The sequence below is a fragment of the Oryctolagus cuniculus genome, chromosome 4 (genome assembly GCF_964237555.1).
Source record: "Oryctolagus cuniculus chromosome 4, mOryCun1.1, whole genome shotgun sequence".
Lineage (NCBI taxonomy): Eukaryota > Metazoa > Chordata > Mammalia > Lagomorpha > Leporidae > Oryctolagus > Oryctolagus cuniculus.
Window position 1 is genome coordinate 10855854 of NC_091435.1, and position 141328 is coordinate 10997181.

At 48.3% G+C, this 141328-nt stretch overlaps 2 protein-coding genes and 1 pseudogene across 7 annotated transcripts; all 3 read right to left on the bottom strand.

Annotated features, from left to right (window-relative positions):
* Nucleotides 1-37943: 37943 nt before the first annotated feature.
* MRPS6 (mitochondrial ribosomal protein S6) lies at nt 37944-105257 on the bottom strand. Of its 3 annotated transcripts, none has more exons than XM_070071862.1 (3): nt 105158-105257; nt 52728-52867; nt 37944-38566 (listed from the first exon to the last, which is right to left on the bottom strand). In XM_070071862.1, the coding sequence occupies exons 1-3, from the start codon at nt 105197-105199 to the stop codon at nt 38374-38376; spliced, it is 375 nt and encodes a 124-aa protein (XP_069927963.1). In that variant the 5' UTR covers nt 105200-105257; the 3' UTR covers nt 37944-38373. The 3 variants fall into 3 exon arrangements, with proteins under 3 accessions (XP_069927963.1, XP_069927962.1, XP_069927964.1); XM_070071861.1 differs by lacking the exon at nt 105158-105257 and adding an exon at nt 104659-104838; XM_070071863.1 differs by lacking the exon at nt 105158-105257 and adding an exon at nt 101847-101980.
* Nucleotides 71206-104797, bottom strand: SLC5A3 (solute carrier family 5 member 3). Of its 4 annotated transcripts, none has more exons than XM_051833547.2 (2): nt 104659-104797; nt 71206-82254 (listed from the first exon to the last, which is right to left on the bottom strand). In XM_051833547.2, the coding sequence occupies exon 2, from the start codon at nt 81917-81919 to the stop codon at nt 79763-79765; it is 2157 nt and encodes a 718-aa protein (XP_051689507.1). In that variant the 5' UTR covers nt 81920-82254; nt 104659-104797; the 3' UTR covers nt 71206-79762. The 4 variants fall into 4 exon arrangements, with proteins under 4 accessions (XP_051689507.1, XP_069927785.1, XP_051689510.1 ...); XM_070071684.1 differs by lacking the exon at nt 104659-104797 and adding an exon at nt 101847-101985; XM_051833550.2 differs by lacking the exon at nt 104659-104797 and adding an exon at nt 90511-101840.
* Nucleotides 105258-132990: 27733 nt separating the features above from the next.
* On the bottom strand, nt 132991-133880 carry LOC127487584 (developmentally-regulated GTP-binding protein 1 pseudogene; annotated as a pseudogene).
* Between the last annotated feature and the right edge of the window lie 7448 nt (nt 133881-141328).

Genomic DNA, 141328 nt, shown 5'->3' on the forward strand with positions numbered 1-141328 from the left:
CACCAGCCCTTCCCATGCAAGGCTGTGTCCTCACCTCCCCGGCAGGCACAGCTCCCTTCATCCGTGTTCCCCGGCGAGTCCAGTCTGTTTTATACACAGTCACAGCGAGACCGAGGGATTAGCTGGATGCCGGCTGTAGTTAATTTACTGTTTCCACTCACCAAATGCAAGCCCAATCGCAGCAATTAATTTGTCCAGATCAAATCAGGTCCTCCTTACACCTGTTTCCCCATTTAATTAGGTTCGAATCTCTGGGGGCAGCTGGAGGCACCGTGGTGCCTCACCTACGCCTTGGAATAGGAGGGCATGTGTGAGACCCAGCCGCCGCCGCAGTGCAGGGGCGCCGGCCCCGGGATGGCACTGGCCCTTCCGTGCGGAGCTCTGTCTTACAGTCGGGGTCCTCTGTGCCTGGCTGGGGACAGGAGCCCATTTTTCATCACAACCTTCCCTTCACCCCCTCCCAAGGGGAGAAAATGTTCCTGGTGGGACTTCTTTGTGAGCTAATTGTTGGCCCAGAGTCAGGCTCATAGTTAAGGCTGTCGGTCTAATTAGCCCTCTGTCTAATTAGCCTGCCTATCAGCAGCGCCTGATATGATTCCTCGGGATAATGAAGTGGGGGGAACAAAGAGGCTGCCTTCTCTTCTCCCCTTCCCAATATTTTGGACTCTTCCTTTTGGAAGATGACCCAACGCTAATGAGACACGAGTCACTTACCGCTGGGGTGCAAACAGAGAGATAAATGACATCAGTAATTAAGTCGCAGGTTCTCTTGGGTATAATGGAGCCATTTGTCAGCCAATATTATTCAATTAATTAATTCCATTAGGGCTACCGAACTCCCCCAAATCCAGCCTTTCAGCTGTCAGCTCTGAGAATCTGTACAATACAAAAATAGAATGGTGAATCAACGCAGCTGAAACCAAGAGGAAAAATATTTCCTCCACCACAGGAGACCCAGCTAGAAGCCTCCGCTGTGTGGACGTGTGCGTGCTCATGGCCAGCCACGTGATCCTCCCCAGCACAGACTGGACAAACACGGTGGGCTCCTGAGCTCAGTCTTTAGCAGAGAAAGGGGGATTGGTCCAGGTCATCTTGGTACGCCCTAGCCATCATCACTGGCAAGGCCCCCGGGGAGCCTCCCACCCATTGCCAAGGAGGGACCAGGGACTCGGCGGACATGAAATGGACTGTGAAAGGGCCGTGGGGGGATGGGCAGGTTCCCAGGCAGCAGCTCCCAACCCACGTGTTCCACGTGTGCCTGTGTTCTTTACTGAAGAGTTATTTTATTTTGTTTGAAAGGCAGCGTTAGAGAGAGGGAGAGACAGAGAGAGAGAGACGGCTTCTATCTGCTGGCTCACTCCCCCAGTGCGTCTCATAAGCCTGTTAGGGCTGAATGGGGATGGGGAAGGGTGCTGCCGCCTGGATTCTCAGCTCGGTGATCCCAGGGGGCCTCTGCTCAGCACTCCCCACACCGCCCTCTAAAGCCCATTCACAGAGATGACCAAGGCAACCCCTTGGCCGGGCATGCTCACGTCTTCACTCCCAGACATCATCTCAGCATCCTGGCTGGGGTTTGCCGCGGACCATGGTGCCTACAAGAGCTTTAGCAAAGAAAGATTATTTTGGAGCGAGATCCCAGCCCTTGGGTGTCGGGGGACCGGAAGGAACAGCGTGGGAAGAGAAGGTGGCGACAGGATCCGGATCACCTTCGGTGACAGCCCTCCAAGAAGCTGTGTCAGATGCACCTCAGAATGTCCAGCCTGGGCACAGGTGATTCTGACCACTCAGGAGGCCCGCATCCCTTCTGAGTGTGTGGGTTCGAGTCCCGCCTCCACTTCTGATGCCAGTTTACAGTGAATGCACATTAGGGAGGCAGTGAGTGATGGAGATCTTGTGGGAGACCCAGCGGCAGTTCTGGGCTCCAGCCTTTGGTCGGCCCCACTCTTGTTCAGGGCCTTGGGGGAGTGCACTAGCAAATGGAACTCTTTGTCTGTGTCTCTCTGCCTTTCAGCACAGAAAAAGGAGCCCATTTACCTGCAAACTTCCATCCTGTTTTGGTCCCAGCTTGCCCTCTGGGGGGTTGAATGTCTCACTCCAGGTGGCACCTACCTGAGTGCTGGGATACTCAGTGAAGAGAGGGAGACGCATGGTGATGCCAGCACCATCCAGTTGTCCCAGCACACAGCCAGCTGCCCCTCAATGACTGGTGCAGAAACTGGGCCAGAAAATGAGGGCTGCACACAGAAGATGTTCAATACAGTGATTAGCAAAAAGAAGAAACTGGGAGGAAAAAAGGTGTATTATAAATTCCATGTTAGTATCATTTTAATAGACAAATATATTTAATTATTTTATTTATTTATTTTTTTGACAGGCAGAGTGGACAGTGAGAGAGAGAGAGACAGAGAGAAAGGTCTTCCTTTGCCGTTGGTTCACCCTCCAATGGCCGCCGCGGCCGGTGCGCTGCACTGATCCGATGGCAGGAGCCAGGTGCTTCTCCTGGTCTCCCATGGGGTGCAGGGCCCAAGCACTTGGGCCATCCTCCACTGCACTCCCTGGCCACAGCAGAGAGCTGGCCTGGAAGAGGGGCAACCGGGACAGAATCCGGCGCCCTGACCGGGACTAGAACCCGGTGTGCCGGTGCCGCAAGGCAGAGGATTAGCCTAGTGAGCCGCGGCGCCGGCATATATTTAATTATTAAATATGAGGATGAATATCATTTCATGAATGTGTTCTAAGATGTGCCTACATCCCCCTTTCTAGAAATTCCTACTGCATTCTGCCCAGAAGTTCTAGGAGATGGTAACTAAACCAAAAAAATTCATGACAACCATTTCAAGGCCGTGAGTTATACGTAGTACTTCAAAGTTTGTGGAAAAATGCAATTAAAGGATAAGGTCATTTTGATGCAAAAGAAAGGGACCCAGGTAGTTTTTTTACAATGCACATTTTCTGTGAACTTTCTGAATCCCCCCCCCCACATACACACAAAGAGGAAGTCATTGAGGATCACTGTTCATCAGTGACGCCTGGCGCTCAGATTCCAATAGAGGATGAAATTAACTCGGAGTTGAGGTATCGAAACTCGCTTTCAGATCCCAGTTCTGAAACTTTTACATTTTGTGCTTGTAATATCAACTAGCGCTCAATAAACAGAAACAAAATTTAGACATAATTTCCTCTCTCCTTCCTGAAATTCTCCCAACACCTGAGGTTCAAGGTATCCCCAGGGGGACACATCCTGTGAGGAACACGCTACCTCGGATCAAGTTCATCATCACGAGGTGATTCCCCGAATTACCCACCCAAGTTTCAACATCTGTGTTGCTAATACTTCCAGTCTTTAACAAACGACCGGCTCAGGATATGGACTAAAGAACATTTGGTTAAAAACAGCCAGTCCCACCGCAGGGGCTCAGCACGCGGCTAAATTGATGGAGGCTGAGACGCACTGCCTGCTGCACATGCGCACGAGGCGCCCCCCGCCAGGGGCTTTGGAATCCTTAGAGCGGAAGCCAGATCTTACACAGCTTCCGAAAATTTCTATCCTTGAAATTTTTTGAAAATATGGTAAAGTGCAGATACTGGATATAATAAGCCCTCAAATACCCCACCCAGCCCAAAGAATTGTCATGGCCAATATTGAACACTTTTTATTTATTTGCTTGTTTAGGATTTAAACAGGCATCATTTTGCTGCGAGAGACAGGAAGCCGGGGAAGACCTCTGTGGCTTCTTGAGGGTGTGCGACCTACCGGCTCTTGGGTTCACTGACCTCGTTTCTATCCTCTCTTTATACAAGGGAATGCTATCTTCTCCCAGTCTCGAGGGCTGTTTCTCATGCTTGCAGCAAAATGAAGTGGACTCTGTCTGATTTCAGCAACGGTGACATCTAATCCCAGTGGTAAGGGATGGAATTTTCCAGTGCAAGAAGCAGCAGAAAGAACAGAGGCAACGCTGCCACAGGCTCCTCTCAGGATCCCCAGCTGTGCTACCAGGCGGCCCAGGGACCCAGCGTCTGGATGAACAGTGGGAGGGAGGGGATAATCTGACAATCGGGTGATTGTTCTCTCTCTGCAAGCAATCCTGCTATTTCTGACCCCTCGGTGGGTTGTGCTGGCAACAAACAGACTCCGCCTGGGTCTTCTCCCTATAGAAGCCGCAAGCCTGCAGGCAAACAGGGGGAGAGCCTGTTGCCTTCCAAGAAAACAGCCCCGCACCCCAGGATGGCGGTCACCAAGTGTTTTCTTGCAAAACACAGAAGTGAGCAGGACAGCCCCTCACCTTGTCACGTTTGTTCACAAAGAACCCAGAGCCAGCAACGTGGATCAGCTTCTGGCTTTTTGTCCAAGTGCTTGCCTGCTCGTCTAGAAAAACACCAGCGCCTGCCAGGGATCTGCAGCCCCTAAATCTGAAAATAACGACTGGCCTATCCAGGGTTGCCATCCAAGCAATTATTGGTGCCTCCTCAAGAAACCCCTTTGGGGTGAGAGTCAGCAGTGCAGGAAAAAGCATGCGGTTATTTTTATTTTTTGCCACTTCTTGGCCCCCGTCTGCACTTTGGAGAGAAAGGGAAATCTATTTTTGAAATCAGTTATTCAGCTCTCAAATCACATCAGCCCATAAAGCACATCTAATTGAAATGTTGATTCCAAATTTTACTTAACTTTAAGACTTTTTGGTCCCCTGCTATTCTCCTGCTCCAAGCACACACACAGCCTCACGCTCACATGCTGTCTCCTTGGCTCATACAAGGGGACTCGAAAAAGTTTATGGAAAACTGGAAATAAAAGATATGCTTATTTTAGTGCAAAAATTTTTTTTCCAAATCCATGCATAGCTTCTTTATAATATGCATTTTCCATGAATGTTTCGAAGACCTGCTGTAGATGCTCAAGTCTCAGAATAGGTTCAGGAATGACTGCCACTGTTTGCATACAACAATTTCTACCTTTTTAAAGAAATTATAAACAGGAAGGATCATGGGGAAGGTCCGCTGGCTTCCTTCATGTGTCTGTGCTTTAAAACTGGCCATGTCACTCCTCACAACTAGGCATTAAAGAAAGAATGATGTGCTCATGAGATATGAGGGGAGGGGCCGGCCACGTATAGCTAGTAGAGGGGCCAGCACTGTGGCATAGCAGGTAAAGCCACCGCCTGCAGTGCCGGCATCCCATATGGGCGCCTGTTCACGTCCTGGCTGCTCTTCCGATCCAGCTCTCTGCTATGGTTGGGAAAGCAGTGGAAGATGGTCCAAGTCCTTGGGCCCCTGCACCTTTGTGGGAGACTCGGAAGAAGCTCCTGGCTCTTGGTTTCAGGTTGGTCCAATTCCAGCCATTGTGGCCATTTGAGGGAGTGAACCAGCAGATAGAAGACCTTCCTCTCTGTCTCTTGCTCTCACTGTCTGTAACTCTACCTCTCAAATAAGTAAATAAAATCTTAGAGAGAAAGAGAGAGAGAAATGTGGGAAAAATGAAGTGCAAGGGGATGAGGGCAAAGCTAAGGAATTGCACAGTAGTGTAGGGTATTACAGTGGATGCCTGAGTCATCACCCACCAACCTGGAGCCTGGAGGCAGGGGTCATGCACAAAGTTCACTGCGGCCTTAGAAAACTAGTAAGTTGGGGCTGGTGCTGTGGCGTAGTGGGTAAAGCCGCCGCCTGTACTACTGGCATCCCATATGGGCGCCGGTTCGAGACCCGGCTGCTCCACTTCCCATCCAGCTCTCTGCTATGGCCTGGGAAAGCAGTAGAAGATGGCCCAAGTCCTTGGGACTCTGCACCTACATGAGAGACCAAGAGGAAGCTCCTGGCTCCTGGCTTTGGATCGGCTCAGCTCTGGCCATTGTGGCCATCTGGGGAGTGAACCAGTGGATGGACGCGCGCTCTCTCTCTCTCTCTCTCTGTGTGTGTGTGTGTGTGTGTGGTGTGTAACTCTGACTTTCAAATAAATAAATAAGTCTTGGAAGGAAGGAAGGAAGGAAGGAAGGAAGGAAGGAAGGAAGGAAGGAAGGAAGGAAGGAAACTAGTAGGTCCAGATACTCGTGCACTCATCCTGATCAGCCCATGCATTGGATCCCCTAAACTATGAGCACCCCTGCTTAGTCCAGCCTACCTTAACCATGCACAGAAAACTCCCAGAAAGCCCATTTTATCATCAAGCAATATACTGAGGATTGCATCGGACGTGCTCCTAGCCTGGGAGCAAAGCCAAGTTCAAAATTCGAGTACGGTTTCCACAGGCTGCGCGTTGCTTTCACACCCTCCCCCCCACCCGGCGGTGTGACATGTGAATCGTAACATCTCTGACAACCACATTTGCATGCAGACAAGAAAATGACTTCTGGATCCACATGGCAGCTTCCTTGTTTGCAGGGAGCGTCAAGAAAATGCATTGCATTGTTTTCCAAAGAGGGAAAACAAACTAACAAACAAAAACCTTATATTTCTAGTGGCCACAGAGGCGGTGGCCACACGAGTCAGTCTGTCTTCAGGTTAAAACCCAGAAAGGCTCACCCTGTCCCCGAGCGGGCTGCAGCTGGTCTCGCCTTGACCCATTTCAAAGGCAAAGGAAACTCCCCGCCCTCAGAGCCCTGGCTTGGCATCGTTCACCCAGAGTGCAACAGAGCCCCCCGCCCTCCTGGTCCCGCTGTGCCCACAGCACAGCTGCTCTCTGCCCCCAGGACCTGTCTTCTCACTCCTAGAAGCTGATGCAGGACTTATTGTTGCTGAATGACTGAATGCACGTAGCAATGATGAGGGTTTTTTAAAAGACTTATTTTCTTTATTTGCAAGGCAGAATTATAGAGAATGAGAGAGAGAGAGAGAGAGAGAGAGAGAGAGAGTGAGTCCATCCTTTGGTTCACTCCTCAAATGGCTGAAATGGCCAGGGCTGGGCCAGGCCAAAGCCAGGAGCCAGGAGCTTCATCCGGTCTCCCACGTGGATGGCAGGGTCCCAAGCACTTGGGCCATCTTCTGCTGCTTTCCCAGGCACATTAGCAAGGAGCTGGATGGGAAGTGGAGCAGCCAGAATTCGAACCTGCACCATATGGGACGTTACACCACAGCGCCAGCCCCCAGTGATGAGATTTTTAAGTCATACTGGGCCAATTAACCTCTTGTTAGGAAAATAAAGGACGGGGGTGGGCGAAAGTGAAATCCACCTTTATAGTTTTTGTGGGGAGCAATCCGGACTGGACTAAGTTACTGGAATTAAGACTTATTCTATGCATCTGCTCTCCCACAATATGGCGCTGGGAGAGAAGTAAACAGCTTCCGCGCAGCTGCCTCCAGTTCAACCAATTAACTGTAGGACTTGCTCCTGATTGGAGAGCAGCGTACTCGGCGCGTGGGCAGCCGAGTTGGGATTGGCGGAGGAGGACTATAAAGGAGGAGAGAGACGGCATGCACCAGGAACATCTATGGGGAACATCTAAGGGGAACATCTAGCTGAAGGAACACCTGTGCAGCCCCCGAGAAGAGCCGGCCGGCGGTGTGCCGCTCCCCTGCGGAAGTGGGGAATGTGGCCAGGGGGAACTGCCCTTCCACGGAGGTGGAAGGGATAGTAGCCAACCCGGGAAGAACCAGCAGCAAACCCGGGGAGGGCCGAGCAGACGAAAGAACAGCGCAGGGTCCTGTGTCGTTCCTCCACGAAGAGGGGGAGCGACAAGTTTTAGTCTCAAGCTTCATTGGACACAGAAATGGTAACAAAAAGACCTAACGACAAGGAAACTGAGTCAGAGGACGCACAGGGTGGTGGTGACCTGGACTCCTAGGATTCCTAGGACTGCCCATTTTAGGATTCAAAGTCCCACATTCCTGGAAATGCTTCAGATCTGGGCAAATGGGGAAAGCTGATCACTGTGCAAGCTGTCAGTGACTCTGAAGAGGGCCCGTGTTGTGGCACAGCAGTGTTAGCACTGCCTGTGGTGCCAGCATCACATATGGACACTGGTTCAAGTCCCAGCTGTTCCACTTCCGATCTAGCTCCCTGCTAATGCTCCTGGGAAAGCAGCAGAAGATGGCCCAAGTGCCTCAGCCCCTGCCACCTATGTGGGAGACCCTGATGGAGTTCCAGGCTCCGGCTTTCAGCCTGGTCCAGCCCCGCCCGACCATTGCGATCACTTGGGAAGTAAACCAATGTATCGACTGGCTTTCAAATGAATAAATAAACCTTCAAAAAAAATGATGCTTGGAGACCAAAATTCCAAAGTTAGCAATAGCTGAGAACAGCAAAACTCGAGAGGGCTCATCACAGAGACACATACAAGAGTCCCCCCTCATTCACACACCCCCTCCCAGTAGACGCCCGGAACTGCACAGCACACCAAACCCTACACTGTTTGTTCCACTATACCTACATACTCGTGATAAAGTTTAATTCATCAATTAAGCATAGTAAGAGATTAACAATAAGAGCAAAATAGAGTAAGTATAACATGTAGATATTCTGCAATGAAAGTTATTTATAACTCATCAATATTTATTTCTGGATTTTTCTATTTAATACTTTTGGACCCTGGCTAACTTCCAGTAACTGGAACCTCAGAAAGCAAAACCGTGTAGAAGGGGGGACTGCTGTAGTCACCCTGGCCCCTCCCCCTCCCCACGGGGTCCTCCATCTCAGCTCCCCGGTAATGTCCTTCGTTGTACTTAAAATAACAACCATTTTTCTGCTGATCCACTTACTGTCTGCTCTCCCTACTCGGTGGGAGCTCCATGTGTGCAGGGAGGCCACCTAGGGTCATCCAGCTGGTTTCCCCTGTAGAACATTCCCCAGCAACCAGGATGGTGGAGAACTGGCTCCCAGGGAGAGAACCGTACCACATCCCCCGACTCTAGAATGCACAGCTTCTCCCAGTTTGACGTCTCTGAAACCCAAGTGCACCATAATCAACGGTGCCTCCAAAAGCCACCGGCAAAGTGGCAGTCGTGACGTGGCTGCCGGGGCCTTCGCGCTGCACCTGCTCGGCGCTGGCTGTCCACATGGTTATCACTTCGGTGGAGACACGTGCATTAGCGAGTTGGGCTGCCATTTAGAACTGTCCTCGGGGGGGCGGGCACGTGGCCTAGCAGTTAAGAAACCTGTTAAGATGCCGTGCCCTACGCTGGAATACCTGGGTTCAACTCCTGGCTCCAGCTCCTGACTCCAGCTTCCTGCGAATGCAGACCCTGTGAGGCACCAATGATGGCTCAAATAATTGGGTTCCTGCTACTCACATGGCAGAAGTGGGCCAAGTCCCCAGCTTCCAGCCCCAGCTGTTGTGGACATTTGGGGGATAAAGCAACAGATGGGAGCTCTCTTCTCTCTCTCTAGCTCTCTCCTAAGTTAAATAATTCTTTGAAAACAAGAAGTGCCCTCTAAAAGATTCCATGGTGACGCAGCGCTGAGATGACAAGCTACCGTGCACCCAGAAAGGCACAGAAGCCGAGCAGGAGGATGGAAATGTGATCAGTGCAGAGCGTTTGTCACAGAAGGCATGGGCAGGCGTCCACATTTGCTTACAAAGGAACAACCCAGGATGCTGGAAACCTGAGGAAGGAAGGTCCCCGCGGCTGGGCGAGCTGTGATACTTGCTGTCAGCAAGCGATCTGCTTCATGGCCACGCCCCTCAGATGAGAAGGCTGACTTAGAAGGAATCTGATACAGCGGATCCACATGTCACTCGAGATTGTCATCCAAGCCCCCCGTCATAGACTTTCCACGGCGCCTCCCCTTTCTCCTGGGTGGGTAAGATAATGGTTGGTCTTACCTTCAAGGGCAGCTTGGATGCACTTGCTGAGTCAGGTGCCTCCATCTTTTACTCCTCCCACAGGCTGTCACGGAGACTGCTGGGACATGACACGGTCAGCAAAGGGTAGCACCTCATCCGGTCTCTGCTCTTCCAGAACCTTCTGAGCGCTCTCCTGGCTCCTTCCTCCTGCCTGGAGATGAGAATGGCCCTCTGGTTCCAATGCCAACTTGAGTGCTCAGGTTCCATTGGTAAATTCTCACGCAAAGCACCTCGCCGAGCTTGCTCAGTTCCGCCCCTCACCCCACGCTCCCTGCTAAGCCTAATGATGCCCATTTGTGGGACCTCATCCCCATCTTCCCTGCCAAGTCCTGGCTTACACAGACTGATAAGTCTCCAGCACTAATTCCAACGTGTGCTTCATTAGCAATGACCCGCCATCTTTGGCGACAACAGGTGCAGAATTCTGCAGTAGTGGTTTGTGTATTTACTGATTTGTGTCACTCCTATAGGACAGATATGGGAGACATGCTTACAAGTGGTGTAGGGCCCACATCAGTGGTCCAGAGATGTTCAGATGGGAAAGTCACCGGAGACAGCCCAGCTCCTAACAACAGTGATCACATGTTGGGTGCAACGGGATGTGTCCATGTTTCTTATTTTAAAAGATTTTATTAATTTTCATTTAATTTGAAAGGAGTGGGGGGGGGGGGGAGATCACTCCCCAAATGTCCACAACAACCAGGGTTGGGCTAGGAGTCAGAAGCCAGGAACTCTACCCAGGTCTCCCACATGAGTGCCACGAACCCAGATATTTGAGCCATCAACTGCTGCCTCCCAGGGATCCCATTAGCAGGAAGCTGGCTGGCAAGTGGAGGAGCCAGGACTTGAACCCAGGCCCTTCAATATGTGATAAGGGCGACTTACCCACTGCACCCAGCGCCTGTCCTTCCATTTATCTTGCAGTCTCTCAGTGTGTGGTTATCTGTTTAATTCAGTTTTTTCATTCATTTATTCTTCTAATCCAATGCCCATTATGTACCAGTCCACCTACAGGCATGGGGCAGAGAAGGAAGAACACAAAAAGACATAGGTCCTCATCGAGCATAGAGCATCGAGCATCGAGCAAGGCTCTTAACCTGGGACCCTCAGAACTCCCCCCTACGCGGTTCATCATTAGAATTCAGGGGTCTGTGAATTTTCATGGGAAAAATTACAGCAGTGTCTTCACTAACCTCTTACTTCTGGAAACCACTAATTCATTCTCTGTCACCAGCTTTTACCTTTTTTCTTTTAAGATTTATTTATTTATTTGAAAGTCAGAGTTATACAGAGAGAGAAGAGGCAGAAAGAGAGAGGTCTTCCATCCGATGGTTCACTCCCCAGATGGCCGCAATGGCTGGAGCTGTGCCGATCCGAAGCCAGGAGCCAGGAGCTTCTTCTGGGTCTCCTGGGGCAGGGGTCCAAGGACTTGGGCCATCTTCCACTGCTTTTCCAGGCCACAGCAGAGAGCTGGATTGGAAGTAGAGCAGCAGGGACTCAAAACAGCGCCCATATGGGATGCCAGCACTGCAGGAGATGGCTTTACCTGCTATGCCACAGCGCCGGCCCCAATCAGGTTTACCTTTTTAAGAATTTCACACACACATACACACACATACACACCACAGCATAAATAACTTTTCTAACTGGCTGCGTTGACTGAGCATAGCATTGAAGATTCATCAACATTGCATGTGTCATTAGATAGTTCCTCTTTATGATTAAATAGTATTTCACTGTAACAGTGTAGCACCATTTATTAACCTATTTATCCACAGAAGGACATTTGAGTTGCTTCTTATTATTGGTGATTATGAATAGAGGTACTATAAATATTCACGCATAAGTTTTTATGTGACATAAGCTTTCAGCTTACTTCAAATTTTTGGGTCATATGTTAAGTGTGTGTTTAGCTTTATAAGAAATTGCTGTAGGGACTGGTGCAATAGGTTAATCCTCCCATATGGGCGCCGGTTCGAGTCCGGCTGCTCCTCTTCTGGCTTTCTGCTATGGCCTGGGAAAGCAGTGGAACTGCACCTGCGTGGGAGACCCAGAGGAAGCTCCAGGCTCCTGACTTTGGATCTGTGCAGCTCTGGCCATTGTGGCCATTTGGGGAGTGAACCAGCGGATGAAAGACCTTTCTGTCTTTCCCTCCTGCTATCTGTGACTACCTCTCAAATAAATAAAAATCTTAAAAAAAAAAAAAAAAAAAAGAGCTGCTGAGCCAGCATTGTGGCATAGCCAGTTAAGCCTCCACCTTATGGGCTTGGTTTGAATCCCGGCTGCTCCACTTCCGATCCAGCTCCCTGCTAATGGATCTAGATGGCGTTCCAGTCTCCTAGCTTCAGCCTGGCCCAGACCCAGCCATGGTGGCCATCTCGGGAGTGAACCAGCAGATGGAAGATTTCTCTCTGTAACTTTGCCTTTCAAATAAATAAATAAATCTTTAAAAATGAAAGCAAAAAAGCTAAAAAAGAAAAAGAAACTGCCACGTTTTCCAGTGCAGCTGTGCAATTCTGCAATAGGAACTGGTAACATGTTAGAAACCTAATTGTTGGGGCCAGTGTTGTAGTGAAGCAGGTTCCACCGTCGCCATTGATGCCGATGTCCCGTATGAACTTCCTGTACGACATCGAGTCCCAGCTGCTCCACTTCCACTCCAGCTCCCTGCCAGTGCACCTGGGAAAGTAGTAGAAGATGGCCCAAGTGCTTGAGCCCTGCCACCCATGTGGGAACCCATGATGGAGTTCCTGGCTCCTGGTTCTGTCTGGCCCAGCCCAGCCCTGGCTAGTGCAATCAACTCTGTGACTCTGTCTTTCGAATAAATAAATAAATAAATCTTTTCAAAAAGAAAAAAGATTGCTCTGCATTATCCTGGGCTCATGGTATTTTTTTTTTTTTTTTTTTTTTTTTGCCATTCTGATAGGTGTGTGGTTATCTTTCTAATTTGCATTTCCCTAATGGTCAGTGATACTGAACATCTCTTTGTATGCTTATGTATTGCTGGACATTTTTATTTTGTTGAGAAGTTTTGCAATGCTCGTAAGTAATATAGTTCGATACTTCTTGTATCATCTTCGTCTGGTTTTGGTGTCCGGCTAACACTGGCTTTATAAAAGGGTGGGGAGCAGTCCCCTTGTATTTTCTGGAAGAGGTTGTTTTGAATTGATTGTCTTTATGTGAGCAATATTTGGCACCATTTGCTACAGGCTAGAATATGGGCCTAGAGATCCCTTTCACAAAATGTTTTTAACTGCAAATGCAATCTTACGTGACTGAAAGGACGATTCAAGTTACCTAGATGTCACCTTGGGTAACTCTTACAGAAATCGGACACTGTGTTACTGATTTACCCTTTTATTTTTATTATTCCCTTTCCTTTGAGTTTATTTTACACTCTATTATTTTGAGTGTATTTTACACTTATTCTAATTTCTCAAGTTAGCAGCTTAGATTATGGGTTTGAAGCCTTTCTTTTTTCTAACATGAGCATTTTAATGATATTAATTTCCCTCTAAACACCACTTTAGCTGTCTCTCATAAATTTTGATATATTTGTATATTAATTCAGGTCAAAATATTCTCCAATCACCCTGGGATGTCCTCTTTGGCCTTTGGATTATTTGCAAATGCGTTGTTCAATTTCCAAGAGTTTGGACATTCTTATTCTGCTTTTGATTTTCAGCCCAATTCCGTTCTGGTCAGAGAATATACTTTGATTTCAGTTCTTTAAATTTGTCAAAAATTTGTGCTATGGATGGGGCAGGCCTTGTGGCACAGTGGGTAGAGCCACTGCTTGGGACACCTGCATCCCCTCTCAGGCTGCTGGCTTGAGCCTGGCTACTCTGCACTTCCAATCCAGCTTCCTGTTAATGCACCTGGGAGGCAGAAGACGATGGCCCAAGGACACGGGAGATCCAGACTGAGTTCTTGACTCCTGGCTTTGGCCCGGCCCAGCCCTGGCTGTTGTGGGCATTTTGGGAATGAACCAGTGATGGAAGCTTTCTCTCCCCACCCATCACCCACCCCTCGCCTGCCTTTCAAATAAATAAATCTTTTAAAAAACACACACTTATTTATGACCCAGGATATGGTCTCATCTGGTGAAAATTCCATGTAAGGAATGTGAATTCTGCTGTAACTGGGTGGGCCTATAAATGTCCTATAATGTCAATGAAAATCAATGGTCTATCATGTTGTTTGGCTTTTCCAATACCATATTTTTGCTGATTTTTTGGTTTTTCTCTGCCATATTTTGGCTGAATTTTTTGGCTTTTCTGTATTTTTGCTGATTTGGTTTTTCTATACCATATTTTTGCTGCTTTTTGGTCTACTAAGTTCTATTGATTACTGAAAGAGGAATGTTGACATCTCCAATTTAATTGTGCACTTGCCTATTTCTCATTTCAGTTTTGTTAGTTTTTGCTTGATGGATGTGCAGACTGTTGCTTGGTGCATGCACATTTAGGATTGTTGTATAGTCTTGATGACAAACATTATGTATTTCCCTTTTTTATCTCTGGTAATATTTTTCACTCTGAAATTAGTTTGTCTGATATCCTATAACCACTTTAGTTTTCTCCTAATTAGTGATATATATTTTTGATTAGTAATATATAAGTATTTCCATCTTTACTTTTAGCTTGCCTATGAAACAATAATTGAATCATTTTTAAAATCTATCCTAGCCATCTTTAAGTTAATGAGTTTAGTCCATTTATATTTAGTTACTGATTTTTAAACCCAGTTCTACAGTTTTATGATCTGTTTAATTTTGCCTATTTTTAATTTCAATGTTTTCCTTTTTCCTGCTTCTTTTAGGTTAAACATTTTTTTGTTTTCCATGTATTACACATTTATTATGTATCTCTATGTATAATTTTAAATTAGTTGTTCTAGGGGTTAAAATGTACATACAAGGGTGGCTTTGTGGCGTAGAGGGTAAAGCTGCCCCCTGTGACCCAGTGGTCTATAAGGATGCCAGTTTGTGTCCCGGCTGCTCCACGTCCAATCCAGCTCCCTGCTGATGGCCTGAGAAAAGCAGCTGAAGGGCGCCCAAGTACTTGGGTCCCTGCCACCCACATGGGAGACGAGGATGAAGCTCCTGGTTCCTGCCTGCCTATCCGGGGAGTGAACCAGTGGATGGAAGATCTCTCTCTCTCTGTAACTGACTTTCAAATAAATAAATCTTGAAAAAATATACACATACACACTTTTCAAGTCTGTGTAGAAGTATCTGGATACCACTGTAAGTGTGGTGCACTAACACCATGTAAGTTCCCTTACTCTCCCTCTGTTATGTTGTGGTTGACTTATTTATCAGCACACATTGAAAACCCCACCAGACAATGCTAGAATTTTTGCCTTCAACCATCAAAAATATTTTAAAGAACTCAAGAAGAAAACATTATGAGAATTCTTCAAAAACTTCACAGAAAATGCATATTATGAGAAAATTATGCATGGATTTGAAACTTGCCTGCACCAAAATACACCTATGTTTTCATCCCATTTCCCATTTACTTTTTGAAGTAACTGCATACTTACCCCGGTATTTACCATTTATATTGCTTGTCCTTCATTTTTTTTGATATTCCAATTTCCCTCCTGGTGTCATTTCCCATCTGTCTAAAGAACTTCCTGCAGCAACAGCTGGCGAAGATGCAGCCTCTGTTCTCCTTCACCCAACAGTGTGGTCAGCTCCCCGTCACTCCTGCCGGGTGTTTCACTGAGGCTCGTGGGCTGACAACTCCTCCTGCGGGTGTTTCACTGAGGCTCGTGGGCTGACAACTCCTCCTGCCGGGTGTTTCACTGAGGCTCGTGGGCTGACAACTCCTCCTGCAGGGTGTTTTCACTGAGGCTCGTGGGCTGACAACTCCTCCTGCCGGGTGTTTCACTGAGGCTCGTGGGCTGACAACTCCTCCTGCCGGGTGTTTCACTGAGGCTCGTGGGCTGACAACTCCTCCTGCAGGGTGTTTTCACTGAGGCTCGTGGGCTGACAACTCCTCCTGCCGGGTGTTTCACTGAGGCTCGTGGGCTGACAACTCCTCCTGCAGGGTGTTTCACTGAGTCTCGTGGCTGACAACAACTCCTGCAGGGTGTTTCACTGAGGCTCGTGGGCTGACAACTCCTCCTGCCGGGTGTTTCACTGAGGCTCGGGGGCTGACAACAACTCCTGCAGGGTGTTTCACTGAGGCTCATGGGCTGACAACTCCTCCTGCCGGGTGTTTCACTGAGGCTCGGGGGCTGACAACTCCTCCTGCAGGGTGTTTCACTGAGGCTCGTGGGCTGACAACTCCTCCTGCCGGGTGTTTCACTGAGGCTCGGGGGCTGACAACTCCTCCTGCCGGGTGTTTCACTGAGGCTCGGGGGCTGACAACTCCTCCTGCCGGGTGTTTCACTGAGGCTCGTGGGCTGACAACAACTCCTGCCAGGTGTTTCACTGAGGCTCGTGGGTTGACAACAACTCCTGCGGGTGTTTTCACTGAGGCTCGTGGGCTGACAACTCCTCCTGCGGGTGTTTTCACTGAGGCTTGTGGGCTGACAACTCCTCCTGCCGGGTGTTTCACTGAGGCTCGTGGGTTGACAACAACTCCTGCCGGGTGTTTCACTGAGGCTCGTGGGCTGACAACTCCTCCTGCAGGGTGTTTCACTGAGGCTCGGGGGCTGACAACAACTCCTGCCAGGTGTTTCACTGAGGCTCGTGGGCTGACAACTCCTCCTGCCGGGTGTTTCACTGAGGCTCGTGGGCTGACAACTCCTTTCTTTGCACACCTTAAACATGTTCGTGTCATTCTGGAGAAACCTGCTGTTACATGGATTGTTCCTGGTGAGCAATGTGTTGTTGTTTTTCTCTGGATGCTTTAAATATGTTTTGCTTTTTTCTTTAGTTTTCAGCACTTTGCTAAGGCTGTGTCTGGGCATGGAGTTATTTGAGTTTATCGAAGATTTTCTAAACTTCTTGAATCAATAGGTGTATGTTTTTCTCCATGTTGGTCACTTCCAGCCATTGTTTCTTCAAATTTTTTTGATGATTATAATCTTTGTCCTTTTTTCCTAGGACTCCTATGACAAGGTTGTTAAACTTTTGGTCATTTCTCCACAGACTCAATCCCTTTCCTCTTTGTTGCTCAGATTTTAAAATTAGAAATTATATTAAAGTCCACTGATTCTCTCCTTTGTTGTCTAACTTTGCTTCTGTGTCCATGCAGTGCGAATTATATTTGTTACAATATTTTCATTTCTAAAACTTCTTTTGGGTATTCTTCGTATTTTCTAAGACATTTTATGTTTTCATTCATTTCAAAAACGTTTGCCTGTACATGTTGAAGTGTTTGTATAATCACTGCTTTAAATTCAATGTCATCGCAGCACTTGGCATCTGTCTTTTCCCGTACAAGTTGAGACTTTCCGAGTTCTTCAAACGTACTTACTAATTTTTTTATTGCTTCCTTGATGTTTGGATGATTGGAAGACTAGATCTTCTCCAAATCTTGTGGAGAACGCTGCGTTCAGGTCACAGTTCCAACAGCTCTTCTCCAGGCTGTGGTTCCTGTATCAGCTCTGTTTGCCAGGACTTCCACTCTGCCCCTGTGTATATATTCACTCTCCAGCGACCGGCCTGGGACCTGGGCAATGGTTTATTTTGCAGTTCCGTTCTCAAGGTCCACAGTATGTTACTCAGGGTCAAGTCTATTCTTGTGCATCTCATGGGTGAGTCCAGAAGTTCATAAACAACTTTATAGGGTTGCTTACCCTAACTTCTCTCTCTGTCCCCCTCTCTCCCCACCACCCCACCCCTCATCCTTTCCAGTTCCCAGAGGCTTCAGTTTCTGGTTCTCTGGCTAGAAAGCAGGGGCTTTACTTAACTGTTCTGCTACAGACTCCTCACAACTATGTCTGTGTACAGGAACAAGTGAGGACGGAGAGGGGGAAAACAAGCTTTGGGGACTCCCCCCACCCTCTTGGAACTGCGACTCCTCTTCCCTCAAAGCTTTAGGCTCCTACAAACTGTTGTACCCCAGCCATGCAAGATTGTCTGAGGGCTGAGGCCCAAGAGGAGGAAGAAAACAACAAAACACAACAAGGGATTCCTCCACTCCTTGTTGCTCCCCCAAGCCAGACTAGACAGTTCTTCTGGGGCTGTCTATACCACTGCCCACTCTCCTGAGTCATTGCCTACCTCTGGATTGCAGGCTGCCCTGAATCCAACATGGTAACTCAGCAGCATTTGAAATCCTGTCTCCTTGTTCAACCTGCCAACTCCTATTTGCTTTTCAGGGTCCTGGAGTAGCCACCCCATGCATCCCGTGTGAGTTTTCACTGCAGCATTCTCTAGGAAGGCGAATGCTTCCTCTTCCCCTGAACCAGAACATGATTGGAGCAGGAAATTCATAGGCCTCATCAGCTGCCAAAGAGGTTTGTGGCACAGAAAAGCTCCTCAGCCCAAGGCGGAGGATCCATGAACTCACCAACCAGCATGTGTGCTCAGGTAGAACCGGTGCACGTCCTTGGAGAGGACCGCGGCTGCTCCAGACTCAAGACAGCTTCCCAGAGAGCAGGGGAGGCAGAGTGTTCTTGGCAGGTGGGAAGGCGCGCTTTGGGAGCCAGGCAAGAAGGAGGATGTGCAAGTGTGGGTCACAGCAAGGAGTTCACAAGGGCCAGAGGGTGACCCTCGGTGCTCTCTCGAGACCACGCAGAGATGCGAATGGCATGGCTTTATCAGGCAGCAGCGGTGACCTACATTGAACCTAATGTGATTCCAAATCTACTGGAAGCTGTCATCCTGATGGTATCCATCACAGATCCCAACTCCAGCTCTCGCTCTCGGTTCTACACGTACGCTAGGCTATGCAGGCTTTTCTCATGCGAAGAAGGAATCCATTCACTCTGTAGGCTTGGCAACAAGCTCTGCTGCTGACACATACACCACTGGTAGCTATTCTGAACTGCTATTTCAGAGATCAAAAATTCAATGAAGAGACGGAAAGCCAAACACAAACATGAAGCATGCTAAAGAATAAAAAGCCAAAGGAAAAGTTTTAATTCCATATTTTCATTAATATAAAGTAGAAGAACAGCCACAAATGAGTGGCATAATTAGTATAATGCATTTCTCTCTGCTTTCTGAAAAATTCATATTTATCAAAGCTTGAGGCAGAGCATGGAAATAACTATGAGGAAATGCAGAAAACACATTAGAAATAAAAAAGGAAATAAATTCCCAAGGAAGGTAAATCCAGCATGCAATAAGATTATTCCAATCCCCCTAGACAAACACACATAGGCCCACGTGTGAGCCATCCAGTGGCTTTGCCACAGGGACAGTGGGCCGACTCTGACCTCGAGCATGGCCCTCAGAGCCTCACCATGCAACAGGAGGATGCTTTTTGGGGGAAAAATCATATGCTGTTCCCCACGCTATACAATTGTTTACAAAAACATGGCTGGCTAAGGATGAAATGAAAATTGACAACAGTCATCTTAAGAACGAATTTGGTGCCATTGCCAAGCAACTTGCTGGAAAGTCAAAATGAGGTTTTGCCTCCTGTTGCCTCCCATGTATTAACCATCCCCAAGATGGTTCCAGAGAAGAACAAATAGCAGAGTTCTGTTCCATAGCTGAACTCAAAAAGAGCGAGGCTGGCGCTGCAGCTCACTAGGCTAATCCTCCACCTTGCGGCGCCGGCACACTGGGTTCTATCTCGGTCGGGGCACCAGATGCTGTCCCGGTTGCCCCTCTTCCAGGCCAGCTCTCTGCTGTGGCCAGGGAGTGCAGTGGAGGATGGCCCAAGTGCTTGGGCCCTGCACCCCATGGGAGACCAGGAGAAGCACCTGGCTCCTGCCATCGGATCAGCGCGGTGCGCCGGCTGCAGCGCGCCAGCCGCAGCGGCCATTGGAGGGTGAACCAACGGCAAGGAAGACCTTTCTCTCTGTCTCTCTCTCTCACTGTCCACTCTGCCTGTCAAAAAAAAAAAAAAAAAAAAAAAAGGCAGCGAGCCCAGAAACAAATGGGTAACCCACAGCAGAGTGTAGCAACTAAAGTCTCAAAACAGAGCCACACCCAACAAATTCAAACACAAGGTCTACACATCCGGGCTGGGCTCCTGGGTCCATGTTGGAGAGCAGCCCCCTGGCTGGGAACTGGAAGGAGCCACTGACGTTGAATCAGAAGTTCCCAAGAGTGACGCAGCTCCTGAATCCAATGGGACACACTCTGTTCAGGGAGCAGGAAGCTGGCCTAGGCGGAGCCACGGGTGACGAGTAACCATGAGTAACCAGGATGAATGGTTGGTTCACAAGGTTTCCTTCTGACCACGACTTCAGAACTAGCCCCACATTCATCACTGGGGCGCAGAGGCAAAACCACTTCTGCCTGAGTCTTTCCCCAAATTCCCAGTGGGGCTGTCCAGACAGGAACTACAGACAGAGGCGAGGGTCTGTGCACCTGCTTGTTCACGGGGAGAAAACACAGGACCGCACTGCAGAGGGCTCCTTACGCCATGCTCTCTGCTGTGCCAGGCAGAGGTCAAGTGCATTGCACAGGAGGCGAGACACTTCTGACGTGCCACTGTGGGCCCAGTGACGTCGCACATCTCAGCAACTGAGAGAAGCCGACGGCACACAAGGAAGCAGGCCAGAATTGGAGGCAGAAGAGTTTTGGGGACTTTTCCAGACTTTCCCCCCTTCGGGCCTCAGTGCCCTCATATGTAAGTGGCAATGTTGACAACCATTCTACAGGCTTACAGGAGATACAGAGAGCAACGTAAACAAATTATTATTATTAGGTATACATAGATTCTTTGAAGTAAAAAAAAAATGCCCCAATGATTTAATTTTTGCTTTGAATTTCTACTAGGATTCCTGAAGAGATTTATAATTTATAGGCAACAGCTCAGTGTCTTGGAGCAGTGGGATCAATGAGTGATGCCTATCTGGGGGCAGTGGCTCCATGGCCTCCAGCGCTCTGGCTACGGGACCACGTGAGTGGGTACCCCATGAGGGGAGAGGATGGCCCAGCACCAGGCCTGGGTCTGTGAACCCACACACCGCCGGCGTGCAGCTGGAGGTACACTCTATACGAGTGGCGTCGGCCCCGGCTGTCTCTGTAGGCAGAGGCCCTGACTCGCTCCACTCCCTCCGCACAGCCCACACTGCCTGGAAGCTGAATTCCGAAGTCCCAACAAGAAGCAGATGAAATCCCCTTCCTCTGTCACTTACCACCTGGGCGTCGCGGGCTTTAGGAGCCCCTCCCTTTTTAAACGACAGCCCTCTTGGGATATAATTCACAGGCCACTAATTTAAAGCGAACAGTCCCGGCTAGCGCCTCGGCTCACTAGGCTAATCCTTAGCCTGCGGCGCCAGCACCCCGGGTTCTAGTCCCGGTCAGGGCGCCGGATTCTGTCCCGGTTGCTCCTCTTCCAGGCCAGCTCTCTGCTGTGGCCAGGGAGTGCAGTGGAGGATGGCCCAAGTCCTTGGGCCCTGCACCCCGTGGGAGACCAGGAGAAGCACCTGACTCCTGACTTCGGATCAGCGCAGTGCGCCGGCCGCAGCGGCCATTGGTGGGGTGAACCAACGGTAAAGGAAGACCTTTCTCTCTGTCTCTCTCTCTCACTGTCCACTCTGTCAAATAATAAAATAAAATAAAATAAAAAATAAAGCGAATAGTCCCATGGCTTTTAGTGGTGTCCCCAAAATGTGCTGCCTCTGACATCACAATCCTGAAAGGAACCCCGGACCCACCAGCTGTCGCTCCCCAGCGCCCCATCCCATCGCCCTCCTCACCCGCTTCCTGCCTGTGGATTCACCTCTGTGTGTGCATTTCACATAACTGCGATTACACGATGTGACACCTCCAGGGAAGCCCCCCCGCAGCCTGATGCGTCCCAGGTTGATCCATGTAGCAGCATGTATCCGTGGGCACTCCCCTTCATCACTGTGCGTGGGGAGGCCACATGTAACTGACCTGCGGCCGTCTGCATTGCCTCCTCCCCCGGGGCTCCATGAAAAGTAAGGTTTCATGAGCAGCTGTGTGCTCAGACCAGCCTGTGTGTGGACGCAGGTTTTACAGTTCTCCCGGGAATGCCCACGGAGGAGTGGGATTGCTGAGTTATGTGGGATGATTTTTTTTTTTTTAAGATTTTATTTGTTGAAAGTCAGAGTTATAGAGAGAGGCAGAGACAGAGAGAGAGGTCTTCCATCTGTTGGTTCACTCCCCAGAAGGCCGCAACAGCCAGAGCTGCGCTGATCCAAAGCCAGGAGCCAAGAGCTTCTTCTGGGTCTCCCATGCAGGTGCAGGGGCCCAAGGACCTGGGCCATCTTCCACTACTTTCTCAGGCCATAGAAGAGAACTGGGCCGGCGCCGCGGCTCACTAGGCTAATCCTCCGCCTTGCGGCGCCGGCACCCCGGGTTCTAGTCCCGGTTGGGGCACCGGATTCTGTCCCGGTTGCTCCTCTTCCAGGCCAGCTCTCTGCTGTGGCCAGGGAGTGCAGTGGAGGATGGCCCAGGTGCTTGGGCCCTGCACCCCATGGGAGACCAGGAGAAGTACCTGGCTCCTGCCATTGGATCAGCGCGGTGTGCCGGCCACAGCGTGCTGGCCGCGGTGGCCATTGGAGGGTGAACCAACGGTAAAAGTAAGACTTGTCTCTCTCTCTCACTGTCCACTCTGCCTGTCAAAAAAAAAAAAAAAAGGAAGAGAGCTGGATCGGAAGTAGAGCAGCTGGGACTCGAACCAGTGTCCATATGGGATGCCGGCACCACAGGCGGCAGCTTTACCTGCTATGCCACAGCGCTGGCCCCAAGTCGGATGATTTTTAAAGCCACTAATAAACAACTGAACTATGGAAAAAAACACACAGCATCCCTGTCTCTTTCCTGGAGAGCATTACAAACTGGTAGAGATCGGGTCCCTTTCTCCTCAAGCCCTGTCCCTAAATGGTGGCGGTTTTAGGCACAGCAGGTCCTCTCCCCTGCGCTTCCATGCATTCTCCTAGACGTGAGGGTAGAGGCATGAGCCACTTACTGAAGTCCAGGCACGTGCCACGGAACAACGTCTCAGTCAGCAAAGGACGGCACAGGCAGGCAGTGGTCTCACACGATCATATCACGTTGGAGCCAGCGCTGCAGGCAGCGGGTGAAGCCCCGCCCGGCTTATGACACTAGCATTTCATACTGGAGTATGGGTTCAAGTCCCAGCAGTTCAACTTCCGATCCAGCTTCCTGCTAGTGCCCTTGGGAAGACAGAGGAGGATGGCCCAAGGACATGGGTCGCTGCCACCCACAAGAGAGACCTGGGTGGAGTTCCTGACTCCTGGCTTCCGCCTGGCTCAGCCCTGACTGTTGCGGCCATTTGGGGAGTGAACCGGCAGATGGAAGATGTGTCTCTTAATGTTGTTCTGCCTTTCACATAAACAAATACATTTTTGAAGACTGTAACACCTGATGACCTAACTGTCTCCGTTTGCGTAAGCACTCTGTGATGTTCAGACCATGACCATATCACCTACTGAGGTTCCCAACAGGAACCTTATGAACTCAGCCCAACCCAGGAAACACTTAGAAAGAAAACACAGTAGAGATCAGTAAAGCGCAGGTCCAAGCCTCGGAGTTCAGGACACAGAGCAAAGCTTCCCGTCACGTGCAAGGCCACCACTCGCAGGCCTGCCTGGGCAACGAAGCAGACACACTCGGATTGCAAGGAGAGGCAAAGACCAGAGCGGTAGGCAGGTAACCTGGGCGGCCAAAGCGGCCAGGACCGGAATCCCTGGAGTTACACGACCTCAGCTGCTCTGAACAGAGAGGCAGGAGGGCGAGGGGAGCCAGCAGCAGGGCAGGACATGACTGCGGGGGATGTGTGGGGCTGGCCACACCTTGAACCTCTGACCACTTAGGCTGAGTCGACACAGTGCACCCGGAGCATTCTTCTGGATGGAAACTGTAATTCTATTGGCCACGAGCAAAAGGGAAAAAAATTATCTCAGTATAGAATGACTAACAGGATGCTACATCTTTCATTTTTTTTCCCACAGTCGCTACGGGGGAAGTATTGTGGTTTTCTGCGTTTCTTCCCCAGTGGAAGAGTAAAACTCAATGTGGCATCACGGAAAAATACAAGGCCGCCACGAAGAAGCCGCCTGCCTGCCTCCGCCTGAGAGAGGCACAGGGAAGGGGAACCGCGTGGTTTTCTTCCACAGGGGCTCAGCCCTGGGCGCCCCACCCCCTCAGGGGCCAGTAGGCAAGGGCTGGCAGGGCCCGGTGGCAGCCCAGAGGCGGAAGCAGGAGTGGAGTTCACCAGTGCGTGGATGGCTGTGCAGGAGCAGGACAGGCAGGGCGTCCATCCCGCCTCGGCGTGCCCCCTCTGAGAGACAGAGGATGCTGTTTCCTGAGAAAGTTCTAGAATGAGATGTCCACGCCACACACGCTGGTGTCTGAGGGTCGCCGGTGCCTGGGCGCCTCCCCCAGACATTGTCATGTCATGTCACCTGAGTCCGTTTGGTGGGGTTTGGGCCTCTCGGGACCAACGTCCTCCAGTGGTTGCTGCCTCTCCTCTAGGACATCATAAGGAAAAGTCCAAAATGTCGGCCTTGGAGCCGGCGCTGTGGCGTAGCAAATAAAACCACCTCCTGCAGTGCTGGCATCCCATATGGGCGCTGGTTTGAGTCCCGGCTGCTCCACTTCCGATCCAGCTCTCTGCTGCTGCCTGGGAAAGCAGTAGAAGATGACCCAAGTCCTTGGGCCCCCGCACCCGCGTGGGAGACCCAGAAGAAGCTCCTGGCTCCTGGCTTTGGATTGGCACAGCTCTAGCCCTTGCGGTCAACTGGGGAGTGAACCTATGGATGGAAGACCTCTCTCTGTCTGTCTGTCTCTCTCTCTCTCTGCGGCCAATTGGGGAGTGAACCTACGGATGGAAGACCTCTCTCTCTCTCTCTGCCTCTCCTTCTCTCTCTTTGTAACTCTGACTTCCAAATAAAAAATAAATAAATCTTCAAAATGTTGGCCTTCTGGGTGCCAGATCCCCTGCCTCTCCCTATCCTGGTCACCCTTGGCCTGGGACAAGGCCTGGCTGTGCTCCACACACACCGCTTCCTTCCAAGCACCCCAGGGTGCACCTGCTGCTGCCCCGCCTCCCCATCGGGGACTGTCACCGTCACAAAGGAGTTCAGCATCCCTCCAGGTGGCCTCGAGCCTACGGGCCTCTGCTCCAGGGAGTTTCAGCACACTTCTGCCAGCTCCCTCAAGTTGTCCCAGGGCCCTGCCTTCCCCCACCTCTGAAATCTGCTTCTCCAATTCGACACCACATCTACCAGGGTTCTGACTTCAGATTCATAACCACTGTAACACTCAGAATTTGTACCTTCCCAGTGGAGGGCTGGCTTCCCCCACTGGCCTCCCCTGCAGACCTGACTCTCAGCCAGCTGTTAAGTTTGGGGAAAACCCAGTTCTCTGTTGCTCACCACGGGGCTAGCTGGTCATGGGTTACATGCAAACCATGGCACCCGCCTCCTTTAAGGCCCGCCCACCTGATCATCAACACAGCTGACACCCGTGCCTCGCTTTGGCAAGCGACTACCACAGCGTTTCCTCTCCTTCCTGTCAAAGTCTCCAACGCGAAACACAGGACTCTCATACAAATACTTAATGAAGATGTGACTCACTGCTGAGCAAGCCGAGAAGGTAGTAAAAGATGGCTCCAAGAGCATTTGTGGGGCCGGCGCTGTGGCACAGTAGGCTAAGCCTCCACCTGTGGCACCAGCATCCCATATGGGCGCTGGTTCGTGTCCCAGCTGCTCCTCTTCTGATCCAGCTCTCTGCTTACCTGAGAAAGCAGCAAAGGATGGCCCATGTGCTTGGGCCCCTGCACCCACATCGGAGACCCCAAGGAAACTCCTGGCTCCTGGCTTTGGATCAGCACAGCTCCGGCCATTGTGGCCATTTGGGAAGTGGACCAGCAGATAGAAGACCTCTCTGTCTCTCCCTCTCTCTGTAACTCTACCTCTCAAATAAATAAAATCTTGAGAGGAAGAGAGAGAGAGAGAGAAGGGAGAGGGAGAGGGAGAGGGAGAGACTCTGTAGCATTTACTGGCATTTAAGAACATCAGAACTGCTGGGTTAGAAACAATTCGTATGAATCCTCAAGCAGGAATAACAAGACCATCGCTTTGGTACCTTGTCCAAGGAACTCACAAGTTAACTGCAACTCTACTGTTTCCGGACTTGTCACCAGTAAATAGTAACATCAAACACACGATTTCAGATGATTTCAGAATGAAATCATCCCTGGGTGAACCGGTCAAACAGTGCCCAAGGATCTGCCCCTTTGCCTTACTCCTAAGTTTGGGATTATTTTTCTTAACAATCCCTCCAAAGAGAAAAGCCTAAACTGTTATCTCTGAATCTCCAAACTTACTCCTTCTTGAATTACAACAGAAAGGAAGAGAGAAAGCCGTCAGTGCACCCCTCAGCCCAGTGGGCACCTGAGCGACTTCACACAGGAGGAGTGGCATTCTGGCAGCTCCCAGGTACAGACGGCCGTCAGCTCTCCCAGGACAAGTCCTGGCCAAAACCACAGCCACTTCGAGTCCCAGGCCAGCTCCTCAGGACTCCAGGAGGTGAGCCAATGCTCTCTGCACCCCCTCCCCTAATGCTCTGAGGCAGAGGACCCCACACGGAGTCCTTACAGGACTGAGACAGCCCAGTGTCCACCCACGCTGGTCGGGGGCTCATCAGCCTCCTTTGCGGCAAGGGTCTCTCCTTCACGCTCTTGATGGGTTTGGAGCCACCACGTCTTGCTCTCTGCCCTGAGACGGCTAACCATTGAACAGTGTCTTCACCCAAACCTCTTTATTTGAAGAAATTTCTAAGCCATAATTTCTTTGAGGCTAAATAACCCAAACTGTCATCTTAACCCTATTATTAGTTGTGCTTTGCTTAGTTTGAGAGCCTTTTGGGTCTCCCCTAAGCCCAGAGAGAGCACAGCCGGGCCCAAGGGTCCATGGCCTCACAAGCCAGGGCCTCGCCTCCACCCCCCAGACCACACTGGCTTTCTCTGAAAGCCTGGTGCAGTTCACACGTGTACAACACAGGGAAGCTAGCTGTGGGGACCCTCCAGGGCTGTTTCTCATCTTATTTTGCTTGCTCAGTCTTTCTTTATTGTTAATGGAAAATTTTCTAATGGGTTTTTAGCATATGGTCATTGTTTTTAAAAATGAGGAAATCATAGTTCAAAAAAGAAGAAAATTTAAAAAAAAAAAAAAAAAAAGGCCCCACCACACTCCCAGGGGTCAGGAGCTCGCCTATGCCGGAGCTCAGCATTTTGGTTGGTTTTGGTTGTTTTTTTCCTGATTATCTAAGAAGAGATCAGACCATATGGGGCTGCTCCGGAAGCGCCTGGGACTTTTTTCATGCAACAAAGGTCACAGAGGCTCAGCCAGGGCCCCACACTCTCCCCTGCTCGGGCGGCCCCAGCCTTCCCAGCATTTGACCGTCGCCGTCACTGCAAACCCAGTTCGACCCCAAGGCAGCTCCTCATCCCGGCACCAGTCCTCGTAACGGTGTGGGGGATGCAGAGACAAAACAAAATGTCCCCAGCAACATTGAGGTGTCCACCGAAGAGAAGCCAGCTCAGGAAGTGGGAGAGCAACGGCACAGCAAGCACCCAAAGGCACTCAGACAGGAAGGCTGGGTGCACGGGGATGTGTGTTCCCTTTAATTTTAAAAATAATTATACAGGGTGGGCACCGTGGCAGAGCAGGTACAGCTGCCCTGGGATGCTCGCGTCCCACATCAGAGTGCCTGGGGTGGAGTCCGCCCTTTGTTTCTCATCCAGCTTCCTGCTGATGCACACCCTGGGAGGCAGAACACGGGGCCCAAGCATCTGGGTCCCTGCGACCCATATGGGGGACCCAGACTGACTTTTAGGTTCCTGGCTCTCGCCGAGCCCAGTGTGGGCTGTTGGGAGCATTTGGGGAGTGAACCAGCAGATGGGAGATCACCATCTCTTGTCTCTGCGGTTCTTTCAAATAAACGAATAATTTTTAAATGACACAGTGCACCACACTTGCTTTGATATGCAGATATGCGTATATACTGTGGAATGGCTAATTCAAGCTATTACTGCACCTACTTACCCTTTCTTTGAGGCGAGATCCAAACTCTACTCTGAGCCACTGGCAGGCAGGCCTGTACCACGCTGTGCTAACGCTAGGAGGTACACACATCTCTAACTTACTCCTCCTGTCCAATGAGAATGCGTCCCCACCTACCCCCTCCAGTCCCCAGTCACCACAATTTTGCTCCTGGATTCAGATTTCAACCTTTAGTTTCCACAAGTGGCTCGTTGCACGTAACACGAAGTCCTCTAGGTTCGTCCATGTTGTCACAAATGATGGGACCTCCTTCTTTGAGGCTGGATTGAGAGACTGATGCAGACCCAAGCCTCTCCTAGGTTCCCTCTTCTGAGTCCACCTGGGTTCTTCCCCAGGGTGCTGTGTGCCTGACGCTGGGTGAACCAAGCTGCCCATGGCATGGGACTGTGGCAGTGGCTCAGTGTCCTGGGCCAACACCCCCTGACGCTCACGGATGACCCTCACACCATGGGTCTTCTCCCAGGTGTCTCTGTGCTCAAAATCATGTCAAAAACCAGACATCAGTCTTCTACTCCATTGCACTGTATGGACCCCCACTGATACTACACCAACGCATTGATATTTTTTGCTATCTGTAATGTTGATTTATTTTGAGATTAACTGTATTTATCCAAAATACCATTAGGCATAGTTTCCATGTCCTTTTACTCTCATTGATGTCACAACTAGTTCTTTGTGCAAGCACACGTCGGTTTCCAATGATGGGATAATAAATTCAGATGTAACTGATTTCTATAGTTCTCCTACTGCATAACCTTTAGGTCGTTTTCAACCTTTTGATGATCTCTTTTTTCTTATACAGATTTATTTGTTTATTTGAAAGTCAGAGCTACAGAGAAAAAGGGAGAGACAGAGATCAGTCTTCCACCCGCTGGTTCACTCCCCAGAAGGCTACAACGGCCAGGGCTAACCCAGGCCGAAGTCAGGAGCCAGGAGCTTTGTCCAGGTCTCGATTGTGGGTGCAAATGCCCAAGCGCTGGGCCATCCTCTGCTGCTTCCCCAGGCCATTAGCAGGGAGCTGGGTTGGAAAGGGAGCAGCCGGGACCGAATCAGCGCCCACATGGGATGCTGGTATCATAGGTGTCAGCTTTACCCGTTTTGCCACAGTACCAGTGCCTCAATTACCTTAAAGAACAGTTTGGTCACCGTCCTTAAACCCTAACTCTGTGGCATCAGAGCTGAAGGTAAACGCCTACCCGAGGGGCTGCCGGACGGCAGGGCATGCCTTCTTTACGGCTTTCGCTACGCACTGGCGCTCCCTTCACGGTGTGTGATTTCACACCTACAGAGACTGTACTCCGCCTTCCTCACAGGCATTCAGTGTCTGGCCAGGCCATTCTCCATCTGGAATATTCGGAGGAGGGGGCCGCTGAGCTGGCCCGTAGAACAAGATGTTTCACAGACAGGACACCTTAGGTTTGCCATTTTCTTTGGGGGAACTTTCTTCATTCATCCAACAGCTTCATGCCAGGCACTGTTCTAGGCCAAGGATACCTCAGGGAAGCAGCCAGATAAAATCCACACCCCGACGGAGCTGACGTTCCACTGCAGAGGAGACAGAGTATAAAGTCAGGACACCACATAACCCACCAGATGGCAAGACAAGTGCAGTGGTGAAAATATAGCAGGTGAGGGGTTGCAGCAGCAGGGCTGTGGTCAGGACGGCCCTCCCCTCGGGAGGTGACACGTGACCAAGTCCTGAGGCAGAGGCTGTGCACATCACCCCCTGTCACTCTGCATTCCTGGCTTTTGACCCACTGCTGAGCCGAGTGGCCCCAGGCTGGTGGCTGAACTCCTCCGTGCCTCATTTTCCTCCACTGCAATACGGTGTCAGCGCCCACGGCACAGGGCTATTGGGGGTCTCAATGAATCAAGTAAGTTACTGCTCATAATGCACTTCAAACTGGGATGGGCACCTACTAAATATTCCACGTGTCTGTGTTCAACACACGGATGCAGGAGGCGGCTGGGCAGAGGGCACTGCTGGCATGGCTAAGGCAGCATGGGAAAGCCGTGGGTGGGAAGTAATGGGGTAACCGGATGGTGCCAGGCTTCACCGGCTTGCAAGGACACTGGCCTTCACTGTAATGCAACAGGATTCCTCCAAGGAATGATATGAAGTTAGACCCAAGGGTGCAAGCCAGCGGCCAAAGCAGGGAGCGCCGTGAGGAAGTGCAGCGGGTTGGGTGGTGTCTCCTCCAATTCTTGTCCAGCTGGAGCCCCGGCATGTGACATTATTTGGAAATAGAGTCTTTGCAGGTATAATGAGTCTGGGGCGGAGACCACGCTGGAATTGGGGTGGGCTCCAAATGCAAAGCTGGCGTCCTGGCAAGGAGAGACCCAGAGACACCCAGGAGAGGAGGCCGTGTGAACACGGACGCGGACTGGAGGGACGCAGCCACAGAGCAAGGCATGCCAGGAGCCACCAGGAGCTTGAAGAGGCAAGGAGGCCTCTCCCAGAGAGCTGTCAGAGGAGCGTGGCCCTGCCAGCACCTTGATTTTCTGACTTCCAGAACTGCGAGAAAATAAATTCCTGCTATTTTCGGTCACCGGGTTTGCGGCCCTTTCTCACCGCAGCCTCAGGGAATGAACACAGCAGACGCGTGTGGCCTGGGAGGGAAACGAGGCTCCTGGGGCCCGGTGGTGGAAGTGGAGGTGAGCGGTGGTTGGACTCAGCTTTGTTTTGAAGGTGAGACCCCAAGATTCGTCCAGGGGACCGGATGGGGGCCGGGGGGCTTCAGGGAAATGAGGGGTCCAGAATGACTGCAGGCTTCGGCTTGAACCTGCAGAAGGCAGGAAAGGTTCCAGAAGGGCGGGCTTAGGAGAGAAGCAGCAGCTCAGGGGTGGACGTGTGCAGCCTGAGAGGCCTTTAGACTTTCAAGGGAAGATGCCGCGTGGCGGGACGGACTCCAGGAGGCAAGCACCGGGGGCCTTACTGCAAACAAGACAGACAGAGTAAGGACACAGGAAGGAATGGAAGTCTCCACCACTGCAGAGCTGGAGGAAGGCAGTAAGATGTTCCAAGAAGGCCACGGAGGAAAAACAGCACGAACCCCGAGGTCATTACAGTAGTCAACGTTCTAGATGGGTGCTGTGCCCCAGAACTAGAGACTGAACATGCTCCTGGGGAGACAGCGGGTCAGGTTAGCCTCTGGTCATAACGTTTACGTCATTCATAATACAGGACCTTGTTTTGTGTTGAGTTTTCTTAAGACATCTTACTGGCCGGCGCCACAGCTCGCTTGGCTAATCCTCCACCTGTGGCGCCGGCACACCGGGTTCTAGTCCCGGTCAGGGCACCGGATTCTGTCCCGGCTGCCCCTCTTCCAGCCCAGCTCTCTGCTGTGGCCAGGGAGGGCAGTGGAGGATGGCTCAAGTGCTTGGGCCCTGCACCCCATGGGAGACCAGGAAAAGCACCTGGCTCCTGGCCTCGGATCGGCGCAGCGCACCGGCCATAGCAGCCATTTGAGGGGTGAACCAACAGAAAAAGGAAGACCTTTCTCTCTCTCTCTCAGTCTAACTCTGCCTGTCAAAAAAAATAAAAATAAAAAAAGACATCTTATTTACTCTGTATTGTTAATCTGTTCATATCTAACTCAAGGCTAACAGCACTGTAACCCATGCCTGAAGGAAGCTCACTGAACACACAGGAGTGCTCTCTCCACCCATCAGGACTGTGCCTGGGACACAGGCCCTCCAGCATACCCACAGAGCCACCCTAAACAGCACGATCACCAACAAAACACCCACAAATGCAAAAACCTGGGGCGAAGCAGCCCACGTGTCTCCAGCATGGGCACCGCTGCTTTGCTCTGGCCGGCAGCAGATTGGCCAGATAATACCTATTCTCTGCCACTCAGTGCTTTCTGCGAATACTCAACAAGAGATGCCCTGAGTATTGGTTCTGGGGTCTCAGTTGTAGCAGGCAGGCAAGTTTGCAAATATGGGGGCCAGTGCTGTAGCGTAGTAGCGTCTGTGGTTTCAGCATCCCATATGGGCACCGGTTCGAGTCCTAGCTGCTCCCCTTCCAATCCAGCTCCCTGCTAATGGCCCGGGAAAGCAGAAGATGGCCCAAGTGCTTGAGCCCCTGCACCTGAGTGGGAGACCTGGAGGAAGCTCCCGGCTCCTGGCTTCAGATCAGCCCAACTCCAGCATTGAGGCCATTTGGGGAGTGAACCAGTGGATGGAAGACCTTTCTCTGTCTCTCCCTCTCTCTGTCATAACTTTGCCTCTCAAATAAAATTTTTTTAAAGGTCCTTTAAAAAAATTTGCAACTATGGCATTTGCCAGCAATGAGGACAGACTGTGTCAGTCAACAGGTCTGGCATAGTAGTATCAAGTCTCTTTTGGAGACCCACCCCTGTCAACAACCCAGGGCCTTGGCACTCTGTGGGCTGGTTTCAGGCGCCTGACCCTTCCTCACGCCGCCACGTTGCGGGGAGCAGAAGACGTGCAGGGTTATCTTAATACCCCACTGTTACCATCTGGGTAGAGGCTGATTTTTTGGGGGTCGTGGTGTGCCTGTCTAAAAACCAGACGTCACCAGCACCAATGGCTCCTTCCATCAGGACACTCCTCCCGCTGTGGGACTGTCAGGATACCTCCTGGCTGAATTTGGCCAAGTCCACGTCTCTTAAAGCTTCCTTTTCAGAGAGCCAAAAGAACACTGGCGATGTGAGTGCAGCAAAGGATCTCAGGGACTCCCTCTGCTGTGTCCCGGGCTGAAGCACAGTGCCTGCGCTGTTCAGAATCAGAGTCCCAGGTGGCCCCGCAGAACAGGTGATGAAAACAGTAGCTCACTTCAGTGAAAAGCAGCAGGCGGCCGGCTAGCCTAATCCTCCACCAGCGGCGCCAGCACACTGGGTTCTAGTCCCGCCTGGGGCACCAGTTCTGTCCCAGTTGCCCCTCTTCCAGTCCAGCTCTCTGCCGTGGCCCAGGAGTGCAGTGGAGGATGGCCCAAGTGCTTTGGCCCTGCACCTGCATGGGAGACCAGGAGGAAGCACCTGGCTCCTGGCTTCGGATCAGCACAGCGTGCCAGCCATAACGGCCATTTGGAGGGTGAACCAACGGAAAAAGGAAGACCTTTCTCTCTGTCTCTCTCACTGTCTCTTTCAAACAAACAAACAAACAAAAAAAGCAGCAGGCAACGACTATGCCTCCAAGAGGTTCTCTTTACCCTTCCTCCTCTCCCTGTCCTACCACTGGCCAACTTCCTGACTCCCTGATGGAGCCCCTCAGGGGGCTGGGCACTGAAGACTTGGAAGGGCTCTTGGCGACCACCTGGTCCACTGGTCACATTTTCCATACGAGGACATGGAGGCCAAAGGAAGCAACTGCCCATGGCCGAGTGGCTGGCAGGCGGCAAAGTAGGGGCCTTGAAGCCAATCTCTCCCCCAAAATCCAATTATTCCACTACAGATCTTTTTTTTTTTCAAGGTAACCAAGAATCACATTCACTGCCCAGGAAATGACCATCACAGGACAGAATGGCCAGTTCCCAAGTGCAGGAGACCGGGCAGGGGTGGCAGGTGCATGACAAGGCCATTACGGGGCAGTCCTCTCTGTGCCGAGCCTCCTACCGCAAACGTCAACAGCTCACACCACAGCCGGGACCGGATGATCAAAGCTCCCACACACACTTCAAAGCACAGCCCGTGCAGCTGGGGGACACGGAGCAGCACACCCACCCTCTCATCCGCCTGGGCTGCCTTCTCTGGGACCCCGAATACCTCGCCTCGGCTTCCTGAGCACTCCTCTAAGGAAGTTTGTGGAACCATCTTTTCCCTCGTGCGTGTGCAGGTGGCCGGGCTTTCTCAATAGAAGGCAAATTTTATAGCAAGTTAATATGCACAGGTCTGTTTCTTGGCTCTTGCAAATGATCCCTCAAGAAACCCTTAGCAGCCACAAAGCATCTTCTCTCCAGCACACAGCAACCAGGTGACCTGACTTCCGGAGTCTCAATGGCTGGGAACAGCCCCCGGGGCTCTGACGCTCCGAGCTCTGTGCCACCGTCACACTGGCCACGTACGCCTGCTCCCAGGGGTTCCCAAAACACACCCGTGTCCCCACCTCCCCACTCCCCACTCACATGCTGCACTGTTTCCATGAGAGCTGACATGCCAGCTCTGCTGGGAAACCTCCTGGCCCCACCCCATCCCAGCACTAATGAATCCAGTTCTCTCTGTTTCCATAGCACTTGGCTTCTGCATCTCCATTATTGATTTTATTATGGCCTGTGTTTTAGGCAGCCGAGTATTTCCACCTCCGCTATGCGTCAGGCGCACTGCTCAGTCCTTTGTCTTCCATCCACGGCAGCACCTGCCCTCCGTGCGCTCTACAAATACACCCCTGGAGCAGTGTGGAGAGAAGAAAGCTCCACGCAGAACCAGGAAGCAGGGGGACATGTACAGAAAGGATGCCTGAGCTCCAGCCCACACAGAACATTTTCTCCTGTTTGCTCCCGGGCTGGCCTTCGAAGACCCGAGGGGAAAAACTCTCCCGGAAGGGCAGCCCCACTCAATGCGCTCCTCCAGCGAGGAGGCCTGGAGCTTGGGTCACGGTTGGAATAGGGAGGCTCCAGGGGAACAGGTCACTCAGGGCCAGCCCCGTGCCGTGTGGCCCAGCCTGCAGGAACAATAGCACCCACCTCCACAGGCGTGTAGCAGGCCAAAGGTGGACTAAAGGATCAGGATGCGGCTGCCAAGCTCAGCTCACTTCCCTCTGAGCCCTGGGTGTCTGCGCTGTAAAATGAACAGGGCGATTGCTTCGTGGAGTTGTCAGGAAGGTCAGGGACTGACTGGCACCCTGACTCTTGCTGAAAGCACTGTCCTGTCTCCCTTGGGGTGGGGGAAGGCAGCTGCTCTTCTAGATCCTGGACTTGCCTTGCTGACACGCGGGGTAGCAGGCTGGTTGAATCCGAGTCCACGACACACAGCTTCCCTGTTTTCCTGGATCCTCAGCCTGCCGCCTCACTGCAGGCCTCCCTGGGCCCACACCATGCACTACACTTGCTCACCTTCAAAAAAGCGACCCCTGGGATTGTCGCAGGCCCGAGTGGTGGCCATTGCCTTTGGACACGGGCACACTGAATCCCGGAGGCACTACCATCACGCTAACACTGGTCTCCTCTCAGGACCTCAGCCCGGTGCCCTGGGAATACCTTCTTCCAGGCAGGTGGCAGAGAAAAGTCTTCCCAGAAAGACTGGAAAGGGGCAGGCATGTGGCTTAGTGATGAAGACATCCACTTCCCACATCAGGTGCCTGAGTTCAATTCTCAGCTCCGGCTCTGGGATCCAGCTTCCTGCGAATGCACTCACTGGGGGCTGTGCGGATGTCTCAAGTTCTTGGTTCCTGCCACCCATGTGGGAGACCTGGGTTGTGTCCCTGGGCTCCACCTTTGGTCCTGGTCAGGATACTGAGAGACGAAGCAGTGAATGGAAGCTCTCTGGTCTCTACGTCTCAAATAAATAAATAAATAAAACCTTGGAAGAAAGCAAGAGTAGTGTTGTACACTGGCTAGAGAAAGCAGAAATACGCATCTCTTAGTTCCTCAACTGCAATCCTGTATCTTGAATGCCGACAAGTTCCTCCTACATCCCTCTAAGAGGCACGGCTGCTAGGTCAAGCCAAGACCACGGGTCAGATCACACAAAGCACTTCCGGAAGATTGATCCTGTGCAAAGTGGACCACCAACAGTCAAAATTACAAATCCAAGCAAGACACCCTTTGGGAGGCATTCTGGAACTGGTGCCTCGCCGTGGGGCCTCCCCTCCCAGGGCTCATTTCACTCCTGCACACCCCTACATCTCTGTGTGTTTTCCTTGGGGGTCTCCAGCCTCGCGGATCTGGATCTCTCTCCTCTTCCCTTCTGTTCCCCAGCTCAGGGCATCAAGGAGTCTGCCTACAGCTCAGCACCCGTCAGGTCTCACTTCTTCATGCCCATGGTAGTAGCTTCCTCATCTCTCTAGCTAACCATCAGCTCCACACAGAGCCCTTGTTCACTCTCCACCCCAGCACACTGCTCGCCATCACCCAGTGAAGAGTGGCCCACCAGAGAGACGCTGGGCTCTGACGCCATACACACAGCCTGGACGTCACCCTGCACGTGTGATGTCCACGTCAGGCCTGTCGAGGCAGAGGCTGCACAAGGGCAAGGGTCCCCTTGGTTGCTGCGCCCCCCGCTGTGAATTAGTGGCTCAGAGCAGAGGGACAGTGGCTTCCTTTTGGAGCTTGCAAGGAGGGGAACTGGCACACGGCACGCTGTCCTACTTAGCCAGCCTCGTTCCTGACACTCTCTCTAAACTGTGCCACAGGATTCTAAATGCTTGCATGACCTGGAGTGCCCAATGGCGTCAATCGCCTTCTCAGGGACTAGCAAGTACAGGAAAAGAAAGTGCTAGTGCCACTCGGGCCGAGAGGACAAACATGATCACCTGAGAGCACCTGCTGCTCCAGACACCCCCGGGCTCCGTTCAACCGGAAAGGGCAAAGGCAACCTCTGTGTTTACAGGATGAAAATGACCAGAACTGCACCCGAGTTCAGGACTCCAGCTGCTACCTGTCACCGTTAGGCCAAGGTCAAACCTGAGACGGTTTCCTCGTCCAATAACCAGGACTATGATCGCTCCCTCAGGGGGCTGGGAAAGGAGCGAATGAGGTTAACACGTGTGCGGTGAACACTCAGTGAATGTTATGGAAAATGGAAGACGAACCTCAGACAGCACCTGAGTGAAAGTGCACGGAGACCAACTGCCTGGGAGGAGGGTCTGTGCTCCTGGGAGTCCTGGCTGGGAGCCTGGGGTTTCAGGAAATCCCTAATGAAACAGGAAGCAGAGTATTTTTCCAGATAATCTCTACTTTATCCCTTTTACTTCCAGTTTACAGTTCCTAATACCCCTCTTTACTAAACTATTGCTCTTCAAAGAGACTTTTTATAGCTTTTTGCCTCTTGGAAGTTGAAGCTGGAAGCTGTCTGGGCTCTCCAGAATAAGCAAAATGACAAAAGTGATGGCTCAGGGCAGAGACCGGCAGCTTCCCAGGGGGAGAGAGCACCGAACCGGAGTCTGGAGACCGGCCCCTCCTGGCTCTGGGGGCATCTTCTACACAGCTCTCTATCCCTCAGTCTTGCCATGGTTAACGGGCCAGATCTCTGGACCCCTTCCTGCCACATGACATCCTGACTGCATAAATCAACAACAGAACCCGACAGTCTTAGCGACTGGCACTCCCTCCAACACTCAGGGGCCGAAGTTTTATCATCCACATAGGTGACAGATGGACACTCTGCACAGGGCGCCCTCGGCTGCTCCAGTCTCTCCAGCTCACCAGCCCAGAAGAGACAGGGGTGGGAGTGCAACTGACCACTCCAGGAAAAAGCCTCAGCCTCACCCATCTCCAAAGCCACCCCAGAGGCTGGAGTTGCGGCACAGCGGGTCAGACGGCCTGCAAAGCCAGCATTTCACATTGGGGCACCAGTTTGATCCCCAGCTGCTCAGCTTCTGATCTAACTCTCTGCTCACTACCCAGGAAGGCAGCAGGTGACGGCCAAGTAGTTGGGAGACTAGAGGAAGTTCTGGGTGCCTGGCTTTAGTCTGTCCCAGCCCCAGACATTGCAGCCATGTGAGGAGTGAACCACCAGAGTGGACTATATTCTCTCTCTCTCTCTCTCTGCCTTTCAAATCAGTCAATCAATCTTTAGAAAGATAAAAAGCCATTCTACTGCTAGGTGGCTACTTCCTCAAAGACATCTGCCCAGTGCCAAGGGACAGTGGAGGAGGCAGGGGCTGACAGGATGCAATGCCAGAGCCCAGCTCCCCCCGCAGAGAGCCAAACCCACCACAGCGACCACGACGCGTGACAGGAAGCTGATTTGTAGAAGGCCCAGAGGTCAAGGAAGAGACGCCCACTGCTCCCACCCCACTTCCCCCAGTGTAGGTCAGCAGCCCCACGTGCTATGAGGCCTTTATGGCCAGCAAGGCCATCGGAGCACACGGCACTGGGTAAGGGAAGAGACAGCACATGTCCCAGGGTTTTTAAAATCATGTTTATTTCTCTCATCAGAGGCTGCCCATGTAGCACAGCGGTCTTCAATGCTGACTTTCACAAGGCTACCCAGTCTGAATGACTTGCTCACCATCCGAAGCAGTTTTGTGTTCTGCTCTTAAAAGATGGTGTTACTGTTGTGAAGGGGAGAGTCCACGCGGAGGAAGAAGGTACATTACTGACAATGACATCCAGGAGAATCTTCACCTGCTGGCGCCAGGTTGTACAGCAGCCCTCAGCGAGCAGGTCCCCCAGATCTTGCAGCAAAGGGGACTGAAAGTGAAAAACGCCATGGGGAAAAAAAAATCAAACAGCACCTGCCACATACGCCTAGACAAAGGCCACACTAGTGAACTGTTCACCTAGGCTGCTCCAATGTGAGAGAATTAAACAGAAGCTGAAGTCTGGTGGATCTTCTCACTTCTTCTTCCTCTTTGTGGAATATAATTTCTCTTCAAGTGGGACAGGGACAATTCCTTCACATGGTTTTACTTCCTGAGTCAAAGGATGTTTTACAACATTCGGTCTAATCACATCAGTGTCTCGTGACAAATACTCCTTTATGCTTTCAACAGTAGTTGTTGGTGCATAAAAATCCACCAAGAAATACCTGCAATAAAATAAAAACGTGTGAATTCCCTGCATTCCGAAACATAACAACTCAGCTGTTGTAGGCAACGTTTTAATTTTGCTCTTCCCAGACACATATCAACTACACACCACCACGTGCACAACCTTGTCAAAACAGACACCGCCAACCGCGGGGCCGAACACAAGCGCAGGGACCCCCTGAGCAACCACCCACTCCTATGGCCTTGTCCTCTGCGCTCCTGTGAAAACATGAATCCCAAACGCTTTATGGCTGCAAAAAGCACAGGGACATCACATACAGTGGGGGGTATGGAGAATTCTGGTAAAATGTGTGGGTCCGAGGCCAGAATTTTCTAATCCATCAAAAAGACTGAAATTTTCCAGCTATCAGTTTTGGCTTTTTGGTGAAAACATCTTTTATAGTCTTCAGAGTTTCCAAAGATACTCCACGTGACTCAATACACCTGGGAGTCCCAGGAAATGCTCTCAGTCCCATTTCACAAACCAGGGAAGGGTCAGACCTACAAGGAAGAGAAGGGAGTTACTCAAAGCCTGGGCCAGATCCAGGATGCAACACTCCTCTCCGCAGACCAGACCGACGCCACGGGCAACCACGGGGGCCCATGGGTCTGAGAAGGACCCCGCCTCCGCGGCCGCTGCCCGCTGGGGACAACACAGAGCAAGCAGTGCCCTCGTCCCGCCCGCGCCTCCTCCAGGTCTGTTTACGCCTCCGCGCACTGTGTGAACCAGACCAGGACAGCCTCTGGGGCAGGCCTTCATCGTTCTGCAACGCTCTAGCTGGTGGCGCTGGCCTCCTGGACAGCACTTGAACTTGTCCTGGCCACGCTCTTCTCAGTGCTCCCAAGCATAACCCCACCCTGGGTGTCGGCACTCGCTGTTCTGTCAGAAATGCTCTTTGCTGAAGTCCACGCAGCCTCTCCCTCGCATCCCATCATGCCCTTGTTCAAAAGCCAAGCCTCTCACAGAGGCCTTCCACCACCGCTGCTCCTAAGGCAGCCCTCCCCCCGCCCCCGTTACTCTCCATCTCCCGCCCTGGACGGCTTTACTCTTTTCCCACAGCACTTTATCACCACGGGCACAGCGTGGATTTGTTTACTGCCTGTTTCACTGCGCAGGAAGCAGGACTTGGCTGCTGTCCCCAGCACCCTAAACAGACTGACCCAGCACAGCTCCAGGGCACACCTCCGAGAGCAGAGCTGCTGGCACACGGGGATCCTCACAGCACGCAGGAAAGACCAGATTAAAACTGGACAAATTCAGTTACCAGAAAAAGGATGGCGTTTCACCAAAGCCCCTACGAAGCATGTTCAATACTCAGGAAATCTCCTCAGAGACCATTTACTCTTAGCCAAGCCTAGTGGGAAAATCACTCAAGTAAACAAATAATTAAAAGTCAAAGCACAGGACAGCGCGTAGCAAAGCAAAAACACCAATCAGAAGAAAGCTCAAATGGCTACAGCAGTGTCAGACAAAGCAGGCATCGGAGCAAAGGAAAGAAAATTACCGGGGAAAAAGGGAACAAGCACAGACATACTGATGGGTTCACCGAGACACCACAACCCCACACGCGTGTGTGCACCACCTAACAGAGCCTCCCCATGCAGAAGAACCAACAGAGCCAGAAACAGACGATCTACAACTACCACCGAGAGACTTCCAACATCCGCCCTCAGGGGTCACGGAGAATTAGCAAGGATACAGAAGACACCAACACCAACAGCAGTCAACCGGATCCAGCTGACATTCAGGGAACCCCTTACCCAGCAACAGCAGGATACACACACATTCTCAGTGCACCTAGAACATTTAACAGGCCAATCATACTCTGGGCCATAAAACAATTCACCATAAATCTGAAGGGATTCAAGTCAGAGAAAGATGTTGAGAAAATCTTCAAATACTTGGAAACTAAACACACATCTAAATAAACAAGGGATCAATGGGTGAGAAGAAATCAAAAGGGAATCACAAATTGCCGTGAATTGAATAAAGATAAATACAACCTATCAAAGTTTGGGGAAAGTCACTCAAACAGCACAGAGTAGGAAATTTATAGCACTAAACACACATATAAGAAAAACAAAAAAAGGCTTCAAATTAATGACCTCTGCTTCTACTTTAAGAAACTAGAACCTAGAAAAAGAGCATAAGTCCCTACAGCAGGAAAAAGAAAAACAGAGATCATCAATGAAACCATATAGTTCATTGATAAGATCAATAAAACTGATATACCTCTAGGCAGACTGATCAATAAAGAGAAAAGACACAAATTACTAATATTGAGAATGAGAAAGGGGAAACAACTATAGATTTTACAAATATTAAAAGGACAGCAGGGAATATTATGAATAATCTCTGCGATAATGAGGCAACTCAGATGAAACACTCAAGCTCCTTGAACAGTATCTAATTACCAAAGCTAACTCAAGACGAACAGATAACTCAGAAAGCCCCATATCCACTAAGAAATTAAATCTGTAGTAACAACTCCACCCCCGAGGGAAAAAAAACCCACTTGTCTTCACTGGTGAATTAAACCAAATGTTGAAGGGAAAATATCCAAATTGACACAAACTCAACTAGAAAACAGGAAACACATCTCAACATGTTCAATCAGGCCAACTTCACCCTATATCAAAATCAGCCAAAGATATTACAAGGAAAAAAAATCCTTTGTGAACATAGACAAAAAAATTCTAAACATAATATATAAAAAGGGCAATACATATAACCAAGTAGAGCTTATCACACAATTCTAGATTGGTTAACATCTGAAAGCCAGTCAATATAATTCATCATATTAACAAACTATAAAACTCTATTAGTAAACTATGGATAGAGGAGCCTTTGTTAGCCTTATAAAGGGCATCTCTGAAAAGCCTACAACTAGCATTTAACCAACTGGTCAAAGTCTAAAGGCCCTGCCTCAAGACTGGGAACAAACAAGGATGTGCAGTGTCACCACCTCCATTCAACACTGCACTGGAGGGACTGGCACCATAGCGTACCTGTGGCACCAGCACCTCAAATAGGTGCCAGTTTAAGTCCCAACTGCTCCACTTCCAATCCAGCTCCCTCAGTGCGCCTGGGAAAGCAGGGGAGGATGGCCCAAGCACCTGGGCCCCTGCATTCACATGGGGGACCCGCAGGAAGCTCCTGGTTCCTGGCTTTGGATGGGTCCAGCTCTAGCCATTGCAGCTATTTGGGGAGTGAACAAGCAGATGAACGATCTCTCTGTCTCTGCCTCTCTCCCTCTAACTCTGCCTTTCAAATACAAATGAAAACTTTGGGGAAAAAAAAAAGAAACATAAAACATTGCACTGGAGGTTCTGCCAGTGTAACAAGACAAAAAAAGAAACAATAAGTTGGCCGCGTATGGCTCACTAGGCTAATCCTCCTCCTGCGGCGCCCGCACCCTGGGTTCTAGTCCCAGTTGGGGTGCTGATTCTGTTCCAGCTGCTCCTCTTCCAGTCCAGCTTTCTGCTGTGGCCCGGGAAGGCAGTGGAGGATGGCCCAGGTCCTTGGGCCCTGCACCCCATGGGAGACCAAGAGGAGGCACCTGGCTCCTGGCTTTGGATCGGCGCAGCGTGCCGGCCGTGGAGGACATTTGGGGGGTGAACCAACAGAAAGGAAGACCTTTCTTTCCGTCTGTCTCTCACTGTCTAACTCTGCCTGTCAAAAAAAAAAAAAAAAAGAAAAGAAAAGAAACAATAAGCATCCAGACCAGTAAGGAAGAAGTAAAACTGCCTTCATTAGCAGATAACATGGCTGTATATAGAGAAAAACCTGAAGGAATTTATTTTAAAAGATGCTAGAACTAACAAGTGACTCTGGCAAATCAATACACAAAACTCAACTGTATTTCTATAAATTAGCAACAAATAACCAGACCTTGAAATTAAAATGAAATCTCTGGTGCTTAGGGATAAATCTGACAAAAGGTATACAAGACTTGCACACTAGCGACTACAAAACACTGGTCAAAGAAATTAAAGAAAATTTACATAAATGGAGAGACATACTTTGTTCAAAGAGAGGGAAACTCAAAGTGACTCAGCTGTCAACTCTCCCCTAACTGACGAACGTACTCACTGTAACCTCAGTGAGAACCCGAGCGGGGGCAGGCACCTGTAGTGGTGGAGCTGCCAGTCAGGACACCTGTGTCCCACCTCCCCGATTCCGTGTGGCAGGCACATGTGACGGCTCAAGTAGCTGGGTTCTGACACCCAGGTGGGAGACCTGGATTGGATGGATTCCTGGTTCTGGCCTCAGCCTGACCCAGCCCAGCCCCAACAGCTGTGGGCATCTGGCAAGTGAACCAGCAGATGGGAGCTTTCTGTGTAACTCTCTCTCTCTCTCTGCCTCTCAAATAGCTTTTTTTTAGTTTAAATTTAGAAAAACATCAATCTATAAAACTTCTGGAAGAAACAGTTGAAAAAGCCTTGTGACCTTGGGTTAAGCAAGGATTCCTCAGACATGACACCAAAAGCACAGTCCACAATTTTTACAGTTTGATAAATTAAAAACTGCTCTTCAAAGAAAAAGACAAGGTACACACTGAAATCTGCCAACTGCATGTCTGATAAGAAGACTTGTATCTAGGGCGTAAGATCGGAAAGACAATCCACTGAAGATGTACCATGGCACAGGAGCACGTTAGCCGCCAGAGGAGCACAGGTTAGACCCACACCGAGGTACCGCTAGGATGACTGAAGTGGACAAGACAAACCACACCTGACGTCGGTGAGGTTGGAGAGCACTCACACACTGCAAGCAGGAGTGCAACCGACACGGCCATTCTGAAGAAGGTATGGCACTTTCCTAAACCATTAACTGTACACCTGCCACCACGGTCAAGTGATTCCACCTTCAGCCACTTAGCTCAGAAACAACAGAGTGTGTGTCCACACCACACCTCGTACACAAACACACAACACCTCGTGCACAACTGTTCACAGCAGCTTCACCTGTGACAGTCTCAACCTAGCAACACAAATACCCACCAGCACGTGGACTGGTAAGCTTACAGTGGCATAGCCCTTGGCAACAGAAAAGGGCTAACACCCTTGACATATACATTTCAACATAACCATGCTGAGTGAAGAGACTAGAGTGACAAGAATGCACACTGTCGGGTTCTGTCTAAGATTCTAGAGTATAAAAAAAAAAACCATAGTGAAAGACAGCAAATCCCCGGTTGCTTGGGATGGACGACAAGCGGAGGGCAGGCACAGGAGGAAACTTCTGGGACAATGCCATGTTTACAACCTGGCTGTGGCGACATCCAGGGTGCGTGCATACGTCAAACCTCATTAAACTGTACACTTTAAATATGTGTGGTTTATTGTATGCCAATTCTACCTCTATAAAGCTGCTGACTTTAAAACAGGATTCGGGAAGCTGAATGGCAGGACTTGGTGAACGGCCTTATATGGGGTAAGGGCGATACGGAGCAATGACAGCCGAAGAAGACTCCCAGGGTTCCCTGAGCAACGAACAAAAATGCTGTAGACTTCAGCACCCCACCAACTTGTTGAGGCAGTGACGTGTTTATCAGCTCAGGGACGAGACCACCGTTTGGGCTTGCTCTGAAAGCCACACGCCAGCATGGCCAATGTGCCAGGGTTTCATTTCACTTGCTTATTTCTATTCGACGTAGCAGGAAACAGGGTTGCAATAACCCAACTTCTGAGGTGCTCACTGTTCAACACTGAATTACTGATTACCTGCCTAGTGCGAGGCATTGGAACAGACCCTAAAAGGCCATGTGAGCACCCGCAAGTTCCCTCCTCCTCACCACCCCTAGCCTTCCCCCAGTAGTTTTCTCTGGACCCCCTGGTGGCCAGGGCAGGGAGCCTCAGCCAGTGGAGTCCCAGCATCTCTCTTCCCATCCACCCATCTGCCTCAGCATTCATCAAAATGTCCCTCCAAGCCCCCCCCCCCCCCGGGCAAGGTACGGCCTCACCCGGGTGCCAGCGTCCCCACCATATTGCACGCTGAGGCAGTTTGCTTCCTGACCACGCGCGCATTCTCTCTGAGTTCCTTCCTCTTTCTTTGCCTTGTCTCACGCACACGGCACTGGCAGCTCAGGGCGGCGCGCTGGAGGAGAGCCATGGAGCACACAGGGCGGGCTGGAGGGAGTGTCCCAAGTCCCTGCACAGGCGCCTCCTGCCGTCCTGGGGCAAGACCGTCCTCCCTCACAGTCAAGTCACTTGATGTATTCAAACACATTTCAGGGCTTGCCTTGGTCTTCTTCACAGCGGTGGCAACAGCGAGCATTGCTCTCTCCCATTTCTCATGACCCAGCTGCATCACGGGCTTAAGCAGCACTTCTAAGGGCTGCCATGGGGCCCACACAAGGCCCGAGGGACTGGACGGAAGCCGGAGACGAGATGCAGCAGGAGGCTCCCGTCCCTAAGAAGTGTCTCACACACGGCTCTCCACTTCGCAATGTGCCTTCACATGGTTTCATTTCTGAGAAAGAAGAGGAAAGCAAGTGGAAGCTGCACTCCACGTGGTAACCAAGGAAATGGGGGAGGAGGAAGAGGTGCTGAGCGCTGGCCGGGGCCAGCAACAGCCACTCCAGTCGTTTTCACAGCGCCTTCCTACACAAGTCCTTTGAGTCCTACAACCCAATGCAGTCAAGACAGACTCAGCGAGGTTAAGCCATCAGTCCAGCGTCACTCAGCTACGGCGTGGCCGTGGCCAGGATTCAAACACAGTAGTCTTTTGACTCAGGGACATGAGAAGTCATGGGCCCAAATGGGTTACAGAAGCACACAACGTCAGTGCTGCAAAGGACCATAAAGACAATGCAGCCCACCCCCTTCCTAAGTGGAAACAGATCCAGAGGGGCAGCCATCTTGCCTCCAGAAGAGGAGGCAAACCCTGGACTCCCTCAGCAAATGCTGCCTAAAACCCAGCACCCCCGTGGCTTCTCAGGGAGAAAGCCCTGCATAAAGGGCTGCAAATCCCAGGACCGGGCTGTGGCCTGGCTCCGCGAGGCTCCCCACCGCTGCCAAAGCCCCTCTCCCCTTTCACCTCTCCAGCACTCTGACTTGCTCCCACCAGCCGCAAAACTCTGTTAGCAACCAAACCCAAACATGAGCACTGGCTCAAGTACAAATGGGTTTGTGCCCACAAGCACAGCTTGTGACCATCATCTCATGCTTATCGCCCTGTGATCTGTGCCTGGGGCTCACTGCACAAAGCCTGCTTCCACTCCATGGCTCCGAATTACGTCGTGGAAATTTCCATGAAGAGGAACCACCACCAGAACAGACAAGGGGGGCAGTGGCTCAGAGATAGGCCAATCTGCCTGTATTCACCATTCTGGGCTGAAGGCTGAACCTCTCACCTCCCCACCTCACCTGCAGGGAACCGGACTGTCCTGCCCCCACCACGAGGGAACCCAGCTGAAGGCTGGGACAGACGCAGCCTTCAGCTGCCTCGGGGCCCACGCACACGGGCACCTGCCCTTCTGGCTTTCTCAGGGAAGGGCCTCGGCTGAGTCCCTGCAGCTTCCAGTGCGTGTTGGTAGCCGGTGAGTGAGTATCTGCTGTGGGCCAACCTCAGGAGGAGGCTAAGGAGGTGAGGTACACACAGCCTCGTCCTCCTGGGGTCAGGAGAGTCCCGCCGGGGCTCCTGTGGAGCACAGACCCGGGCGTCCCAGCTTCAGCGAGTCTCCACGCGTGCAGGGTCTGTGACACTGACGTGGCGCTCACGGACACATGCTTCTGGCTTCCGGGCTTGGCTGACTGCTGCCCTTAGGAATGAAATGAGGCTCCCCACAAGGCGGGAGAGGGCACCAGGTACAGCCCTGCCTCTCTGCTTTTAAACGTGAAGATGGGAGAGCTTAGAAAAGCCCCTCCTTGGAGCGTGGGTGTGGGCAGCTTCTGATGCTGTAGTGCTCCATCTCCTAGGGCGTGCACAGGACCAGGAGACGCCTTAAACAGGAACAAGGGCTTGGACTCCACACACGCACTGCCTACAGCCCAAGGAAGGAGCCAGAGAGGCGCTCGGAGTCCCTGCGGGAATTGGAGAGCCCTTCGCTCTACCTTCCTGCTGGTCCTGAGGCAGAGAGGACAGAGAGGGCACCACAGCCACGCCGTGGGAGCAGTGCTGCTTCCTGTCCTCACCACGCAGGGCAGGATCAAAACCCAAGACCTGAAGTTCCCACACACGTGGACTCTTTATCTCCACCCTCACCATGAACTCACTCAAGTTAGAACGGCTCAGAATTCGACGGCACTGAGTGCAGACATACCCCAGGGCTGACAGTCTAGTGAGAAAGAGCAAACAAACCAAGTTCTCCAAGTCGCAGCTCCCCGCTCTCCTCAGCGATGGAACCAATGGGTAGACGGGTCCCCTGGGCGAGGCCCAGCTCAGTTACCTGGTATCTGATTATTCACCGCACTTCCAGGACCTTCAACCACGCGCTCCAGGCCCCCAGCGTGGATGAGGGCGTCACCACTGCCTCGACCACAAAGCCCAGCGGTGTCTACACTGAGAGGCTCGCTCTGATCAGAGAATCCCTTCACCTACAGGGCTCACAGCAGCCCTACCCGAGAGCCTGTCTTTTCTCGACAAGTGTGTAACTTTCATGTGCACCAGCCCTGCAGACATTAAAGGAGATGACTGAGGCTGAGAGAGAAGGCCGGGCGGTGCCAGCAAAGGTTCAGCACACAAAGGTGTTCCGACGGCACACAGGGTTGGAGAGCTGGAGGAATGGCGGGCTCCTTCCTAGCAGAACCTGTCCCCCACACTTCCTTGTGCTCCTCTCACACGACAAAGTGCAGCACCCCAATGATGGAAACCTCCTGGAGATTCGAAAAGCCCCAGGACCGCCCGTGCCACTCCTGCCCCTGTGGGTCCTGCCCTACCACCACCTCTCACCCGGCACACGCGGGGCGCGCGGACTGCCTGGACTGCCAGCCTCCACGGCCGCCTGCCCCCCAGGCGTGCAGAGAGGAGACGCAGCGGCCCTAGGATGTAAAGCTCATGTTGCTTTTTGTATTTCACTCTCGTCTTAACCCTGTGTTTACAGGCTTTCCACGCCGGGAGCTTGCTTGGATTTGAGTTCTATTCTTTGTCTCTCTCTCAGGCACCCTCCCCCTTCCCCCTAGCAGACAAGTGGAAATTTCCACTGAAGCTTTCAGTGGCTCCCGGTAGGTGGGGGTGGGAGGGGGAGGGGAGGCCTGCGCAGCCAGGGAGCATCTTGGAGCGTTTAAGAAGACAGGAGACAGAGCTGCGCGACGCCAGTTCCTAGACTGTCTCGGATAAACCTCGCCAGATCCCGGCTTTGCTGAGGCGATGAATTAGCACCTTGAAACTGAGGCCCCCCTGTACGGGAAGCCCCATTTCTTTTGCTGTCTGTGGGGTCTCGTACATTCTAACGCACTCGGAACCTGCTGCAGGGGCCCTGCCACTACAAAGACACTCCCAAGGCCACAGCAGCCTCCTTGAAACCCACCAAAGCCCCCCCTGTGGGCTGGCAGGAAAGCCGGCGGATCGGCCTCCTCCAGAGAGGGTGCCAGGGCTCTCGGAGCAGGCTGCAGACACTCGGGGCGCAGGGCAGTAAAATTCCACTGAGCCAGTTATTTTTATCATTCTGCTTACCCGTAAATAGAGGGCATCTTATATGTAGGCCAGCAAGTCTTTGCTGCTGACCCCTATCCAAATTTTAAAGCAGGAGAGACCGGGGCAGAAGGGGCCGAAGGGGCAGAAGAACCCCTGGTCTCCTTGTGAGTGCTTACGCGCGGGCGTGCAGATGGCAGCCCGGGCTCACTGCAGTGAATCAGACCTGGTGAGACCAGAGGCAAGAGCAGTCGGAGGCAGCCTTTCAACAAGCCAAGCCCCACACACTGGGCAGGCCACGGAGCAGCTTCTCCTGCAGCTCCCTCTCGCACCAGAACGCACTCTCGGTCCAGCCCCATCTAGTGGAAACAGAGCCTTAGGCTGCGTGCAGCAACGGAGTCAGAGGCTGTGGGGCTTCTGAGCCTACAGTACAGGGTCTCCCCCTTTCCAGCAAGGGCCTAAATGAGCATCTACTTCCTCTGCTCCCTCCTGCACCTGGGACAGCCTCCCCTCTCAGACGCCAGGGATACGGGAAGAATTTTCCACTCCCGCTCTGCCTTTCCCACAGAGCTGACAAGGGCATCAAGACAGGGACATCATCAAAGGGGCCTGAAAGAGACGAACCCACATCCAGGGCCAGGAGTGATTCCCAGGCCCTCTGAGTGCCCAGCCTGGGACATGCGCCAATTGTTTCCAGACACTGCCTGGAAGCCCCCATCGGGAACGCGGGTCCAAGAGACCAGAACCCCCAGGCCAGCAGATTAACAGTATTGGAGGAATCTAGTCAACTCCTTTCTGCTCCTAAACTCACATCACCTGGGAAACAAGGAACCTGAGCAGGATTCTCTCTGGGAGAACAGTGCTGATAAAGTCACAGACAGGTGTCTGAGATGTCGGCCCCACCCCTGCTGAGGGTGCCCAGATCCAGGTCGTGCCCTGCTGCCAGGCGGAGCACAGAAGAGTATTTTTAAGTTTCAAGAGGTCCTTTACTGAACACAGATGCTCGTCCAATCCTACTGACCGTCAGGGATCATGCCTTAAGTACATTTCTGTGGGCCGGTCTGGGAACCAACCGTCAAGTTGTTCCAACAGGAAAGTAGGTTCTCAGTTATAAACAACAGGCTTACACACAAATTTCTGGAACCTAACCAGCTTCTAGAGTGGAGACTGACCAAATTAGTATTTGGGATAGAATACCTATATTTTTATCTTTGGCATTAACTGGTAATAGACTTGACATAATAATAAACACCAAGAACTGCTTCCAAAGTCTACCCTATGCCTCTGAGAAGACCTGCTGGTTAACCCTACAGCAGGTCTCTCCTCCCCGAGCGCTCTGGACCCACTCTTTCAACCTCTGCAGGCACGTGTGCAGCAGGGGGGCGCTCTAGGGGAGGATGGGAGAATGAAAAGTAGAGGCGGCCACTCAATATGCTGGGAGGTAACCATGACAGACACCTGGCTGTCGGCCCTGGGCTCGTACTAGCCCTGCTGCGCCAGGCACCTCCACCTGTCCCTCTTTGCTGGTCCCTGATTAGACCACAACGGCTTGAGTCCTAGAACCATGACACTGACCAAGAACTATCCTAAGACCTACAGCTACCCCAGGGCACACGGTTTCTTCCTGTAAAATGCACAAGCAATAAATGAGTAACCCCACAGTGCCACAGTGGGATGTGGATTCTCAAAGGGCACCTAGGTCACTCCATTAGCTAAAGAGTGGTTCCAAGGTCCAAGTCAGTGCCTCACCAAAATTACAAATACATGTTAGGGCCTCCAGGGCTGCTCAGAAAGAGCCAGAATTCTGAATGCTAAATGCATCACTGACACCCATTCTGCTGCTTCGTAACCATTTCAGTAAAGTGAGCCTTCCCAGCATCTAGCACACCTTGGCACGCAAGCCCCTTAGGAAAACTCTAACACCTTTCTGGCCCTGTGCAGTGCACGTCAAGAATCAGTCAAACGGCAAAATGCCTGGTGCAAGCGTGGGTGGGTTTACTGACCACGGGGCCCCGGCCGAAGCTGAGAAAATGTGAGACGAGCCTTACGCCCCACAATGCAGACACTGGACACGCCACTGGATTTTGAATCTGTGACCAGCTCACTCCACATCACACTGCCCCTCAGGTCCTCATTGACCCACGTCACCGGAGAGTACACTCAAGGGGGTTACAAAACCGGTAACATGATGAAACAAAATTGACAAATGAAAGGATCTTACTGAAGGGTTCTACCTACTGCTAGCTAACAGCAAACGTGTGATGTGTGCGGGGGACCTCCAGGAGGGAGCAGATCCTGCAAGGCTTCCCACTTCTAAAAGACCACACACACCTCGTTTGTCTGTTGTTGGGGGGCATCTGCAGAAATCAGTGCTTCGGAGACCACAGTTTGGAAAACATCACCTTGATCAGTTCTCTATACTGCAACTCTTTCAACCACGTAATATTTATTTCAAAGTTACCAAAAGTGGTATATTTATTGTTCAGTTTAAGTTTTTAACAGGTGTCATATATATATATGGGACATAATGGGCTAAACAAATATGAAACACTGCAGAAAAACAAGCTCAAACCTGAACCCCAGGCTGGGTACGGTGGCACTGCAGGTTAAACTGCCGCTCGGGACACCCATTTGCTGTACCGGCACACCCGGGATTGACCCCTGCCCCTGCTTCCTATTAATGTACCTGGGAGACAGCAGATAATGACCCAAGTACTTGGGTTCTTGTCCCCTATGTGGGACACCCAGATGAGTACCTGGCTCCTGGGTTTGACCTGGTCCAGCCCTAGCTGTTGTGGCCACTTGGGGAGTGAAACAGAGAAATCAAAGATTTCTCTCTGCCTTTCAAATAAATACATAATAAATCTCAAACACACACAAACCTCTCCCACTGCAGCAGGCCAGCACCTTTCTGTGTCTGTCTCTGACATGCATGAGAGCTCTTCAGAAAGTTCGTGGAAAATGCAAATTACAAAAAAGCTACAAATGTTTTGCACTTGATTCCATTTTCCGTGAACTTGTTGAGGCCCCACCAAGGGAATACACTTTAAGACGCTGCCTTTCCTTTGCTGAGGATCTGAAAGGAACAAACCAGAAGCAGTGTTGTTTTCCAATGGCAGGAACTAAGTGAGTGCAACTTGGTCCTTAGTGTCCAGGAACCTTGTGGGAAATCCAGAGCTCTGGGTTGGTGCTGCCAGCAGTTCTTAGTTCCAGGCAAGTCTTCCAGGACCTGACTTTAATCCACCCATAAAGAGAAATAGCAACTCCCAGCACCCACACACAGCCCAGCACTGCACACACCTGAAAATCAGAGAGATCCCCAGGCCAGCGGCGGCGAAATCACCCAGGCACCCATCACACGTGCACCTTCCAGGACACTGGTCATGCCGGCCCTCGACAAAGTCAAACCCTCTGCTCAGAAAAAGGGCAGAAGGGAGCAGTCCTACTGCGCGCACGGCAAGCACCGCACCAGCGAAGCAGCCGACCCCTCTCCCTGGCCAGCGCCTTCTGCCCGAGAGCCCGGCTCATCATTCTTGGCCAGATCTTACACACTCTTCTTTAAACAAGACGGGGAGAGGATTCACAGCCCTGCTGTCAAAGCCAGACCCGTTCGTGGTTAAGTTTAAAAAAGAAATGCTTCACACACACTTCCCATCCCCGTTGTTGTCATGCTCCTGGAAGGAGCCTAGCCACCCTGTTGCCTAGCAACACCGCAGACTCCCTCCCAGGTGCTCTCCAGAAGCTCAACCCCAGCACCAAACAAGGTGAAGCGATTCCAAGAGGAAATTTCCGCACCTTGGCAGCAGGGTGTGTGGTGGGAGTCCACGCAGGCCCATCCCACGTGTGCACCCGCACACAGACGGCCAGACCCACAGGTCTGATCCCCACGACGCTGCAGACGGAAGGACACGCACTTGGGGTCACAGCCAGACAGAATTAGGGGAGCTAACTGTTTGCTCCAGGCCTCGTGCCACCAAGAACCAGGGCAGAGCCCGTCTCCTGCTCCTAGACTTTCCCACTGGGCGAGCAGGAAGCCCAGAGACCACAGGTATAAAAAAGACACCACTCGTGACTAGAGAAGCTTCAAATCAACCCTGTTAATTGTTCTCAAAGAACCTCTACAGAAACAGTTCTTCCAGTGGCACCAAGTCTTTGGCACATGCTTGAGGAAGCTGCTGTACGCCGTGGGAGCCAAGATGCCAGCACAGGACAGTCCTTCCTGGAGTAGGCAGGGCTCGGGCTCTGGCTCTGCACACTGCTTATGAGCTGCACCCTACGTACTTACAAAGGACACGCTGAGCCTGTGGACGGCGCACCGTCCACACTATTCACCGAGGTGCTTTAAAGGCCAGAGGAGAACGTGCTCGGGGTGACGACCAGCCTGCTGTCCCAGTGCGGCCTGGGTTTGTGCTCCACTGACACTCGAGGGCAAGCGCGACTGCAGCCCACCTGCACCATAACATTCCAGGGTACGGACCTGGACGACAGGGATCTGACTGCGCAATTCGAACTTCTAGGATTAGACACCGTTCTTTTTGGAGCCAATCACGGCCAGTTTGCAAGCAGCGCACGAAGAAACTTACCCGCCTCGAGTGTGTCGCTGGTTGTGGGTGAAGATCTTATAGGGAAGCGCGCGCTCACCCAGGTTTTCCAAGTTCCTCACTACAGCGCCTCTGTCCATCAGGGCTTGGATCGTACGTTTCAGGGCAGCAGCCGTCTCGGGCTGGTTTTTGTTTGCGTTTTTAAAGAGAAAGAAAAAAAAATCAGATTTGATATAGGAACCAGAATGCTCAAGCCTGATCAGGTCCAAACGTCTGAACAGCTCTGCTGGCAGGGACCACAGGTAAAAGCAACAGCAAGTGCTGTGGGCTAACACAAAGGGAGACATTCACGGTAAAGACACGGGAATGCTCCCAGATGCAGAGGGAAGGCGGAAAAGCCAGGCTAGGGAGAGGGAGCAGCGCAGCTCCAGAGATGAGGCAGGAACTACCAAGTGGCTTCTTCGGGGCACCTCGTCAGGCTGAGCAGCGGCCGCCACGGTCAAGCCCTGTGTCCCACCATCAACCTCCAACGTCCAGACAAAAGCATCCTGCCAGGAGGACACCGCAGCAGACCACCCCCCAAAACCACAGCCAGTGGGAAAAGGGGTTGTGCCCCAAGAAAAACTGGGAGGCAATAACTAAAAAGGGCAAATAATGCAACCTGCGTCCCCACCGGACTCACACCTAATAAAGGCTTCACACAGCCACACACGTGAGAGCCGGAAGGCAGGGCGGGGGAGGAGTCAGAGACCAGAGGGCCCACGGAAGGCAGCAACGAGGCAGCGAGGGGAAAGACTTCCTGAAGGACAGCTCGTCGGGGAGGAGCCCTGAGAGTCCCGACTGGAAACACAAAGAACAAACCCGCAAAGCCCCGCAGAAAGGGGCCAAGGCAAAGGCAGAGGCCAGTGAGCAGAGAGCCGATGGCCTGGGGAGCTCGGGCCAGGGAAGGTGGGGACAGCTGCTGGTGAGTGCAGGCCCACTGTAAACAACAAAATTCAAACAATATAAAGCCCCGGCACCCAGAGAGAAGACTTAAAACATGTTGATCTCTTGCTACGCATATGTGTGGAAGAAAAGGTATTTCACCAAGGTAAACCTAAAGACTCAAAACTAATGCCACATGGAGAACGAGGGTGAGACATGGCAAAGGCGGCACCGGAGTCTGGTGGTTGGAGGACGGCACTGTCACTCGCAGCTAAAGAACAGCTGCAGAGCTCCCTGCTGATGCGCCTGGGAAAGCAGTGGAAGAGGCTCAAGTCCTCAAGCCCCCACCCACGTGGGAGATGCGGAGGAAGCTCCTGGCTCCTGGCTCCGGATGGGCCCAGCTCCAGACTTTGTGGCCATTTGGGGAGTGAACAAGTGGATGGAAGACCTCCCTCTCTCTCTCTCTCTCTCTCTCTCTCTCTCTCTGTAACTCTACCTTTCAAATAAATCAACAGATCTTTAAAAATAGCTGAAGCAGCCTGCTGGGAACAGTAAGAGGGGCTGGCATTGTGATGCAGAGGTTAAGCCACTGCTTACAATGCCTGCAGCCCCATCATAGTGCTGGCTGGCATCCTGCTACGCTGCTTCTAATCCAGCTCCCTGCGAATGTGACTGGAAAAGCAGTGCAAGATAGTCCAAGTGCTTGAGCCCCTGCCACCCATGTGGAAGACCTGGATGGAGCTCCTGGCTCACGGCTTCAATCTGGCCCAGCCCTGGCTGTTGTGGCTATTTAAGGAGTGAATCAGTAGATGGAAGATGTCTCTCCCTCTCCTCTCTCTCTGCTTTTCAAATACATAAATCTTAAAAGAGAGAGAGAGAGAGAGAGAGTTTAGGACATGTTGAGTCTATGATGCCCACAGTTCCCCTAGGTTGACCTCTCAAGATGTAAACCTTGAACTCAAAACAGGTGGATTGGAAATCCACATTTATAGACATCTGCATAGAAGCTACCTGAAGCCCCAAGATGTGAGACCACTGAGTGAGCACAAGAAGGAAAGAGATCAACAACAGATGCCTGAGCACGCAGTGGAACAGGACAAGGAAACCCAGAGCCCGCACTGCCACAGGCACTAAGGAACAGGCAGGCTCCAGGACGAGGGGGAGAGGATGGAGACAAAGACAGCCACAGTGTGTGGCTGCACAGGCACAGAGCGAGACGGGCCAGCAGGCAGATGGGCAGAGGTACAGAGCGCTGGTGGGACAGAGGAAGCACCAGGGCTCGGGGGAGCCAGTCCGACAGCGTCCTAGGAAAGACAGGGCGTGAGGAAGTCAGGAGTTAAAGGGAAGCAGACCAGTTAAGAGGATGAAATGCAGGATTTCTTAAGTAACAACAACGCTGACAGCTATGACTTACTGCTCTAGCTACTGCATGCCAGATTTTGGTCTAGTGTTTTATTGTGACATATCTTCACCCCCCAATAAAAAGCCAAGAAGGTTTACAGATTTGGAATTGGGCCTCTGAGAGACATCATTTGGCAACTAAAGGAAAAGCGGCAGGGGGGCCATGGGAGGGGGCCTACACGCGGGCGAAGACAAGGGGCACTTCTCAGACATGGGTGTGTGGGTGTGTGTGCACTGACCAGATCCGCAGTGCAGGGGGCAACGGAGAAGGCTCATTTGGGTGAAAGGAAAAGAAAGCTGCAGTACAAGTTCCCAGTGGGCATTCTCGTATCCACAGAATCTACTATACTCCCATTTTACAAATTTTCTGAAAAATATTGCTAAAATGTTATACATGCATAAAGTATTAGCTTAGAAAGAAAATTACTTTCATTTCCTATTGTAGCCTACTAAGGATGGTAGAAGTCCTCACTGAAATGTTAGGTTTATTTATATATTTAACCAACCATATGATAAAACAGAAACCTCCTGAAAGCAATTAAGAATAGAGGCCAGGGCCGGCGCTGCGGCTCACTAGGCTAATCCTCTGCCTTGCGGCGCCGGCACACCGGGTTCTAGTCCCAGTCGGGGCGCCGGATTCTGTCCCGGTTGCCCCTCTTCCAGGCCAGCTCTCTGCTGTGGCCAGGGAGTGCAGTGGAGGATGGCCCAAGTGCTTGGGCCCTGCACCCCATGGGAGACCAGGAGAAGCACCTGGCTCCTGCCATCGGATCAGCGCGGTGGCCATTGGAGGGTGAACCAACGGCAAAGGAAGACCTTTCTCTCTGTCTCTCTCTCACTGTCCACTCTGCCTGTCAAAAAAAAAAAAAAAAAAAAAAAAAAAAAAAAAAAAAAAAAGAATAGAGGCCAGAATCTCTGCCAATTAATGCTAACAAGGTAAAAATCCTACAGCAACCTCTCCCCGTGACTGTGTGAAACACAGTTTTAAGCACATGGAGACTAAATTCTCACATTTCATTAGTTCACAAAAACATTTCCACATTTCAGCAGAAGCCTCATTATTAACAGCAGGATGGTATTTCATTTCCTTAAAGAAGCTGTTTCTTGACATGGCATTGCATCAATTAGCTAACACAGGATGCACAGACTACCTATGCAAGTGAAGAAATGTGGAAAGTTAAAAAAAAAACTAGCTTTCTTGATCAGAGTCTTCTGATTACTCAAATCATAAATTTTAATTTCAGTTTTGCCTATTAACAAGGAATATATCTCAATATCTCATCTCTTGTTTAAATTCCAACTTAAGTGTTTACAGTACAAAACAGGGAGTATCCTTTTCTGAAGAACTTGTGTAATTACAAAGACTTTCTTCTTACATCTGTCCAAAAAGGGGGAAAAGGCTATGTAACGAGAATGTAACTAAAGAAAATACCGAAACACATTTTGACTTTGGTATGTTAAAGCTGTAGACTGCTTAAGTGCTACACCATTCATTTTACTGTAATTTCAAATTACTCGGGTTTTAAAAGGGTGGAAGGAGAAGCAAAAAAATATTTATTAGAATTGCTCAACATGTCCTGTATACTTTAACTTACAATAAAGCAGGGGCATCAAAAGAGGGCCCTTGGGGCAGTTTATTACCTGTCTTTGCAAATAAAGTTTTATTGGAACGCAGCTAACCCATGCATTTGCTGTCTACAGCTACTTTCATGCTAGTGACAGATCTTCACCTGAGAGAGTTTATGGCCTAAACTATGTACTACCCTGCTAGCAGCTACTCTGCATTGCGTTGGGCTGGGGGAAGCTGGCAGGCCCTTCATTTGCTCATGAGAAAATGCACTACAAATAAAATCATGAGGTGAGACCACTGACTGAAGCAGAGAGACGCAGGGTCACAGGATGGGCCATCGGGGAGACACACGGGATGTCACCTGATGTTCAACTCTCCACAGAGCTCAGCATGGTTCTAGAAATTCACCATTTCATGTACCAGGTTCCTAACCTCATCAGCCTGGGCTGCCAACCTCAACTTTGCTCATTTGGGAAATCTAGAAATCTAAATTCTTAGTCTTAGGGAAAAAGAGAACACAGTTCTGCTCAATCCGGTACAATGTTCAATTTGTGACAGCATATGGTTTATAGGAAGCAAATTATTTTGCTGCCAATAAATAACAGTCATTTACAAGGTCTCTGAACTGCTTAATCCCAGCTGTTCTAAGGGAACTCGTGTGCGCTTCTTATGGGCTTCTCCCACCCACACCTACAAGCAGGTCTCCTAACTTCCCCTCCGACCTGCCACATGTCAACGAAACGCTTTTGGCACAGCACAGACTGAGGCTGAAAACGTCCATCTGGAAAAAAAGGCCAAGGCAGGCATTTGGCCTTGCAGTTGAGACCCAAGTCAAGATGCCTGCAAGCCACACTGGAATGCCCGGGATCGAGTACGGCTCTGTTCCACATTCCAGCTTCCTGCTAACGCACACCCTGGGAGGGAGCAGATAATGGCTCAAGTAACTGGGTCCAAGTGTTTTACTTTTACCACCGCAGGCATTTGAGACATGCGCTCGCTCTCTCTACAAAAATAAAAAAATAGAAAAGCCATAATGAATGAATGCAGACCGGAACCAAGAACACAGGGTCCTGGTCCCAATTCACTGAGTTACACAATCCTGCATAAATTGCTAAAATTCATAGGTTGTAAACATGTGCCTCCGTTTCCTCTTCTACCAAATCATTTGCCTGAAACAGTCCCTGCGGAGCCCAGGGGTCCTCCGTCCACATTTGAAAGCCACCCGTCTAGAGAATCTGATGGTCAAAGCTTCTGCTAAGAACAAAGAGGGAGAAAGACCAAAAGGAAGAAGGGTGGGCATCTCCACGCGCCCTCCAGGTAAGTTCAGTAGGGTTACGCTGAGAATTCATGGGGATACTGTCACAACACTCTGGTCAATGACCAGTATTTCATCTAATTAAACAATAATGGCCAGGGGACCAGCGCTGCGGTGCAGTGGATTAAAGCCACCGCCTATAGTGCCGGCATCCCATATGGGTGTGGGTTCAAGACCTGGCTGCTCCACTTCCGACCCAGCTCTCTGCTCTGGCCTGGGAAAGCAGTGGAGGATGGCCCAAGTCCTTGGGCCCCTGTACCCACGTGGAAGACCCAGAGGAAGCTCCTGGCTCCTGATCAGCTCAGTTCAGCTCTGGCTGTTGCAGTCATCTGGGGAGTGAAGCAGCGGAATGGAAGACCTCTCTCTCTGGCTCTACCTCTCTCTGTAACTCTGCCTTTCAAATAAATAAAAATAATTCTTAAAAAAAAATAATACCCAGTGGAGAAACTTGTCAACAAAGTCTTCTGGTAGATTCTAGCAAAGACATTTTGAGCCAGTGGTGCTCATATGCACCCAGTTAGTACTGTAACACCCTCCCAGTCCACCAGATTATTAAAAAAAATATAGACTCCACAACATTTAATGGCATTCACCATCTACCTACACCTGTTCTCCCCACCTTACGTAAGTTGTACAACCCCAAGAGGGGGTGGGCCTCAGGGAGGGCACAGAGAGGCAGAGTTACAAAGAGGAAGAGGGGGAAGGACATCTTGTTGGTTCACTCCCCAAATGACTGCAACAACCAGGGCTGGGTCATGCTGACGTCAGGAGCCAGGAGCTTCCTCTGGGTCTCCCACGTGGGTGTGGGTGCAAGGCCCCATGCACTTGGGCCATCCTCCGTTGCTTTCCCAGGTGCATTAGCAGGGAGCTGAATCGGAACTGGAGCAGCCGGGATTCAAACCAGTGCCCATAAGGGATGCTGGTGTCACAGGCACCAATTTTACTCACTACATCCCAACGTTGGCCCAGGTGCTTAAATTTTCAAACAGGAGAACGTCCATGAAAACTCTACATTGAGATCCTCGCAGCAATTTGAAAAACAAAATCTCTGCACCACATCAGAGCAGGTCTGCAAGGCAAGCAGCACCAATCCTGTCCCCAGCAGAGCTGGGAAGAATGAACAGACAAACACCCTCCCACAAAGGGTGTGAGGAACCAGCCCTGTCCTGTGACAACCACAAAGGCCAACTCGCAAACTAGTTCCACAGGTGCCGTTTGATCGAGTATTTTTGACTTGAGAAAAGCCCTCGGCCACACAATTTGTTGAATCAAGAGTTGTAGCCCTCTAGGTAATTAAGGCTTAAAAATGACCAACAGAAGCCGCTTTTCAAGTTAGAATAAAATTCTGTTAAGGTCACGTCTAGAACACAAATGCTATGATGGGCATGCGACTTGTTCCCCAAAAGTGCACGTGCTGGAGGCCTGGTCCTCACCCACCGGGCTCTGCCCTCAGCAGGGATTAAGGTGTTTCTCATGGAGCCCTGAGTTAGTCCCCGCACAGGGGAGCTGCCGTCAAAGCCCGAATGGCTCGCCAGTTCTCTGTCCTGAGTCGTTCTCTCCATCTCACATGAGCTTCCACCCTGCTGCCATCGGCTGTTTGGCCCTCCGTGAAAACCAAGCCCCTGGGGCCACATAATCTTGGACTTTCAGCCTCCAAAACTGTACTAAATAAACTCTCTTCCTTTATAGTATTACCCAGCTTTGAATATTTTGTTAAACTAAAAAGACACAACTAAGAAAATCGAGATGCCTAAATACACATTCAAACATGATTCCTTACCTGTGTGGGATATTATACACCATGTAATTAGAAAATCAAACTTAATGGGTTTTCAAAGGTCAAAGAGAAAACTTTTTTTTTAATTTATTTACTTTAAAGTCAGAGTTACACAGAGAGAGAAGGAGAGGCAGAGAGAGAGAGAGGTCTTCCTTCTGCTAGCCCACTCCCCAGATGACCACAACGGCTGGAGCTGTGCCAATCCAAAGCCAGGAGCCAGGAGCTTCTTCTGGGATTCCCACGTGGGTGCAGGGGCCCAAGGACTTGGGCCATCTTCCACTGCTTTCCCAGGCCAGAGCAGAGAGCTGGATTGGAAGTGGAGCAGCCAGGACTCGAACTGGCACCCATATGGGATGCTGGTATTGCAGACCACATCTTTACCTGCTACACTACAGCGCCGGCCTTGAGAAAACACTTTCAAAAACTTAACTTCTCTACTACTCTGTCCATGAATCATATGTAGAGAACTTTTGTAACAAATATGGAGTAATTGCTGAACAAATATTTAGCAGACTTCAAAGAAAATGGGGGAGAATTAAAGGAGCATGAAGATACAGGCACCAACAGACATAAATATCATAATGCAGTGAAAAATCATTTCTTTTTAAAACCTACTGTGGGATGCAGAAATAACATTGGATTAGCAGTGGGCGTTGTGGCACAGCTGGTTCAGCCACCGCTTGCAACAACAACATTGAGCCTAGCTGCTCCACTTGTGATCCAGCTTCCTGCGAATGTACCTGGGAGGGCAGGTGCCACCTGCCACCCATGCGGGAAAGACCAGGATGGTTTTCCCAGGTCCTGACTTCCACCTGGCGCAGACCTGGATGCCGCAGCCATTCAGGAAGTAAAACCAGCGATGGAAAGCCAAACTCTGCCTTTCTGCCTCTGTTGCTCTGCCTTTCAAACAAATTAATAAATCCTTTAAAAAAAATAATGTTAACTACAGTAGATTCATAGTTCAGTCTTGTCAAGGGGTTCTATAGCTGTTAAGGCTACAGAACCCTAAGAAATGCTAAGTTTATATTAAGTAAAAAGCACTCACAAATCTAGTATCTAACTTATATAAAATAATTTTATAAGAAATAGTTACAAGAGCGAAATACCTAAAAATCTTTATAGTGGGAGCATTTTAAAATAACTTGTATGGCACAAAGCTGTGTGTGTGTGTATGCATTTCAGAGTTACTTATCTATACATAAAACACCTGAAAATGGAACAAGAGAGCAGACTGAATGTTCTCTCACGAGCATACCAAATTCTGTGGAAATCAGAAATACAGGTCAAACCTTATGAAACTGTCATTTGAGGGGAACCAAGAACAGCCAAATAATGACCATGTCTTACAGCCCAACTTAAAATGTATCTGGAAACATTCTTCTCCAAGTGTCTTTCTCAAGAAAAGTATACCTGGCCAGTACTGTAGAGTAGTGGGTAAAGCTGCCTGCAGTGCTGGCATCCCACATGGGTGCTGGTTTGAGTCCCAGCTGCTCCTCTTCCAACCCAGCTCTCTGCTATGGCCTGGGAAAGCAGTAGAAGATGGCCTAAGTCCTTGGGCCCCTGCACCCGTGTGGGAGACCCGGAAGTAACTCCTGGCTCCTAGCTTCAAATTGGCACAGCTCCAGCCATTGTGGCCACCTAGGGAGTGAAACAGTGGTTGGAAGATCTCTCTCTCTGCAACTCTGCCTTTCAAATTAATAAATAAATCTTTAAAAAAATTATACCCAAGTCACACACTGTGACATCTACCTCTAAATCAGCAGCCACAGGGATATGAGACACAAAGCCCCTACTCTTAAAAAGGATGTGACACACACACAGGAAGACTTGTGTGTGAGTTACTAATATAAGGTAGGCTGGAACACGGACAAGACAGAAGGCACTACTGCGTCCGACTGCTTGGATGCAGAAGATAGGCTTCAGCCAGACCCTGAGAAACAGTCTTTCCAGAGGCAGAAAGAGTGTCTCTGGGCCAAGGATTTGACACAGTCCTGGGCAGAAGGGACCACAGTCTTCAGGGGACTGGCCCAAGCCGGGTAGGAGGGTGCCTGCCACATAGACCAACACAACAGGGACGAACCTTTCTTCTGTCGAAGGTTATTTGCATGGGTCACACACAATTATCAGCTTAAAAATTAGCCTGCAATATTGTTATCTAATTTCAAGTTGCACCTGGCTGCCTTGGCAAGACCAGACCAAATGATGTTACAGGTTTCACACAGCCCACAGGATGACGTTCCTCAGCCCTGACCTAAAGAAACCGCCTTGTTCTCTCACAACCCTGTCTCCCAGCGCTGCCAGGCAGGGATGGACTGGGGGAAGGGAAGCGGTCTCAGCCCATACAACGCCCCACACTGAGCTCTGCACCTGCAGGACAACATCCGTGCCACAGGCTGCAGGTGGGATTTACCCAGTGACCTCTCATTGATCCACTTCCCTTCTTCATTCACCCTTAACTCACTTCTCTATGCCAAGCTGTCTGAATCACTGATAGGTGCAGCCCTCCAGGAATTTAGTCCAGAATCTGGTCTACACAATGCCATTGATAATGACACTCCGGAAATAACGCTAACTCATCAGATACTTTCAGAGCCCAGAGGCGAAAGGCAGAAACTCGGGAAAGGAGGTGGAAAGCAACAAATGAAGGAGGCTCTCGGGGAGGAAAGACAAGGGAAGGGACATCCCACCTGGGAGAAGCAGCGCAGGCTGCAAGTTATTCATGGGCTTGTAGCGTTCACACAAATTGTGCGACAGACTCGGGAGGGGACCGGGAATCAGGTGCCGATTTGGGAGCCGGGGGACAAATGCAGGAAACCAACATGGCCCACGCCGGTGGGATTTAGCCCCCTGGGAAGGCTCCTTGCCTCTGTGTGAGCATGGCCAGCTTTGTTCCCTCCCACACAGGTGACAGCAGTTGGGTATCTGGAGGTCCCAGTCAGGAAACCGGAATCGTCCACAAATCAATCCTGAATCCTGAAATCTGGACTTGAACCGCACCAGAAGTGACCAGCCCCTACCATCCCAGGCATCACAGGCAACCACTGGAACTGAGCTGTAAGTCTTTGGGGGCAGAGATAGAGGCACCCAGCCCATGCCGGACGCGAGGCCACTTGGACCTGTTCAGAGACACTGGATGTTCTCCATCCATCACAGTCAGGAGCAGTGGCAGCCGACAGCACCTCACTGATGCATGGAATCCTGGCAGGGAACAAGCCTACAACAATCTGTACTGCACTGATAGCAGCACTAGCCATTAACCCAGCAGGGGTCTAGAAGACGTCCGAGGTGACATCAAGTGACAGAAGCCCGGTCCCAGAGGAGCTGCTCCTGCAGGCAGTGCAGCCCACACAGCTGCGGCTCTGGCTGTGGGGAACACAAGTCCACCTCCCCGTGGGACGGCTCCTCTCTGAGCACTGGCCCCAACCTCAGGGCGTCAGAGAAAAGCAACATCCGAACGGGCTTCAACTCAATGTTTTTCTATTCCCTGAACGTCCTGACCATTCCATGCGCAGCTTTCTATGACCAGAAAGAAGAATCAAACGCTGCCCCTCTAAATGGAAGCAGAGAGAATCCCACCCACTGAGAAAGCAGTGACCCGGAGCAGCAAGTTACATGAGGAAAGCCAGCCTGGCACTGCTCTGCTCTGCGTTTGATGGGGACAGTATAAGCACACAAAGGGAAACTGAGGACTGTGCTGTAACTGCAGCCAATAAAACCCACCTTTTTAAAACTGAGAGCAGTCTCCTCTTGCACTTCTATGCCAATCACCCTCAGAGAGTGAACTGGTGAACTCTGTGTTAGTTGGTGAATTTTGGATTCACACCGTAACACTCGTTCACGGACCCCCCATCATATAGGATTTAGTAATACAGCAAGCAGAGGCAGAGAAGGATGGATTTCAGGTTACTCAGAGAGCCTTGCAAGCTGGCACTGCCAGTCTCACCTGCTGTTACAACTGGATAGTCTCTTAAGAAGCAGAAGGAGAGCCGGCGCCGTGGCTCAATAGGCTAATCCTCCACCTTGCGGCGCCGGCACACCGGGTTCTAGTCCCGGTTGGGGCGCCGGATTCTGTCCCGGTTGCCCCTCTTCCAGGCCAGCTCTCTGCTATGGCCAGGGAGTGCAGTGGAGGATGGCCCAGGTGCTTGGGCCCTGCACCCCATGGGAGACCAGGAAAAGCACCTGGCTCCTGGCTCCTGCCAGGATCAGCGCGGTGCGCCGGCTGCAGCGGCGGCCATTGGAGGGTGAACCAGCGGCAAAGGAAGACCTTTCTCTCTCTGTCTCTCTCTCTCACTGTCCACTCTGCCTGTCCAAAAAAAAAAAAAAAAAAAAAAAAAAAAAAGAAGCAGAAGGAATACTGGAATCCAGAAGTTGGGAGCTCAGAAAGTACAGCCCCTAGAATCAGAGCAGAGTTGTTGACAGAACAAGGCTGAGTCTGGCCCTGACACCAAGTAGCCAATGAATCCATGTTGATGGGGAAAACAAGCAGAGCTTCCCCTCCTGTGGCCATGCAGCTAGGACAAACGACTCTGGAGACCTGCGAAATCCAAGATTAAAGTGTACTCTTTTGGTTGTGATGAAATTACGGGGCCTGGACTGTGGTGCAGTGGATAAAGCCATCACCTGCAGTGCAAGCATCCCATGTGGGCACTAGTTCGAGTCCCGGCTGCTCCACTTCCAATCCAGCTCTCTGCTATGGCCTGGGACAGCAGCGGAAGATGGCCCAAGTCCTTGGGTCCCTGCACCCACATGAGAGACCTGGAAGAAGCTCCTGGCTCCGCATTGGCTCCACTCTGGTCATTGTGGCCATCTGGGGAGTGAACCGGCAGATGGAAAACCTCTCTCTCTGCCTCTGCCTCCCTGTAACTCTGCCTTTGAATGAATGAATGAATGAGAGAGAGAGAAGGAAGGAAGGAAGGAAGGAGGGAGGGAGAGAAGGAAGGAAGGGAGAGAACAGAAAAGAAGGAGAAGGAGAAGGAGGAGAACAGAAGAGAAGAGAAAAAGGTTTGAGAAAATTAACCCTGGGAAGAATGGAAGAAAGGAGGGTAAGACCCAGGGCAGCAAGAGCTCAATCACTTAGCCCAGCAGAGATGACACTGTTCCAGGACAAGGGGCCAAGAGTAAGTCAGGCACAGTTCATCTTCGCAGTGCAGCAAGGCATGGCTGGATTTGCAAACAGGAAAGTCAGTAGGACAAGTGATAAACTAACACCAACTGCAAGGCAGGCAGAGCGCTTGTAAGTCATAAACCAGATTTATCCATCCAAGGGGTCCCTGTTGCAAGCCCATGCAGAAAAAGGCCATAAATGAAAAAGCTTATGAAGAGCAAAAAGGAAGTCCTGATCCAAACATGTATGAATTTCCTAGTTGCTAATTAGCCTAAATTAAGATTAAGTCTTTGTCCAGCCATAATAGAATTTTGTTCCTTAATCAACTTTTTCCTGAGGCATTGAGCCACAGAATTATCATTCAGATGTCACTTAAGGATAGGTTTGGGGCTCACTTGTACGTACCAATCATCCCTTTCAAGACTTGGCAAAGGACAAAGGCAAGGAAAAAAAAAAAAAAAGTGTTCCTCAGCACACAACGGAACCACCTGAGAGCTTTAAAACCAAAGAGGCCTGAGCTACTCCGCCTCTAACCCAGTTTCCTGCTCATGTGCCTGGGAAAGCAGCCGGCACGCTGGAGGCTCAGGGGAGTTCCCGACTCCTGCCTTCAGCCCCGACCAGACTTGGCTGCTGTGGCCATTTGGGGAGTGAATCAGCCTATGGAAGATCTGTTTCTCTCCCTATCTGTCTCCATCATTGTCTTTTTATTTAAAAAGTTTGTCTTATTAAAAAAGGCCTACATCTCACTCTCAGATATTTCAATTTCATTGGTCTTAGGTTTCAAGAACCTGGAACAGTGTGGTTTGTTAAACTCTCCCTCAGTGCAGGCAAAGGTAAGAACCACCATCCACCGTCCAGCGGGCCTCTGACCACTGCAGAGATGAAGGAGCCCAGCTGAACTGCGGTGAGCAGCAGTCTTCTGTGCCTGGGGAGCCACACGCCTCTCTCACAGTGAGGTGGGTCCTCCACCAACGTGGTTACCTGGGGTAACCACCACCCCGTCACCTGGAAACAAAATCCAGGTATCCGTGCCTGCTGTTCTGAGGACAGTCCCAAGTCCACGATCCTCTTGCCGGATCCATTTCTATCTTTCCCTTCCCCCTTCTAAAGCAATAAAGGAGACAGGAAATGGGAAGACTGGCGGGAGTCCTGGTTACTATGGCAGCGAGTAAGCGAAACGCCAAAGCTTGCTAAACGATCCAGAGAGCAGTGAGCAAGACAGGTAGCTCAGCCTGGGCTGCACCATGGGAGTGGCTTTGCCATGAAAGCAAGGCCTCTCTGGCTTCCTGGGTGGGTCTCCCCAGGACAGGAGGCACCAAGAAGACCCTCACCAAGCAGGTGACGCCAGGCAGAGACTGGGGCAATAACCTTGCGTTTCCAAGTCTGCAGAACAGTGAGCTAAATAAACCTCTTATAAACAAAAAGCCCAATCTCAGTTTTGCTGTAACACCAGAAAACAAACTAGTATGACAACACCCGAGACAATGGAGATGGTCAAGCCTGATTTTGAGACTTAAAAGAATATATTAATCTTAAAATTAAAGGTAACACCTCAGAAGTAGAACGTGGGGAGTGAAAGTCAGACAGATTTGGGGAAAATAATTAAAATGAGAACTTTGCAGTGGTGGAATGAGCATCCTTTGGGAGGGGAGGTGCTGTCACATGGCTGTTTGCTTCACAATCAGATTCTCATTACTTGTGGGATCTGTATTGGTCAGATCGCCCACTTGCTAAAATTCGAAACCTAAAAAACCAACACCCCCGCACGTTCACAGTCACTATTAGACACACGTACATGTTTACATTTTTGGCGTTGCCTGTCACACACATTCCCAGATGATCTTGAACAAAGCTGCAGTTTGTCCTTTTGTTTTACTTTATGGTACGGACCATTGTAGTGTTTTTTATAGTCAACTGGTGCCATGTTTTTTCCATTAGTGAGCTTTTTGTTGGTGATTTCATTGTCCAAAACAGGCCCCTAAGTGTACAGCAGAGGCACTGTCTAGCATGCCCAAGCACAAAGACAAGATGTGCCTTTGTGAGGAAATGTGTGAGACAACCTTTCTCAGGCCTTGAGTTCATTGTTGATGGATCAAGCAGATGAATAAATATGGCATCTTTAACCAGAAATATGCATGAGTCAAGCTTATTGACAAAAATAAGCTTGCAGGACCCTAACTCTGTATTTGCCCAAGAGGCATGAATTCAATATTCACTAATTCACTGTTGCAGGTGAATCGTTAGAACTACCGTGAATAATGATAATCAACTATATTCACTAAATTGTACATCTGTGACACTTTTAAAAGTTATTAAACTTCACAATAAAAATGCTTTGATGGGAGGGACTCATGCATTGTACAAAACAATCAACTCTGAGGCTTCCGAGGCCCCTCTACCGTCGGAACACACTCACTTTTTGCACTCAAAGAGCTCAGTAGAATTCTTCTAAGATTCAACTTTTGTTTCTGTTCATCTACATGGCCTTTTCAGAAAGGGCAGAAGTGGGCAACACTGAATTTCACCCTTCAAAGGCTGGACTAGCTGAAGAGTGGGTACTAGGTCTTCAGGCAAGCTGGGCAATTCGGCATTAAGCACTGAGGTATGCTCCCTCTCCCAGGACCCTACCAGAACTACTGTAAAGGGGTTCTGTCCCCCCGCTTCATGGAGGTGTAACTGACAAACACTGCGAAAATTCAAGGTGATGTTTTGATATATGGACACACTGTGCAGAACTGAGGTACAACCCTACAAGAACACGGCAGAAAAAAAGGAGACAGCAGCAATAGGAGTTTCAGAAGGAAGTAGGGGGGGAAAGTCAACAATGAGGAAAACCAAGAACCAACTATAGGTACTGAAGAATTCCTCCAAAGATCTGAGAATTGGCAACAGTGGGCACCTCTGAAACTGGGGTGAAGCAAGAGATTAAAATAAATACAGAAGGTTGAAAGTAGCTGGACCTCCAGAGGCACATTTGAAGGTTTCTTCTCTGGAATGGATAAAACAGCAAGTCTGGGGTCGGCGCTGTGGCGTAGCGGGTAAAGCTGCCGCCTGCAGTGCCAGCATCCCATAGACACCGGTTCAAGTCCTGGCTGCTCCACTTCCAAGCCTGCTCTCTGCCATGGCCTAAGTCCTTGCACCCCTGCACCCACGAAGGAGGCCTAGAAGCAGCTCCTGGCTCCTGATCAGCCCAGCTGCAGTCGTTGCAGCCATCTGGGGAGTGAACCAGCGGATGGAAGACTTCTCTCTCTCTCTCCCTCTCTTTCCCTCTCTCTTTAACTCTGCCTTTCACATAACTAATCTTTAAAAAAAACAGTAAGTCTGTAGATCAGAGGACGCAGGCACAGCTCTGAGTGGGGTGTGTTGAAGAAGGAATTAAGGGGACCATGCACATTGAATGCTGACCCTCCTGTGCTCATTCCCTACTTGGCCAAGGTGCTGCAGGACTTACCTGACAACCAACCCAGCCACGAAGGAGAAAAGAGGAGGCCAACAAGCTCCACCCACAAACACCACAGCATTTCTCCCTCAGCGTACTAAATACAAGCAAACAGCTAAGCAACAACCATCTGCTTGTAACAAGAAAAACCAACACCAACAGGGGAAAAAAACGGAAGATACTGGAAAATGATCATGGAAAAATATGAAGTTTATTTTGTTGTAAAAAAAATCTTAACCATGCACAGTTTAATAATGTACATTTTCCATGAACTTTTTGAAGATCCCTTATATGCATGGATTTCAAGAATTTTTCTGCATCAAATTAATCTTTTAATTCCATCTTCCATGAACTCTCTGATAAACTTTAAGAGCTTGAGGTAAATAACACAGAAGACTCTACTGTCTTGAGAACACACAGCATGCACGAGACACTAAACACAAGGCAGAATCTGGGAACAAGAGTTCTTAGAATTAAAAACCTGAAAAAAAAAAGTTTGTTTTTTTTTAAGTTTTAGGAAACTCCCCTTGGAATAGGACAGATGAAAATTTAAACAAAAGACTTAGGAAAACTAAGTGTACCAATCCAGGAGGTCCAAGAGCTAAAAGGGGCTCCCAAAAAAGAAAATCTAATCCAGAACTGAGCAGTCATGTTCAAAGAGCACCCTGGGGACCAGTACAATGATAAAAAGGAAAAAAAAATTTTTTTATCAAAGTACATGATTGTGAAATTATGGAACACAGGGACTAGAAGCTAGAAAAACACGGTCTTACTCTTCCAAATTGCTGAAGGAACCGCTTTCTAACACAGATTCCTTCATCAGGCCAAACTTTCAAATATAAGGTAGAATGAAGACATTTCAAGACATGCAAAAATTGTTTTAATTCTAAGGAGTTGCAAGATTGGGTTTGGGCTTAAAAAAAAAAAAGAGTACATCAGTATAACAGCCAATTTCTCACAGCTGGAGAAAGGGAACAGGAACACAGAATCAGAGTAGAGAAAGGTGTTCAGTCTCTGGGTTAGGACACCTGTGTCCCGCATCAGAGTCCCAGGGTCTGCTTCCCAGGTCCAGCTCCTGACTTCGCTTCCTGCCAGTGCAGACTCTGGGAGACAGCAGTGATGGCTCAACTAATTGGGTTCCTGCCACTCATGTGGGAGACCTGGACTGAATTCCTAGTTCCTGGCTCAGGGCCCAGCTTCGGCTGTTGCAAGCAAGGGTAATGAACCAGCAGTTAGGAGCTGCCTCTCAAATAAAAATAAATTCAAAACAAAAAAAGAAACCTCTGGTCCAGGTTTAGATTAGGGGCATCAGTAGATGGATGTGTATGTGAATTCCCTAGCTCTGTCCACTGAAAGGGCCCAAAAGACATGAAGGCCTGTAGCAGTGAGCACTCTTGGGCCATATCCTACTATGCCCGATCCCAGACCGGGACAAGGAAAAAGCAAGAAGAGCCCAGAACACCTTGTTGCACTAGAAAACTAAGTAGTACTCATAAAATGACAGAAATGTTGTAACGAACAAGGAACTATTCTGAAAGGGGTCCCATTAGCTAAATCTGAAGACATCTGAACAAAATAGCAACAGTAATGGATCCACTGAGTAAAATAATCCTTGCGTTCATACTGACAAATCAATGGGAAAAGCGAGGTTCTTCAAATCAGCATGGACAGTGGCCAGCGCCGCGGCTCACTAGGCTAATCCTCCGCCTAGCGGCGCCGGCACACCGGGTTCTAGTCCCGGTCGGGGTGCCGGATTCTGTCCCGGTTGCCCCTCTTCCAGGCCAGCTCTCTGCTGTGGCCAGGGAGTGCAGTGGAGGATGGCCCAAGTGCTTGGGCCCTGCACCCCATGGGAGACCAGGATAAGTACCTGGCTCCTGCCATCGGATCGGCGCGGTGCGCCAGCAGCAGCACACCGGCTGTGGCGGCCATTAGAGGGTGAACCAACGGCAAAGGAAGACCTTTCTCTCTGTCTCTCACTGTCCACTCTGCCTGTCCAAAAAAAAAAAAAAAAAAAGAAAGAAATCAGCATGGACAGGAGAAAAAAAAGTTACAAAGTCAGCTATACTGTACTATCACAGTAATAATTTAGGCAAGAATTATCAATGAATGCTAAAACTAGGGGTTCAAGCTTAATGAGGTTATCCACAGTCCCTTTCTCCCCAAACTACTTATAAAGAAATACTACCTTCACCAAGCAAGTGTCAAAGGACAGCATGACAGTTATCGCCTCTCCAGGTGGCAGTCTGAGGACATACCATCACTTATGGAGTGTCCACGCCAGAGTGCAATCTGAATCTAATCATGAGCAAACAGATAATGTCCCAAATTGAGGGGGGATGTTCACAAAATGGCCCAGGTTGCAGTTAAAGGAAACAAAGGACAGACACAGTCCAGCTTCCACAAGCTAAAGTTGATAAGAAGACGTGACTAGAACCAGCAACGTCTACGTAGTGCTCAGGTCACAGTTCCTTTCCAGATTCTAACCATTACGAACAACTTTCCTTGTATTTAAAAATAGACCCAGTACTCAGGGGTGGGTAAGGGGGGAATGCTGCCTGCCAACAGTTCTCCTGAAGTTCTCAGAACAATGTGTAGGATCCAAGAGGCTGGTAGAGCACATGTGGCCGTCTGTTCACTGCTGGTGAACTTGGATAAAGAAGATCCCTGAACTCTACTCCATTTTATTTATTTATTTATTTAAGGAACAGAACTCTATTCCATCTTACAACTTTCCTGTAATTTGAAATTATTTCAAAATTCTAAGTGCAAGAAATGAATCATATCTTCATTTACTCAACATAGTTCTGCCATTACCCAAGTCACTGTTTACACAGGTTACTGATGACAGTTACTGAGAGGAGAAACCTCCTTGGAGACCATCCACAGCCACGAAAACAGAAACGGGTACAACCTCTTCAACTCTGGGACCCAGTGCAATGTGAATTCACGGGGTAGACAGGTGTTCATACTGAAAATACTCAGTCACAGAAATATAAATTTCTCATTTTATTCAAAGTTGGTACAGAAGTGCTAACATTTCCATAAAATAATTATTACTATACTTCAGTTACAGGACAAAATACCACAGAAAGGAATGTATTTTGCAAGAAATGGAGTTCGTCTTAAGTTTCCAAATACTTCTGAAGGCTAATGCAGCAGCTGGCAAAATGACACACAGTACACAAATAACAGTGTATTTTACAGAGTCAGTAATGAAAACTGACAGCTCTTTAGCAGATTTGCATCTTTTTTTTTCATTTTTTAAACAATAACACTTTTAAAACACATTAAACCAAGATTATACATGTTTACAATTTTAAAAACTGGATTGTATACAGTAGGTTAGAATAGTCAAGTTAAAATTGTCATGAATGGTTAACAACCTAAATCTACTATTTCAATTGTATTCCTTTCAATATAGAAGTAACCTAGTTTATATCAAATTCTACTTTCTGCTTGCAACCAAAACATTGTATAAGGAGATGGACCTAATCAATTATTCAAACCTGAAAATTTAAAAAGCTGTGGACAATGGAGGGTAAATTTTAAATCGTACAATTCAACAAAACTTACTAATAACTAAATTGATGCTCACCAACTTTATTGATAATCATTTCATCTACAATGCCTAAATGACAGACTAAAATGACACACATACACAATACACACTCCCAGGGTACTGACTGGTCTCTTACAGAAAGTCTGCTCAGAGCATCATAGGCAGGACGCTGGGGGAAAACATTTTTCAATGTAGACATCTTTTTAAAATTCATTAATACTTACATATCAAAATTACTAGATAAAAGCAGCAGCAGGATTCTGCTGGCATTTGGCTTAAAAATAAAGGATGAATGAAGCAAGTTCACAGGATATTATTAGAAAAGGAATTTGTTTTCTTCTTGAAGAAGACTACTAACTTTTGCACAGCAACTATTTTTGATATCCATCTTATCAAAAAAGAAAAAAAAGAAGTACTGAGAAGCACGACACAGTTCATCTGTGATTGCCAACACAGGTCTGGACACAGAAAATGAGATGTCCCAAAGAACGGGCAAGTCCCTGCTCTATCTCTGAACTTGCTGGCAATCTATAAACTGAAGCAACCATGGTGGGGCTTGCAGGGAAAGACTCCGCACCATTATCCGACACTAATGTAGTATGTCATTATTAAAAAATAATAAAGCTTTTGCATCTTAACAACCCCACAGAAAAATCCATGATCTATTTGCCACTCAAAAGTTCGAGCTCTCACAGTGGAATCAGAAAACTCTACTTACACATATTTACACTGCAAGGACTACTTCCCACCTAGGCTAATTAAAGCAGTTTTCCATGGAATTATAAATGAAAGACATTTCTGCAACGAAATCTTCAAAAACATTCTTTTCTTAAAGTTCTTACAAACTATTTTAAATTTTCAAACGTTATTTAAAGGTACAGAATACATAATATATAGGACTAACAGGCTTTAATTGCTTTGCATTATCACATATTGCTAAGCCAAGGATGTTCCTCAAACTTCTTTCTCCTACATTTCTGGCTCTTCTCCCCTCACCCCCCAAGCCTCAGGTCTCAGATTCTAAAACGACGCTGTGGATGCACACCTGGCCAGCTTTCTGCTGCAGGAAGACGGTGAACCTTCCAGCCCACACCAGCTACCACTTCCTCTAGACTTCTACATGAGAGCTGACCAGTCTTTCCCTAAAAAGATGGTACAAAACAGAGGAGAGCAGGAACAAGGAAACCCATCAGCCACTTCTCTCTCATTCTGGGAGTTGTACCTTTTGACACATGGGCAAAACTTAAGACAAAGATACTTATTTGTTCTTGAAACACATGGATCATTCAGAGGAGAAGCAAGCAAAGGGTAGGGGAGGGCAACACTGAGTGGAAGAAAACACATTCTCTTCTTCCTCTTGCACCACGTGCACAGATTTTTGTCTAATGGGGTCTTATGGGGTAACAGGACGGGCAAGCAGTCCCGTACAGACTCTCCGCATTTGGCAAACCTGTCTCAGAATTAGCTCGATGCTCTGAACATCTGGGTTAATTCTCCTCTATTAAATGAAGCATACGAAAAATTAAAGTAGTGTGTGCTCTGCTAAAATGTGAATCTCTCCATGTTTTTTAGAGCATTATTGACAAGAGGTAATCTCCTGAAGTACAAAACCATTCCAACGGCTCTTCAGCTTTAGACCATCCACAACCAACCTAGAAGTGTGTCTGCTTCTTCAGCTACAGATGGTAGCAGAGCCCAGACGTTATTTCAGCGAAGCACCACACCCCACCCGGTTATAATACATCGCTCCCAACATCTGAGCTCCCCACTCCACCACGGTGGGAGATTCGTCCAGGTGACCACTCTGAATCCCCTATCATTCAGTTCCCATAACTTCCATCTCTTAGCATCTAGGGCTGTTACTACTGTGGTCCTCACAACAACTGGTGAGTCTCATGACTGGCACTTGAGGGTTACTCAGAATACCCAGAGTCCTGTGCTTTCTACATGTGGAGGTGCACATGCGTGTGAATGCCATTTGTGCTTTCTATGGACCTTGACCAGCTTTTTCTCCTAGAAGATGAACAGCTGTCATCTACCTGTTCTCAGATTTACCTGTCATAACCACAATGGAAAGGAGAGAGAAAATATCATCAGAATAAGTAACTAAGCAATCAAAAATAATTAAAGCTGCAACATGAATAGTTACCTAGATTCCTTGAACCTAAATAAAGGCTGTATATAAAGTATGTAAATATAATGTATATTTTTAATTTCCTTCACTAGTTATAATGAAATTTCAGAAGTAATAACAAATAAGAATTTTCTATTAAGGAAAGGTGCAAACTAGCAGAGTCAATACTGGCAACCAGAAGGCACTAATCCAAACATATAAATTTTAAAAGCTGGTTATATTATGGAATATGTATTGGCACCTTTGCCAATTCAGGATTTCTATAACAGCAAAGAGTCTAATTTTAATTTCCAATAAATATAACAAAAAAAGCTACTACTGAACATTCCACATATGGAGGTTTTGGCTACACTGATAAACTGAAAAATTACCTAGTTCATCCAAAAGCATTTTTTTTTTTTAATGTAACACACCTTTATCCACCAGCACCAGGGAATAGGGTGAAATGTACCAAGATACATGTAAGTCTCCAGCCAGGCTGTGAATCACCTCCCGTCACCTCGTGCTGCTGCTGAAATCCCCGTAGGAGCTCACTGAAGGGGGAGGGGCTCGCCTATCACAGCCAGTCACTGCACAGGGGTTTCCGCTCCACCACTGAGCAGAGCCAAACCACTGGGACACACAGGGCAGACGTGCGCCTCCGTGCTTTGTCCTGGCTGGCTCTGCAGCGCTTGCTTTTCTCCAGCAACCCGCTCTTCACACATGCTGGGACTCCAGGCACCCAAATCCAACAGTCGTTACATAAAATAAGGTTACTGATTTAAGTCAGCAGCCTGCAATTACTTGGTACTCCCCGAAAAAGCAAAGTGCATGAGATTAGTTAAGACCAGATACACCAAACCTTTTTTGTTATGTAGGAGTAAAAGACTGGTTCTGGTTGGTGGTTCTGGGGGCCTACCAAAAGGAAAAACTGAATCTCACCTTTTACAAAGGAGTTAAGATGGAAACACACCAAAGTTCCATCAATTGTTCACATTATTTTAAAGGTGAGACCACTCCCAGAACTGCAGAGAGAAGTTTAAATAAAAACATTTCTATGACTAAGTAAGTCATGGTGTGGAATTCAGGTTGGAACGTCTATTAATTACTCTGAACTTTAGCTAAATTCTCTCCTAGGAGTCAAAGTAGCCTGAAGTTTTCCAGCCAGGGGAGTTTGACAAAAATATACCTAATTCAGATTCAGAGAAGCAACCTTAATAAGGGAAAGGTGTTTGTATCCCTGGGTTAAGTCAACCAAGGCTAGTAATCAGAAGATTACTTCTCCCGCAACCCAGTCTCCAGTCAAAGGAACACAACTGTTTCCTCTATATGCTGACTGACTAGCTTCAAATCGTTACATTAAATTACTACACAGACAAGCCTTCTGGCATCAAAACAAACCCCACTGCTTTTCTGTAATAAACCATCATTTCAAAGGGCCTTAAGTAAATTTTCACTACTAGTCTCCCTAATTTTTGAAAATAGTTTTGAGAATACCACTGAATTACTAGTGCTTTTGTTGGTCAACACACAATTCTGAGAAAATCATTCTGGAGAATTAACATTTTAAATGAATAGAAATTTAGTATGTACAACTATATTTAAATAAATACATGGATCAGAGGCATTACTACTGGGGCAAAGTATACTATGACAACAGGTCTGAAAGAACTAAGCTGACAAAAAAAATCAAAATAGGAATTTAAATACTGAAAGAATACGTAAAGAACTAAGAAGCAAGGAGAAGAAAAGACAAAAATCAGTCTCTGTATGGTAGGTAGATATGCACAGACACAGAACTATGCCATCTGTTAAAAACATTGCAATGACTTAGGCATCTGGATACTGAAAATCATATGGACACTGAAAGCTAGAAACATTTTTTTCTACTAAATTATCACTATCAAATATCCATCAGCTTCTAATGTGTCAATAAATTCATACTTATTATACTTATCAAACCAGAGTTTAATGGATATGTTTTATTCACAAATACCCTAATTCTTATGGGGAGGGGTTTCAAATAGCAGTCCAGATGCTTCAAATCTCTGCATGTGTCTGCAGGTATTAAGAAAATGTTTGTCCTCCAATTTGTTAATCTCTATCACCTGAGCACTTGTAAACCTCACTTAAATGTTTTTATGATTTTTTAAACTGGAGCTGGCAACTCTGAGTGATCTAATCTTTCCTGTTGAACCCTATTCTCTCAGTCCAGACCTGGGCAATCTCTGGGATACGGTGACTACGTGTCACTATCACCTACCATACAGTCCTCACAACTCAAATGAACATGAGACAGGTAATCCACTAAGCCTAATGCTGCCAAGTGGGAACACTGAAGGATCCAGCCTTCTTAAAGGGTAACAATGGAGCCAGTTTATCTGTCAGTAAGAGAAAAACCTACTGGCTACAAGTAATGAAATTCAAAGATCTCTGGGAAGATCCATATATCCAATGGAGAGAAAAAACCATGGACTACAAACAAGGACACACTGGGGGGAAAAAAAAAAAGATTCTAAAAGGCCTGAGACAAGACTTTTAATCCCCTGTGCCTCTGGTTAGAGACCTGAAGCACAACCCTCCTATCCAATTCTTAAAATGTGAAGTATCAGAATGAGGGTCTCTGTTAACTTCTTGGGGTTCCATCCTTAAGCACCTACATGAACCTGGCCAGCCTCAGTGCAAAAAGACAATGGATCCTCTGAGCGAAGTGAAAAGGAAGCCTGGAGAAATCAGATCTACTGAACTTATGCCAAAGAACACAGCACCATGGCTATTGCTTCATGATCCTCTCTATCTAGAGACTAATGCAGTAACCTCCCAGCAAAGCAGAACTGGGGAAGAGATCAGCTCGGCAGTGTAGGGGAGCAGGACAGTATCTTCTGAGATGATCAGAGAAATCAGAGGTCCCATAGAAAAGTCAACAGTCATTCTGCTCACCAGTGTAATAAGCCCTTCTTATCACATCTTCAGACTAAGAATACCTGAGAAGACAGAAGTCTAAGAACCGGGAACACCACTAACAGCTGATACGACAGTGTTTCTCCTGCCTCGGAAGACCAGTATCCTCGTCTCATTTTGACTTTCAGCTACCATTCAAGTCAGTGTCACTCTCAGTCAATTCTGAACCTTAGCTTGAACTTTAATATAAAGATACACACGTTAAAGTCTTGAGATCAATGTCACTATTTGGGACTCATCTAGTCAGTATACAGTATGAGCAATTTGCTAGCTTATCACAGTCCACGCAGCATCCCAGGAACACTCACTCTAATGAAATACACACTAAGATTGGTCCTCTGAAAAGAAGTGGCAACCAGCAATCCATACTTACTCAAGTGCATTATCTATCACTGGGAAGCAGTAAGGACAAGCTTCAGAGACTTCAGTCTAAATAAAGTGATGTTGATACTGGCAAGAACAAACAATTCTAATGGATATGCTAATAGTCATTCCTTATTTACAGACATTAGTACTCCCAATCTGACCAACTGCTATATACACAAACAGATAACACAATGTATCTTACGTTTTTACTAAGACAACAGCAGACAGAAGATGGGGGAACTATAAGATTCCAAACTATTAGGGCTCAACATTAAATAAAGGGGGAAAAAATCTACACACACGCCTCCTAGTCACTTATGCTGTAAGCAGAAGGAACAGGAAGGCTGCCCAGCCAATACATCAGTTCTCACTGCTGAATTACATAGCAATGTGTTCAGAGTCCAGAAAAATTTAATTCCTTCAACTTAGTGCCAATTTGGAAAATTTAAGATCCTACAAAGGATTGTTTCAAAGAAGAGTTTCTTTGAGAAAAAAAACAAACAGGACAAATCATTTGTCCAGATACATCTGGACAAACTAGGTGTCCAGATTTGGAAGTCTGGTTTCCATTCTCCCCCGAAACATGTTATAACCTTGGACTTGTCACGGCCTTAACCTCCACACAAGAAAAGGATGGTCCCTTATCTATTTGGTCCCCAGGTTATAAACCTCAAGAATGAAATTGAGAAAAAATTCAACAAGGCACTCTAAGCTCTTCAGAATTACATACTATCCATACATGAATTATTTTTCCATCAATAGACTCAGTCCATCAGAAAGCCTCCTGAAGACAGGAAGACATTAAATTACCTGATAATTTCTAAAATCAACTTTGGACTAACCAAGTCCATCATAATGAAACCAGTTCATAGACTACAAAAGAATTTAAAGTCATCAGGACTGAGTTTTGATTCAAAATCTACAAAAGTATCTATAAAAGTAATTCCCCCTAAAGCATACAATCTTAATAAATTCATGCAATTTAAAAAGTATCAGAGATTAAACAAAGTCAAAGAAAGTAAATGCATAATTAGCTTCCTTCATCTTTTAAGGAGGACAAAGAACAACACACACACACACAAACTACACAATCTGGAGAGCTTTTTTCTAACATCATTTGTACCCTGCCCTGTCCTCATTAAGGGGAAACAGCCTGTGAAAAATAAGACTCCCACCATGGACATTGCAACTGGGTACCCAAACCATGTCAAGATAAGGGTCCTAAGATTACAAACATCCTGTAACATCTACTGTCAGACACACTACTAAACCCAGAAGTCCTTGTTCGTGGCACTTCCTGAACATGCTACCCATCCTACAGAAAGATTTCCTGACAACCTACCAATGGAAGCATGCACTCGCGAGTCTCCTGATCCTGATGGCCCATGTGCACTGAAACCACCTCATGCTCTAAGTCACTGCAACAACACAAACGTCGAGGCTGTGTACAGATGGCAAGTCTTGATCACAAACAAGAAGTGTCAAGGATACAGTATGGTCTCGAATTAAACCTGCCTTCTAAAACCACTTCAGTGTATCATGATCTAATCAACCGGGGCGCCCAGCACACACAGGCAGTGTCAACTTTTGGATTCTGAACGTATCTTCCAATTGGATCCATTTGGGAAAGCTATTAAAGAATGTTACCAACTGACAAGAACAAAGCTGGAAAATTATGGAGTGTGAGCAGTATGTTTAGTTTAAGTTAATCAAACACTGCCTGGGAGGCTGGTAATTCCCAAACTGTAACAACAAACTGAATTTGGTCAACATATGTAGGGATCATCAGCAATGCTTACTTCATTCACCCCCCCCCCCAACCCATAACCATTTAACAATACAATTATGACACGTAACTTCAAAGACAGATATGGTCATTTCAATATGGTTCACTTACATTTTAAAGCAGGAAAAAATGGGGGGTGGGGGAGAGAGAACTGGAACGATGTTTTTCCAACATTTTATATACAGAGGGTACAAAAATACCTACAGGAAAACATTCTTTCTTTTGGCAATCAGAATTCATAGACTCATGCTAACAAAATGAACGTGGCAAACTGTCCTGAAACAAGTACAACACAAGCACATTAGATTTTCAGTACATAACTGATTGTACAAGGTCTAAGAATTGGCTTTTGTTTGTGAGTAGGGGTTACAGAGACAGAAAAAAACTTAGAAACGAGCAAATCTTCTACTTCAGCACAAAGTCTGTCAAGACTCGGCAGTGCAAACAGTGTACCTTATTCACGGTATCTTAACAATGATTCTGCCTCAGAGACCTGTGAGAATAAGTAGTCTTTCCTTACTTTGGTATGGAAAATTTTGAACCACATTTGCACAAGTCAGTCTGTTAAACACGTTCTGCTTCATTTAAGTTGAAGATTTACTTCCGTCCATCTCTGGGAAAAATAAAGTCTTGCAAATAGATGATTTTCTGCTAAGTAAAATTTGGCTAAAACCTACAGCGTAAACAATGCCTGAGAGATGCAACAGTTACATAATTTTTTTCCAAAGACCAGTATTCTCTTAAGTGTCTCACCATATCTTAAGTTCATAAGGAGAAATAAACAAACATGAAAATTCCAAGTGAACACACAGCAAAAAGTCCAATATTGAGTATTAGCTTAACTTTTGGAGTCTCTTCTAACATTTGTAAACAAACAGCTTCCTCTTCCATAAGGTCTCTGAGACTCCTCTTGCTGAGACTCTTACTTTTAAAGCCGCAAAACCAGTCTATGAACTTCCAGTAGCGGCTGCCATCCTCTACTTCTTTCTTCCTCTCCTTCTCACCCATGAGAGCCGCTTGCCCGTTGGAGTAAGCGTCCACTGGCGTCTCTGCCTCGGAATGGCCCAGGGAAGCCACCGGGTTGCCCTCCTCTCGGCAGGTCACCAACAGATTGACATCTTCGGGCTGAAGGCCTTTGATGCTGTCCTCCGATTTCCCGTTGGGAATGATGTGGTTGATGGCCTCGCTGTTCTCGCTGCCCCGCAGAATGCTCTTCTCTTGCATTTTGTACGGCTCATCTTTGGGAGAGCAGCTCTCCTTCACCACCAGGCTCTTCTTAGACCAAAAGGTGGTGGTGCGAATCTGTTCCTTTGTGGGAGGTGGGGTAAGAAGGCTAACAATTACAGTAATGAGTCCTGTGACCCAAAACAGTGCTGTGGCCACATACATATAGTGGATGTCTTTGATGAAACCAGGTCTGTTATCAGGCTGGTCGCATTCTGGGGCGCGGTACGTAAAGGCCAGTACCAAACGGACTGCTCCAAGAACAAATCCAGCCATTCCGCCATAGAAAGCCCCTTGCTCATTGCAACGCTTCCAGAAAATTGCCAGAAGAAACAGGGCTGCCACTGGAGGTGTCAGGTAATCTGCTACCTCCTGAATGTAAAGGTACATCTGGCCTCCTTGCATTTCCACGATGATTGGCACCCATGCTATGCTGATAACCACCATAAAAGCCACAAATATCCTCCCCACGATCATCAGCTCCCGAGAACTGGCGCTCTTGCGGATGAGTTTGTACACGTCCAGGGTGAATATGGTGCTGGCACTGTTAAAGATAGAGTCCAGGTCACTCATCAGCGCTGCGATCATCACTGCCATCATCAAGCCCCGAAGGCCCACGGGAACCAGCTTCATCACCAGGTGCGGGTAAGCAATATTGGAACACCCGGCTCGGCTCCCGCACACTTGCATGCAGTGCTCCGGGTTGATGCAAGCTAGATCGTCAGCAAACAGTATCCTGGAAATCATTCCTGGGACCACTATGATAAACATTGGCAGAAGCTTCAAGAAGCCAGCCATAAGAGTAGAGCCTTTGGCATGAGCAATGTTTTTGGCAGCCAAGACCCTCTGCACGATGACTTGGTCAGCACACCAATACCACACTGAGGCTGGGGTCTGCCCAAGAATGAATCCAGGCCACGGAACATCTTCATCTGTTGGATTCCGCAACATCTTCAAGGCGTCTTTCTTAGGTTGGACATTACAAGAATTTGTGTTGGAAAGGTTGTATGTCAACAAGATGGAGGTGACATTGGGTGCGGCCAACATGTACCTTCTCTTAACTTCCTCAAACCCGCCAACCTCCATCATGCTGATAATCATAAGTGTGAGTGCCCCAACAATCATGAGCAGAGCCTGTAGAGTGTCTGTGTAGATCACTGCAACAAGGCCTCCGGTGACAGTCAGCAAAGCAGTCATGCCAATGAGCAGGATGACAGACACATAAAGGTTCCAACCCAAAGACTCCTGGATAAAGAGGGCACCTGAATACAGATCCACTGAGAGCTTGGTGAAGATATAGAGAAGCAGAGACAAGGCTGCAAAATAGACCTGAATCCTATGGCCACCAAATCGCTTGGACAAGTATTCAGGCATGGTGTATACCCCTGACCGGATGTAAATCGGGATGAAAACCCATCCCAGAAGTTGCAAAAGCAGTAAGGCATTGAATTCCCATGCGCCCACTGCAAATCCACTTGCAGCTCCAGATCCTGCCAGCCCAATGAAGTGCTCACTCCCAATATTGCTCACAAACAGAGAGGCACCAATCGCTACCCAGGTCATAGAGCGCCCCGCCAGGAAGTATCCACTTACGGTGCTTCTATTAGATTTCCACATGGCAAAAAAACCAATGCACATGACCAGGATAAAATACAGGGCCACTATGGCAATGTCTGCTGTCTCCAGTACAGCCCTCATTCTGGTAACTTGTGAGTAAGTGTCCAATGACAGAAGTGTCCAACTTTTTATTTACTTATTAGTAACCCCAGCCAGTCTGTGAACCATACGTGCACTGGACTACACAGAGCAATACAGCAGGTCAAAGTCTTTGTCCTTTGGTTTGCTGTCTCGATGGTGGTGGTTGTGATAAACTTTGAAGGAGACAGTTTAAATTTTCCTCGGCTTCTTAATTGGGATCGAGAACTTAGCTCGTACTCTTAATCCACTCTCCACAAGACCATCAGCATTTACTCAGGTGCTGGAGGAGAAATTCTGAGTTGCAGCTAAGTCTAGTGAAGCCTACTGTACCAACCCTGCAAGGCAGCAAAGACAAAAGACAAAGATTGAATTAGAGGAGGGTCTCACCAGGCGATGAGGAAACTTTCAGTCTAGCAAACACGGCGCAACAAGACATTCTTTAAAAGGGAGGGGAGGCGTTTAAAAACACTTTGATTCCACAGAAAAGAGCAATCTGTATGATCGCAGCTGATACCCAAGTCAGTGAGAATACTCATCATTTTAAACAAAGAACAAAATTTATCAACCTCGTAACTAAGTGGCCTAACTTCTCCAGCAACTAAATGCTATCACGACATTGCCCTTTCTGGTGTCACTGTGGTTATCTTAGCCTGGAATGGGCATCAAGATCTTAAGGCACTTAAGGGGAGAATAGGGATACTAGTTATTCATAATAAGGGCACCCAAATGAACCTTCAAATATTATGAATTTCAGGACTATTTGGGACAGATTTCATTACCAGTTGGGGATCTGGATGAACAGGCAGTCTTATTTTCTCTAACCCCCAGGCAATTTAAACACAGAAAATCAAGCATTAATCTATACAAATCTATTTGTATAACACTCTCCTAAACCTCTACATTAAATGCATACAGTTATCATACAAGAACCTGGAACTTGTGAGATGCCCCTGCCCTAATGGGAAACTAGACATTCCACAGACAAGAAACTAGGACATACAACTTAAAAAACAATGTAAAATTGTATTCTTTACACTAGATAGAAGATATCCGGAAGATAAAAAGAAAACTTTTTAAAGGGGGTAATTTCCTTCCCTTTTCTTCAGGCAGTATTTCCAAGAGAACCTGAGAAGATAAAGGCACTGACTCAGGTTTGATTTTTCTTTTGCATGCTTTTACATTCACGGATATAGAGAACAAGGGCAGGGGGAGGGGGAGAAGGGAAAAAGTCTTCTGCAAGACTGAAAAATAATTTGATTATACCTTCCAAACCTCAACAAAACACACATTTGTCAACCACTGGGTAACAAATCATCTTCGGTTACATAATTTTCAGTCCTGGATTATCACTCCGCAAAATAAACATTTAAATTTACCAAAATAAAATTTATTAATTTGATGGGTTTTCTCCTGGAAAAGAGAAATTCTGAGTCTTCAAAGTTAATTATAATTGTTGCCGACAGATTAACATGAAACATTATTATGCAACCTAACATCTTCTACACATTAACTTCTAGGTGATTTCTCATCTGTAGAACCACCACCTCATAGTAAAATGTTTTTCCATGTTTGAAAAAACAGCTGATTTCTGATGAAGCTAGACATTTTCCTTTGAACATCAACAGTAAATTTCAAGTCCTACAAATGATAATGAAGCCACCTCTTTTCAGAATTGTTCAAAATAGGCCATAGTGCTTAAAAACACATCTCACTGCCAAGAGAAAAGGAGGTGGATATAATGCCTAAAGACTTACGCTCTACCAAATTGGGTTATTAGGTCTAATTCATAATTGTACCTAGATAAAAATGTCAGCTCCATCTTTCTGCCTTTTTAAGCATGAGGCACTACAGCAACTATGTTAACAGATTAAAGTCTTTCCTCCTAAAGTGTCGATGGTGGGGATAAACAAAATTGCCAGAATAAAGTCATACACTTAAAGTTGGGATTTCTGTCACTACTTTCCGCATCCCCAGAAACATAGAAGGTTTTAAAGAAATACTCTGACATTATCTAAGAACAAGTTACATTTTTAATAAAATCTAACCAAATGACAAACCCATATTATTTAAGAGTAACTTTTAAGTGTTCCAATATCAGGACAGCTCCTCAATTACAACAGAAATTGCCGCAGGCAGTTGAATCTTGCATTCAACAGGGTTTGTCCTGCCACCCAACACCCAGGCAACCTTCCCCACACAACCCAACTTAGTAGTCAGGTAAGCCCAGCCGACTGGCCCTTCTTTCAGGTAGAGCTCTTTCCATGGCAGCAGCTAAACATGTGTTTCCCAAAAGGGGGAGAGAGAAACACCTGGACAATCTTGTCTCTGTGTGTGTCTGGAGAGGAGGTAGAATACGGTTTGTCTTCGTGGCTGACCCAGCATTGCTTCTGAGAATAAAGACTCGGAAACAAGACAAGCATTCCTTCCTCCACGACCAGAAGTCACTGCTAACATCAGTTAGCTGCTTCTCCATGTCAAACAGAACTTACGGAAGGCAGGTGTCTACGCCATATTCTGCTCCCTGGAGGTGGCTCCGCTGGGCTGAGATTTCCACACAAGCTCTAACTGTTCTGAAAGGTGCTCGGCCCACAGCAGAGGCAGCATGCAGTGTCCAAGCCCCAGCTTGAGCTGAATTTGAATTCTCTACTTTCTGTCTACGCCTCCTCAGGTCCTTCAAAAACCATGCTAACACTTCCTTTCTTATTGGATACTATACCAGTCTGTGGATAAGTTTTTAGAGTTTTCAAATTTAAGCAAAATACATCAAGAGACCAGCACCTGGTAAACACTGGGAAAGGAAAAACAAAACAAACCCCAAGTGGGTTGATTCAGTTTGTAGAAAGATACAAAATACTGTAATATAAAGCAGCTAAATATCATACTCTAGTCATTGAACAGATGATCAGTCTTGAACTTCTGACTTTCAGGAATATGATTTTAAATGTCTTGAAACGGCTCCAAATAAAATATACAGGACATGTTTCGTATATATCTTCTTCTTTATATAGAAAATTTCTCAACAAAATACAATGAACAATGTCCACATTTCCTTTACTTATAGGAGTACTTTACAAGGAAGAATTTTTTTTTTCAGCTAAGATGAAATTCTTTTTTAAAATTTTTTATTTACTTGAAACAGACAGAGGACTCTCCCATGCCCTAGTTCACTCCCCAGATTCCTACAACAGTCAGGGAGGGAATAGATTGAAGCCAGAAACTCAATCCAGGTCTCCAGAGTGTAGGTGGCAGATACCCAACATTTGAGCCATCCCCTACTACTGCAAATCACCTATGGTGTAGAACAGCAGGAAGCCCAGGCACTCTGATACAGATGACCCAACCAGTGTCAAGTAACAGCTACACCAGGTATCTTTTAAAGAGCCCATGAAGCTCTTAGCTTGTATTTTGTATTTAATTATGCCTTTTTTCATGGTTCAGGTAGATCTGTGAATTGAGACACCTAGAATAAGCAACAAAATAGGTATAGTTAGGGGAGTGTTTCTTTGGTAGTGCACTGTTCATCCCCTAGTGGGGACGGGCAAGTTTAACTAAACCTCTGACACAGAGGTGTTGTGAAACACAGCAGATTCCATCAAAGGAAAGTTTCCTTCTCAGAAACTAACTTTTATTGATTGTACTCTAGGGAATACAATTTTGGTGCTGCTTCATGAATTGGGATGAATCACACTGCAAATGAAGAATAAGTATAAATTATCTAATGTATTTCCCTCAGGCAATACAAAACAAGTTAACCAAAACATAATCAGCTACAATGACCAAACCTCTCTTCCACTCTCTAGAGTAGCCATATAACTTATCTTCCAGGACATCCAGCCACCTCTCATAAAAATCCAACATGGAACAAGGAAAATGACTCCTTAACTTAGTCAGGGGTCCCAGTCCTCACAAATTCAACCACACGTGTGGATTCAAATCTCAAGACAGAAAATGATGACCCTACGAGTGAGCAAACAATCCCTTCAGCACTGGAATCGATCTGAAAACACACACACCCCCAAGGGCTTCTCCCACTCTGAGCCAATGAAAAGCTGTCACTTTACCAGCTAATAACTTACGGGACACAGGACAGACACCTCTGTAAACCTGTGCCTGCACTGGAATCACCTTCATGTGTCCATCAAAAACAAAGAAAAAAAACATGGCCACGCGCAAAGCTTGCTTTTTCCCACCTCAAAGAGCAACAGTGGCTCCCACCACCTGTCACGATTCTCTGGAAAGGGAGATGAGTGCAGGTACTGCCACCGACGAGGGGGCGCAGAGAGCAGGGCAGCTCTCAAGACTCGGGTTCTAAGCGGTCATCACCCAACCGCGGGACCCTTAGGCACACAACTTCAACTCCACAGGCGTCAGCTGTCTCATCTGTACACTAAAACCACCTCCCAGCCCCTGTTGGTTTCAGAGTTAAGCAACAGAGAGAAAGTGCCTGATACTGCCCAGGACAACAGGCAGGTGGCTCCATAAGCTCCAGTTCACTCTGCACAAACTGCCAGGGGCTCCTTCCAACTTAAACTGCCAACCACACGCCAGGCATTTTAGGATCTCCATAGAAATCATTTTTCTATGAAAGAACTAGAAAAAATAATGTATTAAAGATGCAGTTGTCTCACAAATGTTTTCAAGACCCTCTCAACCACCCCATTATTAACGCTTATCTACCACTTACATCACATCATTTAAATACCAAAGAAACTCGAAGTTTGTATGAAATTCTTAAAGACTTTCCACACATGTTCACTCTATCACACGGAGTCGAGGCCCTGTGAAGGCAACTCCACAAGCAGAAAAGCTGAGCAGTGCCTGGGGCACAGCACACATGTGCTCACACAGGGCCAGCTTAAACCCTGCTCACTAAAAGTGCGGAGCACAGCACACACAGGAGCAGCTCATCAGTGACACTTAAACACAAACCAGGTAGGGGCCAGCGCTGGGACGTAGTGGACAAAGCTGATGCCTGCAGTGCCAGCATCCCATGTGGGCACCGGTTCAAGTCCCAGCTGTTCCACTTCAAATCCAGCTCCCTGCTGATACACCTGGGAAAGCAGTGGAAGAGGACCCAAATCTGTGGGCCCCTGCACTCACATGGGAGACCCAGAAGAAGCTCTTGGCTCCTGGCTTCAGATCAGTCCAGCTCTGGCCATTGTGGCCATTTGGAGGGTAAACAAGTAGATTGAGGACCCCTCTCTCTCTCTCTCTGCCTCTCTGTAACTCTGCCTTTCAAATACATAAAGGAATCTTTAAAAAAACAGTATTCCAATATAGTGTGTGTGACCTCCAACCAACCCTCTGTGTATCTGCAAGATGAACAGTCCCTAAAACACTTAGAGAATATTTCCATTAAACCTTTCAACCTCAGCTATCTACATTTTTTAAAGTATACAAAAACCAGACTGAACTCAAATGGTATTCAAGCTGTATTCTGAGGACTTCTAGTTCCTTGCGTACCATCAGGGGGTGGAAGGTGCGGCAGAAGAGAGCCAGGGATTTCAGTCCCTCACCCTAAGCCTCTGCAGCTCTACTTTGATCAGTTTTTCCCATAAGAGGGATAGGGGTAAGGATGGTTTCCCAAGCAAACCGTTTCTTCAAGTAAAATTCTTATTCACTGGGACCAGCATTGTGGTTCAGCACATTAAGTCGCCGCTTCCAACTCCAGCATCCCGTATTAGAACACCAGTTCGAATCCAGGCTGCTCTGTTTCTGATCCAGCTTCCTGCTAACACACTTGGGAAAGTAGGGGAAGATGGCCCAATTACTTGGGCCCCTGCCACCTACATGAGAGATCTGGATGGAATCCTGGCTCCTGGACCAGTCCCACCAGTTGCGGCCATTTGGAAAATCTGTCTCTGTCTCTGTCGCTCTGCCTTTTTAATGAATAAATAAAAATATCTTCAAAAAAAAAAAAAAAAAAGGAGCAAATGCCAACAGCCTATTATTTTGAAAGAAAGGAAAATACAAAGTAACACAGCAATAGCACCCATGATACCACTTCATCTAATCTCAACAACTAAACATTTGTGTAAATCTTAGTGAGAAGAATTCAAAAGACTCAGTACCATCCCCTTGTAAACTGTGCTTATCAAAGATAAGTGAGTTACAAACAACAGAGATAACAAGCAGAAGCTGATACTCACCTAAATTCTGACTAACAGCGTTTTCTCTAGTGTTGTATGTATTACTCTAATTCTCACAACCACCATGTGGCAAGTGCAATTATTATGACCATTTTATAGACGAGAATATTGAAACCGAGGCAGTTAACTTGGCCAAGCATACAGCTCTCTGTGTCAACACTAGGATTTACACTCACATCCATTTGTCTAACTAGCTGCTTCCCTTCATCTCTCCGCAATACCACCTTCAATGAAAAGGACATTTCTTTGCTAACAGGAAGAAAATTAACAATACTGACAGGAGATCAATCATTCAACATCATGCATGTTTAAAATTGTGTGTTCAGAGAAAATATTCAAGACAATATATTAACAAATGTTAACAAAATAAGAGCAAATATCACATGTGACAAAATCGTGTCTCAATATTCAAAGTGCATGAGGGAAATGGAGAGGTTAAAAACAAAAGGAAAGTCCCAGGAATGGGCTTCTTATGGGTAAACAAACACCCAGAGTAGAAAAATCTTGATGCGTCAGCTGTGGATCAAGGTTCTTACCACCCAAGTCCAAGCTTTTTGCCTTTATTCTCTTCAGTATTAATTAGTCCTTCCACTAGAGAATTTTAAAAAGTTAGACCTGCCACCTATAAATTACATTTGTTTTTCTTTAAAAAAAAAAAAAAAAAAAGTTAACACCTGACCTAGTTAGAACAGTCTGTATGAAGCTATCTAACTCAATCTTTACCTGCTAACTCCTACAGCTCGAAGACATCAGGTCAAAAGAACTGTGTGTATTTTCTATAGACGCAAGGGCTCCCACAGCACATTCACGGAGCACTGCTGTTGAATGAATTGTTAGCGTCTATCCTGTTTGGGAGTATGAAGAATCTGGCTTGGCTCTCTCAAACCTGCTCTCGCAGCCTCCCCATCTCAGAGAATGGCAACTCCATGCCCACCACTGTTCAAGCCAAACCACCAGTCCTTCCTCACTGCTCGCCTTCTCTCGCAACCTGATACTACCAATTTCTAAGCAAAGCTTGTTGATGCTTTGTTTAAAATACATCCAGACCAGTTAATACTTCTATTGCTACCATCTAGTCCAAACCACCACCCCATCTCATGAACGGTCCATGGTCTCCATGCTTCTGCCATGGGCCCACAAGGGCACTACGACAGCAGGCACCCCACTTTCATCACAAGGTACCAAGTCCCTGGGCCTCCACCTGCCCTGTCCAGGCAGCACTGCACACCCAGCTCTGCACAAGGCTTGCCTTCTCGTTTCATCTTTGCTCAAAAGCCACCGCTCTGACCACGTCAACTCTATTTTGCTTTATCTTCCACAGCTTTCAACACCTAACACATAAAACTGACTCGCCCCTTCTCCTCGGAGCTAGAATATAAACTCCCAGAGGCAGTTCTTGTAGCTATTCTTTACTGATGTGCTCTCTGCCCAGACACAATCTTGCACATCATGCAGGTGCTTAACTGTTTGTCAAATAAATGACTCAAATATCACTAAGTACATAATCAAGATTGCTAAACTTCATACCCTATACAACCTTTTAAAGCACTAAGAGTGGTATATTAAAAAGGCTGAGAGAATAAACCCTCTAATCTCAAATAGCTCTAAATTAAGGGTATGTGGAATAAGGCAAGTCAGACTAGGCAAGAATGCCCTTTGTTCACATAGAAATCTCAGTGGGCCATGACGTAGTTTGTTAAAGCCAGTATCTGGAGACCCCTAACCACCACAATAGTGGTCCACTCCTCAATCCACTAGCTCCATTGTGGAGATGTTCCAGGTTTTCCTGCAGCAGCCGTCAACATCCGGGTCACAGTGTGCGGTGGTATGTGGCGACCTTCCCTGTTCATGCGCTTATCTGATGGCTCTGTCCACACGGTCAAGCTGATATGGGCAAGCAGCACTTCCCTTCAGCTCCCTCCACACCTGCACAAGCACCCTGCTGAAGTCACCTTAGGAAGCGTTTCTCCCTTCTCCACCTCTCCATTATACCTCACTCACCGTTCTCATACAACTAGTCACTGGAACAACAAGCATTCACCAAACACGGCGTGCCAAGCACCTCATGTGCAAACCCATTTAAGCCTCACAGAAACCCCCAAGAGGCAGGCACAATTATCTCCAATTTACAGATGAGAAAATTAAGGACATTCCTGGAGTATCACTAACAGAGCACAGGAACATCCTCTCTGAGGCAAAGGTGAAGAATGTAACCTTTTATGATACTTTTCAGGAAGACAGACACACACACACACACACAACACACACAAAATTGTAATAAGCACAAGTCAAAAAACCCAACTGATGCAGAAGGAATGATACGAGAAAGTCATTTCCAACGTATAATCCAAGAATGCATCTATGCATTGATTACAAGGATGCCAAAACCCTTAGAGGAAAAGAGGACGGGAAATGAAAATGGATAGAGGGCTGGGCACTGACCTGACAGTTAAGATGCCAGTGGGAACACCCACATCCCACACTGGCCGGCCAGGTTCAAGTCCTGCTTCCACTCCTGATTGCTGCTTCTTGCTAATGCCAGACCCTGGAAGGCAGCAGTGATGGCTCAATTAGTTGGGTCTCCGCCATCCATGTCAGGGATCAGGACTGAGTGTCCAGCACCGGCTCTGTCCTGACTGAAGTCATTTGGGAAGCAAACCAGTGTCTAGGAGCTGCCTGTCCCTCTCTCTCTCTCTCTCTCACTTCATTTCTCTAATAAACAATAAATATAGATTGTAATAGGATGGATATCTACATCCATCAAGAACTAAACTGATCTCTAAAAGGCAGACTATATGCCCCTGGATGTGCTGCTACCCCAGGACACTCTTCAAAACCAAAAACCAAATCAGAACCTTAAACTTCTACCTATGAGTCTATAAAATACACCTGGAGCAGAAGTACACAGGAAGTGACCAGCCAAATGCAGAAATGCAAGACAAAGGGTGTGTGGGTGTGTGTGTGTGTGTGGCTGTTACAAAGTAAGAGATTTAAGAAGCCATTTAAGTAAATACAATCTGTGACCTTATGTAGACTGAAAATTCAAACAAGCTAACTGTAGAGAGGCAATTCAGGAAATCTGAACAGAATAGTAAATATTAAAGAACTGCAGTTAGGTGTGACAAAGGTACTTTGGTTGTGTTTTAAAGTCCTCATCTTTTAGATGAACACCAAATAGTTACAGGCGAAATGATAGATCTGTGTTTGTTTAAAGGACTCCAGCAATAATTTGATTTAGAACCATCAACAGATGCCAAAACCAGCAGATTTTTGAAGAACAAAAAATTCTAACTCAAATTTTTTACTCCACAGATTTCTTAGCACAAGAAAAAGGTGTGTTTACAACTGAACAATCAGGTGCCTATCCCCTAAACCCGATGACTGCTTCAACAATCCCAACAGTGGGACAAACTGCCATGCCTCCCAGTATGACACAGTGAAATCCCCAGGGAACACTCCTGCCAGCGATGGTTAATCTACCTCTAATCATGAGCAAGCAACTACAGACAAATCCCAAGTAAGGGGTTCCACAAAACAGGGACTGCCACTGTCAATGACATGAGCCTTGACTGAACACTGGATTAAAAACTAAAAATTATTACTAGAATAACACCATAGACTTACATGAGGATTGTGGAATAATACTGTAGCAATGTCAATGCTGAGTTAATAGTTACGCTGTGGTTACGAAAAAGGCCCAAGTCCTAAGATTAAAGACATGTCAAGATGTCTGCAACCTCAAATGATCCAAATAAAAAAGTGACAACAATTACAGTCAGTTCTAATAATCAGTAATCTCAGCAAAAGCATTAAAGTGTTAAATTAACTATTCTAACAGCTTCTATTTTCGAAAGGGAAGGTTGGAGATGAGGTAAGATTGATGAATGGCAATGAACTACTGAAGTTTAAGTAACAGGTACAATCTGGAGATTCATTTCTCAATTTACTTTTAGAGATGCCCAAGTCTGTGCCTTAACTTTCCCTTCCATAAAATGGGGAAAACATGCATCTCAAGGCAACATCAAGATTACTAGGTAAAAAGGCCTATGGAGGAGGCAAAGGCATTTGGACGCGAACTCCAGACCAGAGTGCCTGGTCAGAGTCCCAGTTTTCGATTCCAGTTCTCTGCCAATGCACACCCAAAAGGCAGAAGACGACTCGTGTTCCTGGGCACCCCTGCCACCCACACTGACCTGGATGGAGCTCCAGACTCTTAACACAATGGACGAAAGACCTGTCTCTCAAATAAATGAAAATAAGTAAAAGTTTTCTTTAAAATGGAAGTCATAGGAAAACAATCGGGCATTCAACAAATACTCATCAATTCTTTCAGGTAAGACTGAGAAGGACCTTCAGAAAATGAAGGCTGCCGACTGACCACCGGCTGACTCAACTCCTCAAGACCTGTCTGCGTCTCCATCTTCCGCCCCAACCTGATGGCTAAAGCTTTTTTTTTTCTTTTTGCCAGGCAGAGTTAGACAGAGAGAGAGTTATACACAGTGAGAGAGAGACAGAGAGAAAGATCTTCCTTCCGTTGGTTCACTCCCCTAATGGCCGCTACAGCCGGCACTGCACTGATCCGAAGCCAGGACCTGGGTACTTCCTCCCAGTCTCTAGTGCAGGTGCAGGGACCCAAGCACTTGGGCCATCCTCCGCTGCCCTCCAGGGCCACAGCAGGGAGCTGGACTGGAAGAGGAGCAACCGGGACAGAACCCCGGGGTGCCGGTGCCGCAGGCAGAGGATTAGCCAAGTGAGCTGCGGCGCCGGCCAAGGCTTGCTCTTACAGAAGCTCCTGCCTTGCCCAGTCACCCTAAGTAAAACGGGACACTCCTTGTTTTCTCCCCATCCTGCTTTGGTTTTCTTCACCAAATATGCTAGTTGGTCTCCCTCACTAGGCTGACAGCACCACAAACCTGGAACTTTGCTTCACACTACACTCCTCAAACGTGCAGGCAGCACTGGCACCCAGCAGGCATTCAACACACATGGGAACTATTTCCTTAATCTCAAGAGGCTTAACTGCACTGTTAACTGCAGAATGTACTTTCTGACAGACACAGTGATCAAAAGCACGACTTCCAGCCTTGGAATATGCTGGTACTGGTTCGGCTATTTACAAAGCCATCTGACCTTTCTGCTTCAGTTTTTTTATTTATAAAATGGAATCACACTCTCCAACCATTAAAATGAAATATATCTTAAATAAATATATATATATATACACAGATGGGGGTACTTCAAAGAGTTTCTGGGAAAATATTAAAATACTGTGCATTTTCCATGAATCTATTGCAGACCCTCTACAGGCAATTCTTACTTCAATCAAACTCTCCCTCAAAGGCCAACCATATGCAATCAAGTCAACTTTTTGGTTCATTTTCACGTTTTTTCTCTTATCCTACTCGATTTCAACTCTGTGTTTCAAAAAGAACAGATTATAAATGGTTTCTCCTTGTTTTTCAAAGTGATTGAAGCAGAAAATATAAACACAAGTATCTTCCTGATGGAACAGATTCTGATTCTGCCAGAAGACCAAGTAATGAACAGAAGATTCTGAAAGTAGAATATTTATTTCCTTTTGAATGGAAAATTTAAAAATCTTATTTTCCCCCTCATGTGGAGAAAGTAAGATTTTAAGAAGTAAAAAAGGGGCCAGCACTGTGGCGTAGTGGGTAGGGCCACCACCTACAGTGCCAGCATCCCATATGGGAGCCAGTTCAAGTCCTGGCTGCTCCACATCTGACCCAGCTCTCTGCTGTGGCCTGGGAGGGCAGTGGAGGATGGCCCAAGTGCTTGGGCCCCTGAACCCACGTGGAAGCTCCTGACTCCTGGCTTCGGACCAGCCCAGCTCCAGCCGTTGCAGCCATCTGGGGAGTGAACCAACACATGGAAGATCTCCCTCTCTGTCTGCCTCTGCCTCTCTGTTAACTCTGCCCTTCAAATACATAAATAAATGTTAAAGAAGAAAAAAGTAGGTCCATAAATAGGTAACTTTAACAGTTACTCGGAAAGACTGGTGGAAATTTAAGTGAATGCAAAACAGGGGCAAAGTGTTCTAGATTGCGAATGCAGCCGCATCTTGCTATTTCAGATACTGCCAAGCAGAAGGGTATAAACATCTAGACAAACCAATGCAGACTGCCTTCTCTGAGCAGAAGGCAGGATATCTCGAAATCATAAGCAGCGTCCAGTGACTTCATCCTCATCAGGTAAAATATCTGACAAGGAACGTAACGTCAGAGGTTTTTCCCTTCACTCTTAAGTATACAGAAAGAACTTGAAAGTCCCTGGCCCTGGCATAGTCAACCCATGAGAAGGGCATTCTTATAAGGAAAACCGTGCTAACAAGCCTCTCCCTGATAGATACTCGTCCTTAAGGTTTCAAGCTCATATATTTCTAATTGCTTTCTCGTGATAGCTAACAAGACAGAAGGCAAGTAGTACACCAGCAAAAGAAAGACAATCAAAATCTAGTAAGTGATTAGGTCACTTCACTTACTTAACAGGTCAAAATTTAAAATGCAAACAGAAACTTAGGTACACCTGTCCTGTAACATAGCTGGCATACACCCTACCCGCACATTTAGCTTCTCACTCAACAGAACAATCACTGGAAATCTGAATCAAAACCAGCATGTGGAGGATGCTGCACATCCACACTTTCCACACAGGGCACGTGGACACAAACTGCAAGAGGGCAGGTACAGCTCTGCACCTGCTCACAGCGGCCAAGGCTGCATGCACACGGGCTCTCACAGGAGCATCTCCCAGCACCCGAAACGCAAGCGGGGGGTGGGGGGAGCTCCGCAGAGAAAGGCGTGTCAAGCTCATGCTTTCACTTGCAATCTCACGGCAAGGCTTTCACCTGCACCAGCTGAAGGACCCCTAAGTAAGCAGGCACTCCTGCAATGGGGCACTGGAGCCACAGTTCACACGACTGGGAGAAGGGGGTCAACTGTACTGTGCAGCCAAAGACACGCAGGAACAGCCTGGATCCAAGTCCGCGGGCCACAACTACCGAGAACTCATGGTTGCACCTCAACCAACAAATGTCATTTTCTACACACAGCAGCCCTGCAGAGGGAACAGTATTGCCAGCTCCTGAAGAAGTCAATAAAACGGGTGCGCATCACAGGGTGCTGATGCATGCTTAACGTAAGCTATCCTCCAAAGACAAAGTGAGCTATGACTACCAACTTCTGACAAAGCTCAGGCATACTTCGGGACGCATACTAAAGCCATGCACGTCTCTAAAGTCTGAACACTTCAGCCTAAATGCATAAAACATCATCAGTCTAGAACTAGGGACTAACCCTACCTGCCAGAACTGAACGCCACTGCTGTTTACTAAGTTGACTACCAGTCCTACTGTAACCCAGGGACAGCTAACAAGGTGGGCTTTGTCAACGTGCTGAGAGGTTCCTAGAAAGCCGAAAGCCAACCTTCTAAGTCAGAAATTACAAAATGACAGCTGTATCTGACCCACAGATACATCCAGTCCATGGTGCCTAAATATTTTTAATTGCCAACATCTTAAATCAGATTTCTTGTAAAATCTAAATTTCTAGCTGGGAGTAGGAGGACAGAGCCTGCGCACAAACACCACCAACTCCAGTGCTTGCCAAGCCAGAACTGTGTCAGGTGTGACTCAGTCTAGGGGTCTGACAAAACAAATGTACACACGTAAGCTTATCTTCTGGAGTCCCTTCACCGGTGAAGCAGGAATGGTGGAAAAGGAAGCAAAGCAGCTCAGTAACTTGCCTGAGATGACAAGGCTACCGGAACGACATCCTGGCAACCTCCCGCCTGCCAGTCACGTTCCCGCTTTACTTCCAAGAACCTTCCAGTGGAAGGATTACTGTTTTACAGCTGAGGAACGGTGACCGAAAATGGTACATTCTTCTATTCATTTTGAAAACAAAAATCAGAGCACACACTGATGCAGAAGCCTTCACACGCAAGATAATCATATCCAATCAAAAATATTTATTCACTCTAAGTATTTAAAACATATACATTCATCGATCTTTCACATGATGATGTCATAGCCCTTGGACAATGGTATCAGGATTCCCAATTGCTTTATGATTAAAGCTTCTTCTGTTTGGTCTATACCATATACAATGTATCATCTACAATCTCTACTTTCAGTTTAATTTACATGAAAAATTTTAAGAGATCCTCTTAAACCATCTACTTACAGAATCCTGAACTTCTGTTACTCCTCTCCCAAATTAATTAATTTCAACTCTATTTACCTCTACAGCTATTTTAGTGACTCACCTTTTATCAAGTCTTCCCCCAAGAATCCAGTTGAAAGAAAAAAAAAAAAACACTCATTTCATGAGTTCACATGGTACTTAAATTATAATAAAACAAAACTACGTGCAGTAAAATAGCCTCAGAAATCCACACAACTTCTGGTCGGCATGCAACTCACACAGATCAAGCACAGTGCACCGAGTTGAAAGCAATCTACTAGCACAAAAACCAACACGATTTATCGTATCAGAGAACTGTTCTAGAGACAATACTAATCCCCTCAAGGCAGCTGATTATCTGCCATATGTGAAAAGCACAGCAGAGGACAGAAATGAAACAGAACAGATCCTCAAAAATGTGTAAACTAGCAAAGGTCAAGATGCATTCACCAGTGACCTAATACAAAGTGGAATGTGACCCATGTGATCCGAACAGAAAAGCGTGCAACCAAGGATGCGTCACAATCTATACTCCTGAGGGTGCAGGCCCTCAGTACCTGTTTGATGCTCCAAATAGCAGATTTTCATGGGGATGAGACCCCAGAAAGGGAGAACATTCCAAACAGAGAAACAGTGTGATATAAGCACAAAAGGCGAATGGCATTTATAAAGATCTGCAGCAGTTTTACTTGGTATATGGAATGGAGAGTGGAAGAAATTCAGAGAGGTGGTTTAATAAAATAGGTTAGGAGTTGTATCAGAGGTAGCTTTGGACGCCAGACTCCATTCAGAATGTTCGAGAGGAGAGAGATGTGCTATGATTTGGCCAATGTTCGTACAATCAACTAGCATGGAAATCAGAAAGCCATCACTGGGGGCTGGCACTGTGGCATAGCAGATTAAGCCACCACCTGCATAGTCAGCATCCCATAAGGGCACCAGTTCAAGTCCCAGCTGCTCCACTTCCAATCCAGCTCCCTGCTAAAGCACCTGGGAAAGCAGCGGAAGATGGCCCAGGTCCTTGGGCCTCTGCACCCACATGGCAAACCCGGAAAAAGCTTCTGGCTCCTGGCTTTGGATTGGCCCAGCTCCGGCTGTTGCAGTCATTTGAGAAGTAAACCAGCAGAGGAAAACACTCTCTTGCTCTCTATAACTCTGCCTTTCAAATAAATATGTCTTTAAAAAAAAAAAAAAAGAAAGAAAAAAGTGAAAGAGAAAGCCAGCCATCACTATACAAGGACTTCTATTCTCGGACGTTGTGGCACAGCGAGGTAAACTGCCAACTGGGGCGTCCATATCCCCTACGTGCTGGTTTGGCTGGCGCCACGGCTCACTAGGCTAATCCTCCACCTGCGGCGCCGGCACCCCGGGTTCTAGTCCCAGTTGGGATGCCGGTTCTGTCCCGGTTGCTCCTCTTCCAGTCCAGCTCTCTGCTGTAGCCCAGGAGGGCAGTGGAGGATGGCCCAGGTTCTTGGGCCCTGCACCCACATGGGCGACCAGGAGGAAGCGCCTGGCTCCTGGCTTCGGATTGGCGTAGCGCACCGGCTGCAGCAGCCACTTGGGGGGTGAACCAAAGGAAAAAGGAAGACCTTTCTCTCTCTCTGTCTAACTCTGCCTGTCAAAAAAAAAAAAAAAAAAAAAAAAAGAGTGCTGGTTCAAGTCCTGGCTATTCGGCACTTCTGATCCAGCTTCCTCCTAACGCACCTGGGAGGCAGCAGATGATGGCCCAACTGCGTGGGTTCCTGCCACCCATGTAGGAGACCTGGATGGCGTTCCTGACTCCTGGCCTTGGCTAGCCTAGAGCCAACTGCTATAGGTATCTGAGGAGTGACCCAGCAGATGAACGTTATGTCACTCACCGCCACTCAGCATTTCAAGTATGTCTTTTTAAAAATGCATTTCAGCTGAATTCTCCTAAAGAATCTCAAGTACAACTATTTCTGCACATCAAAAAGTGCCTTTATAAGCAGGAACTATAATCCCATATCAAGGAGGAGACCAGCTAAGAAACTTGGGAGTCCAAGAAAGATAAGCAGTTCAACGAGGGCAAGCAAGAGACTCTACAGTATTGGGAATTCAAGAAACAACAGAATTTAGATTTGTGCATCCCTAGATGACAAAACACAGAGACAAAATAGGCAGAAATCAGTTTAGCACTAACACAGACAAGTTTCAGGGTCGGCAACTCGTTAAGTTCTGAGCATCAAGTCCATGGGGCCAAGGGGGACATCCGGGAGGCTACAAGCACAGAGCACAGGAGGAAAGGCAAGCTGTCAGCTTGTTACAAAAACAGCAAACCAACCAACTGTAAATCAAAGATATACTACACAAAGAAAAAGGAAGGAATCAAAGAGAAATGACACAAAACAGCGCCCTAAGAAGCCAAGAGAAATGCTCAATGAATCCAGAAAACCCTGTCTGTACACTGTAAATCAAACTTTGTCTGTAAAAGATCAGATAATAAAGGAACAGGGTTATGTTCCTATACAGTCTCATTCATGGGCTACAAAATTTATAATTCATATAATTTTCAATAATAAAATATTTTTCAGCTATTTAACTGTAAAATTCGTTCTTAGCTCACAGGCCATAAAAATACAGGTGGCAGTTCAGACCTGAGCCATGGGTAAACAATCCAGGCTCTCAGTTGAGACCAACAACCAGGACAAGACTGGATTAAGACAACTGGTTGGGGCCAGCACTGTGGCGTAGCACGTAAAGCCGCCGCCTGCAGTGCCGGCATCCTATACGGGCACCAGTTCAAGTCCTGGTTGCTCCACTTTCTATCTAGTTCTCTGCTATGGCTTGGAAAAGCAGTGGAAGAAGGCCCAACCCCTTCAGCCCCTGCACCCACGTGGGAGATCCCAAAGAAGCTCCTGGCTCCTGGCTCCAGCACAGCCCCAGCTGACTGGCCAATGTAAACCATGTGTGGAGTAAACCAGCGGATGGAGGACCTCTCTCTCTCTCTCTGCCTCTCAAATAAAACAAATTTAAAAAAAAGGACAACTGGTTAACTGTCCTTTTCCAAACTATTGAGCATACTCTTCCCTCTAGATAAGGTGGTAACTTACCAATTGATTTGACTAATTCTTTAAATTTGGTTCCCCTAAATGTGTCTATGGTCACACCTGAATACTGCTTTCTTAAAAGGAGTACTAAAATGAGGTATTCTCATCTTGAACAGATAAACCTGAAAAATACTAGGAATGAAAGCCAGTATCTAAGCCAGTGATAAAGCAGGAAAGCAGGATAATTAAATAGTAATTACAAGTTTGATAAAGTCTAACAACTTTGTATAAAATACTAATCATACCATAGTATTTCATCGTCATCTCTCTCCCCTTCCTCCCCTCCTTATGTTAAAACACTTCTATATTCCATTGGTTTTAGATGAGTTATACTACAAATAGAGCAAGAGTGCTAGATATTACTCTAGAATTCACTTCTGATTGCCTTGGAAAGTCTTCTTTAAAGTGATTTTATAGTCTGGAAGGTGAGAAGATTCAGTAGTAATCTGCATAAAAATTCTAGATATAATCTAGATTTTAAAAACTATAAACAGCAGTATTGAATGTGAATCACAAGCAATAACAAAAAAACCAGTGCAGAATGTCAACTGCTGGCAGGCTCCATACATACAAACCGTGTGTGGTGAGGAAGACTCCTCACCCCTAAGCCACTGCTTGTACTTTAGCTGTAGCTCAAGGGCAGGAACAGGGCTCCTTCTTCAATCACTTGCTGCAGCAATGAGCTGTAACCCAAGAAAACTTTAATACCAAGTGAGAGCATAGCAGTGCCCACAAGGCTCAAGTCTTTGATTACTGGAGAACTGTTTTAAGCTGCCTGGCTCCACGCATACAAAGCAGACAGAGACTATCAGATGCAAGCTGAGCTGTTCACAGAGGGTCTACGAGAAGACAGGCTTGGCCACTGGACAGAAACGTTTCCATCCGAACGACGTCTCCCAACAACTGACAACGGAGGTTCCACCGTGCCTACTTATCAAATGCTGTGAAGGGAACCAAGCTACGAAGACACCTGGAGCTGGTCAGATCCATACATGAGCTCATTAGTACCCTACACCTCCAAATACTCCCTAAAATGCAAGCATTTTACAGGTATTACTTCCAGAAGATCCTAACTTGAATACAACTCTAAAACAAAAATAAAACTTTTGCCACATTTTCTAATCAAGAAAGCTTGAGTGAAGAGAAACAGAAAAGAGACACTTGGGGCCGGTGCTGGGCACAGCAGGTTAAGCTGCTGCCTATAGCACTGGCATCCCATATGGGTGCTGGGTGCCGGTTCCAGTTCTGGCTGCTCCACTTCTGATCCAGCTCCCTGCTAATGCACCTGGGAAGGCAGTGGAGGATGGTCCAAGCCCTTGTGCCTGTGCACGCACATGGAGACCCAGAAGAAGCTCCTGGCTTCGGCTGGGCCCAGCCTCAGCAGCTGTGGCCATTTGGGTAGTGAACCAGCGGCTAGAAGACCTCTCTCTCTCCTTCTCACTCTGTAACTCTACCTTTCAAAATAAATAAAATCAAACTTTAAAATAAATAATAAACAAACAAGAGACTCTTCCCTGCACAGAGGAATATCTATTTCTCATGTTTTCGGAACTGGATTATCACTACACTTTCCCCTATCTAAAAACGCCACGTTCTAAGTTAAACACATTTTTTTCATAACATTTTTACCCACAAAGAACTATTTCAATAAGTAATTTTAAAACATAATCTGCTTTTAATGAAATTAGAGTAATGAACATAAACATTTCATCATTTTTTTAAAACAGGAACATAAGATCTCCAAAGTAACTATCCATTTCTTTATTCCTATGAAAGCAGAATACATACAAGAGGATATATATATGTATAAATGCTACTTTACTATACACACAATCATTTAGCAAGTAAGCTAGTTATTATTTAAACCATTAAGCTTTAATTCTTTATGTAAAAATTCTTGAGTGGTAAATCAGGAAAAATGTTTTCCTGGGCTTTCACAAGTTTAAATGGGAGAGGTTTCCTAAAGTTCAGAGAAAACATAGATAAGGAAGAAAACTATGCATGAGTCTTAATTTTTTGCACCAAAATAAACTTGTCCTTTAATTCCATTTTCCACAAACTTTTTTAAGTACCCTCACACCAAATGTGATCATCTGAGCAAACAGAGTAAGATGTAACTACCATGGTCCTCAACTAGGTAATCCAAAACATACATGTATATAAAAATACAGCAGTTTTCTCTTCCAAACTTCCTCTTCCTATACCCACCCCTGGAGTAAAAGTCTTCTACAGATTTACACAGCGCCTCCTGGCCTCTCCTTCAGTCCATGGCTTCAGCACTCGTGTGCTGGCAACTCAGTTCTTACCCAGCTGAAATGAATCACCCCTAACTGAAATGAATTACCAAGCTTTAAAATCGAATTACAAAGTGCAATCAGAGGACATCAGCCTTTCCGGGGACTCAGAAGTCAGTGGCAGGGCTCACCTAGGAAATGCACGGTCCCTTCCTTCTCTATCTTCCAGAGTTCCCACTGCAGGGAGACAAGGTGGAGGTGGAGAGAGCACTCACCATCTCACAGGCAATCCGTTTCTGTTTCAGTTGCTGAGACGAGACTGCCTGGGACTCTGCAGCTTTGGTCTTTCCTCTGCATCTACGGCCTTCCACATTGTGCCTCTGAAAACCATCTTTTGCAGATAGGAACAGAACCTCTTCCAATGCTATCTGATAGAGGTGCCACAGGACTTTCAAATGTTTTCATCCTGGAGATTCTTCTATTAGCTTGATCTAAGACTGGTCTAAGCAAAGACTGTAATCATCGTCCTCTTCAAAGGCCTGGTGTCACCACACTGATCCCACACTGTGTCACAACGCTGCATTTAGCCATACATACCTACTTTTTGTCCTGAAGTAGGGAGAACATAGAAAATGGTAACTTTTTTATATTCACACATTAAAATTCGAGCCATACAATACCTGAAATAAACGTCTTCTTGGGGAGGCTGGTGTCTACATAAACAGAAACGCAGACTTGGCAGTACAACCAGAGCAGACTCATCATCAACTCCCAGGGACAGACTGACAGACACACAATTGTACACTTCGGTGAGGCCGATTCTCTAACTCCACTCTCAGACAGGACTCCACTAAGGGATTCTATTACAGTGCCAAGTGCTACGAGAGCCTCAACATAGTGTCCGCATTTTATATTTAGAAACTCTGTAAGCTCAATTTTATTGAGTCAAGCTAGAGGTCAAAGAAAATAAAATAAGGGGGATGAGGGTAGGGCGAGGGACCACCTTCCAGGAGATTACCAATGCTCTTAGGCTTCTCGAGTGCCACAGAACACACAGCAGCCCAAGAGGCAGCCACTTCTGGATCTGCTAGAATAAAAGCTGTCCATCACAGCATGTTTCCTCTCCTCCAAGCCACAGAGGATGTGGGGAAAGGGGAAGACGACAAAATACAGGACCAATCTAGAACCAGGAGGGTTCCTAACAGCCCCTGCAGCAGAAGGAACTGCTTGGGGCAGCACTGCGCCTGCCCCAGGGCCTTCAAAAGTGTGCAGGCACAAAGTGGCACTTCACGTTTATAAACCCCAAATTACACATCCTATTTTAGAATCCAACCTTCTCAAGTTGAAAGCAAACAAAATTACCCAAAACCTGTCTTTATGACACATTTACAATCTACTCAAAGATAAGTTCTTAACAAAAAGTGGAGTTTCTGTAGTTGTTTAATCTTACTTTATTTAGGTCAAGGATCATCTCCATACAATTTTTGTTACAAGATTCTACCTAAGACCATGGAGCCCACCTCCCCCCTCCAATGAGCTGCTCTTTCCAGAATGGTCTGGTTTGGTTTTGTTTGTTGCCCCCTGCCCTTGGGCAAGAATTTCAAGGAGTTTATTATTTTAACCAAACTACATATACCTTATCTGTACTAGAGTAAAAATTGCAACCTCCACATCCAAAGTCTGTGAACCCTGGTTGTTACAGCATACAAAAAGAAAAAAAAAAAAATAGGTAGCATGGTGAAGGAAACACATTTAACTAACATACTCGTAGCCATGTTAAGCTACACACTTGGCAGCTGTTATCAGAAACAGAGAAGTGTGTGGGTCTTCATTTCAAGGTTCAGGGGCGCGTTAAGCCTACAGGTTACCTCCTGTAGCCACTGATCACCTGCTAGCTACCCAAGGAAGTTAACAAAAGGCGTTTCAGTAACATTTCCCACGTTCTGTAATATCTGCTGAAAAAGAGGTTAAACGGACGGCGTAGAGAGTTCCACTTAACTAAAAACGGCCTTTGGGTAACTTTTCCCGTGGTTCCTACTCGTTTTAAGCCGTGTATCCTGGTAAAAGCCGGGAGCAAGATCTGTCAGGAGGCTGGGCAAGACATCAAGCTCTCCCCGGCGGGCGCCGGGAGAGCAGGCAGGGGGACACAATGGCTCGCGGGGACGGAGCCTCCGGACCCGGCTCGCGGCCCCAGTCAACCATGTGCACAGGCCAGCGTCCGTTCTCGGGGAGCCTGGCCAGCATCCTAGGCTTCAGTTCACCCCAACCTGGCGGCAGTCCCTCGGAGACTGCCCCGAAGCCGACACGGGCTGCGTGCAGACGTAGTGGTGCGCCGAGGCTTACTTGGAACCGTCCCGGGGGCGGGGAGGCGCTCCCACGCTACATTACCGACTCCGTGGGGGCGTCGGGCGAAGCGCTGCCTCCGGCCGCCCCGGTGCTGGGCAGGGTCGCTCGCCGGCCCTCCACACCTGCGCGCCCCCACTCAACATCAAGCACACGCCGGGCGGGGCGGGGCGGGAAAGTGTCTTCTCGGGGCGCACAAGGCCCCCGCCCGGGTGCCCGCCCCGGGGCGAGGGGCACCGGGAGCAGGATTCGCGCTGAAGTCGGAGAGAGAGAGAGAGAAGTCCCGGGGCGGGCTGTTTTTGGTGCGTGTGTTTCCTCAACGTGCGAGCGGGGTTCAGAGAACTGCACAAACACGCTTTGCAGGAACGGTTTATTGAGCGCCCGGCGTCCCGCGGCGGCCAGCAGCTTCACGAGGCGGGAGCGGGCCGGGGCGCCCGCGCGTGTCCTCCCGCGCACCTTCGGAGGGGGCTCCCGCGGCCCGAGCCGCCCCACCCCCCGCCCGGCCGCGTGCGAGGCACACCCTCCCGCGCCGCGCGCCGCGCGGGCACACCCCCGCCTCCCGCGCGCACGCGGCCGGGCCCTCCGCGCGGACGCCCCCCACCCCCACCACGGGCCGCGCGGGGAGACCCGGGGTCCCGCCGCCGGGGACGGAGGGAGGCGGCGGCCTAGCGGCGGCGGCGGCGGCGGCGGCCATGGCGGGGGCACCCACGCGGGAACACGCGCTTCGGAGGGAAGGTCACTTACCCGCTGCATGGCTTTCAGGATCAAAGCCAGCTCGTAGCGGGGCATTGCCCGAACGCTCGGCGCGCGGCTCGACTCGAGCCGGCTCCCTGGACGCGGAGGGGCGGGGAACGGCTGGACCCGCGCCGGCCGGGGCGGGGTGGGGGGGTCCTGAGGGCTCCTGGGCCGGACAGCTCCCGGGCGGCGAAAGCGCTCTCCGGCCGCGCGAGCCCGGGCTTAAAGGCGCTGGCAGCTGCGCAGACCGCACGCCCCGCCCCTCGGCGCGCCCCGCCCCCGCGCGCTCGCGCGGCCGCCCCGCCCCCTCCCGCCGGCTGCGTCGCCGCCGCAGCCGCGGTCCCCGGGGCGCCGCCCGCGCCGGGGTCCCTGGCCTGCGGCCCGCGGCCCGTGGCCGGCACCCACTCGGGCCCAGAGTCGGGCCCACGACCGTGAGCGGCCCGCAGAGGCCGCTGGGGTCCCCCCCTGGGCGCGCCCTGCCTCCGCCGCCGCCGCGCGTGCTACCTACGGCTCGCGAACCGGGTGGAACTTTCCATCGCTTCCGTCTCATCCTGGGCGGCGAGTGCGCGTGCGCCGCGGTGCGGTCTCGTCCGCGTGCGTGTGTGTGTGTGTGTGTGGTGTGTGTGAGCGCGCGCGCGCGCCCCTCGCCCGCCGATTCCCGGCGAGAGGCAGCGCACCGAGGAGAGGGGGGGGTTTCCTCAGCGGGACCCCCCGGGCTCTCCCGGCCCGCGGCGCCCCGAGGCCCCTTCCCCGGCGAGGGTGCGCGAGGCGCCCGCCGTGGGCCCCCCGCGCGCGGGTTCCGTGCGGCTGCACCCCTCGGGGGCCGCGCGACCTTGGGCGGGCTGCGCCTGCGGGGAGACGGGGGACGCGGTGCCCGTGAGGCGCTTGCCGCACCTCCGCCCCGGAGCGCGGGGGCGCCGCGTGCGGTTGCCGGGGGCGAGCTGACGCCGGGACGCTCGCCAGTATTCTTTCCGCGTGTGCTCGGCGTGCATTAAAAAGGATGCGCCGAGCCCCCGGGAGCCCCTGCATCCCTCCGGACCCCGGGCCCCTCCCTCGCCGTGGCCTCCAGCGGTGCCCAATGCGATTTTGTCGCGCTGCGCCCCGCATAGACGAAGACCCTTGCAACTGCTGGCCTTGGCCCTGGGCCGGTTTAGAAGGGTCTGGCAGTGAGATGGCTGAAGTTCACGGAGCACCTACTAAGTGTATGAGCTGTGTCCTGGAAAATTCTCTGGGCAGTGCAATGAGGCAGGCGCTACTGACCCCACTGTAGGGCTTAGGAAGTTCCAGGTAGGCGAAGGTGGTTACTAAGAGAGATGAGATATGCAGCCACCACGCTACACCTGTGGCCACCCGGAGCAAGGGGGCTGGTGTGTGGTGCGGTGGTGGATTAACCGTGTGCTCTCTGTAAACCAAGAACAGAGGGTCCCTTTGTCACCCAGAGACTTGACCATCTCACATCCACCCCCTTACTCCACAAAAGCAAGGAGGGTGCTTGGAACACACGCTTCTCTGATGTCTGGGTCTTTTACTACTTCCACGCCTGTCCCTGTGTTCTTCTAAAGCGAGACTGCAGTCATGAATCCACCTGGGAACTGCCAACTTCCCCTAAAGGAGTAGCAAGGGGCCCGTGTCCTGGTGCGTCGAGATAAGCCGCCACCTCTGACTCTGGCATCCCAGACAGGTGCCCGTTTGAGTCCTGGCTGCTCCACTTCTGATCCAGCCCCCTGCTAACGTGCCTGGGAAAGCAGCAGCAGATGGCCCAATTGTTTGCGGCCCTGCAACCCACGTGGGAGACCTGGATGGAGTCTCCGGTTCCTGGCTTCCACCTAGCCCGATGCTGGCCTTTGCAGTCATTTGGGGATGAACCAGCAGGTGGAAGATTCCCCCCCCCCACTCCGTGTGTGTGTGTGTGTGTGTGTGTGCATGTCCGTGTCTGTGTCCCTATTGCTCCATCTCTTTCAATAAATAAATCTGGAAAATACGTTTTTATAAAAAGCAGTGACAATACAATCAAGGGAGGGCGGGAGTGAGGACAGAAGGGGCAGGAAGGCATTCCTGGACTTCAGGAGGGAGTCACAGATTGTCTAGGAGGAACCCCCACTTCAGCTCTGCTTCCCGTTGTCCATTACGTGATCCAGTTGGGACCGCAGGACCTCCACAAGAATATGCCAAGCCAAGGACCAAGGCAAACGAGCAGCTGAGCGCAACCTGGAGCATTCCCTCTTGGAAGCTCCACTGTTTCTCCCAAACCCTGGGACATGTGAGGATCTGCGGCTCCATTACCTCCAGGTGGTGTAAGGAAAGTAGCCTGACTGCATAATGCAGAGTCAGCACCCCAAACCCACCCAAGCTGATGGCCACCCACAAGCTCATTCTGAAGGAGGGCTACCATCTCAACACTTTCCCCTTCAATCCTTTTTTTCTAAAGCATAGTAGCAGAATACCTGTAGCTTCATTTAAGAATTTTTTCTCATTCTTAAAATCACTGAGAGTACTGCTGCAAACTCAGTGTCTTCCTGCTATAACTACAAACTTAACTTCATCAAAACGTTCTTACCTTCATACAAAAATAGTCTATAGGATTATAAAGTAATACTGCAGTATTTAATGCATCCATTACAAAAATGACTCTTCGGTTCTCCGAGAATTCTTAATATGGTAGATATTTAAGATGTGACTAACCAGAGGCTTTAATCAATTTTGAAGAACGTCTTTTGAGGGAGGATAGGAAAGAAGAATAAGAACAGAAATTGAAATCCAGTCCAATTTTAAAAAGTAACCTGAGGATACACCCTGGGTCATCCCTTTACCTTCCTTTTTTATTGCTGAATAATGAGACTTGACCTTGAGCGTCCCATCATTAATTTTCAAAGGTAGCCGTTATTTTTATTACTGACTCTGACGTTTAGAGCATCCACTATGAGCCGGGAACAGAGCGGTAAGGGCTTGGTTGCAGCCCTCACCACGGAGATAGGTACTATCACTGCCCCCAGTTTACACGTGGGGAAAACCAACCTTGGTAGACTTTCCTAACTTTGACCACACCCCCTGGGAGCTCCACAACGTCTCCGTGTTGAGCAGCCCACGCAGAGGGAGCGAGCAGCACCCTCCAAACACCACCAGCCCCTCCCATCTGCAGCTCCAGGCTCCCACACACTTGGTCCTCACCGAAGCAGTCAAACTCTCCCTTTGCAAGGATTCTTCCTTCAACCCTCAAGCACCAACGCAAGGGTTTTGCCAAAAGTCTGTGGGAAATAGGATGATAAGACCAATTTATTGGGGTGCAAAAAAAAATCTATGCACTCAAAAGGTCTTCACAATGATCATGAAATATGTTTATTATGGAACAACTACCTGGATTTCAAAGAAAGGTTCTTCAGGCCAAGATAAACTTATCTTTTAATTCCATTTTTACAGGGACATTTGGCACTACCCTCATATAGATCTTGCTTAAAAAGAAAAGCCCTGGGGTCGCCACTGCGGTGTAGGAGGTTAAGCATCCGCCTGTGGTGCCGGCATCCCATATGGGCACCGGCTCGAGTCCCAGCTGCTCCACTTCCAATCCAACTCCTTGCTGGTGGCCTGGGAAAGCCGTAGAAGATGGCCCAAGTCCTTGGGTCCCTGCACCCACATGGGAGACCTGGATGTCAGGAGTCTCTCTGCAGTCCCGTGGGCCTTATTCTTGGCTGTCGTGTCCCTGCACTCTTGGGGTTTCCCTCTCTCCCTTCCTGCCCTTAGATATGGCTGTTTTGCAAAGCAAGGCGGAGTCCCAGCCGCTAGGATTTAAGGCAGACAGCCTGAGCACACAACCTGAGTTCCTGTCACTCAATTGCAGTGGAATCTGATGTCTCCTGCCAGGATCCCAGTCTACCATAACAACCACACAGGTGGGCAGTGGAAAGTATATAAAACAAGAGGTCTCCCTGTCTGCTGATAAGGAATCTGATAAGGAAACAAGGTAAATTATTTATCCCACATCATGCAGCCCTGGGCTGGCACAACTCAGAGAAGAAGGAAGGAAGCGAGGAAGGAAGAAAGGAAAAAAAAAAAAAAAAACTTTGTTTACTGTATTTGTCTTCCTGTCCATGGCTGTGCTATGAACCCAGGGTTACTGTTGCTAACTGATTGAGTCCACAGTGCCTACAAAAGTCCTGCATTCAAGTATCCTTAGGAAGAAGTCAGATAAACACAAACCATCCTCAGCTCCTGGAGCGCTGGGACTCTCAGCACACCCCTTGGACATGGAGAAATGTGTTTGCAGTTAAGGAGAAGGTAACCCCACAGGAGAGCACGGACAGGATTTAGGCTGTCAGGGCTCACCTCACCAGTCTGTCACCCTTTCTGGGACCCCAGGGAGTCTCCCCTCATGGCTAAGTGCATTCAGCCTTACAAGTGTCTCTTCACTAAGACCTGGGATTGCCCCACACCTGACAGCTCCATGATCTTCTCCTGTAAAACCCAGGTCCCAGGCCCGGCTGCAGGGTCTGTGTTCCTGTCATTGGCCCACTCCCGAGTCACAGTGGGGCAAACTTGGGTGTCTTAACTGCTCTGCACGGAGCCTTAAGCTGCTTCCTAAACCCGAATGCATGCCCTTGCCCACCCTTCCAGATCCTGGGGCCTTGGCCAGTTGCCTTCAATACTTACTTTCCGTCTCAGTCTACTGTCTGAACCATCTAGAATTGCTACCTGTCTAATTCACTTGCCTCTGTTGCTGCCCGTGTGTGTCTTGCAGAATGAAATACTGCTAAGTCTGGTTATCTCCTAGGGCGGGCATTTGGGAGTGGTTTAAATGTTTTCTCTTTCAATCCACCAATTTCCTAATTTCTTTACATTTTTTATCAACCCAGTAAAATTTGGGGGTGGGGGTGGGGAGAGGTTGCAGGGAAGGTGGCTTAAATGTCAGGTTACCGTATTTTCTCTCCTGCCTCACCCTGGCCTGCAAAAAGCTAACTGTGAGATGTTTGTGGGAGACCTGCTTCTTGTTGCAATACCTTATTTAGGAAAGGGACACCTGATATATTTCTAAGATCTCTGGGGCTTTAGAAAGCCAACATACTTCCCGCATGTCGCCTTGCTTCTAACAGGCATTGGAAAAGTGTCCCCAGCAGCCCATCGCGGGCGCCCTGGGGCCCTGCACGTAACGTGTCCGTAAAGTCGGAGGTTATCTGCACACACGCAACCCCCAGGCAGACCACGTGGCAGGCTCCAGGCTCCAGGAACGGGAACAAAGGCCGCAGCGGGAGGGGGCTGCAGGCAGAGCGAGCGGGCGGCGTCCGCGGGGGGCTCCGGGGGGCGGGGCTTCCTGGGCGGGGCGCCGAACAAAAGCCCGCGGGAGGACCCCCGCGCCGGGCAGCAGGGGCGCGGGGCACCGGGGGCGTGCGCGCAGGGCGCAGCGAGGAGCTGGCCAGAGAGGGGTGGGCGCTGGGGGAGGCGGGGAGCAAGCAGTGTTCGGGCGGCAGATGGGGTGAAGCCTGGGGCAGGTGTCAGCTCTGGCGCTGGGGGTTTCATCTCCAGAAACGTGGGGCACCAGCTCGCCTTTTCTCTGGCCACTCTCCCATTTGCTGATTCCTCGCCTCGGTTCCTGCGTATTCCTTCACTGGATGGTGCATCTTCATTAATCGCCACAGTAAGATTATAATCTGAAGAGCTAAAGTGATGTCTTTTATGGCTCCAACGGGGGCTCAGGGGACAGGGGTAGCCGCACAGGCGGAGTGTTGGTGGCTGGCTGCCATGACAGCACCAGTCAACACTTCCTGGTGTTAAGGTCCACATGGGAGAACCACGGCAAGAGCAGGCCCTGTTGCTGCTGCTGCGGCGGCTGCCCTGATCCGACCAGAGGAGAATTCCCTCTTGTAACCAGATAGGGCTGAGCAGAGGTTGACTCAAAGGCGCAAGGCCCATAAACACTAGATTACAGCAATGGTGAGGCAGCACAGGAAAGCTCAAGGCCAAGTGTGCCTTGAGGAACCAGCATTGCCCCTTTGATCTGAACTTCTTCGGATTTTTCCTCGTACTGGAGAAGACGACCGATGGGTGTGTGGGAGGCAGAAGAGATTCCAGCAGAGAACATGCGAGAAGCAAATGGCCGTTTGCTGCGGAGAAGATAGCTGGTAATAAACCAAACGCCTCAAACGCAATGAGGAACGTTTTATAGCTCAGGATGTGTCAAGTCAGAACATAATGTTTGAGGGCTATAGAGTGTGTGTTGTTCCAAACATAATAGGAACAATAGCAGCGGCCATCTATGGTGACAAAAAAAAAAAAAAAAAAATACCATAGGCACAATTAAAATTACGAGATAATTGGAAGCTATCAGACAGAACCTCCCACAGCAAATCATCGTGGACATTCAGCCAAGGTTTACTTTGATCTTAGGTGAATATGCCGAAAATAACGTGGGAATTTAGCTCCCTACATAAGGAAGCCTGCATCACTCAGAAAACTCAGAGAGTGTCAGGCCATTGCTCCCCTATGACATTATTACAAACAGAACAAGCCCTTCTGGAAATAAAGCATCATTACTATTACTGTTCTTAAACAATTCCTGCAAAGAGTTAACTTTCTTCAGGGGTTGATTATCCACAAATCTTCGGGTCCTTTTTTGTTTTTCTTTTCTCCTTTATTCCAAAATGTTCAGAATCTAAATGAGCTGGCCTCTGGGAGGAAGATTGACACCTGCTCCTCAATCATATGTTTGCTTGATTGACATTAGGGAGTAGCCAGAGAGGAGAATCTCCTGTTACTGATGATTCAACGATTAGGTAGTGCCACGTCCCTGCGTGCAACATGAGCCAGGGCTGTGCATCCACAACCAGCGGCACAGTAGGGCCATTGGGCTGAAGGTGAGGAGGCTCGGCCGCAGGCTTTGGAAGTGCTGCTAATGAAACTCCCCGGCTGCTGCAGGCCCGTGGCTCTGTTTGGATTCAGACCAAGCCCTGAGTAAGTGCCACAGGCAGTGCCAACAGGTGAAGACCCAGAACCCGCTCATCTCCAACACTGCCGCCGCACAGCTGGTTACCATGCAGTACATCCTCCGTGCTGTAGCCAAAGGCTCCGAAAATTCAGATCTGTCTCAGTCTCTCTGCATTTTAGACACTTCTCTGGCTTCGCCTCTGCACTCAAAGTACCGCTGGGGTCTACAAGGCCCTTTCTTCAGTAGGGGCCATCTGTCTGCCTCACCCTCACCATGCGGTCCCTTCGTGTTTGCATGTCCCAGAGCTCTGCACACTTTCCCACCTAGCCTGTGCCCCTCGGCCTGGAACACACCTCTCCCTTCACCTAGCCTATTCCTAGCTTCTGCTTTTCTGCCTTATCATGAGATGTATCACATAAACAGAAATTGCATAAAACACATATGGCAATTTTAAAGAATAACTGCATAGTCAACATCCCAGTATCCCTTCTGTATAAGCATGTCCCTCCCTTACCCCCGTCCTTGCTTTCCTTATAGTCTCACCATTTCTGTATGCATTCCTAAGCAATGCCTTATACTGAGTGTTCTGTGAGCATTTTTCTTTTCCCTCCCAACATCATGAGCTTCTTGCAAGTTATTGATTGTAGCTATAGCTGAATTTATTTTCATGGTTGTTACCATCCCATTGTGCAACTAAACCACTGTGCATTCTATGTTCTTAGATTTGGGATGCTTCTGTTGAACTATTGCAAGTAATATTGGTGGGAACATTCTTGTCCAGATAGACTCATGGAAATTTGATGGTACTTCAAACATTTTATGGAGAATAGGATTAAAAGATAAAGTTTGGTGCAAAAATATTGAAATCAATACTTAGTTTTGTCATAGTATATATTTTTGAAAATTTTTCTAAATTTTTTATTCATTTGAAAGGCAGAGAAAAAGAGAGAAACAGAGAAAGGGATCTTCTATGCATTGGTTCACTCCCCCAAATGCCCTACATCCAGGGCTAGGCCAGGTCAAAGCCAGGAGCGTAGAGCTCTGTCCAGGTGTCCCACATGGATGGCAAGGACCTAAGTACATGAGCCATCACCTGCTACTTTGCAGGGTATGCTTTATCAGGAAATTGGACTTGAAATAAAAGAACCGAGACTTTAGCCAGGCACTCCAATATGGAGTAATTGCTGTGCCAAATGCCTGCCCACCGTGGTACACATCTCTATGAACATTTTGAAGACTTCTCATGTGCATAGTTTTCAAAACCTTTGCACCAAAATTAATTTATCTTTTAATTATCTTCCCAGGGACTTTTCAAGTACCCTCATATGTACATGTGCAAGGGTGACTGCAAGGCCTGCACCTAGGAATGGAATGTTACTTTCCTTGATATGCGAAGCTTCAACTTTTCTAGATAATGCCAAATGGCTGTCCAAAGTGGTGGTACCAGTTTGCACTTCCATCAGCACAGTATGTAATTTTGCTAACTCTTAGTCTCTGCTTAGGTGAGTTGTGGCCATTGGCCCACAATAAATGCCTACTCTTGCACCAAAAGACTGCCCCAGACACCCCTTCTGTGTTGCTTTAGCACCTGTGCTTTGTCCGGTCTTCAGGAATCATACCATGTTGCATGCATACAGCGGATGTGGAAGGAAGTTGCTCAGATTCCCCACAGCTGTCCCCTTGACCCACGGCTTCATGAGGGCTGGGGCTAGGTACTGACTGAGCACAACGAAGTTCCAACTCTGGGCTCATTTCTATCACACCAAGAACTCCTCTGACGAAAAATGGATGTCCAGAACATACAGACAAGCTCAAAACTCAGTAATAAGAAAACAATCCAATTTTAAAGTGGGCAAATGATCTCAAGACACTTCATCCAAGAAGATAACACAATAAGGCATCTACAGGAGGCAGAGAAGCATATGAGAAGATGCCCGGCATCAGTAGCTTTTAAGAATGTGCAAATTAGATGAGATACCACTGCATGTCTACTAGAAGGCTAAAATGAACTAGCTTCAGAAGTCAGGTGCTGGTGGAAGATGGGATTTCTGGAACACTCGGGCTCTGCCCACGGGCACTTAACAGGGTTTGTCCACTTTGGCAATTTCTTACAATGTTGCACGTAGATCTGCCCTATCTACAGCTCTTCTGCTCCCAGGTATTTACCTAAGGTAAACCAAAAACTTGTACACAAATGATCATAGCAACTTCCTTTGTAATAGTCACAAACTGGGAGCAACACACATGAGTATCACTAGGCGAATGGCTGAACAAATTGTGACATACCCATACAGTGGAATACTGTTTGGCAGTAAAAAGGATTGACTATTTATAGATTCAACAACGTGGATGAATCTCAATTTGCTGGGTAAAAAGAAGCAGACAAAAAAGGAATACAATGGAATGATTTTATTTATATAAAATTCTAAAAAATGCAAACTTATAGTGACCTAAAACAAATCAATAGTTGCTTGATGGGTTGGCATGAAGCAGAGATAGCAAAATTTTGGGCCTGATGGATATATATTTATTATCTTGATTAAGGCAACGTGTTGAGGTGGATTCGTTCTGAGAGGAGAAGCGCAGTGGATATATGCATATGTCAAAAATCATCAAAGTGCATATTCTATATAATTTATTGTATATGGGTTATATCTTAGGCTGTAAAACTATTAAGTCATTAATATCATTATTACACTGTAAGGAAACCCTTTTTCCCATTATTTACTTATTTTCATCTACTTCTACTTGAAAGAACAAGAGAGAGAGAGAAAGAGAGAGAGAGAGAGATCTTCCATCTGCTTGTTCACTCCCCAAATGCCCACAAGAGCCGAGGCTGGACCAGGCCAAAGCCAGGAGCCTGGAACTCAGTCTGAGTCTTCCACATAGTGGCGGGGGCCCAAGTATATGAGCCATCATCTGTGGCCTGCCAGAGTGCATTTGCAGGAAGCTAGATCATAAGCAGAATAACCAGGACTTGAACCAGCCCTCTAGGATGGAGTGCAGCTCTACCAAACAGTGGCTTAACCCACTCTCTTCGACACCTACACAAAAAGTCATTTCAGATCACTCTCTGATACACCTCTAGCGTCATCTCCCTCATTTCCCCTTCCCCAAATTCCTGCATAAGGGGTCAAGAACATACCCACCTCTGGTATTCAAATCAATTAAGCAAAAGCAAGAGTCTATATGGAAAGAATTTTGTTACGTTCTACAGGAGATACAAAGATGTATGTGAAATTGTCCAGGGGGCCAGCACTGTGGCCTAATAGGTTAAGCATCCACCTGAGGTGCCAGCATCTCATATGGCCGTGAGTTGAGTCCTGGCTGCTCCACTTCCAATCCAGCTCCCTGCTGATGACCTGGGAAAGCAGTGGAAGATAGCCCAAGTGCTTGGGCTCCTGTATCCATGTGGAAGACCAGAAGAAGCTCCTGGCTTCAGATGGGCTCAGCTCTGGCTGTTGCAGCCATCTGGGGAGTGAACCAGTGGAAGAAAGACCTCTGTCTCTATCTCATTCTCTCTCTCTCTCTCTGTAACTCCATCTCTCAAATAAATAAATAAATCTTAAAAAAAAAAAAAAAGAAATTGTCCAGGTCCTTGAGAAACTATAGTCAAGGTAACAAGAAGATTGAAGTGTGCTTAAAGATAAATTATCAAATAAGATTTATGTATCAATTCTAAAAAATGGAAAGCATATAAAAATATAGCAATTATCTTCTTCACAAAGAATAGGGGCAGGGCTGGCGCTGCGGGGTAGCGGGTAAAGCCACTGCCTGCAGTGCCACCATCCCATACGGACGCCGGTTCAAGTCCGGCTGCTCCACTTCCGATCCAGCTCTCTGCTGTGGCCTGGGAAAGCAGTACAAGATGGCCAAAGTGCTTGGGCCCCTGCACCCTCGTGGGAGACCTGAAGGAAGCTCCTGGCTCCTGGCTTCAGATCAGCACAGCTCTGGCCATTGCAGTCATTTGGGGAGTGAACCAGCAGATGGAAGACCTCTCTCTCTCTCTGCCTCTGCCTCTCTGTAACTCTCCCTTTTAAATAAATAAATAAATAAATAAATCTTTTTTTAAAAAAAGAGCAGGGGCAAACATTTTCCATAGAGAGATTACTCTGGGCTGGGATGGTTTGAGAATGTTTCAGAGATGATGTGGGATTTGGGCTGGAATGTGAAGAATGGAAACATTTGGACAGGAGGAGGGAAGATGAGCACACAATGTTTTGATGGAGTCTGAGGATGGTGATGTTGAATATGCAGATTTGACAAGAGGAGGGCGTTCTGTAAGAGAATCCTGGGACCCGGATGCACAGAAGTGGCACCAGCCAGAAAGTCCAAACTCTCCAGCTTTGATCCATTTTAACAAGAAGAAGAACTTAGGAGGTGGTGAACTCTTCACATTGGAATCATTCAGTAGAGTGAAGGTGGAGAGGAGGTGACGGCCTCGAATTGACAAGTCCCTCCCTATCCTGGGACACTGGCCACAGGCAGCATCTTTGAGGGTGGCACAGGCTACGTGTCTGAGACATCCCAGTTCCTGTGGAGATGCCTGGCTTTCATGCCAGAGTCAACAGAGCCACATTAGCCTACGCCACCCCACGTTCGGCCCAAGAAGGGAAGACAATGATTGCATCCTGAGTGAGCCCCCCAGGGACACCAGGAGCAGCTGGAGGTCATTAATCACGTTGACCTGACCTTTCTGCTCCATGACTATGGCCGGGCTTCCTGGCCCAAATCCTTCCAATCCCAAAAGTGCTTTTAGCGCCTGGCCAGTCCCCAGGGCTCCGGTCAACTCTCAGATTCCTCCAGATGTTGTCGCAATACACTTCCTTTTGGCTTAAGACAGAGTCTGTTTCTGTTGCTTGCAACCAGGAAGCCTGACTGGCAGAATTCTCTCTCAGTGCTTTCCTTCCCTTCATAGCCTATCGGCCAGTCTCCGGGGGACATCCGGGACAAGCCTATTCCCTCTTCAACATGAACGCCTCCTGCGGCTGCACACAGCTTTCTGGCCTACCCTGAGCCCCCTCTTCCCTAGGTTAAATGTTCCAGGTTCCCTTGGGCACTGCTCATCTTACACGGGCTGATTTGCTTCATCAGCCTGGATGTTCTTTCTGAGGTTGCTCGGCCATGTGCATTCAGATCTTTGTGATTCAACAAATAAATTTTGAATGAGCAAATCTCGTCCATTTAAAGTCTAGTATTGGGACCAGCACTGTGGCATAGACGCTAAAGCCGCCTCCCGTAGAGCCTGCAATCCATATGGGAGCAGGTTAGAGTCTCGACTGCTCCACTTCCAATCCAGCTCTCTGCTATGGCCTGGGAAAGCAGTGGAAGATGGCCCAAGGTCTTGAGCCCCTGCACCCGCATAGGAGAGAGACCAGGAGGAGGCTCCTGTCTCCTGGCTTTGGATGGGCACAGCTCTGGCTGTTGTGGCCATCTGGGGAGTGAACCAGCAGATGGAAGACCTCTCTCTCTCTTTGCCTCTGCCTCTGCCTCTCTGTAACTCTGCCTTTCAAATAAATAAATAAACCTTTTAAAAAAATGTCTAGTGTTAGGCTAGAGCCATTCCTTTTTATTGTTCTTCCACACAAGACCATGTTATAGTTCAAGTACTAGTTTAGCTACCGAAACAAAAGTCAAAAAAGCAATGACTGATGATGGCTTATTTCTCTCTCATGGGAAGGCCCGAAAGTAAGCAGAACTGGGGACCCAGGCTCTCCCCGTCTTGTTGCTGTCAATAGAACCTGGCTTCTCCCTGTGCTCAGTGAGGCCGTTCTCATCCCAGAAGCAGGAAGGGAAAACAGAAGGAAGGTCTTGGGTTATTCCCTGGATGGAAGCAGCCCAGAAGTTGCACCTATCGTAGAACCTGGTCCTTTTATTTTTTTTAATATTTATTTATTTATTTGAAAGGCAGAATTACACACAGAGAGAAGGAGAGGCAGAGAGAGAGAGAGGGAGAAGTCTTCCATCCACTGGTTCACTCCCCAATTGGCGGCAATGGCCGGAGCTGCACCGACCTGAACCCAGGATCCGGGAGCCTCCTCAGGGCCTCCTATGCAGGTGCAGGGACCCAAGGACTTGGGCCATCTTCCACTGCTTTCCCAGGCCACAGCAGAGCTTGACTGGAAGTCAAGCAGCTGGGACTCGAACCAGCACACATATGGGACGCAGGCACTGCAGGCGGCGGCTTTACCCACTATGCCACAGCACCGACCCTGGAGAACATGGTTCTTCTTATGGCTTGACTTTACCTTTAAGAGGAACTGGAAAATATAGCTTTGGTAGGAGAGCAGTCTCTGCCAGAGACCGTGTATTGCAATTTGGGTAACTTTCCATCAATTAAGAATAATGAGATGTTCCACAAGTTACAAGTAGTTAATCAGCTGTAACTTTCTTATATTCAGTCAATGTTGGGTATTTTGCAAGGCTAGAGTGACTGGAAGAGATGAATTTTAGGTAGATTTGATTTCATGGACTCACCAGGGCACACGACCTAAAGGTCAGATCTGCACTGGAATTTTCCACCTAATGGAAACAACCAATCAGCTATTTCTCTTGAAAGCAAACCCCACACATTTGCTTCACACAATGAGTTTAATATATTTTCATGCGTATTAGATAGAATGCTTCTAATTACAAGTACTAGAAAGTGACTCTAGTGTGTTTGGAAGGGAGGGATGAATTATGGCAAGTATACCAGATGTCTCCCAGGACTCGCGGCAACGTGCATCGGATTGGGTCTCTGGAACTGTCTAGAGCCAGAATGCTCTTCATCTGTTGTCTCTGTTTCTCCACCCATCAGCTTAATTCTTCTGATCTGAAAGGACCCTTTTTCTCTGTTCTCTAGTCTGCACAATAGACAGCATATATTCTCAGCTCCTTAGGCTGCAGACAATCCTTGTAACCCCCTAGAGGATAATCTGAGGCTCCCATTCAACCAGCATCTGGTTAGCCTGATTTGGTTCAATGGTCCACCCTTGGGTCAATCAGGAGAAATATTTTGCAGAAAAGGGGAGGCTAGACAGGCAGCCCGATGGATATCTGCTCCACCCATGCCTGTGTGGTGAGGGTTGTCATAAATGCAGAAACACAGCTGTGAGGTCTACTATGTGGAGATAAAAACGTGGGAAAATGGAGGTAGAGGAGAAACTGTGGCTTCCTCTGGCTTTTCCGTCACAAGCAATAGAAACCCATCCAAAGGCGCTGCTGTGGTTTGAATGGGTGCCCTCCAAAATTCGGATGCTGCCAATGTGATAAAACATGCAGAGTCTTTAGCAGTGCTTAGGGAGGCCTGCATTGCAGCACAGTGGGGTAAGCAGCCACCCGTGACACCAGCATCCCCTACCAGAGCACCAGTTGAAGTCCCTGCTGCTCCACTCCCAGCCCAGCTCCCAGTTACTATGCCTGAGAAAGCAGAGGAAGATGACCTATGTGCTTGGGCCTCCACCACCCATGTGGGAGACCCAGATAGAGTTCCTGGTTCCTGGCTCCTGATTTCAGCCTGGTCCAGCCCACGGCTCTCGCAACCATTTGGGGCGTGAACCAGCAGATCAAAGAGCTCTCTTTATCTCTCTCGTTGTATCACTCTTTCTCTCTCTCCCCTGTCTCTCTGTCACCTGATTTTAAATAATAAATCAATTCATTTATATATAAAAAAAGAGTGATTAGGCCATGAGAGCCCCTCGCTGTTGGCAGAATTCGGTATTCTTCTAGAAGGAAGAGGAAGTACGTTTCTCTCGCTCCTCCACCTGCCTCCTGGGCTGCAGTATTCCAGGCACCATCAGTAGACACCACCTTTACCTTGGGCTTCCCGGCCTTCAGAGCTGTGAGAAAACAAATTTCCGTTTCCTACGAACTATTACCACCTCGCTTATTAATATACTTCCACGTATTCAGAGAAGTTTTCGGAATACTAGCTTAAATAGACCAGGCAACATGGTAAGTTTTAAGGTTTTGAGAAGTGAGTAGGAGAGTGAGGGCTTTATCTGGGGGAGAAAGAGAAGTCTAGAAGCTAAGCTGGGTCCACAACAAGCAGCGAACAGGCCAGAAGGGAGCCACCGGCAGCAAGCATGCAGGCGGGGAAGCAGGGAGTGGGCGGCCCAAGGCCACACGCCCTGAAGGCACAGGCAGCAAGGGCAACAAAGCGCAATAAAGGGAGGGGCCCACGTGCTCCAGGCCTTTTATCCACTTCCAAAGGGGCGTGGCTATGTAGCCTGATTGGCAGCTGGGCGTATAGGTGGAGTCAGGTAGGGGCATGAGGTCACACAGGGGGCGTGGTGAAGGCATGGTCTTCCACCTCACAAACCCAATCAACTTTATCCTATCTGCCTACATCAGAACCACCCAGTCTCAGGTGTCTGGGGATAGCAACCCATAACAGACTAAGCCTCTTAAGCACACTATGCAGAGAACCTCTTAGAGTTACTTGTTCTGATTAATACTTGCATTGTTAAAGTTATAATGTTTGAAAACCTAGGTTTTTCATAAGCCTTTGTGTTTAACTTACAAGTCTCATCCTTTTCAATGTCTACTAATCTCTCTATAAAAATTAATCACTTTTTAATTAATCATTTATCTTTGATAAATGTTGGATTGACTCAAGTTAGCCTTATTTATGTTTAATATTCAATTTCCTAAAACATTTTGAGTGCATCTAAAATTAAAATATATTCTCTAAAGTGCTTCAAAAACACCTGACATAGCAAACTTAGACACCTGACAGGTACTTTCTTTGTAAACCTTGAAACAGTTAATAAATTTAATAAATCCATGGATGAAGTTTCCTTAAGATTCACAATGAGTAAGTGCCAACTGTTTTCTAGTGTTAATTTCCCTCTTTTCTTCCTTTTAGCCAAAACTTCTGGGTTTTGACTGGACACCTGGTCCATTCAACCACAAACTGCATTCCCCAGGCTACACTGAAAATAGCTCTGACCACATGACTAAGTTTGGGCCAATGGAATGGGTGCTACAGCCAGCTCATCTCCTTAAAGATACCCAGACTCTCTTCTTCCCCACTCCCCTTGGATGTGATGGTGAACTACCATCAAGCAGGGAGCTGAAGGTGAGAGGGAACAAATCCTTTTGAAAGTCTCAAACAGCAAAGATGATTGGCCTTCAGATCAGGACTAGTGAGAAAGAGTAAAATAAATTGCTATCATCTTTGAGCCATAGGGCTAAACTGTACCTTCATAATACAACTTTCAAAGACTATCCATAAATTTAGTTAATTATATACTCTTAAATATTTCAAATTCAAATTGCAAGTCTAAAATGCCGGGTTCTCTCATACAAGGGAATTTCAAGTTCTTGGAAAAATGGAATTAAATGATGAAAATTAAAAATATAGGAACCAGCATTTGTGGTGTAATGGGTAAAGTCACTGCCTGTGATGCTGACATCCATTATGGGTGCCGGTTTGTGTTCTGGCTGCTCCACTTCTGATCCAGCTCCCTGTCTGGGAAAAGCAGCAGAAGATTGCCTAAGTATTTGGGACTCTGCCACACATGTGAGGAACCCGGATGAAGCTCCTGTCTCCTGGCTTTGGCCTGGCCCAGCCCTGCCTGTTGAGGACATCTAAGGAGTGAATCAACCAATGGAAGGTATCTCTGTCTCTGTCTCTCCCTCTCTCCCTGTAACTCTTTCAAATAAAAAAATAAATATTTGAAAAAAATATATATGTATATATAAATTTGATTTCTCAATATAAGCTTCATCAAGTTTGAGACACTTTTATAAGCTAAGTGATACTAACCAATTAGCTGAGAGTCCTAGGCATTTAACCATGTCAATGCAGTCATTTTTACATTATTAACTGAAGAAAAGCAGGTGCAATTTAGAGATTTAAGATTAGGGCAAAAAGAAGTCAGAAGAACCAAGTCAGGGCTGTAAGGAGTATGCCTAATGATTTCTCAGTGGAACTCTCACAACACTGCCCTTGGATGAGCGTTGTCACAGTGGAAACCACCCTCTAACGAGGATTTCCCAGGCATTTTCTACTAAGGCTTTGGCAAACGTTTTCAAAACACCCTCATAACAAACAGATTTGACCATTCTTTGGCCCCCCCATAAAGTCAACAAAGTGCCTGGAGCACCCTAAAAGCTGTGGCCATGACTTCTGCCCATGACTGCTCTGCTTCTGCAGTGGCTGAACCACACCTCCTCTCGGTAGCCACTGTTTTGATTGTGCTTTATCTTCAGGATCATACTGGCAACGCCGTGCCTATTCTCCTCTTATAATTCTTTGGAGAAATGCTTCAGGATCTTGACCCATCTTGTTTAAAATTTCCATTAAATCCTCTGTCCTTGTCTGGTGCTGATCTGGGCACAATAGTTTTGTCACCCACTGAGCAGAAAGTTTGGTCCACTTTTAGTGTTGAGTCAGGATTTTCTAAGCTGAACCCATGGAGAGATCTGTGGGTTCTGCTGTAAATAGTCAGTCCTCTTCAATTAGCACACCAGCAAGATGAATTTTCCCCTCACAAATCAGTGAGGACAAGCTGCTGCTGCAGGCTTCATCTTCAACACGGTCTTATCCATTTTTAAAATGAGTTTCAATTTGTCAACTGCTAATCTGTCTGGGGCATTGTATTCTAAGCTATTCCTAAAGCATCGGTGCCTTCACAGTTATTCCGCCCAAGCTTCACCATAAATCTGATGCTCATTCTTGCTTCAATTTTAGCAGAATTCATGTTGCTCTGATATGGAGGCTTTTAAATTGATGTCTTCTTCTTAGTGCTTCAAACTAGATCCTGTTCAAACACATTATAATAATTTTGGCAACCCCCAAAATTGAAGTCCATGCATAATTTCTTTAAAATACATATTTTTCACAAACTTTTCAAAGACCCCTTTTATGTTACGTTTTCTTTAATACCTTAAGCTCTTTAAATAATACATAGATTACAATGATGATTACAAACTTATTCCTAGCCTTACACACAAGAAGAGTGTATCTTTATGATTTTATTTATTTACTTGAAAGAATTATAGAGAGGCAGAAGCGGGGGAAGGGGTCTTCCATCCATTGGTTTATTCTCCAAATGGCGGCAACTGCTGGAGCTGAGCTGATCCGAAGCCAGGAGTTTCTTCCGGGTCTCCCATGTGGGTGCAGGGGCCCAAGGACAAGAGCTATCTTCCCCGCTTTCCCAGGCCATAACAGAGAGCTGGATCAGAAGTGGAGTAGCCAAAACTCGAACCGGCACACATATGAGATGCCAGCACAGCAGGCCAGGGCTTTAACCCGTTGCACCACAGTGCCAACCCCAGAAGAGTGTATCTTACTCTTTTTCTGTGCTGCCATTAACAGAATATCACAGATGGGGTAATGTATACTGAACAGAAATTTATTTCTCGCAATTCTGGGGATTGGGAAGTCAAGACCAAAAGGCTAACATTGGTGAGGGCTTTTTTACTATGTCATCCATGGCAGAAGGCAGAAGGGAAAGATGGGGGAGAGAGAACTGAGAGAGAGAAAGCACACAAGAGAGGCTACACTTGGCCTTTTCAAAGAAACTCACTCCCTCAATAACCGAATTAATGAAGATGGAGCTCTCATGGCCTAATCAACTTGTCCGCACCTCCCAACACTCTTGCAGTAGGGCTTACGTTTCTCACACATGCTTTTGTGACACACGGCAGAGGACTGTATTTCATTGAATCTAAGATGTAATATGCAACATTATTTTAATGTTCTCATTATTTTTTAAGATTTATTTATTTATTTGAAAGTCAGAGTTACAGAGAGAGAGAGAGAGGTCATCCATCTGCTGATTCATTCCCCAATTGGCCACAATGATCGGAGCTGTGCCAATCCGAAGCCAGAAGCCAGGAGCTTCTTCTGGATCTCTCACACGGGTGCAGGGGCCCAAGAACTTGGGCCACCTTCCACTGCTTTCCCAGGCCATAGCAGAGAGCTGGATCAGAAGTGGAGCAGCCGGGACTTGAACTGGTGTCCGTATAGGATGGTGGCACTGCAGGCCAGGGCATTAACCCACTGTACCACAGCACCGGCCCCTTAATGTTCTAATTATTTTAATGTTCTAATGTTTTTAATGTTTTAAGGGAAAAGAAACATCATCGTATATAATTGTAAATGTCATTGATTGTAAAGGACTTCCAATTTCCAAAATGTAAAATATGCACCTTGAAATCAATAAAATGTGGCAACACTGCAGTTTTGATTTAGCTCACCACTGGTTTTTTTTTTTTTAAGATTTATTTTTTACTTACTTGAAAGAGTTACAGAGAGGGGAGGAGAGACGGAGAGATACAGAGAGAGAGAAAGAAAGAGAGAGAGAGAGAGAGAGAGAGAGAGAGGTCTTCCATCCACTGTTTCATTCTCCAAATGACTGCAATGGCTGGGGCTGGGGCTGGGCCAAGCTGAAGACAGGAGCCCAAAGCTTCTACCAGGTCTCCCACATGGGTGCAAGAGCCCAAATACTTGGGCCATCTTCTGCTGCTTTCTCAGGTACATTAGCAGGGAGCTGGAATAGCCGGGTCTTGAACCAGTGCCCATACGGGCTGCCAGCATCACAGCGGAAGTTTACCTACTGCATCACAGCACTGGCCCCTCACCATTGCTTCTGTACAGACTCCATAGTGGACTATTAAAGACCTTGATTCAGTCAAAGGTTCAAGTTCTGGGTAGAAAAGTAGAGACCAGGTGCTAGATACTGGTTCAACCAAAATGATTTTCTAGTCATGAATCCTAGAACTGAATCATGGAGTTGAAGCCGGTCTACTATATCAAGAGGGGATCCCTGTGCCTACCCTTCTCATCTGAGCTTTTGTCCATTATATCATGCGTTCTGTCAACAGTTTGTCATTTTAAGGGGGTAAGTTGACCCTATAAATACTTTCATGATTTCACCCACACACATACATACTCCAGGCTGCAACTAATCTCTTTGCTGTAAGATTAGGATAACTGACCACCACCTGCAACACTTTCTATATTTTTGTCTATCTCATTAACCCATCATCTTGTAATTACTACATTGGGAAAGAAAACACATGGGTTTATCAAAGAGTTTGAAAGTAGATCTTAGAATCGAGGAACAGTGTGTGTAGCCAGGCCTCCTGAGGAATTAGATGGAATCCTCTTTCTCTTGGGATTACATATCTCTTGTTTCTACTCTCTCATGAGGTGTCTGACACAGTCCCACTCTTCCCCATATCTCTCCACACTCTCTGATCATCCATGCCAACCATGGAAAATGCCTAGACCATAGCGTGAGTGTCAGGTGCTGAGTGCAAGTTGAATGTAGACAGTGACTACCATCTTTGCAGGAGGAGAATCTCCCGTGACATCCATCTTGGAACCCATTTGAATCCATGAGCGTGTGGTGAGGAGCTATCCTTGGATCCCAGAGAAGAGCCATCCTGGGGAATTGTAGGCAGAGCAGATCTCACCAAAGGCAGCTGTTTGGAGCAGTAGAACTTGGTGGCTGAGAGCACAGAGCCACAACCAGATGGCCTGCATCCAATGTCTGTGTTATCCTGATCAAATACCTGAACTTCTCTGTGCCTTGATTTCCTTTTCTGTAACATAATCATACCTACGGCATACAGCTGTGGTGAGGATTCCGTCCACGGTAAATAGAAAGCAGGAGAAAACTTCCCTGCCAGATGGTGAATATTAATAAATGTCTGTTGTTATTGTAAAAGAGACGCTATGGATGCCTGGTGCTTTAGAAGAGAAACAGCTTCAGACTGCCAAGCCCCGCCTGACTCCTGCTCCCTAAAAGCCCTCTCTCTCCACAGTTGGAGAAACCACCCGAAGGCTCGATGGCACGCGGGGAGCTGAAAGAAAAGCTCACCTCAACGGAGGGATTTCAGAGAGCTCTGATTTGGTTTCCTTGGACCCGCAGTCACACCATCCTGCCGCCGACTGGGCCTTGACCTGGAGAGTCAGGTTTGATAAACCACTTCCAACTCCTTCCCAAGAGGAGGGGTGGGCAGCAGAAGGGCTGAGAGCCTCCTGTGCCCTGTGCGGTCGGGCACTCACACACACTGCCTCCTTGCATGCTCACACAGCGGACATGGAAGGAATGATCCCTACTCTTCATAAGAAAAAAAGGAGGAGTGAAGTTCAAAAACTTCTGGTATTTTGTTCTCAACTCACCCAACTGGCCAGAGGCGGAAACGTCACATCCACATGTGCCTGATTCCAAACACCCCCCACTCCCTGGAGGCTGCCTGCCGCCCCTACACACACACCCATTGTTCCTTGGGCAAAGACACGTCTTCACGCACACATGCAATTATTCCAGAACCAGGAAATATCTGCTCGGGCTCACCGCTGTGCCAGAGGCTGAGACAGGAAACGGAGGTAAGGAGGCGCCTCGCTTGTAAAGGGCCTGCATTCTAAGCCAAGAGATGGACAAAAAGACATGGGCTTTCTGAACTTGCTCTCCACCTCTTGATTTGATTTTCTAGATTAAATCAGAGAAAATCTGAAGAGGTAAAATCAGCCTGGCTTGGTGACCTGGCTTGGTGACTCCCGCTCAGTGTCATTGAATGGAGTTGTTGACATGGAGGGAGATCAGTGGAGCGGAAAATCGGGAGTTTCGTTTGGGGCAACATAGTGTCTTCCTTGACAGTGTGATGTTAGCAATCAAGCATCCAAGTTCCACCCCAGTTAGACCATGAGAGCCCCCCCACTTAATTTTGTATCCATTTTCTTTCTGAAAATGAGGAAAATAGCATCTCTGGTCCCCAGGGCTGTGGTAGGGATGAAGTACGTTAATTACCGCAAACCATCTAAAAAAGAGCCTGGCTCCCTAAGAATTGACCTTCAGGGTAGACACTCAGTGCAGTTATTAAAATGCTGCTTGGGACATCTGCCTGCCCTATCAGGGTATTTGGATCTGAGTTCCAACTCTGCTCACAATTTAGTTCCCTGCTAATGAGCATGCTAGGAAGCAGCAGGTGACGGCTCAAGTACTTGGTCCCTGCCACCCACATGGGAGACTTGGGTGTTCCCAGGTCCTGACTTCAGCCTGGCCTAGCCCTGGCTGTTGGGGGTGGGTGGCATTTGGGAAGTGAACGAGCAGATGGGAGAGCTCTCTCTCTCTCATTGTCTTTCAAATAAATAAAAAATGCTATTTTTTTTCTTGAAAGGCAGAGTGGACAGTGAGAAAGAGAGACAGAGAGAAAGGTCTTCCTTTTGCCATTGGTTCACCCTCCAATGGCCGCCGTGGCAGGAGCCAGGTGCTTCTCCTGGTCTCCCATGGGGTGCAGGGCCCAAGCACCTGGGCCATCCTCCACTGCACTCCCTGGCCACAGCAGAGAGCTGGCCTGGAAGAGGGGCAACCGGGACAGAATCCGGCGCCCCAACCGGGCCTAGAACCCGGTGTGCCGGCGCTGCTAGGCGGAGGATTAGCCTAGTGAGCCACGGCGCCGGCCAAAAAAAATGTTATTTTTAAAAAACAGAATTAACCTTCAGGGTCTGGTAATTTTGAGGAGCCTCTGAGAGCTCAGCAGGTCAGCTCCACAGGTCTTGGTCTGACCACCACTGGGCCCTGACCGCAGGAGGGAGTCCCACTTTTGTGAGCTCAAGTGTGATTTTTTTTTTTAAAAAGAGATTTCTTTTATTTATTTGGAAGCCAGAGCTACAGAGAGAGGTAGAGACAGAGAGAGAGAGGTCTTCCATCCACTGGTTTACTCCCCAGATGGCCGCATTGGCCGGCGCTGCACCAATCTGAAGCCAGGAGCCAGGTGCTTCCTCCTGGTCTCCCATGCGGGTGCAGGGGCCCAAGCACTTGGGCCATCCTCCACTGCACTCCCGGGCCACAGCAGAGAGCTGGCCTGGAAGAGGGGCAGCCAGGACTAGAACCGGCGCCCATACGGGATGCCGGCGCTTCAGGCCAGGGTGTTAATCCACTGTGCCACAGCGCCGGCCCCGGGTTTTTTTGTTTGTTTGTTTTTTGTTTTTACTTTTATTTTCATTTATTTGAGAGGCAGAGAGTTGCTATCCATTGGTCCACTCCCCAGAGGTTCACCAAGGCTGGGGCCAGGCCAGGCTGAAGCCAAGAGGCAGCAGCTTAATCCAGCTCTTCCCCCTGGGTGGCAGCCTCCCCAGGTCCACGTAGCAGGAAGCTGTGTTTGGAAAGTGGAGGCAGAGCTCAGACTCAGGGCCCCTGGTAACCACTGGGCCAAGTGCCAGCATCCGTGGACTAAGATCTGCGCAGCTGCTATAGGGACCACAATGCGGAAAATGAGCCCTAAGTGCTTTCTGGTCGATTCTGGTTCACCGTGCGTGCAGTTTCAAGCCTGTCTGATTGTTTTCGCACACCTTGAATGTCAATATCCAGGCCAGAGCCCTGCCCCGCCTCAGGGAGGGGCTCAGGCTCCCAGGGGAAGGTCCTGCCTCCAAAGGCTCTGGACCGCATCCAGGACCCTTCCAGGCCAAAGGGAAGGAAGGGAGTCAGAGGGAGGAGGGCAGGGCCAGGCGGGGCAGGAATAGCTTCAGAAGGGAGCTGTCAAACTGGGCTTCAGGGTTTACAGGGTCTCATTTTCATTACACGCGGCTTCTATTAGATCAATATAACCTTGTTAGGAAAATCTGGGGAGCAGGACACGGAAGAAGCCCATGGCCCCACAATCTCAGCCACCATTGGCACGTTAGAGACCTCTTTCTAGACTTCTTGTGGACGTGTGTTTTTATTTCCATCATTTTAATCCAGCCATCCAAGAGTGTCATTTTGTGTTCCATGTTTCCCTCGCATGTCCACCTTCTTCTTCCAAGCTGTGATATCAAACTGCACGGGCCACCCGAGGGAATGCGTCTACCTGAGGGAACACCTCTGTCCGCGTTGTCTGCCCCTGCTGTTTGAGGTTTCAGTTCACACTTGTCTACTTGGCACTTTTGTAACTAATTCTTGGATGAGCATCTGTGTGCATTGGCTTATTCTGCATTGGTAAAGTTTCTTTCAGTGGGCCTCCCAAAGTGGAATTTCTCCAATCATTTATGGCTCCTGAGGCTTACTGCACCTTGTACTTTCAAAGCACTCATCCACTGTGCAAAGCAGGATTCGGTTAGAATAAGAAGTAAGGGAAACTGAGGCCTTTTTTTAAAAAAAAAAAAAGATTTATTTATTTATTCGAAAGGCAGGGTTAGAGAGAGTCAGAAGCAGAGACAGAGAGAGAGGGAGAGAGAGAGAGAGAGAAAGTCTTCCATCCGCTGGTTCACTCCCCAGATGGCCACAATGGCTGGAGCTGTGCTGATCCGAAGCCAGGAGCCAGGAGCTTCCTCTGGGTCTCCCATGTGGACTTGGGCCATCTTCTACTGCTTTCCCAGGCCATAGCAGAGAGCTGGATCAGAAGCAGAGCAGCCGAGACTTGAACCAACACCCACATGGGATGCCAGCACTGCAAGCGGCGGCTTTACCTGCTACGCCACAGCACCAGTCCCTCTCGGTCTCTTGAAAACCCCAAGAGGGGCGAGCATCTGATGTAGGACTCAGGACACCCATGTTCCGTGTAGAAGTGCCTGGTTCACATCCTGGTTCTTCCACGTCTAATCCAGCTCCCTGTTAATGCACACCCTGGGAGGCAGCAGGTGATGGCTCAAGTACTGGGGTTCCTGCCACCCATGTGGGAGACCCTGATGGAGTTCCAGGCTCCTAGAACTGGCCTGCCTTGGCTGTGGCGGGCATTTGGGGAGTAAGCCAATGGCTGGGAGATTGCTCTGTCTGTCTCTATTTCTATGTATCTCTTGCTTTCAAGTAGAAATTAAAAAATAATGAAATGAAACAGAATGAAAATATATTTGAAAAATTTAAATGACAACACAATTTCTCCAGGGCCACTGTCAACCCAAAGAACTTTGAACTCAAAGATCCAGAAAGAGGAACCCGAGATGACTGAAAATGCCGGAGCCGTGTGGGAAATTATGCCAAAAGTGAGTCATGAGTCTAAACGTGTGGATGCCCACGTGCGTATGGTACCTGCTGCCGCACCACCCCAGACAGCCGACGGCTCAAGTGCTGAGTAGTGGAGACCGGCACGGTGAATTGCAGGCAGGTGCAGGGGAGGGCCAGGCCCCGGCGGCGTCATATTTGAAGGGCAAAGCTCTAATCTCCCGGGAGGTGACATGGAAAGTTACTCAGAGGCAGAATCTGCCCTCTCTCGATGGCTCCTAGAAGCCACCCCACCCTGCACCTCACCCAGGGCGCCATATAAAAAGGCAGTTCCGGCACCCACTCCCTGTTTGGTTCCAAGCTGCCTGCCTCAGCCCATCCCTCCCATCTCATCCTATTCCTGGATTTTATCCCTGCAGTCTTCAACCTTTCACTCTTCTGGGGGAAACAGGTACAGTCCTTTGGCATCTGCCATTGCATCCCTCAAACCCTAACTCTGGCTCCACTTCTGCCAGCTAGCCACTAAGGGGCGTCTCTGCTGGTCGCTGTGTGTCACCCCCCGGAGGGCTTCCTCCCCGAGGTCTCCTCTCCCGCTGTGTGGTTACCCAGACTCTGCCGACTTCTGGGTCTTCTTCCAGCCCAGACCACTCCCCTGAGCACAGGCCCACATTTCACCTGCCGTTAGTGCTCCTACCCGGATGTTCCACGGCTCAAGAGTCAGCTGAAGCCAGTGTCACCTCTTTAGGTCTCCCCTTCTCCAGTCTCCTGTTCTGCGAGACACACCACCCAGGCCTTATGCCAAATAGCTGCGGTCTCCTAGCCTTGACCTTTTGCTGACGTCACATCCGTCTGACCCCCAGGTAGCTCTCAAATCCACCCCTTCCCGACCTGCCTCTCTCCAGGCCCTCAGATGTGCCATCCTAGTGACCACTTGACCCATCTCACTGATCTAGGTCTTCTCTCTTCTATTCCATGGCTCCCAGAATAGTCCTTCTAGAACAATTGTGTGGTTTGGTTGCTTCTCTGTTTAAGAGCCTAGCAGCTTCCTGGAGCCAGGGGTGCTGGGATAACATTCCAAATCCAGCCGTTCATTCACTCACCCAGCAGACAGGCACAATGCTGGCATAGGGAATACAGGAGAAGTGACGCTCCGTGCCACGCAAGGTCATCTGAACAGCTCTGCCGTGCACACCCCCACCTCGCACCCCACGGGTGCACTCAGTCCCGGAGCACTGTGCCTCCCTGCCTCGGACAAGTCGCTTCTTGTTCTTTCTTTGGCTAACGGTTATTTGTTCTTCCCAAGCGACTACATGCTCAGCTCCTCTCCAAAGCTTTCCTAACACCCCTCCCCCCCCAGCCCCCTGTGTCCATACCTGCACTTCCTCTATGCGCCAGCACCTGTGTTTACCCCTGGTTGGTGTTGACCACACAGTGTGCTGACATCACTTACTTGCTTATATTCCGTTCCCCACCCACCTTCTCCACACACACACACACACACACACACACACTTATTAAGTCTCTTAACCTAGGGCTGGGGTATTTCATTGTTGTTTAATTAATGAATTTTTAAAAAATAATTTAACACATAGTACTTAACATTTTTATGAGGCACAGTACAATATTTCTTTTTTTAAAAGCTTTTATTTCATGAATACATTTTTCATAGGTACGACTTTAGGAATATAGTGGTTCTTTCCCCCATACCCACCCTCCTACCCCAACTCCCTTCCCACCTCCCTCTTCCTCTCCCATCCCCTTCTTCATTATGGTTCATGTTTAGTTTAATTTTATACACAGAGGACCAACTGTATGTCAAGTACAGATTTCAACAGTTTGCAACCCCCCAACACACACAACATGTGCAATACAGTTTGAGAACAAGTTTTGCAGTTAATTCTCATAGTACAACTCATTAAGGATGGAGGTCCTACCTGGGGAGTAAGTGCACAGTGACTTCTTTGTTCCTTTAACAATTAACACTCTTATTCATGATGTCAGTGATCACCCGAGCCTCTTGCCATGGGCTGCCAAGGCTATGGAAGCCTTTTGTGACCACAGACTCCTTCAGTATTTGGACACGGCCATAAGCAAAGTGGAAGTTCTCTCCTCCCTTCAGAGAAAAGTACCTCCTTTTTTGATGGCCCCTTCTTTCCACAGTACAATATTTCAACAAGGCCTGGGATTTTTTTTTTTTATCACCAGTGCCCAATAATACCTAGTATCTAGTCCACATTTGGTAAATGAACTATATGAAGATATATGTCATTCCTGTTTTAAGTTAATAGCATATCATATTTGATGTATTTATTAATGTAATTAATTATAAGTGCAAATAATTGTCTTGGTCACCTTGGGTACACCATTTTGTTTAAATTTATTTTTATTTATTTGAAAGGCAGAATGACACAGAGAGGGAAAGACAGAGATCTTCTATCCACTGGTTCACTCCCCAGATGGCCACAATGGCCAGGTCTGGGCTAGGCAGAAACCGGGAGCCTGGAACTCTATCTGCCTTCCACATGGAAGACAGGGGCCCAAGTACCCCATCTTCTGCTGCTCCTAAGGTGCACCAACAGAAAGCTGGATTGGAAATGGAGCAGCACACCCATCGCGGATGCCTGCATTGCAAGCAGTAGCTAAACCAGCTGTGCCACGCGCCTGTGCCTGGATGCACCATTTAACAAACAGTGGAGAGAGAAGCATGGAGTTCATGGGGTCGGTGTCCACTGAACAAATGTTACTGAGTGCCTACCATGTGCCAGGCATCATTTTAGCACTGGGGATACAGCAATGAAAAAAACAAACAAACAAACAAACAGAGTTGCTTTCATCACGGAGCTTGTATTCTCACGGGAAAAGGCAGACCATACACCCATATGCAAGTGGCAATCTCAGAGGCTGACAAATGCCGTGAAGATAACACAACCATAATTGAGGAGAGTGTTCTTGGAGGCAGGAGGTAAGCTGGGGAGGCTCCTCTCTGCTTCCTCACCGATGAGTAAGGAACCATCCAGCTCTGGAAGGTTCAAGAAAGCTGCCATGGTCGGCCCATCCAGAGAGGCAAAGGGAAGGTCTCAGTTCCTCACTGCCTGGGCGGCCTCCTCACCCTCCAGGCGTCTGGTCTTTACCCACTGTCTGAGGATTGTGCTTCACAGAGAGACCCCAGGCCACAGCATACGTAAATTCGTGCTTAAGATCTTTGTGAATCATGCCGGCGCCGCGGCTCACTAGGCTAATCCTCCGCCTTGCGGCGCCGGCACACCGGGTTCTAGTCCCGGTCGGGGCGCCGGGTTCTGTCCCGGTTGCCCCTCTTCCAGGCCAGCTCTCTGCTATGGCCAGGGAGTGCAGTGGAGAATGGCCCAGGTGCTTGGGCCCTGCACCCCATGGGAGACCAGGAAAAGCACCTGGCTCCTGCCTTCGGATCAGCACGGTGTGCTGGCCGCAGCGCGCCAGCCGCGGCGGCCATTGGAGGGTGAACCAACGGCAAAGGAAGACCTTTCTCTCTGTCTCTCTCTCACTGTCCACTCTGCCTGTCAAAAAAAAAAAAAAAATCTTTGTGAATCTTCAGGCACAAATCTTCCCCCGAGGTCTTGGATAAGACATAGCCTCCGGGGGTGGTAACTGGCCTTTGAGGTTGGTGTAAAACTTCGGTAGTTTGAGGCAGGTCCAGATGTTTTCCAACAGGTCACCAGTGTGGATGATACCTTACCTCCTAGATGATACCCAATTCCTTGGTGCAGGTCTGAGCAATCTCATCCAACACAGAGATACCAGGGCTATAAACTCAGCTTTCTCCCAGCACGCCAATGAGGTCATCAGCTGTGGGCATCGCTGGGCAGAGTCACTTTGGCACTGTGAATTCTGTATTCATGCAGAATGTTCTTCACAGCTTCAGCATCCAGTTCACCCAGAGGGCAAGCACCCACGAGATTAATGCCTCCCTTGTCCTCCTTCTTAAAGCCAGTGTTGGGAGCTTTGCTGTTCCAACGAATGCCAACGCCTTCCAGCTCGTTTGTAGTTACCTTCACAGGTGCCCAGGGCTTCAGGGCATCCACAACAACAAAGGCCACCTCAGCGTCGTGGTGGTCTCTACCTTTCTCGTCCCTGGTACCTTTGGTGACACCTGACGGACCCAGGAGCTGGATCTTGGCAGCTTTGTGTCTGATGACACCGGGCACAGGGCTGCCCCCTCAGCATATACCCCGCCAGATTACTGGGCAATGCTGACCTCCTCACAGATGGAAGACCCACAAACCTGATCTGAGCATCACCTGTCTTGGCCACATCAAAGCCTTCTGGTCCACCAGGTCCTCCAGCTTTTGGAGGAGTGAGTCCTTGGGGGAAAGTCCAGCAAGGTGAACCTTAAGCAATGCTCAGTGCAGTGCTGTGGCCTAGTTCTTTTGAGTGCAAATCATCTGAACTTTCCCCGCAATCTTTGCAAAGGTGCTGCTCATGGGGCTGGGTTTGGGGGCACAGTGGCCTCCACATTGCCTGTCTCCCCTAGCACAACTACTGGCAGACTCTGCCACTGTCACCTGGTTCCTTTGCAGGGCACAGGTGCTGGTTTGTATAATCAAAGGAGCACCGTAACTGCAGGTGGGAAGGTTGGGGGGGGGGGGGGGACAGGATGCCGGAAGCTACTCAGGACCTGTTGGGAGGGGAAGGCAAGCTTCTGATTTGTGTTTCTGGAAGCAGATCCCGGAGAGCGTGCTGGAGAGTTCCTGACACTCGCTAAGAAGATGGCTTGCTGGATAGAAAGAGCACATCCACGCCTGGTGGGGTGTGTGAGAACATGCCTGCTTTTCCTGCCACACACAGGAATCGCACAAGTGTCCCATGTCAAGTTCTACCACAACCGTCACACCTGGATGGTGGCTCACAGCTGGAATGGTTGTGGGGCTGGCTTTGCACAGCTCCTGGGCTGTCTCCTTGGGGTTTCATTTCCGTACCGAAGTCTCTTTGATTTCTTCTGAATGTGTCATCAGCATTTCCCCTTGCAGTCTCCCAGCTTCCTGGAGGCTGCTCAGTCAGTGGTCTACGCTCAAGCTTTGATGAACAGAGTAGTAAGAGCACATGCAATTCTTGGATGAAGTGACTGAACGCTCAGAGACACACACAGTTCTCAGCCATGTGTTGCACCAAGTACCTGTTCATGGGGAACCATTTGCGTGTTAGGGGGATGCGGTTTTCCTGTGAGCATCAGATGTCTATCCACATTTGATGGCTGGACTGAAGCATGAAGGCCATCAGCTACTCCCCCTTGGGGAGCCTAATAAAGTTTGTTGAATAAATGAACAAATTCTTGACTCTGACGGCCTCAGGAGTGGAAGCAAGTGGCAAGGAAAGGTCTAGGGAACACTCTAGGTGAATTCTGTAGTCTCCTTTGTGAGCTTGACTGGCACAAAATTCCAGGGCTGATCACCCCTCCTTGGCTTCTCTCTTTCTTCTCTCCTCCCTGCCTCCTCCTTTTGTGTGTCTATTTTTAGTTACAAAAGTCATACGTATAGCACCTCCTAACAAATACCCATTCGCTTCCCTAGAGGTCGGTAGGGAAACTGTGAAATTGCTTCCATGGACTTCCGTGCCTGTGTGGCCTGGCTGTGTAAGTTATAATACATGGCACTGTTTTGATATAGATGTGTTATATTAGATGCGTTGTTCAGCAGATCATTCTGTTTTTGCAGTGACAATGGTGTGTCTTCAAAAACTCTCCAATGACCGTATGTCAATCTATTTCATTTTTAAAAACTGCTACTCAACATGCCACAATGAACCTGCATCTTAGTACACTTAACCATTCTTTTTTTCCCCCTTTTTGTAATTATGTGTGTGTGTATTAAAACCCAAATACAGGAAAAGGGCAAAAAAGCTCTATGGTTTATTCCAAAGTAAACACCAGTACAACCAGTTCAGGAAATAGACTAGTACCACCACTCCAAGGGGCCCCTCCATGTCCTATTCACCACATCATCCCCCCCGCTCCTCCCCCAACACATGCACTTTAAGTTTTATATATTTATCTTTATTTACTCGAAAGGCAGAATGACAGAGAGAGAAAGACAGAGAGTTCACCCATCTGTTGATTAACTCCCTCAAATGCCTGCAACAGTTGAGGCTGGGACGGGCTGGAGCCCGGAGCCCAGAACTCCATTGGGATCTTCCAGGTGGGTGGCAGGGACACAATTTCTTGGACCACCACGTGCTGCCTCCCAGGGTGCACACTAGCAGGAAACTGGATTAGTAGACGTGCTGAGAATTCTGATATGGGATGCAGACGTCCCAAGCAACATCTTTTATTTTATTTTTTTTTATTTTTTTTTTTAATTTTTTTGACAGGCAGAGTGGACAGTGAGAGAGAGACAGAGAGAAAGGTCTTCCTTTGCCGTTGGTTCACCCTCCAATGGCCGCCGCGGCCGGCGCACCACACTGATCCGAAGGCAGGAGCCAGGTAGTTCTCCTGGTCTCCCATGGGGTGCAGGGCCCAAGCACTTGGGCCATCCTCCACTGCACTCCTGGGCCACAGCAGAGAGCTGGCCTGGAAGAGGGGCAACCGGGACAGAATCCGGTGCCCGACCGGGGCTAGAACCCTGTGTGCCAGCGCCGCAAGGCGGAGGATTAGCCTAGTGAGCCACGGTGCCGGCCTTCATTTTGCTTTACATCCTCACCAGTGATTAGTATTACCAGTCCTTTTATTTCTAGCAATTGTGATGGATGGGTAGTTGAATCTTCTTGTGGGTTTACTTTACGCTTCTCTGAGTCTTAGGTTTTCTGGTCAATGGATAGCTTCATTTGTGAAGTGTCCACCCAAGTATCTTGTCTCTTTAGCTACTTACCTTTACATTTTCTCTCTCTCTCTCTCTCTCTCTCTCTAAGATTTTGTTTATTTATTCATTTGAGAGGTAAAGTTATAGACAGTGAGAAGGAGAAATGGAGAGAGAGGTCTTCCATCTGTTGGTTCACTCCCCAGATGACCACAAAGGTCAGAGCTGTGCCAGTCTGAAGCCAGAAGCCAGGAGCTTCTTCTGGGTCTCCCACATGGGTGCAGGGGCCCAAGGACTTGGGCCATCTTCTACTACTTTCCCAGGCCATAGCAGAGAGCTGGATAAGAAGTGGAGCAGCTGGATCTCGAACCAGAGGCCATATGGGATGCTGAAGCTTCAGGCCAGGGCATTAACCCGCTGTGCCACAGCGCTGGCTCCGATCTTGTTCTACAACAGAGTACTTTGTTGTTTCTGGCCCTTTGCATTTCCATTCACATAGGTTCTTGTGAATATTTCATATACACTAAGATATCATCTATGAATCAGAACAGTTTTGTATTTTTCATTTCCATTTCATCAGTCTTTCATTTCTTGTTATTGTTTTTATTTAATGGCTAAGAGATTCAACCAAAATTTAACAGGAATAGAAGTAGACATCTGCGTCTTATTCTTATTTTAAAAAGCAAAATCTCCAAAATTTTAGCACTAAGAATGAAATCTTCAGGCCCAGCGTTGTGCTACAAGGGTTAAGCCACTGTCTGTGATGCTGGCATCACACATGAGTGCCAGTTCAAGTCCTGGCTGCTCCACTTCCAGTCCAGCTCTTCGCAAATGTGTCTGGGGAAGCAGTGGGTGATCATGGCCCAAGTATTTGGGCCCCTGACACACATGTTGGAGACCTCGATAAAGCTCCTGGCTCTTGGTTTCAGTCTGGCCCAGCCACAGCTGTTGTGGCCATTTGGGGAATGAACCAGTGGATGAAAGAGCTCTCTCTTTCTCTCTCTCTCTTTCTCTCTTTCCCTCTCTTCCTCTAACTCTGCCTTTCAAATAAATAAATCCATCATTTTTAAAGAATGAAGTTTGATAAAATTATTTTCCCTTACAGATTCGTTGGGAGATTAGAGAAATTATCTTCTATTACTAATGTTCTAAGAATTTTGTTATGAATGACAAATATTAGCAAAAATGTTTCTCTATCTGTGAGTCATAGTTTTTCTATTTCATTACTGTGCAGAATTCCTTTGGTTAATTTTATAGTGTTCTTCTAGGAACAAAGTTAATTTGGTCCTGATGCTTGTTACATAGCTGTACTTGGTTGGCTGGTGTTTGGGGTTTTTTTGCCCGTGTATGCGAGAGGAAGATTGACTTGAAGTTTCCCCTGTTGTCCTCGGCAAGTTTTGGCATTAAAGTCATGCTTTCCTCATATGGCAACTTTGGAGTTCTTTTTTTAATTAATTTACGTATTTGAAAGTCAGAGTTACACAGAGAGAGAAGGAGAGGCAGAGAGGGGGAGAGAGAGAGGTCTTCCATCCACTGGTTCACTCCCCAATTGCCCACAACAGCTGGAGCTGCACCAATCTGAAGCCAGGAGCCAGGAACTTCCTCCAGGTCTCCCATTCAGGTGAAGGGGCCCAAGGACTTGGGCCATCTTCTACTGCTTTCTCAGGCCACAGCAGAGAGCTGGATCAGAAGTGGAGCAGCCAGGGCTCGAACCGGCGCCCACATGGGATGCCGCACTGCAGGTGGAGGCTTTACACACTGTGCCACAGTGCCAGCCCCAGGATGATTTCCCTGGTCTCTAGACATCTCTATATTTTTATCTCTACAACCCATTTTATTCTTATTTATACACATTTTTGCTTTTTCATTTTGTCTCCTCCAATCAAATTATGTTTTCTAAGGGTAAGGTCAATGGCAGTTGGATGGCATTAATTTAAAAGAAGGGCTCACTCAAAAATACTATTTGAGAGATAATGGGTTAATATAGAACATAGACTCCCAATAATACAAAAAGGTCATATATACTGTATATATAGTTTATATATAGAAGTTAGGAAAAGGCTTGTTGATAACATGGAAAGCTAACTTGCTCAGACAATGCGAATAAGAGCAGAACGGAAACTGGGCTCACGTGTACCCGTCAACAATAAAGAGCATCACCCCCCTCTGCCGGCCTCCACTGGTTTCTGGTGATATCGAGTACACACGGAACTTGAAAATTAAGTTGTGAATTGAATATGCCTATGTAATAACAGTGAAAACTATGAAATTATAGTTGACTTAAAAACTGTAGAGAAAGCCGGCGCCGCAGCTCACTGGGCTAATCCTCCACCTGCGGCGCCGGCACACGGGGTTCTAGTCCCGTTGGGGCGCCGGATTCTGTCCCAGTTGCCCCTCTTCCAGGCCAGCTCTCTGCTGTGGCCCGGGAAGGCAGTGGAGGATGGCCCAAGTGCTTGGGCCCTGCACCCGCATGGGAGACCAGGAGTAGCACCTGGCTCCTGGCTTCGGATCAGCGCGGTGATTGAGGGGTGAACCAATGGAAAAGGAAGACCTTTCTCTCTCTCTTTCTCACTCTGCCTGTCAAAAAAGAAAAAAAAAGAAAAGAAAAAGAAAAAGAAAAAAAACCATAGAGAAGAAAATAAGAAAAGTAGAAAAGTGAAATTAAATGGGGAAAAAAGTACTTTTAGCAAAAAGTAAGAAGAGTTCCATCCTTTTGTTGTGAACTCTGGTGAATAATGTCCAGATACGATGCAAACTGGGTTAAACTGAGGGACAACTCATACAATTCTCCAGTGCACACATCTCGTGCAAGGGGACGGGTAAGCCCATTGGGAGTGGAAAAACATAAAGCATCATGGACACTACCAAAAAAACGTTGAAAGAGCGTTCAAGAAATTCCTTTGTTCCTCCTCATTTTTTTGTGAATATTTTACATCCTAGAAATTAGCTGAACATGTACATGAACACAAAGAAGATATCTCAGAATTTTTTTAATGTTCATTAAGGTAACTTCAAGGGGTGAACTGAACAACAAAGTGAACAATTCTGAATCTCAATGCATAAACAACTTTAAAAAAAAAAACCTCCAAAAATGCAAACCAGAGAAATCAGCATTTTAATACTAATATATGAGGCATGATGAGAGATCTAAGAGAATTAGCCACTTGAATTAGTCCCAGTAGACAGGAATTCCCTGGGAGAAAAAGCCATGATCCTATAAATAATAAAAGAAAATTAACCTACTTTAAAGAAAGACTTGGATCTTTTCACCAAGGACACGGCTAACATCAGATAGGAATCAATGGAACACAGTAAAAACAAATGTCATGGTGAAAATCCTAACTCTCAAAGATTACGAGAAAATCTTACACACCTCCCAACAAAAGCAAAGCACTGTGTACTGAGGGCAGATATTGAAATGCTCGCGAAACACAGCAGAGTATAACAATGTGGACAGTAGTCTAAGGGAATTCTAGAACTTGTTCCCAGGCAAACTGTGGGACAGGTTTGGACATGAGAAGATTCCAATTACCTACCATCCCGTATTCTATCTGAAGAAGTTACTTGAAGAATAACCCAATAAAATGGATCAGACTGTAGATTTCAAGAAAGGGAAAGTTCTATATATACTCGAGATAATAGCTCACATTTATCGAGCACTTAGGAGAATGAGAGGGAAACTGTAGGTTGGACGGTGTCACAGAAGCCACAGGAGGAAAGTGGCTTTAAGAAGCTGACAAAGAACCGCTGACGGTGTAGCTGCACCGTTTAGTTTAAAATCGTTGAAAGGTAGCTTCAAAGAGAGCACCAAGGGGCCAGCATTGTGACGTAGTGGGCTAAGCCTCTGCCTGTGCAGCGGCATTGCACATGAGCATGAGTTCAAGTCCCAGCTGCTCCACTTCGATTCCAGCTCTCTGCTGTGGCCTGGGAAAGCAGTAGAAGATACCCCAAGTCCTTGGGCCCCTGCACCCACATGGGAGACCCAGAGGAAGCTCCTGGCTCCTGGCTTCGGATCAGCCCAGCCCTGGCCATTGCAGCCATTTGGAGAGTGAACTAGTGGATGGAAGACCTTTCTCTCTGTGTGTGTGTCTCCCTCTGTCTGTAACTCTACCTCTCAAGTAAATAAATAAAATATTTTTTTAAAATAAAGCATATAGCTTGTTTTTCAATATTGTCTAGTTTTTAAAGATTTGTTTATTTGTTTGAAAGGTAGAATAACAGGGAGAGAGAGAGAGAGAGACATTGAGACATCTTCCATCTACTGATTCATTCCCCAAATGGCCAAAATGGCTAGGGCTGGGCCAAGCTGAAGCCAGGAGCCAGGACAATCATCCAGGTCTCCTACATGGGTGGCAGGGGCCCAAGTGCCTGAGCCATCTTCTGCTGCTTTCCCATGCTCATCAGCAGGAAACTGGGTGGAAATCAGAGCAGCCAGGGCTTGAACTGGACTCTGATATGGGATCCCAGCATAGCAAGTCCAACCCACTGCACCATAACACCAGCACCCACATGTTTTTTTAAAAATTCTTAAACAGTTTGACAGGTGGCTTGAGGTAGTAGTTAAGAGCTTGACAAAATGAGATATGGCATTTAAGTCTGACATTATACTTAGCATTCAACATAGGAAGGGGCCTTGCATATGCTGTTTAATTCTGGATAGAGAAATGTGTGTTAAAATCGGTTTATTAAAATTTTAAAAATAGTTGGGGCAGGCACTGTGGCGCAGCAAGCTAATGCCCTGGCCTGAAGGGCCGGCATCCCATGTGGGCACCAGTTCCAGACCTGGCTGCTCTGTTTCTGGTCCAGCTCTCTGCTATGGCCTGGGAAAGCAGTAGAGGATGGTCCAAGTCCTTGGGCCCCTGCACCCGCGAGGGAGACCTGGAGGAAACTCCTGGCTCCTTGCTTCAGATCAGCGCAGCTCCAGCCATTGTGGCCAATTGGGGAGTGAACCATCGGATGGAAGACCCTCTCTCTCTCTCTCTCTGTGCCTTTCCTCCATGTGTAACTCTTTCAAATAAATAATAATTAAATCTTTTTTTTTAACTTTTATTTAATGAATAAAAATTTCCAAAGTACAGCTTATGGATTACAATGGCTTCCCCCCCATAACGTCCCTCCAACCCACAACCCTCCCCTTATCC

Coding starts and splice junctions, on each gene's coding strand:
- SLC5A3 (XM_051833547.2), bottom strand. CDS start 81,919: ATGAGGGCTGTACTGGAGACAGCAGACATTGCCATAGTGGCCCTGTAT.
- MRPS6 (XM_070071861.1), bottom strand. CDS start 104,703: ATGCCCCGCTACGAGCTGGCTTTGATCCTGAAAGCCATGCAGCGG. Junction 52,868..104,658: donor TCCTGAAAGCCATGCAGCGG/GTAAGTGACCTT, acceptor AACAAAAACCAG/CCCGAGACGGCTGCTGCCCT. Junction 38,567..52,727: donor CAGCGACACACTCGAGGCGG/GTAAGTTTCTTC, acceptor ATTTTATTGCAG/GTATTTCTTGGTGGATTTTT.